Source organism: Lolium rigidum, chromosome 2, assembly GCF_022539505.1.
Source record: "Lolium rigidum isolate FL_2022 chromosome 2, APGP_CSIRO_Lrig_0.1, whole genome shotgun sequence".
Taxonomy (NCBI): Eukaryota; Viridiplantae; Streptophyta; class Magnoliopsida; order Poales; family Poaceae; genus Lolium; species Lolium rigidum.
Genome location: NC_061509.1, coordinates 285957581 through 286101759, shown reverse-complemented (window position 1 = coordinate 286101759; position 144179 = coordinate 285957581). Strand labels below are relative to the sequence as shown.

At 45.2% G+C, this 144179-nt stretch overlaps 8 protein-coding genes, 2 long non-coding RNA genes and 4 pseudogenes across 12 annotated transcripts in view; 2 read left to right on the top strand and 12 right to left on the bottom strand.

Annotated features, from left to right (window-relative positions):
- The first annotated feature begins 53423 nt into the window (after nucleotides 1–53423).
- LOC124693604 (heparanase-like protein 3) lies at nucleotides 53424–57343 on the top strand. The gene is made up of 9 exons (XM_047227084.1): nucleotides 53424–53997; nucleotides 54586–54622; nucleotides 54764–54947; nucleotides 55078–55226; nucleotides 55620–55847; nucleotides 55963–56152; nucleotides 56222–56347; nucleotides 56586–56685; nucleotides 56774–57343. Exons 1-9 carry the CDS (start codon nucleotides 53728–53730, stop codon nucleotides 57146–57148), a joined length of 1659 nt encoding a protein of 552 aa, XP_047083040.1. The 5' UTR covers nucleotides 53424–53727; the 3' UTR covers nucleotides 57149–57343.
- Nucleotides 57344–58484: 1141 nt separating this feature from the next.
- On the bottom strand, nucleotides 58485–59567 carry LOC124691100 (BTB/POZ and MATH domain-containing protein 1-like). Its single transcript, XM_047224379.1, has one exon. It carries the CDS (start codon nucleotides 59565–59567, stop codon nucleotides 58485–58487), a length of 1083 nt encoding a protein of 360 aa, XP_047080335.1.
- A 3920-nt stretch (nucleotides 59568–63487) lies between these two features.
- Nucleotides 63488–64555, bottom strand: LOC124691098 (annotated as a pseudogene).
- A 2461-nt stretch (nucleotides 64556–67016) lies between these two features.
- LOC124689018 lies at nucleotides 67017–70626 on the bottom strand. 2 transcript variants are annotated; one of them, XR_006998692.1, is made up of 4 exons: nucleotides 70467–70626; nucleotides 68858–68948; nucleotides 68075–68250; nucleotides 67017–67485 (listed from the first exon to the last, which is right to left on the bottom strand). It is a non-coding gene; the product is annotated as an uncharacterized LOC124689018 (long non-coding RNA). The 2 variants fall into 2 exon arrangements; XR_006998693.1 differs by having other exon boundaries at nucleotides 67017–67482.
- A 3905-nt stretch (nucleotides 70627–74531) lies between these two features.
- On the bottom strand, nucleotides 74532–75384 carry LOC124691097 (BTB/POZ and MATH domain-containing protein 1-like). Its single transcript, XM_047224378.1, has 2 exons — nucleotides 75370–75384; nucleotides 74532–75239 (listed from the first exon to the last, which is right to left on the bottom strand). Exons 1-2 carry the CDS (start codon nucleotides 75382–75384, stop codon nucleotides 74532–74534), a joined length of 723 nt encoding a protein of 240 aa, XP_047080334.1.
- A 399-nt stretch (nucleotides 75385–75783) lies between these two features.
- On the bottom strand, nucleotides 75784–76851 carry LOC124691096 (BTB/POZ and MATH domain-containing protein 1-like). The gene has a single exon (XM_047224377.1). It carries the CDS (start codon nucleotides 76849–76851, stop codon nucleotides 75784–75786), a length of 1068 nt encoding a protein of 355 aa, XP_047080333.1.
- A 4511-nt stretch (nucleotides 76852–81362) lies between these two features.
- Nucleotides 81363–82423, bottom strand: LOC124689017 (annotated as a pseudogene).
- A 6105-nt stretch (nucleotides 82424–88528) lies between these two features.
- Nucleotides 88529–90720, bottom strand: LOC124689016 (BTB/POZ and MATH domain-containing protein 1-like). The gene has a single exon (XM_047222620.1). It carries the CDS (start codon nucleotides 90718–90720, stop codon nucleotides 89656–89658), a length of 1065 nt encoding a protein of 354 aa, XP_047078576.1. The 3' UTR covers nucleotides 88529–89655.
- Nucleotides 90721–91480: 760 nt separating this feature from the next.
- LOC124691095 lies at nucleotides 91481–92820 on the bottom strand (annotated as a pseudogene).
- Nucleotides 92821–95383: 2563 nt separating this feature from the next.
- Nucleotides 95384–98623, bottom strand: LOC124689015 (calcineurin subunit B-like). 2 transcript variants are annotated; one of them, XM_047222618.1, is made up of 6 exons: nucleotides 98179–98616; nucleotides 97931–98055; nucleotides 96901–96997; nucleotides 96656–96765; nucleotides 96097–96171; nucleotides 95384–95721 (listed from the first exon to the last, which is right to left on the bottom strand). In XM_047222618.1, the coding sequence occupies exons 1-6, from the start codon at nucleotides 98246–98248 to the stop codon at nucleotides 95671–95673; spliced, it is 528 nt and encodes a 175-aa protein (XP_047078574.1). In that variant the 5' UTR covers nucleotides 98249–98616; the 3' UTR covers nucleotides 95384–95670. The 2 variants fall into 2 exon arrangements, with proteins under 2 accessions (XP_047078574.1, XP_047078575.1); XM_047222619.1 differs by lacking the exon at nucleotides 96097–96171 and having other exon boundaries at nucleotides 98179–98623.
- A 4688-nt stretch (nucleotides 98624–103311) lies between these two features.
- On the bottom strand, nucleotides 103312–104075 carry LOC124689014. Its single transcript, XR_006998691.1, has 3 exons — nucleotides 103968–104075; nucleotides 103639–103782; nucleotides 103312–103460 (listed from the first exon to the last, which is right to left on the bottom strand). It is a non-coding gene; the product is annotated as an uncharacterized LOC124689014 (long non-coding RNA).
- A 955-nt stretch (nucleotides 104076–105030) lies between these two features.
- Nucleotides 105031–126575, bottom strand: LOC124693602. Its single transcript, XM_047227083.1, has 15 exons — nucleotides 126056–126575; nucleotides 125700–125964; nucleotides 125289–125514; nucleotides 125020–125215; nucleotides 124439–124651; nucleotides 124294–124341; nucleotides 110107–110199; nucleotides 109815–109994; nucleotides 109425–109683; nucleotides 109096–109318; nucleotides 108875–109007; nucleotides 108312–108509; nucleotides 108089–108190; nucleotides 106049–106121; nucleotides 105031–105956 (listed from the first exon to the last, which is right to left on the bottom strand). The coding sequence occupies exons 1-15, from the start codon at nucleotides 126230–126232 to the stop codon at nucleotides 105814–105816; spliced, it is 2529 nt and encodes an 842-aa protein (XP_047083039.1). The 5' UTR covers nucleotides 126233–126575; the 3' UTR covers nucleotides 105031–105813.
- An 8989-nt stretch (nucleotides 126576–135564) lies between these two features.
- Nucleotides 135565–139178, bottom strand: LOC124691094 (annotated as a pseudogene).
- A 4835-nt stretch (nucleotides 139179–144013) lies between these two features.
- LOC124689013 (probable monogalactosyldiacylglycerol synthase 3, chloroplastic) overlaps nucleotides 144014–144179 on the top strand; it is a 4352-nt gene continuing 4186 nt past the window's right edge. The window contains exon 1 of the mRNA XM_047222617.1: nucleotides 144014–144179. This exon is cut by the window's right edge and continues 220 nt beyond it. Within this exon, the coding sequence (XP_047078573.1) occupies nucleotides 144025–144179 (155 nt within the window). The 5' untranslated portion in view covers nucleotides 144014–144024.

The following is a 144179-nucleotide window of genomic DNA, read 5'->3' as shown; positions in this document are numbered from 1 at the left end:
TGTGACGGAATAAAAATATAGTTTCAGTGGAGGAACCTGATAATGTTGTCGATGAAGAAGGGGATGCCTTGGGCATCCCCAAGCTTAGACGCTTGAGTCTTCTTAGAATATGCAGGGGTGAACCACCGGGGCATCCCCAAGCTTAGAGCTTTCACTCTCCTTGATCATATTGCATCATACTCCTCTCTTGATCCTTGAAAACTTCCTCCACACCAAACTCGAAACAACTCATTAGAGGGTTAGTGCACAATAAAAATTCACATGTTCAGAGGTGACACAATCATTCTTAACACTTCTGGACATTGCATAAAGCTACCGGACATTAATGGATCAAAGAAATTCATCCAACATAGCAAAAGAGGCAATGCGAAATAAAAGGCAGAATCTGTCAAAACAGAACAGTCCGTAAAGATGGATTTTATTAGCCAACCATACTTGCTCAAATGAAAATGCTCAAATTGAATGAAAGTTGCGTACATATCTGAGGATCATGCACGTAAATTGGCTTAATTTTCTGAGCTACCTACAGGGAGGTAGACCCAGATTCGTGACAGCAAAGAAATCTGGAACTGCGCAGTAATCCAAATCTAGTACTTACTTTACTATCAAAGACTTTACTTGGCCCAACAAAACTCAAAACTAAGATAAGGAGAGGTTGCTACAGTAGTAAACAACTTCCAAGACTCAAAATAAAAACAAAGTACTGTAGCAAAATAACACATGGGTTATCTCCCAAGAAGTTCTTTCTTTATAGCCATTAAGATGGGCTCAGCAGTTTTAATGATGCACTCGCAAGAAATAGTATTTGAAGCAAAAGAGAGCATCAAGAGGCAAATTCAAAACACATTTAAGTCTAAAATGCTTCCTATGCATAGGAATCTTGTAAATAAACAAGTTCATGAAGAGCAAAGTAACAAGCATAGGGAGATAAAACAAGTGTAGGTTCAAAAATTTCAGCACATAGAGAGGTGTTTTAGTAACATGAAAATTTCTACAACCATATTTTCCTCTCTCATAATAATTTTCAGTAGCATCATGAGCAAACTCAACAATGTAACTATCACATAAAGCATTCTTATCATGAGTCTCATGCATAAAATTATTACTCTCCACGTAAGCATAATCAATTTTATTAGTTGTAGTGGGAGCAAATTCAACAAAGTGGCTATCATCATATATAGGAGGCATATTGTAATCATAAAAGAAAATTTTCTCCTCAATGCTTGGGGGACTAAAAAGATCATGCTCATCGAGCCAGCCTTCCCCAAGCTTAGAATTTTCCATAGCATTAGCAACAATGGTGTTCAAAGCATCCATAGTAATAACATTCCCATTAGCATGCATATAAAGTTCCATGGGTTTTTTAATTCTCTCTTCAAACACATCATGTCCTAATTCAAGATAAAGTTCATAAAGATCTCTCATATTTTTGTTGTTTTCCATTATGCTTAACTAGTGAAATAAAAACATGCATGATATTAAGTAAAGTAAAACAAGTAACTAATTTTTTTTGTATTTTGATTTAGTGCAGCAAACAAAGTAGTAAATAAAATAAAGCAAGACAAAAACAAAGTAAAGAGATTGAGAAGTGGAGACTCCCCTTGCAGCGTGTCTTGATCTCCACGGCAACGGCGCCGTGAAAATATGCTTGATGGCGTGTATTTCACACGTTCGTTGGGAACCCCAAGAGGAATGTATGATGCGCACAGCAAGCAAGTTTTCCCTCGTAAAGAAACCAAGGTTTATCGAACCAGGAGGAGCCAAGAAGCACGTTGAAGGTTGATGGCGGCGGGATGTAGTGCGGCGCAACACTAGGGATTCCGGCGCCAACGTGGAACCCGCACAACACAACCAAAGTACTTTGCCCCAACGAAACAGTTGAGGTTGTCAATCTCACCGGCTTGCTGTAACAAAGGATTAACCGTATTGTGTGAAAGATGATTGTTTGCAGAGAAAACAAGAAAGAACAAGTATTGCAGCAGATTTGTATTTCAAGATTAAAGAATGGACCGGGGTCCACAGCTCACTAGAGGTGTCTCTCCCATAAGATAAAAGCATGTTGGGTGAACAAATTACAGTCGGGCAATTGACAAATAGAGAGGGCATAACAATGCACATACATGTCATGATAAGTATAGTGAGATTTAATTGGGCATTACGACAAAGTACATAGACCGCCATCCAACCGCATCTATGCCTAAAAAGTCCACCTTCGAGTTATCATCCGAACCCCTTCCAGTATTAAGTTGCAAAGCAACAGTACAATTGCATTAAGTATGGTGCGTAATGTAATCAACAACTACATCCTAGGACATAGCGCCAATGTTTTATCCCTAGTGGCAACAAAGACAAACACAACCTTAGAACTTTCGTCACTCGTCCCGGTGTCAATGCGGCATGAACCCACTATCGAGCATAAATACTCCCTCTTGGAGTTAAGAGCAAAAACTTGGCCGGAGCCTCTACTAATAACGGAGAGCATGCAAGATCATAAACAACACATATGTAATAACTTGATAATTAACATAACATGGTATTCTCTATCCATCGGATCCCGACAAACACAACATAGAGTATTACGGATAGATGATCTTGATCATGTTAGGCAGCTCACAAGATCCAACAATGAAGCACAATGAGGAGAAGACAACCATCTAGCTACCGCTATGGACCCATAGTCCAGGGGTGAACTACTCACTCATCACTCCGGAGGCGACCATGGCGGTGTAGAGTCCTCCGGGAGATGAATCCCCTCTCCGGCAGGGTGCCGGAGGAGATCTCCGTAATCCCCCGAGATGGGATTGGCGGCGGCGGCGTCTCCGGAAGGTTTTCCGTATCGTGGTTTTTCGCATCGTGGGTTTCGCGATGGAGGCTTTAAGTAGGCGGAAGGGCAGAGTCGGGGGCCGACGAGGGGCCCACACCACAGGGCGGCGCGGGCCCCCTTGGCCGCGCCGCCTTGTGGTTTGGCCACCTCGTGGCCCCACTTCGTATGCTCTTCGGTCTTCCGGAAGGTTCGTGGCGAAATAGGCCCCCGGGTCTTTGTTTCGTCCAATTCCGAGAATATTTCGTTACTAGGATTTCTGAAACCAAAAACAGCAGAAAACAAAGAATCGGCTCTTCGGCATCTTGTTAATAGGTTAGTTCCAGAAAATGCACGAATATGACATAAAGTGTGCATAAAACATGTAGGTATCATCAATAATATGGCATAGAACATAAGAAATTATCGATACGTCGGAGACGTATCAGATTCCAAGAACATGGAAGGAGTTCCCTCACCCCTGCCCACATAAACCTTGCAAGATGGCACTTGAAGAAGATGTGATCGCAGTCTTCCAACACGCCACACATTGCGCAGCTTCCGTCAGATGGCCCTCGCCTCTTAGCAACCTGCTTCTGCCGACGGTAGTTTCCCCCCGATCAATTGCCATAGGAAGACTCGATCTTGGGCGGGACCCTTGTGCGCCGGACTTCCTTGAAGTACGTGACCGCCGCCCCTTGCGACGGCCGCGCAGTACATAGAGTGTGTGGAGTAGACCCCCGAAGGATCCGAGTGCCCAAATCACTCCGGTCCTCCCCTCGGCGAAGGGTGCAGATCAAAGATTCTCGCAGAGGTTCTCCCATTCAACCATCTCGTCCGTACCGAAGGCTCTCCGGAACCCGATGCGCCATCCCCTCCGATCTCACCCCTGCTACCGTGGCAAAGTGGTTGTCACAGCAGGCGAAGAGTCGAGGGAATAGCCGGTGGAGGGGTCCCCGCCCCGTCCACCAATCCAGCCAGAAGTAGGTTCGTCTCCCATCATGAACCCGGTGCCGTGCCCCAAGCTTGAAATGCAATTTCACCTTTTGGATCGCATTCCACACTTGGGACCCTCTGGTTGGAACCGCTGGGGAAAACAAGTCATTATCGCCTAAGTATTTAGCCCTCAGGAGGTCTGCCCATAAGCCATCATGTCGCTGGTAAAGTTTCCAGATCCATTTGAGCATAAAGGCAATGTTCATGGATTTTGTATTGAGGATCCCCAGACCTCCATACGCCTTAGGCTTGCACACGGTAGCCCAATCCACCATGTGGTACTTGCGCTTGTTTCCCACCCCTTCCCAGAAGAATCGGGCTCTCGCAGTATTCATAGCCCCATGTGTCGCGTCGTATAGAAGGTATAATCCCATGGCGAACATCGGCAGACTCGAAAGACAAGAGTTCGTCAGTTCCAGCCTCCCAGCCGATGCTAGGAAGAGCCCCTGCCAAGGCTCTACCCTATGCCCCACCTTCTCTGTAAGGAAAAACCAGTCAAATGCACTTACGCAAGTACAGTACAGGTGTTGCCTCCCCACGAACAATTGTTACCTTATACCATTCCCGCTACGTACGTATTCTTCCTTCTCGGCGGATCAAGAGTCAAGACAGGTACATATCTCGATCGACCGGCCACGTTCTTCGAGTACTACCTGTAACCTGATACGTGTGCGAATGATACTTGGTCAGTGGTCACATACTTCTGCAGACGGCGGGCGCTCCGGCAACGGCCCGTAAGTAACACGGGATCATGATGGATTGATGCGGAACCACATGAGTTTATTTGAGTTTGGTTAGGTGCGGCGTCGATTTCGCCATGGCGCGCGTCTGGTTAGCGAACCAACCAAACCCTATCTATGTAGCTATCTTGCCCATCCATAATGACATCGCTTCACCTGATCGTTCGGTTATGTGTGGGGCTATGCCTATGCGCTTGTCTCTCTCTCCCACAAGTCCACAACCCAAGCAAAATAAAGCAGAGTCCTGCAGGAGACATCTCCTGAATGGCAAAACCTTGCATATACGGCAAACTATTTTTTTAATTATGGATCGGTCATGCTAAATTCAGTTTAAGTTGCATGATTACTAGCACTAGGTGTAACTATTGCTACTGCGACAGCTAGTCCAATGATACACATTTTGATGCACATAGCATAAACATCGCCAAAACAACACCTGAAGTTTAGGTTTTTTTAAAAGTGACGCCTCCAAGAAGAAAAACAGTGCATAAGCACTATCATCGCCCGATCGAAAATCTTAGGTTTTCACCTCGAAAATAAGATAGTTCCCGCTCTCAAAACAATGTCTTAAACAAAGCTATTGCCAGGTACAATCAGTTATAACTTAAGACCAGACTTTCAATTTTCACTCTAAATGATACTACCTCCATCCTAAGGCTTAAGATTTTTTTTTTTAAAGTCAAACGAAGTAAAGTTTGATCAAACTTTTAGAAGAATCTATGAACAAATATGATATTTTGTAGATACCATATAAAAATAGATTTCATTATCTATCTAATGATATTAATTTTGTACTTTTCATGTTAATAATTTTTAATAAAAACTTGGTCAAACTTAATATAGTTTGACTTTCTGAAAAAATATAGACCTTAAACTTTGGGATGGAGGTAGTAACATTTTAAACTTCATTTGTGCTAGCCTATATGTCTCCAATGATACACCTGCATGGGTGACAGAACGTATCTGTCTCCTCGGATCTCATCTCAGCAAAAATACCACGTGCCATTATTGCTGACACGCACTTGCTGATATTTCTACCCATGCTAGCTGGTAGTTCCAAAAACAAGGACAGATCGACCGATGTTGCACCATGTTACCTACAAATTCACAATAATAATGCGTTCCATTGCCCGAGCTCAAATGATCAGAACGTACGGTCCATGGAGTCAGACGAGGCCGGCCACCACTGAATATTGTCTGCAACGAGATCGCAGCAACTAACGTGGGCCGGCGGCGAACAACATTCCACTCTCCACGGTAAGAGCATCCGCGTGCGTTGCCGTTTTTAGGGACGTCTTTGTCCAACGATATTTTTCCAAACCGAGACTTTTAAAGACTTAAATTTGATTAAAATTCGCCTGAAATAACTGATTTCGTTTAAGTTCCAATAAATTTTAAAAGTTTGATTGAAATATGTCGAAAATTTTAAAAAATTAAACTAATCGCGGCTTGGGCTGGCGCACCAGAACCACTCCATGTCGACGAGATCCTCCTCCTCCGCCGCCTCCTTCTCCTTGATGGTTGCGCTGCCACTCACGCATGCACCATCCCGGGTCCTCCTCCCTCTGCTCCTCCGCCGTGCGTGCCGACAACGCTTGTCCCTTTGTTGGCCGTAAGGTAGCATGCTGGACTCGCTGGCCGACCACATGATGCCGATGCCCGACGGAGAGCGGCGCATTCGATGTGCACCGGTCATTCATCGAGTTAGCCAGAGCTTGACTCACGGCGGTCCTACATCTTCTTCATGGGCCTCCCTCACGGTGGCCCTTCATCTTCTTCACAGGCGGTGCTCTGGGCTAGGGTTTGAGTGGCGGCGAGTGGAGTGAGCCATCTCTATGTTGTTGATGCCCATTTATCGTCGGGAGGCAGGCGAAGAGGCCGGTGTGCTGCATATACTCCGGCACGTGGAAAGCCCGCACGCCGCCGTGTGAGAAAGAAGCAACAACGATGGGAAATGTCGCCTACCGCCTGATTGGGACCGACGTTTCCATAATGGGGCAAACCGGTCGTTTGTGGTCTTTATTAATGTTGAACGGCCGCCGATGATCTTTATTAATGTTGACCCGATGATTTAATCCAGCGTGTAAACTGGTGGGGCTCGTGTCCGGCGCGTTCGGATCGTACCTTGTGGGTCGGGGGATGGCCTGAGGCCATCGGATAGGTTATTGGGTCACATCGGATGCGAAATCCATTTAGAAATGGGGCTGTGCGTGAATTTTTGTCCGGCGTGCTTCAATTCACTTTTTTTTAGATGTGCTCCAATTCACTTTGAAGGACGCTTTAAAAGACGCTGGTAGGGTGCTCTAAGATTATAACGGATCCAGGCAAAGTACCATGAGTAATTACCACGTGCGTTTGTTCTGTCGGCTCTGTTTCAAAAAAAAATGCGACTAACCCAGGCACTAGCATCTGTTGGCATTTTTATAGAAGAAAAATCCTGAGCATCCGCCGAACCCAAGGTTCGAACCTGGGTGGGCAGCGTGCGCTCCCGCACGCCTGGCCACCAGACCGACGGTCTGTTCTCCTGTCGGCTCTGTTTCATTCTCACCTCCTTCCGTTTCACTCCGTAGGTCACTTTCCGATAAGAAAAGAAAATGGATAATTATCTGGTTATGCTCGCGTAGAGCAGCTACTCATTACCGATCCCCATCGTTAGCTAATCTTCACATTGTTCATTTCTACTCTATCCCTTCCTTTGATCGGGAAGTAAAAGCAGATAAACAACTTGAGGAATTGACGGCCTGACAAAATGTTACAGAAACGATTATACAACAGCGGTTTTGGTGACCCGGCGCCGCAAATTATGAGCTTTTATTATGAGAAAATCACGACGAATGCAGGTGCACCAACGTTGTCTGTTGGACGGAGCAGGTGTCCCGTTGCGATGGTGGCTCATCATCGGTCGACGGTAGTAGATAGACAAAGAATGTGTCGCGTACCCAACGGCTAACACCACCAGGCTTACGATGCAGGTTTGGTATTCGGCAATATTCAGGAATGAAGCAAACCTTTGCACAAAATCGAGATATGTCTCACCCTTTTATTTAAAAAATATTCCATATTGTCAGTCATCAAACCTTGTTACAAGAGAGATCAAGGGCCTGTTTGGTTGACCAGGAAAGCCTTTTCTCGCAGTGAGTGGGCCAAAAACGTCTATTTAAGCCCCGCTCGCATCGAAATCTTGCATTGCACCATATTTAAAGCATGCCAAATGTTAGCCCGAGAGAAACGGCTGAATCGGCCATTTTTCCGGGGACAGGCCCGGCCGAGAGCGCTGCGTCTCTACTGTTTCGCACGCGGTGGAAAGCGCGGGAGATTAGGCGAAACACATTACTCGTGAAGCCTACTCCCCTCACCGCCCAACCGGCACACTCACCTCCTCGGAAACTCCATGGCCGCCGGTCCTCCTCCTCCCCCTCCGCCCGGCGGCCTCCCCTCGAAGCGGAAGATGTCCGCGCAAGAGGTGTGGATGACGCGTCAACTGGACCTTCTCGCAGCCCGCAGAGTCAGCAACCTCGTGGCCGCTCTGAAGCGGCCGCCCCCTCTCTGTTCAAGGCCTCCCGCGTCGAGGGCGGCCACCATGGCAGCCGTTTCGGAGACCATGGACTTAACCGGCGGATCGTCATCGACGCCCGCTCCGCAGAGCATTGCGGCTGGCAAGGCTCCTGCCTACGCATGGCCTAGTCTCGCCGATTTGGCAGGGTTTTTTCGACCCCTCCGGCGGCCACCTCGATCCCAGGCCGTCCTCTTCTTCCCGGGATCCGGCGCATCGGTCCCACTCTTTGAGCGTTCCTCCGCCATCGACGACACCCGATTTCTCCATGGTACGTGCAAAATCTCGCAAATTAAGGTTGCGGTTAGGGTTTGGTCGATTTTGGTACCGTCCGATGAATGTGCTATGTCTAGCGAACAGCTGGCCGGCGGTAGGGCTAAAATGCATGCGGTAGTAGGGTTTCTTCGCTAGGTGATGCATGCGCAATTTAAATTTCCCAATTAGGAATTTGATTTTGTGCCGCAGTGAAACGATTGCACATCTCAAATTGGGAAATTGGGACAAAACTTGCATTTTTCTGATGTGCTTCTTCATTCGTCTTATGCTATCGCAATAACATGCTGACGAACAACATGGATGTGTCTTTGTGTAGATCATGGTCCTGGGCATGGACAACATGCTGATGAACATACATGTAGATCATGGCACTTAAAGGAGATGTCTTATCTGCCTAGGTCGTGAAGCTGGAGTGCGACACGGTGGACAGAGGATGGTTCCCTCCACCAGGCTATTAGGACAACATCGTCGTCAACCGGTGGACGAGCGCTCCGAAGCTGGTGGTGCTAGGGAGGGTGGAGGCTGTGCTCATGCCACCTCCCACTGTCGGCCGCCAGCCCTGATGCCACGGAGGTTCTACGTCCATGAAAGGATCGTATGCCGCACCTAGAGGGGGGGGGGTGAATAGGTGCTAATCAATTTTGAGTTCTTTTTCAATTTAGGCTTGACACAAAGGTAAATTCTCTAGATATGCAACTAAGTGAATTTCCCTATATGACAAGGTTATCAACTAAGCAAGATATAGCTACGCAATATATAGGAGATAGAATAGGATAGAGGTAATCGAGAGTGGAGCACGCGATGACACGGAGATGATTCCCGTAGTTCCCTTCCTTTGCAAGAAGGTACGTCTACGTTTGGAGGAGTGTGGTTGCTACGCAAGCCAAACCAACAGCCACGAAGGCTTCACTCAGATCTCCTGTGAGCAACGCCATGAAGGCCTAGCCCACTTCCACTAAGGGATTTCCTCGAGGCGGAAATCGGGCCTTTACAAGGTTCTTGGGGCACACATCCACAACCTAATTGGAGGCTCCCAAATCTGTAATAATATAACAATCAACAACAACACATCAACACAAATCAACTAGGGAACCAAATAGGAACACTAGCATGAGATCCCTCAAACAAATGAGGGGGAAATGAAAAATGCTTCGGTGAGGATGTAGATCGGTGTCTTCTCCTTCGAATCTCCAAAGATCAAGAGCTTTGGTTGGGGAAGGAAGGAGATCTTGCAAATCTTGTGTTCTTGAGGTGGCTCTAATGGTGGTGAAGCTTGGCAGATTTTTCTTGCAATGATTGAGCAAAGGAGGAAGGAAGAAGAAGAGGGGTATAAATACCCCTCCCCAAAATCCAGCCGTTGGGGCTTCCGGGGGGCCGGATATTCCGGCCTAAGTAAGGGCCGGATAATCCACCCCCCCCCCCGGATAATCCGGCCTCAGGTACAAAACCGGGAGAAAGTCCGGCCAAATATCCGGCCTCTAACCAGACTTGCTTTTCTTCAGATCCTTAGCCATTTTCGAGGGGGCCGGATATTTCCGAAATGTCCGGCCCGGATAATCCGGCCTTGGGACAAAACCGGGACAATATCCGGGCAAATGTCCGGCCCCTATCCAGAAGCATACTGAGCTCAAATCCTCAAGTCCTTAGCCGAAAAACTTGGGGCCGGATATTTTGGAAATATCCGGCCCGGATTATCCGGCCTGATGATCTTTTTGCTGTATCTTTTTGACAGAACTGACCACATCCAACACACATAAAAATATATCTATATAATCCTTGTACCACTTAAACAAACATTAGTGTATCACATACATTGACATCAAACACACAAAACATAATATGAGAGATGTTCTTTCAATCTCCCCCTTTTTGGTGTTTGATGACAATATACGGATTTGCAAGAGAATCACAATAGAGACAAGCATGATGGCAAAACATAGAGGCACTCCCCCTACATTTGTGCATATAAGTAATTTGCATTTGAATACAAATACACAACACATAGGAGCGAGGTGCCTCAACACAAGAGGTATCCAACATGAGCTCAAACAAGAGACATAGACATATATGAAGTTGAGATAGGATGCTTGAAATCATACCCATGTGTAGATATATAATACGGAGATATAGCATCACACATAATATAATAGCCTTGATCTCAACATATAGAATTCCGAAAACCATAACAATGTCTCACACCACTTAGCACATAGTTTAAAACGGAACACAAGCAAACCAAATAGTTCAAATAAGAGGGAACACAAGCAATATAGGAATGATAAACGCGTATGCTTGTGCCCAAACCATGAAAATCCCCGAGAGAGTTCCTAATAGAACACTTCTCCCCCTTTGGCATCGAGACGCCAAAAAGGGGATAAGCGCGATGCTACTCGCCCCATGGAGATCACTCGGAGCCATCGTCATTGTCGGACTGGTACTCCTCTTCTTCTTCTTCTTCATCAGTGTCAGGGGCATCCGGAGAGCGGCGAGTGATGTTGGACCTTTGAATGCAACCATCAAGATCACTCCACGGAACCTGTGCAGAATGCCACCCACTGTAACCTGGGTAAATGGAGGCTGAGGCGGGGGTCCTTGCTCACCACTGAGCTTGTGCGAATAACCGCCCGAGTATGCTTAATCTCGGAACGCTCTCGGCTGGCCGCATAGTTCTCCTTATGGATCTCAATGTTCATGCAAAGGATGTGACGCTGAAACCAACTAAGCCTCGCTCACTTGTTTCTTCATAGCCGGGAGATCAGGATGGCGAGCAGGAGCAAAACCACTAGAACGAGCATCACCCATGAAGGAGTCAGGTGCAGGTGCAGCAGAAGAGACTGGCTTAAGCTTGTAAGCCTTCTTGACAGAATGCTTCATCAATGGGTACCCGCTCAAGTCTTCACCATCCCCGGCCACAGAGTTGTTGATGAGGAGCTGGATATATGGTGCATAAGGTATGGTGGTCCGGGAGACCATGGCATCATGAATCTCATTGAAGATGAAGTCCATGACATCAATAGTGTAGTTACGTTCCTCATTAGCATCACGGGCACACCTAAAGCTGAGGTGCATAAGATCCACAAGAGTTCCCCGGAGAGCATCATTGTTACCACCACTTGGAGAGATGGTGGCCCGAAAGAACCTGAGTAACTGACCATAGATGGGAAGCAGCCCCTTGGAAGAACCAACTTTTCCAGCTGAGGTGTAGAGATCAAACAGCACATTCTTATCTGCCCTCTGTGGTCCATGAAGACGACGACCTCCTCCTGCAGGAACTCCAAGAATAGCAGCAAATCGGCGCAAGGTGGCCCTACAGTGAGTGGAACCAGTCATCCATTCCATAGTGCGGTCCTCATCTTTCTGGATGGCCAAAGTGGCAAAGAATTGCTTCACCAACTCTGGACTATAGTCACATTGAATCTTCATGATATCCTTCAAGCCCATCCTCGCCAGCCTACCCAGATTGCATCTTCAAAATGATTGTTGACTGCCAGAAGGTCCGCATCGATAGCTTGCATGGGTCTCAGATTCTTCATGGGCTCATAAATGTCCTTGTAGATGAACTCCTGCTCCATGCACCAGTATTTCCCGCCCTCTGTCTCTTCATCCCTTGGGAGGTCTTCATACCAGTTCTTCATGCGGATAGCGGAATAGGAGACAGGGTCCATGGTCTTGTAGTTTTCCCTTGAAGCCTTGTTCTTCTGCCTAGATGCTGAGGACTTGCGAGGAGCGTTGGGCGTGAACTCATCACTTGACCGATCACCCCTTGGGCGTCTCCGAGCACCCCGAGCAACACGACCTGTGAATAGAAAATACGGATAGCAAAGAGAAGATAATGCTCATAAGTCATGTATGATACAGTAATGTACTCTAGAAACATACTATAAGTCGGTACAAATCTAGACACGATAGATTGAAACAGAACTGCAGTGGCGATGAAGCTCCAGGCCGGATAATTCGGTGTCCCCTGGGGGCGGATAATCCGGGCTTTGCGAGAGCCGGATAATCCGGCCCTGCGAATCTTGCAGTTCTTCCAATCAAAAACTTGTCTATGACCAGATCGGCCTCATAGCATGCAAGAGGAGTGCACTACACATGATTTGAAACAACTAGACACCATCTTCACCAAGAAAATAGCACATACAAATCACAACACCTAGGGTTAGGGATTGTGAGTCATACCCACATCCATTGCAAAAGCCGCTTGGAGGAGAAGGTAGCTAGGGAGGAGAGGCACCCGATCCACCCAAAAACTCCGAGAGGGAGCGGACGGGGCGTCTCCGGCGAGGAGGAGGAGCTCCGGTGGCTTGAGGAGGGAGAAGGGGGCGCGTGGGGGACCGATTGAAGTGGCAACCGTTCTCCCCGCGGCCTCCCTTAGTCCTCCCGCAGATCGCCCAGGCCGGATAATCCGGCCCAAAGTGGGGGCGGATAATCCGGCCGGGCCGGATATTCCGGGGTGCCAGGGGGCCGGATTATCCGGTTTTCTGGAAAATTCCAGAACACGGAAATCCCGCCTATCTTTAGTTGGTTATTTGCGAACCCATATGTGGTGCAATAAAATATCACGTCACATATAAGATGCATATTTACCAATAAGATGGGGCAACCTAGATCATCCGACCGAGAAACCTCAAACTCCAAGTTTTTACCAAACATGACAAATGAGCAAGATGGAAGTGGCTTATAGGAGAGTGTATGCTTAGGTTTAGAGGGTACAAACTGTTAATGGTACATGATCACTCAAGTTTGCAAGATATGAGCAAATAAGGCCAAACTAGAGTGATTTCCCATAAGAACATGGAGTTGTCAAATAAAAGGCAATAAGATCCAAATAACTCCAACTCTTCACAAAGAAGAGTGTGGTGGCCTAGGCCACTGATGGCGTGTATTTCACACGTTCGTTGGGAACCCCAAGAGGAAGGTATGATGCGCACAGCAGCAAGTTTTCCCTCAGAAAGAAACCAAGGTTTATCGAACCAGGAGGAGCCAAGAAGCACGTTGAAGGTTGATGGCGGCGGGATGTAGTGCGGCGCAACACCGGAGATTCCGGCGCCAACGTGGAACCTGCACAACACAACCAAAGTACTTTGCCCCAACGAAACAGTGAGGTTGTCAATCTCACCGGCTTCCTATAACAAAGGATTAACCGTATTGTGTGGAAGATGATTGTTTGCAGAGAAAACAGTAAAGAACAAGTATTGCAGCAGATTTGTATTTCGGTATTAAAGAATGGACCGGGGTCCACAGTTCACTAGAGGTGTCTCTCCCATAAGATAAAAGCATGTTGGGTGAACAAATTACAGTCGGGCAATTGACAAATAGAGAGAGCATAACAATGCACATACATGTCATGATAAGTATAGTGAGATTTAATTGGGCATTACGACAAAGTACATAGACCGCCATCCAACCGCATCTATGCCTAAAAAGTCCACCTTCGGGTTATCATCCGAACTCCTTCCGGTATTAAGTTGCAAAGCAACGGACAATTGCATTAAGTATGGTGCGTAATGTAATCAACAACTACATCCTCGGACATAGCGCCAATGTTTTATCCCTAGTGGCAACAAGCACAACACAACCTTAGAACTTTCCGTCACTCGTCCTGGTGTCAATGCAGGCATGAACCCACTATCGAGCATAAATACTCCCTCTTGGAGTTAAGAGCAAAAACTTGGCAGAGCCTCTACTAATAACGGAGAGCATGCAAGATCATAAACAACACATATGTAATAACTTGATAATTAACATAACATGGTATTCTCTATCCATCGGATCCCGACAAACACAACATAGAGTATTACGGATAGATGATCTTGATCATGTTAGGCAGCTCACAAGATCCAACAATGAAGCACAATGAGGAGAAGACAACCATCTAGCTACCGCTATGGACCCATAGTCCGAGGGTGAACTACTCACTCATCACTCCGGAGGCGACCATGGCGGTGTAGAGTCCTCCGGGAGATGAATCCCCTCTCCGGCGAGGTGCCGGAGGAGATCTCCAGAATCCCCCGAGATGGGATTGGCGGCGGCGGCGTCTGCGGAAGGTTTTCCGTATCGTGGTTTTTCGCATCGGGGGTTTCGCGACGGAGGCTTTAAGTAGGCGGAAGGGCGAGTCGGAGGCCGACGAGGGGCCCACACCACAGGGCGGCGCGGGCCCCGCTTGGCCGCGCCGCCTTGTGGTTTGGCCACCTCGTGGCCCCACTTCGTATGCTCTTCGGTCTTCTGGAGGGTTCGTGGCGAAATAGGCCCCGGGTCTTTGATTTCGTCCAATTCCGAGAATATTTCGTTACTAGGATTTCTGAAATCAAAAACAGCAGAAAACGACAACCGGCACTTCGGCATCTTGTTAATAGGTTAGTTCCGGAAAATGCACGAATATGACATAAAGTGTGCATAAAACATGTAGGTATCATCAATAATATGGCATAGAACATAAGAAATTATCGATACGTCGGAGACGTATCAAGCATCCCCAAGCTTAGTTACTGCTCGTCCCGAGCGAGTAAAACGATAACAAAGATAATTTCCGAAGTGACATGCCATCATAACCTTGATCATACTATTTGTAAACATATGTAGTGGATGCAGCGATCAAAACAATGGTAATGACATGAGTAAACAAGTGAACCATAAAGCAAAGACTTTTCATGAATAGTACTTCAAGACAAGTATTAATAAGTCTTGCATAAGAGTTAACTCATAAAGCAATAAATCAAAGTAAAGGTATTGAAGCAACACAAAGGAAGATTAAGTTTCAGCGGTTGCTTTCAACTTGTAACATGTATATCTCATGGATAATTGTCAACATAGAGTAATATAACAAGTACAATATGCAAGTATGTAGGAATCAATGCACAGTTCACACAAGTGTTTGCTTCTTGAGGTGGAGAGAGATAGGTGAACTCGACTCAACATAAAAGTAAAGAGAATGGTCCTTCAAAGAGGAAAGCATCGATTGCTATATTTGTGCTAGAGCTTTTATTTTGAAAACATGAAACAATTTTGTCAACGGTAGTAATAAAGCATATGAGTTATGTAAAGTTATATCTTACAAGTTGCAAGTCTCATGCATAGTATACTAATAGTGCCCGCACCTTGTCCTAATTAGCTTGGACTACCGGATCTTTGCAATGCACATGTTTTAACCAAGTGTCACAATGGGGTACCTCCATGCCGCCTGTACAAAGGTCTAAGGAGAAAGCTCGCATTTTGGATTTCTCGCTTTTGATTATTCTCAACTTAGACATCCATACCGGGACAACATGGACAACAGATAATGGACTCCTCTTAAATGCATAAGCATGTGGCAACAATTATTATTCTCATATGAGATTGAGGATATATGTCCAAAACTGAAACTTCCACCATGATTCATGGCTTTAGTTAGCGGCCCAATGTTCTTCTCTAACAATATGCATGCTCCAACCATAAAGGTGGTAGATCTCTCTTACTTCGGACAAGACGGACATGCATAGCAACTCACATGATATTCAACAAAGAATAGTTGATGGCGTCCCCGAAAACATGGTTATCGCACAACAAGCAACTTAATAAGAGATAAAGTGCATAAGTACATATTCAATACCACAATAGTTTTTAAGCTATTTGTCCCATGAGCTATATATTGCAAAGGTGAATGATGGAATTTTAAAGGTAGCACTCAAGCAATTTACTTTGGAATGGCGGATAAATACCATGTAGTAGGTAGGTATGGTGGACACAAATGGCATAGTGGTTGGCTCAAGTATTTTGGATGCATGAGAAGTATTCCCTCTCGATACAAGGTTTAGGCTAGCAAGGTTATTTGAAACAAACACAAGGATGAACGGTGCAGCAAAACTCACATAAAAGACATATTGTAAACATTATAAGACTCCACACCGTCTTCCTTGTTGTTCAAAACTCAATACTAGATATTATCTAGACTCTAGAGAAACCAAATATGCAAACCAAATTAGCAAGCTCTAAGTGTTTCTTCATTAATGGGTGCAAAGTATATGATGCAAGAGCTTAAACATGAGCACAACAATTGCCAAGTATCAAATTATCCAAGACATTTTAGAATTACTACATGTAGCATTTTCCAATTCCAACCATATAACAATTTAACGAAGATGAAACTTCGCCATGAATACTATGAGTAAAGCCTAAGGACATACTTGTCCATATGCTACAACGGAGCGTGTCTCTCTCCCATAAAGTGAATGCTAGGATCCATTTTATTCAAACAAAACAAAAACAAAAACAAACCGACGCTCCAAGCAAAGTGCATAAGATGTGACGGAATAAAAATATAGTTTCAGGGGAGGAACCTGATAATGTTGTCGATGAAGAAGGGGATGCCTTGGGCATCCCCAAGCTTAGACGCTTGAGTCTTCTTAGAATATGCAGGGGTGAACCACCGGGGCATCCCCAAGCTTAGAGCTTTCACTCTCCTTGATCATATTGCATCATACTCCTCTCTTGATCCTTGAAAACTTCCTCCACACCAAACTCGAAACAACTCATTAGAGGGTTAGTGCACAATAAAAATTCACATGTTCAGAGGTGACACAATCATTCTTAACACTTCTGGACATTGCATAAAGCTACTGGACATTAATGGATCAAAGAAATTCATCCAACATAGCAAAAGAGGCAATGCGAAATAAAAGGCAGAATCTGTCAAAACAGAACAGTCCGTAAAGATGGATTTTATTAGGCAACCAGACTTGCTCAAATGAAAATGCTCAAATTGAATGAAAGTTGCGTACATATCTGAGGATCATGCACGTAAATTGGCTTAATTTTCTGAGCTACCTACAGGGAGGTAGACCCAGATTCGTGACAGCAAAGAAATCTGAAACTGCGCAGTAATCCAAATCTAGTACTTACTTTACTATCAAAGACTTTACTTGGCACAACAAAACTCAAAACTAAGATAAGGAGAGGTTGCTACAGTAGTAAACAACTTCCAAGACTCAAATATAAAACAAAAATACTGTAGTAAAAACATGGGTTGTCTCCCATAAGCGCTTTTCTTTAACGCCTTTCAGCTAGGCGCGTAAAGTGTATCAAGTGTTATCAAAGGGTGGTGCATTGATATCATAAGCTCCCCATTTGCAGTGGTACTAGGGGCTTTGTCAATTTTAGGCCTATAATAATATTTCTTTGGTTTAGGCACTTTAGAGGCATACATAAACTTTTGCTCCTTTCCCACATAAGCTTTCTCTCTAAACTCGTAAAGATGAAAAGGTTGAACCCAAAGTTCCCATAGCTTTTTCAAGTTCGCCAATCCTATTAATTTGATTATCATGGTCAACACAAGTTCCTAGGACACTAATTCTTTCATCAATTCCTCCTAAGGATTTATCAAGTTTATCAGTTTTAACAAGTAACATCTCGAACTTAGTTTCAACACTCAAAAATTTTCTCTATGGTTTCCAATTTTTTCATAACATCCTCAAGGGAGGTTTCAATTTTAATTTCATTAACAGCGTGGTGTTCCAAATAAACTCTCAATAATGCAACTAGCCTCTAAAGTGGGAGCACCTAGGAAGTTACCCCCGCGAGACAATCAAGAACATATCTATTCCGACTAGAGATACCAACATAAAAATTCCCGAGTAGGATAGTGGTGGAGTGTTTCTTAGTGCACCTATTATGGGCATCACTAATTCTATACCAAGCATCTTTTAAACATTCTCCTCCTTGTTGCTTAAATGAACGAACTTCAACTTCAGGATTACTCATTTTAGCAGTAGTAAATAAAACAAACTAGATAAAGTAAATGCAAGTAAACTAATTTTTTTGTGTTTTTGATATAGCAAACAAGACAGTAAATAAAGTAAAGCTAGCAACTAATTTTTGTGTGTTTTGATATAAATGCAGCAAACAAAGTAGTAAATAAAATAAAGCAAGACAAAAACAAAGTAAAGAGATTGAGAAGTGGAGACTCCCCTTGCAGCGTGTCTTGATCTCCCCGGCAACGGCGCCAGAAAATATGCTTGATGGCGTGTATTTCACACGTTCGTTGGGAACCCCAAGAGGAAGGTATGATGCGCACAGCAGCAAGTTTTCCCTCGAGAAAGAAACCAAGGTTTATCGAACCAGGAGGAGCCAAGAAGCACGTTGAAGGTTGATGGCGGCGGGATGTAGTGCGGCGCAACACCAGGGATTCCGGCGCCAACGTGGAACCTGCACAACACAACCAAAGTACTTTGCCCCAACGAAACAAGTGAGGTTGTCAATCTCACCGGCTTGCTGTAACAAAGGATTAACCGTATTGTATGGAAGATGATTGTTTGCAGAGAAAACAAGTAAAGAACAAGTATTGCAAGCAGATTTGTATTTCGAGTATTAAAGAATGGACCGGGGTCCACAGTTCACTAGAGGTGTCTCTCCCATAAGATAAAAGCATGTTGGGTGAACAAATTACAGTCGGGCAATTGACAAATAGAGAGAGCATAACAATGCACATACATGTCATGATAAGTATAGTGAGATTTAATTGGGCATTACGACAAAGTACATAGACCGCCATCCAACCGCATCTATGCCTAAAAAGTCCACCTTCGAGGTCATCATCCGAACCCCTTCCAGTATTAAGTTGCAAAGCAACAGACAATTGCATTAAGTATGGTGCGTAATGTAATCAACAACTACATCCTCGGACATAGCGCCAATGTTTTATCCCTAGTGGCAACAAGACACAACACAACCTTAGAACTTTCTCATCACTCGTCCCGGTGTCAATGCAGGCATGAACCCACTATCGAGCATAAATACTCCCTCTTGGAGTTAAGAGCAAAAACTTGGCCGAGCCTCTACTAATAACGGAGAGCATGCAAGATCATAAACAACACATATGTAATAACTTGATAATTAACATAACATGGTATTCTCTATCCATCGGATCCCGACAAACACAACATAGAGTATTACGGATAGATGATCTTGATCATGTTAGGCAGCTCACAAGATCCAACAATGAAGCACAATGAGGAGAAGACAACCATCTAGCTACCGCTATGGACCCATAGTCCAGGGGTGAACTACTCACTCATCACTCCGGAGGCGACCATGGCGGTGTAGAGTCCTCCGGGAGATGAATCCCCTCTCCGGCAGGGTGCCGGAGGAGATCTCCGGAATCCCCCGAGATGGGATTGGCGGCGGTGGCGTCTCCGGAAGGTTTTCCGTATCGTGGTTTTTCGCATCGGGGGTTTCGCGACGGAGGCTTTAAGTAGGCGGAAGGGCGAGTCGGGGGCCGACGAGGGGCCCACACCACAGGGCGGCGCGGGCCCCCTTGGCCGCGCCGCCTTGTGGTTTGGCCACCTCGTGGCCCCACTTCGTATGCTCTTCGGTCTTCCGGAAGGTTCGTGGCGAAATAGGCCCCCGGGTCTTTGATTTCGTCCAATTCCGAGAATATTTCGTTACTAGGATTTCTGAAACCAAAAACAGCGAGAAAACAGAATCGGCACTTCGGCATCTTGTTAATAGGTTAGTTCCAGAAAATGCACGAATATGACATAAAGTGTGCATAAAACATGTAGGTATCATCAATAATATGGCATAGAACATAAGAAATTATCGATACGTCGGAGACGTATCAGCCACCATATATGAGTGTTGTGGCATGGCACCGCGAAGATGTATCTTGGGTCCTAGCCACTACTCATCATTGAAGCTCACATATCAACATATGATATAAAGAGAATGATTTCTTAATGTTGGCATTATGGGGGGAGGGATAGCTCAATAATTTAAACCGCACTCCCCCTATTTCCATGCCCACATCTAAACCAAATAATTTTTTTTAGACAAAGGTGTGCTTGCAAGATGGTCAAGCTATACTCCTTGAATCAATGATATTTAGCTCATTCCTCAAATAAGAGAACCTTGCTTCATCAAGAGGCTTCGTGAATATATCGGCAAGTTGATCTTTGGTAGGAACATAGATAAGCTCAATATCACCACGGGCAACATGATCCCTAATGAAATGATTCCGGATCTCAATATGCTTCGTTCTTGAATGTTGCACCGGATTATAGGCAATCTTGATGGCACTTTCATTGTCACATAATAGAGGCACTTTGTCACAAATGACACCGTATTCCTTTAAAGTTTGCCTCATCCATAACAATTGAGTGCATCCACTTGCGGCGGCAACATATTCGGCTTCGGCGGTGGAGAGAGATATGCAATTTTGTTTCTTAGAAGACCAACACACCAAGGACCTACCAAGGAATTGGCAAGCCCCGGAAGTTGATTTCCTATCATCCTTGTCACCCGCCCAATCCGCATCGGTATATCCATTGAGAATAAAACTTGAGCCTTTGGGGTACCAAATACCATATCTTGGGGTATCAACCAAATATCGAAAGATTCTTTTGAGAGCCATCATGTGGCTCTCCTTAGGAGAAGCTTGATACCTTGCACACACACCAACACTCAACACTATGTCCGGTCTAGATGCACAAAGGTAAAGCAAGGATCCAATCATGGAGCGATATACCTTTTGATCCACCTCTTTACCATTGGGATCTAGTGCAAGATGACATTTGGTGACCATAGGAGTGGCCACACCCTTCATCTCGGCCATCTTGAACCTCTTGAGCATGTCTTGGAGATATTTTGCTTGATTGATGAAGGTTCCTTCCCTCAATTGCTTGATCTCAAAACCAAGGAAGAACTTCATCTCTCCCATCATAGACATCTCAAACCTATCGGTCATAAGCTTTGAAAATTCATCATTGAAAGCTTTGTTAGTAGAGCCAAAGATAATATCATCAACATATAATTGGCAAACGAAAAGCTCCCCATTGACCCTCTTAGTAAAAAGAGTGGGATCGATTAGCCCAACATCAAACCCACGGTCTACCAACAATTCTTTAAGGTGCTCGTACCAAGCTCTAGGAGCTTGTTTGAGACCATAAAGTGCTTTATCAAGCTTGTAGACATGGTTAGGAAAGTTGAGATCCTCAAACCCCGGGGGTTGCTTAACATAAACCTCTTCATGCAAAGGACCATTAAGAAATGCACTTTTCACATCCATGTGTTGTAACTTAAAGTTATGATGCGATGCATAAGCAAGAATGATACGGATGGACTCAAGGCGAGCCACGGGAGCATAGGTTTCTCTAAAGTCAATTCCCTCAACTTGAGAGAACCCTTGAGCCACCAATCTTGCCTTGTTCCTCACAACATTTCCAAACTCATCTTGCTTGTTCTTGAAAATCCATTTAGTGCCTATAACATTGCGGCACCCCTTTGGCTTCTCTACTAAGGTCCATACTTTGTTGCGCTTGAAGTTGTTGAGTTCTTCGTGCATAGCTTCCAACCAATCCGAATCTTCTAGGGCTTCAAATACTTTCTTGGGTTCCACTAAGGAGATATAAGCATGATGATTGCTAAAGTTAGCCAATTGCCTTCTTGTGGTAACACTTGCCCTCAAATCACCAAGGACCTTATCATGAGTGTGTTCACGAATTTCAAGGTTCCTTTCTCTTCTTGCTAAACGATGGGCCTCGATCTCCTCCTTGGTTCTTCTTGGCCTTGGAGGTGTCACTTGATCAACTTGATCATTTGGGTCCCCGTCTTGACCTTCAACTTGAGCTTCCTCAATTTCTTGGGGTTGCTCATCCTCATGTGCTTGATCTTGAACAATATTCGGAGAAGGGCAAGAGTTGATTGGATCCTCATTGGAGCCATCATGAATGCTTAGTTGATCTTGTCCTTGATCTTGCACACAAGAGGGAGGGTCTTGTTCTTGTTCTTGGGTTGGTGCACCATTTGCTTCACTAGGTAGGGTTTGTTGATGTTGAGAAGATGAGGGCTCCACCGTGGTAGAGCATAGTTCTTCCCGAGACGCCACACCGTGTCCCTCAATGGGGCGGAAAAATCCCACACCCATTCTTACTATGGCATCTTGAGGTATTTCATCACCTGCACAAACATCAACTTGCCCCACTTGGGAGCCATCATTTTCTTCGAACTTCACACTACAAGATTCAATGATAATCTTGGAAGATATATCAAAGATTCTATAAGTGTGAGATTCGGCACCGTAACCAACAAATATACCCTCCAAAGCTTTAGGAGCAAATTTAGATAAACGAACTCCTTTGATTTTGTAGAAACACTTACACCCGAACACCTTGAAGTATGAGATATTAGGCTTGTTCCCGGTGAGTATTTCATATGGAGTCTTGTTCAAGCCCTTGCGGAGATAGAGCCGGTTAGAAGAGTGACAAGCGGTGGAGATGGCTTCGGCCCAAAAGTTATAGCGGGATTTATACTCCGCCATCATAGATCTTGCCATATCCATAAGAGTCCGGTTCTTCCTCTCCGCAACACCATTTTGTTGAGGGGTGTAAGCAGCGGAATATTGATGACGAATCCCCTCATCACTAAGAAAATCATTGAGTGTATAGTTCTTGAACTCGGAGCCGTTGTCACTTCTTATTGCCATAATGAGGAGGTTATGTTGGCGTTGCACCTCGGTGGCAAAGTCAATGAATATTTGTTGAGTCTCATCTTTCGTCTTGAGAAAGTAGACCCAAGTGTATCTTGAGTAGTCATCAACAATCACCAAGCAATGTTTCTTCGCACCAAGACTTGCATGAGTGACGGGACTGATGTCTACGGGTGCTTCTATTCTTGTAGACAGTGTTGGGCCTCCAAGAGCAGAGGTTTGTAGAACAGCAGCAAGTTTCCCTTAAGTGGATCACCCAAGGTTTATCGAACTCAGGGAGGAAGAGGACAAAGATATCCCTCTCAAGCAACCCCGCAACCACAAAGCGAGAAGTCTCTTGTGTCCCCAACACACCTAATAGGTGCACTAGTTCGGCGAAGAGATAGTGAAATACAAGTGGTATGAATGAATATGAGCAGTAGTAACGGCGCCGTGAAAAGTGCTTGTCGGCGTGCAGATGATGGTAGTAATATTGCAGAAAGTAAAGATGCGATAAAAGCAAGTAAACAAGCAGCGATAGCAGATATTTAGGAACAAGGCCTAGGGATCATACTTTCACTAGTGGACACTCTCAACATTGATCACATAACAGAATAAATAGATAGATGCTAGACTCTACACCCTCTTGTTGGATGATGAACACCACTAACCGTGTAGGATTACACGAACCCTCAATGCCGGAGTTAACAAGCTCCACAATATTCAATGTTCATATTTAAATAACCTTAGAGTGCATAACAGATCAACATAACCAAACCAAGTACTAACATAGCATGCACACTCGTCACCTTCACACTACGAGAGGAGGAATAGATCACATCAATACTATCATAGCAATAGTTAACTTCATAATCTACAAGAGATCACAATCATAGCCTACGCCAAGTACTACACGATGCACACACTGTCACCATTACACCGTGCAGGAGGAATAAACTACTTTAATAACATCACTAGAGTAGCACACGGATAAATTGTGATACAAAACACATTGCAATCATAAAGAGATATAAATAAGCACTTCACTATGCCATTCATAACGGTGAATAAGTATTCTCGTGAAATATAGCCTAAGAGACCCACACGGTGCACACACACTGTCACCTTTACACACGTGGGACAAGGAGTCTCCGGAGATCACATAAGTAAAACCCACTTGACTAGCATAATGACATCTAGATTACAAGCATCATCATATGAATCTCAATCATGTAAGGCAGCTCATGAGATTATTGTATTGAAGCACATAGGAGAGAGATTAACCACATAGCTACCGGTACAGCCCCGAGCCTCGATGGAGAACTACTCCCTCCTCATGGGAGACAGCAGCGGTGATGAAGATGGCGGTGGTGTTGATGGAGAAGCCTTCCGGGGGCACTTCCCCGTCCCGGCAGTGTGCCGGAACAGAGACTCCTGTCCCCCAGATCTTGGCTTCGCGATGGCGGCGGCTCTGGAAGGTTTCTCGTACCGTGGCTTTTCCGTATCGTGTTTTAGGTCAGGGACCTTTATATAGGCGAAGAGGCGGAGTCGGAGGGTCGACGAGGTGGTGACACACTAGGGGGGCGCGGCCAAGGCCTGGGCCGCGCCACCCTGGCGTCTGGTGGCCCAGAGTGGCCCCCCTCCGGCCTCTCTCGAGTGTTCCGGAAGCTTCGCGTGATCCTAAGATGCCGGGCGTTGATTTCGTCCGATTCCGAGAATATTTCCTTACTAGGATTTCTGAAACCAAAAACAGCAGTAAAACAAGCAACTGGCCCTTCGGCATCTCGTCAATAGGTTAGTTCCGGAAAACGCATAAATATGACATATAATGTGTATAAAACATGTAGATATCATCAATAATGTGGCATGGAACATAAGAAATTATCGATACGTGGTGTCTACGGGTGCTTCTAATCTTGTAGATAGTGTTGGGCCTCCAAGAGCAGAGGTTTGTAGAACAGCAGCAAGTTTCCCTTAAGTGGATCACCCAAGGTTTATCGAACTCAGGGAGGAAGAGGTCAAAGATATCCCTCTCATGCAACCCTGCAACCACAAAGCAAGAAGTCTCTTGTGTCCCCAACACACCTAATAGGTGCACTAGTTCGGCGAAGAGATAGTGAAATACAAGTGGTATGAATGAATATGAGCAGTAGTAACTGGCGCCGTAAAAGTGCTTGTCTGGCGTGCGCTTGATGGTAGTAATATTGCAGGAAGTATAGATGCAGTAAAACAAGTAAACAAGCAGCGATAGCGATATTTAGGAACAAGGCCTAGGGATCATACTTTCACTAGTGGACACTCTCAACATTGATCACATAACGAGAATAAATAGATAGATGCTAGACTCTACACCCTCTTGTTGGATGATGAACACCACTAACGTGTAGGATTACACGAACCCTCAATGCCGGAGTTAACAAGCTCCACAATATTCAATGTTCATATTTAAATAACCTTAGAGTGCATGACAGATCAACATAACCAAACCAAGTACTAACATAGCATGCACACTGTCACCTTCACACTACGAGAGGAGGAATAGATCACATCAATACTATCATAGCAATAGTTAACTTCATATAATGTGTATAAAACATGTAGATATCATCAATAATGTGGCATGGAACATAAGAAATTATCGATACGTCGGAGACGTATCAGCATCCCCAAGCTTAGTTCCTGCTCTTCCCGAGCAGGTAAACGATAACAAAGATAATTTCTCGGAGTGACATGCCATCATAACCTTGATCATACTATTGTAAACACATGTAATGAATGTAGCGATCAAAACAATGGTAATGACATGAGTAAACAACTGAATCATAAAGCAAAGACTTTTCTTGAATAGTACTTTCAAGACAAGCATCAATAAGTCTTGCATAAGAGTTAACTCATAAAGCAATAAATTCATAGTAAAGGTATTGAAGCAACACAAAGGAAGATTAAGTTTCAGCGGTTGCTTTCAACTTATAACATGTATATCTCATGGATATTGTCAATGTAAAGTAATATAACAAGTGCAATATGCAAGTATGTAGGAATCAATGCACAGTTCACACAAGTGTTTGCTTCTTGAGGTGGAGAAAGATAGGTGAACCGACTCAACATAAAAGCAAAAGAAAGGCCCTTCGCAGAGGGAAGCATTGATTGCTATATTTGTGCTAGAGCTTTGGTTTTGAAAACAAGAAACAATTTTGTCAACGGTAGTAATAAAGCATATGTGTTATGTAAATTATATCTTACAAGTTGCAAGCCTCATGCATAGTATACTAATAGTGCCCGCACCTTGTCCTAATTAGCTTGGATTACCGGGATTATCATCGCAATACACATGTTTTAACCAAGTGTCACAAAGGGGTACCTCTATGCCGCCTCGTACAAAGGTCTAAGGAGAAAGCTCGCATTTGGATTTCTCGCTTTTGATTATTCTCAACTTAGACATCCATACCGGGACAACATAGACAACATATAATGGACTCCTCTTTAATGCATAAGCATGTAGCAACAATTAATGTTCTCATATGAGATTGAGGATGTATGTCCAAAACTGAAACTTCCACCATGATTCATGGCTTTAGTTAGCGGCCCAATGTTCTTCTCTAACATTATGCATGCTCTAACCATTAAATGACTGGTAAATCTCCCTTACTTCAGACAAGACGGACATGCATAGCAACTCACATGATATTCAACAAAGAGTAGTTTATGGTGTCCCCAGGAACATGGTTATCGCACAGCAAACAACTTAATAAGAGATAAAGTGCATAAGTACATATTCAATACCACAATAGTTTTTAATCTATTTGTCCCATGAGCTATATATTGCAAAGGTAAAGAATGGAAATTTTAAAGGTAGCACTCAAGCAATTTACTTTGGAATGGCGGAGAAATACCATGTAGTAGGTAGGTATGGTGGACACAAATGGCATAGTGGTTGGCTCAAGGATTTTGGATGCATGAGAAGTATTCCCTCTCGATACAAGGCTTAGGCTAGCAAGGTTATTTGAAACAAACACAAGGATGAACCGGTGCAGCAAAACTCACATAAAAGACATATTGTAAACATTATAAGACTCTACACCGTCCTCCTTGTTGTTCAAACTCTTTACTAGAAATTATCTAGACCTTAGAGAGACCAATTATGCAAACCAAATTTTAGCAAGCTCTATGTATTTCTTCATTAATAGGTGCAAGGTATATGATGCAAGAGCTTAAACATGAGCACAACAATTTCCAAGTATCAAATTATCCAAGACATTTTATCAATTACTACATGTAGCATTTTCCGTTTCCAACCATATAACAATGAACGAAGCAGTTTCAACCTTCGCCATGAACATTAAAAGCTAAGAACACATGTGTTCATATGCAACAGCGGAGCGTGTCTCTCTCCCACACAAGCATGTATTTATTCAAACACAAACAAAAATAAAAGCACACAGACGCTCCAAGTAAAGTACATAAGATGTGACCGAATACAAATATAGTTTCAAGGGAGGAACCTGATAAGTTGTCGATGAAGAAGGGGATGCCTTGGGCATCCCCAAGCTTAGATGCTTGAGTCTTCTTGAAATATGCAGGGATGAACCACCGGGGCATCCCCAAGCTTAGAGCTTTCACTCTCCTTGATCGTAGTATATCATCCTCCTCTCTTGACCCTTGAAAACTTCCTCCACACCAAACTCGAAACAAACTCATTAGAGGGTTAGTGCATAATAAAAATTCACATGTTCAGAGGTGACACAATCATTCTTAATACTTCTGGACATTGCCCAAAGCTACTGGAAGTCAATGGAACAAAGGAATCCATCCCACATAACAAAAGAGGCAATGCGAAATAAAAGGCAGAATCTGTCAAAACAGAACAGTCCGTAAAGATGAATTTTATTAAGGCACCAGACTTGCTCAAATGAAAATGCTCAAATTGAATGAAAGTTGTGTACATATCTGAGGATCACTCACATAAATTGGCATAATTTTCTGAGTTACCTACAGAGAATTAGGCCCAGATTCATGACAGCAAGAAATCTGTTTCTACGCAGTAATCCAAATCTAGTATGAACCTTACTATCAAAGACTTTACTTGGCACAACAATGCAACAAAATTAAGATAAGGAGAGGTTGCTACAGTAGTAACAACTTCCAAGACACAAATATAAAACAAAGTTGCTGTAGTAAAATAAACACATGGGTTATCTCCCAAGAAGTGCTTTCTTTATAGCCATTAAGATGGGCTCAGCAATTTTAATGATGCACTCGCAAGAAATAAGAGTTGAAGCAAAAGAGAGCATCAAGAAGCAAATTCAAAACAAATTTAAGCCTAACATGCTTCCTATGCATAGGAGTTTTGTAAATAAACAAATTCATGAAGCATGATGCATGATGCAACAAGCATAAAAAGATAAAATAAGTGTAACTTCAAAAATTTCAGCATATAGAGAGGTGTTTTAGTAACATGAAAACTTCTACAACCATATTTTCCTCTCTCATAATAACTTTCAGTGGCATCATGAGCAAACTTAACAATATAAGTATCACATAAAGCATTCTTATCATGAGTCTCATGCATAAAATTATTACTCTCCACATAGGCATAATCAATTTTATTAGTTGTAGTGGGAGCAAATTCAACAAAGTAGCTATCATTATTATTCTCATCATCAAATATAGGAGGCATATTGTAATCATAATCAAATTTATCCTCCATAACAGAGCGGTACTAAAAGACCAATATCATTATAATCATCATAAATAGGAGGCAAAGTATCATCAAAGTAAATTTTCTCCTCAATGCTTGGGGGACTAAAAATATCATGCTCATCAAAGCCAGCTTCCCCAAGCTTAGAATTTTCCATATCATTAGCAACAATGGTGTTCAAAGCGTTCATACTAATATGTTCCATAGGTTTTTTAATTTTCGCATCAAACCATCCATGTCTTAAATCAGGAAATAGAATAAGAAGCTCATTGTTGTCCATTATGCCTAACTAGTGTAAACAAGAAACAAAAAGATGCAATTGCAGGATCTAAAGGAAATAGCTTCGAGCACATACACAATGGCGCCAGAAAAGTACTTTACCTGGGACCGGAGTATGAGTGCCTTTTACCTTTCCTCCCCGGCAACGGCGCCAGAAAAGTGCTTGATGTCTACGGGTGCTTCTAATCTTGTAGACAGTGTTGGGCCTCCAAGAGCAGAGGTTTGTAGAACAGCAGACAAGTTTCCCTTAAGTGGATCACCCAAGGTTTATCGAACTCGTGGAGGAAGAGGTCAAAGATATCCCTCTCATGCAACCCCGCAACCACAAAGCAAGAAGTCTCTTGTGTCCCCAACACACCTAATAGGTGCACTAGTTCGGCGAAGAGATAGTGAAATACAAGTGGTATGAATGAATATGAGCAGTAGTAACGGCGCCGTAAAAGTGCTTGCTGGTGTGCAGTTGATGGTAGTACTATTGCAGGAAGTATAGATGCAAGAAAACAAGAAACAAGCAGACGATAGCGATATTTAGGAACAAGGCCTAGGGATCATACTTTCACTAGTGGACACTCTCAACATTGATCACATAACAGAATAAATAGATAGATGCTAGACTCTACACCCTCTTGTTGGATGATGAACACCACTAACTCGTGTAGGATTACACGAACCCTCAATGCCGGAGTTAACAAGCTCCACAATATTCAATGTTCATATTTAAATAACCTTAGAGTGCATGACAGATCAACATAACCAAACCAAGTACTAACATAGCATGCACACTCGTCACCTTCACACTACGAGAGGAGGAATAGATCACATCAATACTATCATAGCAATAGTTAACTTCATAATCTACAAGAGATCACAATCATAGCCTACGCCAAGTACTACACGATGCACACACTGTCACCATTACACCGTGCAGGAGGAATAAACTACTTTAATAATATCACTAGAGTAGCACACAGATAAATTGTGATACAAAACACATTGCAATCATAAAGAGATATAAATAAGCACTTCACTATGCCATTCATAACAGTGAATAAGTATTCTCGTGAAATATAGCCTAAGAGACCCACACGGTGCACACACCTGTCACCTTTACACACGTGGGACAAGGAGTCTCCGGAGATCACATAAGTAAAATCCACTTGACTAGCATAATGACATCTAGATTACAAGCATCATCATATGAATCTCAATCATGTAAGGCAGCTCATGAGATTATTGTATTGAAGTACATAGGAGAGAGATGAACCACATAGCTACCGGTACAGCCCCGAGCCTCGATGGAGAACTACTCCCTCCTCATGGGAGACAGCAGCGTTGATGAAGATGGCGGTGGTGTCGATGGAGAAGCCTTCCGGGGCACTTCCCCGTCCCGGCGGCGTGCCGAACGGAGACTCCTGTCCCCCGGATCTTGGCTTCGCGATGGCGGCGGCTCCGGAAGGTTTCTCGTACCGTGGCTTTTCCGTATCGTGTTTTAGGTCGGGGACCTTTATATAGGCGAAGAGGCGGCGTCGGAAGGTCAACGAGGCGACGACACAACAGGGGGCGCGGGCCCCCTTGGCCGCGCCGGCCTACCGTTTGGTGGGCCTGTGGCCCCCTCCGGCGGCTCTCGGGTGTTCCGGAAGCTTCATGCAATCCTAAGATGCTCGGGCGTTGATTTCGTCCGATTCCGAGAATATTTCCTTACTAGGATTTCGAAACCAAAAATAGCGAGAAAACAACAACTGGCCCTTCGGCATCTCGTCAATAGGTTAGTTCCGGAAAACGCATAAATATGACATATAATGTGTATAAAACATGTAGATATCATCAATAATGTGGCATGGAACATAAGAAATTATCGATACGTTGGAGACGTATCAATACGTCGGAGACGTATCAGGGACCAAAGAGATCCACATGAAGGAGCTCCAAGATCCTCTTGGAAGAGATGATAGTCTTGCTTGGATGCGGAGAGTCATGCATTTTGCCTTCAACACAAGCCCTACAAACACGATCTTTGGCAAAAGACACATTTTCCATTAGTCCCACAATATGGTTCCCCTTGTGAAGACTTTGCAAAGTTCTCATGTTGACATGGGCCAAGCGGCGATGCCACAACCAACCCACATCCGCCTTTCCGAATAGGCACATCGCACTTGACGTGGTTTTCCCCGAAAAGTCCACCACATACAAGTTGTGTTCGCGATACCCAACGAAAGCGACTTTTAGAGTCTTGCTCCACAAGATGATGAGGATTTGTTTCCCGATCTTTCACGATGCACCTTGATGATCCATAGGACCGATAGATCTTGAACTCCCCTGACAGATTCAAGGATACTCAAGCACATATGAATACTCCTGACAGACTCAAGAACTCTCACATCTTTATTGGATAACTAGACGAACGTCCGAGATGCCGTCATAGGGCCAACCCCGCAGGGATGGTGATACTGGAGGAACCCAAGGTTCTACATAACTTGAATCAAAACTAGACTACTCTAAACCCTAGCCGTACCATCTCCTTATATGAGAGGGAGAGGTGGCCGGCCGGCCCCCTTATTGGGCCTAACCTAGTTCGACTTGGACAGGCCCAAGTCAAACGGACTCTATTAAGACCCTAGATGGCCCACAGCATGACCTGGCTACATTATTATCTCCTAATAACAAGATTATAATAAACTACTGGTACAACCTTAGACACAAATATCATATCAATGGTTGTCCTAGAGTACCAGGCCCGGATATCCATATCATGAGGATTTGTTTCCCGATCTTTCACGATGCACCTTGATGATCCATAGGACCGATAGATCTTGAACTCCCCTGACAGATTCAAGGATACTCAAGCACATATGAATACTCCTGACAGACTCAAGAACTCTCACATCTTTATTGGATAACTAGACGAACGTCCGAGACGCCGTCATAGGGCCAACCCCGCAGGGATGGTGATACTGGAGGAACCCAAGGTTCTACATAACTTGAATCAAAACTAGACTACTCTAAACCCTAGCCGTACCATCTCCTTATATGAGAGGGAGAGGTGGCCGGCCGGCCCCCTTATTGGGCCTAACCTAGTTCGACTTGGACAGGCCCAAGTCAAACGGACTCTATTAAGACCCTAGATGGCCCACAGCATGACCTGGCTACATTATTATCTCCTAATAACAAGATTATAATAAACTACTGGTACAACCTTAGACACAAATATCATATCAATGGCTGTCCTAGAGTACCAGGCCCGGATATCCATATCATCTCTCCCCTTCTTCAAGAAGCGTTGTCCCCAACGCGTGAGGGTCTGCTAGAAAAAGGGTAGCGTCAGATAAGAACATCGCCGAACTTTCTCCTCAAGCCTCGCCAGTCTTCCACACCACATCCTCCCTCTCGACTAGCTTGTCTTGACCTTGGCGCCCCTTTGGTCTTCGACGCCATCAACCTGATTGGGACACAGGCATCCTCCAAACACAAACGAAAGTGCAATATGCATACCACCCAAGACATACAGAACAAATTCCTGCACGCCCTGGATCCAAATAAGCTGAACACACCCGAGTATGCAATTTTCTGAAAACCAGTGTCTCCTTTTTTTTCACTTTTTTCTGCTCCGTGCACCAAAAACTGCACCACGGGATCGGACAGAAAATGCAGTCACGTAGATGCAAAAAAAAATAGAATTGAAGTAAGCCACGTGATATCCCATAAACTGCCTTGACCGATGCAAACAGAAGTCCAATCTAATTCGTACACTGCCTTTTTTGTTTTGGAATCTGCACAGCTTCCTTAGACCATGAGCTGTACGTCACAAATCCCAATTAGCCAAAAGAAACCATGCAGCACTTCGCCTGGGAAAGTCCTCGCGCGATGGAAAAAAATAATGTGCATCTGCTGGACTCTTGCGCGCCTTTTCTCCTGAACCGAGCTGTCACAAGAACCAGTACATGGAGCGGCAGTGCTGGCCTACGCCAAGCGGCAGTGCCGGTTACGGCGGCAGTGCCGGCCATGCAGGGCCGACAGTGTCGGCCTCCCGACGGAAGCTGTTTTCTTCCTCACGATTTTTCCTGCTGCGGCCGAGAATTCCTGCAAACTCCTGTCGTGGCAGATCTTCGGTAGCGCTTCTCCTTCCTCTCCCTTGCCGCCACCACCTCCGCATGAACGAAGGCCTCTTGAACTTGAATCTGTCGCCCACTTCCTCCTCCTTGATCTTCACCAACAGCATGGCGGCGACGTACCCAATGGTAGCCACATCAATCGAGCAGAAACAACTGAGCAACAAACCAATCTGCACCGTGATCAACCTAGCAATCTGATACCACATGATGAGGATTTGTTTCCCGATCTTTCACGATACACCTTGATGATCCATATGACCGATAGATCTTGAACTCCCCTGACAGATTCAAGGATACTCAAGCACATATGAATACTCCTGACAGACTCAAGAACTCTCACATCTTTATTGGATAACTAGACGAACGTCCGAGACGCCGTCATAGGGCCAACCCCGCGGGGATGGTGATACTGGAGGAACCCAAGGTTCTACATAACTTGAATCAAAACTAGACTACTCTAAACCCTAGCCGTACCATCTCCTTATATGAGAGGGAGAGGTGGCCGGCCGGCCCCCTTATTGGGCCTAACCTAGTTCGACTTGGACAGGCCCAAGTCAAACGGACTCTATTAAGACCCTAGATGGCCCACAGCATGACCTGGCTACATTATTATCTCCTAATAACAAGATTATAATAAACTACTGGTACAACCTTAGACACAAATATCATATCAATGGCTGTCCTAGAGTACCAGGCCCGGATATCCATATCACAAGAGGACCACAATATCATTATCAATAAAGACGGCGAAACCCATCTTGCCAAGGGCGGAAACGGAAAGTAAATTGTAACCAAGGGTTTTGACAAGCATGACATCCACAAGAGTAATGTTGTGTGCAACCACAACCTTGCCAAAACCCAATACCTCGGATGTAGAATTATTGCCAAAGGAGACGGTGATATTGTTTATGTTAGGCCTCAACTCCTTGACGAGGTTCTTGCCGCCGGTCATATGACTTGTACATCCACTATCAAGTACCCATTTTGAACCTCCGGCAGCATAGTCCTACATGAGATCAATTCTTGGATTTAGGTACCCATTTTGCAATGGGTCCTCTTTTGTTAGCAACAAGGGTCTTTGGGACCCAAATAGACCAAGCAACATAACCATCATATGGGCCAACATATTTAGCATAAACATCACCATAATAATTTTTAAATAAAACATAGTGAGGGTTAGCAATTCCCGCATCATCATCATTTATGGTTTTGCCCTTGGAGGCTTCACCATTAGTGATGGCTTTCTTCTTCTCTTGTGCGGGCTTGGCCTTTTGCTTGTTTGCCTTCTTTGCCTTGGCATTGAAACCAAGGCCCTCCTTCCCATTGTTTGATCTTTGCTTACTCAAGAGATCATCCAAGGAAAGTTTACTTTGGGGAGAGGAGGCCTTAGCAAGTTCATCCTTCAACCTAGCATTTTCCTCAATAATATTTGCATGATCACATGAAAGAGTAGAGGTGCTAGGTATGTCATATGAAGCGAGCCTAATTTGAAGTTGCTCATAAGACTTGGAGAGGAGAGAGTATTCACTCTTCAAGGCTTTGTGTGCCTTGTCTAGATCATCTAGATCTCTCACAAGTTTCTCATGATCAACACCAAATTTGGCCTTTTCCTTTGAAAGCACTTTAGACTTAGCTCTAGCAAGATCTCTACCTTTAGTGAGCTTGTTAATTTTATCTTGAGGATCTCCAAGATTTTCTAACCTCTCTTCAAGAGAAGCTATGGTTTCTTGACTTTCCTCAAGAGCATTTCTAAGAGCATGTAGTTCAAGAGCGTCTTCTCTCTCTATTTGGCATTTTTTCTCAAGAGTACCATTTAGTTGAGCCATACGAACCATGAGATTTGAAACATGCTTTTTAGTATTACCTTGTAGGTTAAGAATGAAATCATCAAACTCAAGCATTTCTTGTTTCACTTTTAGACTAGCAAGATCAACCCCTAGATCATTTGAGATGTTAGGCGTAGAGGGGTTAGGAGATGATACCTCGGAGGATTTAGCCATGAGGCAACTTTCTTCCTCCACATGAATGACCTCATTGGGGGATTCACTTGGTGATGAAGAGTTAGTGGAGAGGGAGGCAAGAGCGACCAATCCATTAGAGGTTGCATCTTCTTCATCATCAACATCATCATCTCCGGAGGTATATTCTTCTTGAGTTGATAGCACAATAGATGTGTCCAAGGAGGACCTTGCCATGAAACAATGTGCATTCTTGATATGAGGACTTTCATTGGGGGATTTAAAGAGAGATGAAGAGGGAATGTTGGTGGTGACAATGGCGGCCACTTCCTTTGAGCTTTCTTCATCTTCATCATCACTAGAGCTTTCAACTTCATCGGAAGAATATTCTTCCCTAGTCACTAGCACAATTTTTGAGGGCCTCTTGCCCTTCTTGGTCTTGTTGTTGTAGAATTTCTTCTTGGGGGCTTTTGAATATTGGCCCTTTGAGTCTTTGCTCTTGTCCTTGGGAATGAGCCTTCCTCCATGAGTCTCCCTATTCTCATAGGGGCACTCGGCAATGAAATGGCGCTTGTCATCACAATTGTAGCAAGATCTTGTCCTTGGGCCCGAACTTGTGAACCCCCTTGAGTTGTTTCTCTTGATGTTGTCTTCCTTGGCCTTGGATGGGTCAACCCAAAAGGAGTTAGCATGGAATGCCATGTGGTCATGGTAGTGGTGTTCCAAGTCTTCCGGATAGGACATACTCCAAGATGTCCTATAAGATTCTTGAGGAATCACTTCTTCAACGGAGTTGACCGCCAAGGCAAGGTTGGACCCTTTTGTCATCCCAATAGCTCGATTGCGAGAATCATGAGAGTTTTGCTCAAGCACCTTGAGAGCTTGCATCTCGTGCACGACTTGTTGAGAAGTGAGAGAGGGATAGCATTCTCTACCGACAAGAGTCTTGACGTCAATGGGTACAAACGGCATCATGCATTCAATGTACTTCTCCTTGATCCAAGAGTCATTGATGTGGGAGGCACCAACAAGCCGGAAGGAATCGGCAACGGTGAGAAGTCTTCCATACATGACTTCATGATCTTCATCCGGTAGCCTCATGAATCCTTCGGCTTGATTCCGAAGAGCATTATACTTGTTCCTTCTCGTGCTCTCACTTCCAATGCAACTAGCGGCCAAACCATCCCAAGCTTCCTTGGTGGTGGTGTAGTTCCGAACACGAGACAAATCCTTTGTCCCCACACTAGTTTGAATCATGTGCAAGGCGGTGTTGTTGAGTTGACTATCAACCGCTTCTCTTCTAGTCAACTTGTTGGGGTTGTAGGGCTTGAAGCCTTCCACGATGATTCTCCAAAGTTCATTAGAGGCACTGCAAACATGAGAGCAAAACTCAAATTGCCAAGTATCGAAATTATCAACGGAAAACTTAGGTGGGTCGCCCCGAATGTTCATATGGGGATGGGGAACCGGTATATCGGGAGATAGAAAAGGTGGAGCTACTCGATTGTAGCTCTCACCTCCACTAGTTCCCCTAGGAGATGCAATGGGAGATTTGATAGTGTTTAAGTTATCACCTTCCACGGGTTTGGTAGAGGAGGGTAATGCCGAAGCATCTCCCTCTTCTAACGCACCCGTGTCCTTTATCTCTACGATGGGAGTCTTGGGAGGGACCGAAGTCAAAAGCTCGGAAATCATCTTTTTCATGCTTTCCATTTGGGCTTCCATGGAGGACTTCAACGAATTGAAGTCTTCCATGGAGACCGTCTTAGCGGCCCGTTCCGAAGGCACCTCGTCCGGCATACTCTTAGGCGGTTAAGCCCGAAATAAGAGCCGAGGCTCTGATACCAATTGAAAGGATCGTATGCCGCACCTAGAGGGGGGGGGTGAATAGGTGCTAACCAATTTTTAGTTCTTTTTCAATTTAGGCTTGACACAAAGGTAAATTCTCTAGATATGCAACTAAGTGAATTTCCCTATATGACAAGGTTATCAACTAAGCAAGATATAGCTACGCAATATATAGGAGATAGAATAGGATAGAGGTAACCGAGAGTGGAGCACGCGATGACACGGAGATGATTCCCGTAGTTCCCTTCCTTTGCAAGAAGGTACGTCTACGTTTGGAGGAGTGTGGTTGCTACGCAAGCCAAACCAACAGTCACGAAGGCTTCACTCAGATCTCCTGTGAGCAACGCCACAAAGGCCTAGCCCACTTCCACTAAGGGATTTCCTCGAGGCGGAAACCGGGCCTTTACAAGGTTCTTGGGGAACACATCCACAACCTAATTGGAGGCTCCCAAATCTGTAATAATATAACAATCAACAACAACACATCAACACAAATCAACTAGGGAACCAAATAGGAACACTAGCATGAGATCCCTCAAACAAATGAGGGGGAAATGAAAAACGCTTCGGTGAGGATGTAGATCGGTGTCTTCTCCTTCGAATCTCCAAAGATCAAGAGCTTTGGTTGGGGGAGGAAGGAGATCTTGCAAATCTTGTATTCTTGAGGTGGCTCTAATGGTGGTGAAGCTTGGCAGATTTTTCTTGCAATGATTGAGCAAAGGAGGAAGGAAGAAGAAGAGGGGTATAAATACCCCTCCCCAAAATCCAGCCGTTGGGGCTTCCGGGGGGGGCGGATATTCCGGCCTAAGTAAGGGCCGGATAATCCCCCCCCCCCGGATAATCCGGCCTCGAGTACAAAACCGGGAGAAAGTCCGGCCAAATATCCGGCCTCTAACCAGACTTGCTTTTCTTCAGATCCTTAGCCATTTTCGAGGGGGCCGGATATTTCCGAAATGTCCGGCCCGGATAATCCGGCCTTGGGACAAAACCGGGACAATATCCGAGCAAATGTCCGGCCCCTATCCAGAAGCATACTGAGCCGCAAATCCTCAAGTCCTTAGCCGAAAAACTTGGGGCCGGATATTTTGGAAATATCCGGCCCGGATTATCCGGCCTGATGATCTTTTTGCTGTATCTTTTTGACAGAACTGACCACATCCAACACACATAAACATGTATCTATATAATCCCTGTACCACTTAAACAAACATTAGTGTATCACATACATTGACATCAAACACACAAAACATAATATGAGAGATGTTCTTTCAGTCCAGCTCAATACGGACGACCTGACATGGTTCCAGGACGCGATCCGCGAGTGGGTCAAGATCCCGCTGCCTCGTAGTGTGCCCTTGTCTGCGTGCCGTTTTTGTGAGGAGTGGGTGCAGGTCACCTACCATGGTGGGTAGGTCGTCTTCGGCCGGAACTGGGCGCATGTGGTCTACAAGTACGACCTCGCTTGTCGTGGAGTTCAAGTTGCATGTCTTCACCTTGAAGATGATCATCTACAAGGCGGACTGCTCCACCGCTAGGCTCTACACCTGCCCCGATCACGGCTAGGTGGCGGTGGCTACCCTTTTATATATCTATGTTCATTCTGTATGTCTGTAGGTGTAGTGGCTTCAGTACTTATGGGTACAAGACTAAGACTAGTGTTTGATCAAGGGGTTATATAGATTATGTTTTCGTGGAACTTCCTTGCTTTTGATCAAGGGTTTCCACGGGATTACAGCTCCCTCGAACTTTTTGCTTTTGCTCACGGCGTCTTTCCAAGCCCTGACTACGGTGATTATAGGTTGTGCCGTTAGATAATAATGTGTGTTATCTTCACTGCTGCTAATGGCTAGGTAGGGGTATGATGGCGTGTATTTCACACGTTCGTTGGGCAACCCCAAGAGGAAGGTATGATGCGCACAGCAGCAAGTTTTCCCTCAGAAAGAAACCAAGGTTTATCGAACCAGGAGGAGCCAAGAAGCACGTTGAAGGTTGATGGCGGCGGGATGTAGTGCGGCGCAACACCGGGGATTCCGGCGCCAACGTGGAACCTGCACAACACAACCAAAGTACTTTGCCCCAACGAAACGAGTGAGGTTGTCAATCTCACCGGCTTGCTGTAACAAAGGATTAACCGTATTGTGTGGAAGATGATTGTTTGCGAGAGAAAACGAGTAAAGAACAAGTATTGCGACAGATTTGTATTTCGGTATTAAAGAATGGACCGGGGTCCATAGTTCACTAGAGGTGTCTCTCCCATAAGATAAAAGCATGTTGGGTGAACAAATTACGGTCGGGCAATTGACAAATAGAGAGAGCATAACAATGCACATACATGTCATGATAAGTATAGTGAGATTTAATTGGGCATTACGACAAAGTACATAGACCGCCATCCAACTGCATCTATGCCTAAAAAGTCCACCTTCGGAGTTATCGTCCGAACCCCCTCCGGTATTAAGTTGCAAAGCAACAGACAATTGCATTAAGTATGGTGCGTAATGTAATCAATAACTACATCCTCGGACATAGCATCAATGTTTTATCCCTAGTGGCAACAGCACAACACAACCTTAGAACTTTCTGTCATCTGTCCCAGGTGTCAATGCGAGGCATGAACCCACTATCGAGCATAAATACTCCCTCTTGGAGTTACTAGCATCAACTTGGCCGAGCCTCTACTAATAACGGAGAGCATGCAAGATCATAAACAACACATATGCAATAACTTGATAATTAACATAACATGGTATTCTCTATCCATCGGATCCCGACAAACACAACATAGAGTATTACGAGATAGATGATCTTGATCATGTTAGGCAGCTCACAAGATCCAACAATGAAGCACAATGAGGAGAAGACAACCATCTAGCTACTGCTATGGACCCATAGTCCGGGGGTGAACTACTCACTCATCACTCCGGAGGCGACCATGGCGGTGTAGAGTCCTCCGGGAGATGAATCCCCTCTCCGGCAGGGTGCCGGAGGAGATCTCCGAGAATCCCCCGAGATGGGATTGGCGGCGGCGGCGTCTGCGGAAGGTTTTCCGTATCGTGGTTTTTCGCCTCGGGGTTTCGCGACGGAGGCTTTAAGTAGGCGGAAGGGCGGAGTCGGGGGCCGACGAGGGGCCCACACCACGGGCGGCGCGGGCCCCCTTGGCCGCGCCGCCTTGTGGTTTGGCCACCTCGTGGCCCCACTTCGTATGCTCTTCGGTCTTCGGAAGGTTCGTGGCGAAATAGGCCCCCGGGTCTTTGTTTCGTCCAATTCCGAGAATATTTCGTTACTAGGATTTCGAAACCAAAAACAGCGAGAAAACAACAACCGGCACTTCGGCATCTTGTTAATAGGTTAGTTCCGAGAAAATGCACGAATATGACATAAAGTGTGCATAAAACATATAGGTATCATCAATAATATGGCATAGAACATAAGAAATTATCGATACGTCGGAGACGTATCAAGCATCCCCAAGCTTAGTTACGCTCGTCCCGAGCGGGTAAAACGATAACAAAGATAATTTCTGAAGTGACATGCCATCATAACCTTGATCATACTATTTGTAAACATATGTAGTGGATGCAGCGATCAAAACAATGGTAATGACATGAGTAAACAAGTGAATCATAAAGCAAAGACTTTTCATGAATAGTACTTCAAGACAAGTATCAATAAGTCTTGCATAAGAGTTAACTCATAAAGCAATAAATCAAAGTAAAGGTATTGAAGCAACACAAAGGAAGATTAAGTTTCAGCGGTTGCTTTCAACTTGTAACATGTATATCTCATGGATAATTGTCAAGATAGAGTAATATAACAAGTACAATATGCAAGTATGTAGGAATCAATGCACAGTTCACACAAGTGTTTGCTTCTTGAGGTGGAGAGAGATAGGTGAACTGACTCAACATAAAAGTAAAGAGAATGGTCCTTCAAAGAGGAAAGCATCGATTGCTATATTTGTGCTAGAGCTTTTATTTTGAAAACATGAAACAATTTTGTCAACGGTAGTAATAAAGTATATGAGTTATGTAAATTATATCTTACAAGTTGCAAGTCTCATGCATAGTATACTAATAGTGCCCGCACCTTGTCCTAATTAGCTTGGACTACCGGATCTTTGCAATGCACATGTTTTAACCAAGTGTCACAATGGGGTACCTCCATGCCGCCCTGTACAAAGGTCTAAGGAGAAAGCTCGCATTTTGGATTTCTCGCTTTTGATTATTCTCAACTTAGACATCCATACCGGGACAACATGGATAACGAGATAATGGACTCCTCTTAAATGCATAAGCATGTGGCAACAATTATTATTCTCATATGAGATTGAGGATATGTGTCCAAAACTGAAACTTCCACCATGATTCATGGCTTTAGTTAGCGGCCCAATGTTCTTCTCTAACAATATGCATGCTCCAACCATAAAGGTGGTAGATCTCTCTTACTTCGGACAAGACGGACATGCATAGCAACTCACATGATATTCAACAAAGAATAGTTGATGGCGTCCCCTGAAACATGGTTATCGCACAACAAGCAACTTAATAAGAGATAAAGTGCATAAGTACATATTCAATACCACAATAGTTTTTAAGCTATTTGTCCCATGAGCTATATATTGCAAAGGTGAATGATGGAATTTTAAAGGTAGCACTCAAGCAATTTACTTTGGAATGGCGGATAAATACCATGTAGTAGGTAGGTATGGTGGACACAAATGGCATAGTGGTTGGCTCAAGTATTTTGGATGCATGAGAAGTATTCCCTCTCGATACAAGGTTTAGTCTAGCAAGGTTATTTGAAACAAACACAAGGATGAACGGTGCAGCAAAACTCACATAAAAGACATATTGTAAACATTATAAGATTCTACACCGTCTTCCTTGTTGTTCAAAACTCAATACTAGATATTATCTAGACTCTAGAGAAACCAAATATGCAAACCAAATTAGCAAGCTCTAAGTGTTTCTTCATTAATGGGTGCAAAGTATATGATGCAAGAGCTTAAACATGAGCACAACAATTGCCAAGTATCAAATTATCCAAGACATTTTAGAATTACTACATGTAGTATTTTCCAATTCCAACCATATAACAATTTAACGAAGATGAAACTTCGCCATGAATACTATGAGTAAAGCCTAAGGACATACTTGTCCATATGCTACAGCGGAGCGTGCCTCTCTCCCATAAAGTGAATGCTAGGATCCATTTTATTCAAACAAAACAAAAAAACAAAAACAAACCGACGCTCCAAGCAAAGTGCATAAGATGTGACGGAATAAAAATATAGTTTCGGGGGAGGAACCCGATAATGTTGTCGATGAAGAAGGGGATGCCTTGGGCATCCCCAAGCTTAGACAGCTTGAGTCTTCTTAGAATATGCAGGGGTGAACCACCGGGCATCCCCAAGCTTAGAGCTTTCACTCTCCTTGATCATATTGCATCATACTCCTCTCTTGATCCTTGAAAACTTCCTCCACACCAAACTCGAAACAACTCATTAGAGGGTTAGTGCACAATAAAAATTCACATGTTCAGAGGTGACACAATCATTCTTAACACTTCTGGACATTGCATAAAGCTACTGGACATTAATGGATCAAAGAAATTCATCCAACATAGCAAAAGAGGCAATGCGAAATAAAAGACAGAATCTGTCAAAACAGAACAGATCCGTAAAGATGGATTTTATTAGGCCACCAGACTTGCTCAAATGAAAATGCTCAAATTGAATGAAAGTTGCGTACATATCTGAGGATCATGCACGTAAATTGGCTTAATTTTCTGAGCTACCTACAGGGAGGTAGACCCAGATTCGTGACAGCAAAGAAATCTGGAACTGCGCAGTAATCCAAATCTAGTACTTACTTTACTATCAAAGACTTTACTTGGCACAACAAAACTCAAAACTAAGATAAGGAGAGGTTGCTACAGTATTAAACAACTTCCAAGACTCAAATATAAAACAAAAATACTGTAGTAAAAACATGGGTTGTCTCCCATAAGCGCTTTTCTTTAACGCCTTTCAGCTAGGCGCAAAAAGTGTATATCAAGTAACATCAAGAGATGAAGCATCAACATCATAATTTGTTCTAATAATAGAATCATAAGGTAACTTCATTCTCTTTCTAGGGAAGTGTTCCATACCTTTCTTGAGAGGAAATTGATATTTAATATTACCTTCCTTCATATCAATAGTAGCACCAACGGTTCGAAGAAAAGGTCTTCCCAATATAATGGGGCAAGATGCATTGCATTCAATATCCAAGACAACAAAATCAATGGGGACAAGGTTATTGTTAACCATAATATGAACATTATCAACTTTCCCCAAAGGTTTCTTTTTAGCATTATCAGCGAGATTAACATCCAGATAACAGTTTTTCAATGGTGGCAAGTCAAGCATATCATAGACTTTTTTAGGCATAATAGAAATACTCGCACCAAGATCACATAAAGCATTACAATCAAAATCTTTGACTCTCATTTTAATGATGGGCTCCCAACCATCCTCTAGCTTTCTAGGAATAGAAGTTTCAAGTTTTAGTTTCTCTTCTCTAGCTTTTATGAGAGCATTTGTAATATGTTTTGTGAAAGCCAAGTTTATAGCGCTAGCATTGGGACTCTTAGCAAGTTTTTGCAAGAACTTTATAACTTCAGAGATGTGGCAATCATCAAAATCTAAATCATTACAATCTAAAGCAATGGGATTATCATCCCCAAGGTTGGAAAAAATTTCAGCAGTTTTATCACAGGCAGTTTCAGCAGTTTTAGCAATTTCGGGTAATTTTGCGCACTTTGCACTAGGAGTAGAAGCATTGCCAACACCAATTATTTTACCATTGATAGTAGGAGGTGCAGCAACATGTGAATCATTAGCATTGCTAGTGATGGTAATGGTCCAAACTTTAGCTACATTTTTCTCTTTAGCTAGTTTCTCATTTTCTTCTCTATCCCACCTAGCACGCAGTTCAGCCATTAATCTTATATTCTCATTAATTCTAACTTGGATGGCATTTGCTGTAGTAACAATTTTATTTTCAATATCCCTATTAGGCATAACTTTCGATTTCAAAAGATCAACATCGGAGGCAAGACTATCAACCTTAGAAGCAAGAATATCAATTTTATTGAGCTTTTCCTCAACAGATTTGTTAAAGGCAGTTTGTGTACTAATAAATTCTTTAAGCATAGCTTCAAGTCCAGGGGGTGTATTCCTATTATTGTTGTAAGAATTCCCATAAGAATTAGCATAACCGTTACCATTATTATAAGGATATGGCCTATAGTTATTACTAGAATTGTTCCGATAAGCATTGTTGTTGAAATTACTATTTTTAATGAAGTTTACATCAACATGTTCTTCTTGAGCAACCAATGAAGCTAATGGAACATTATTAGGATCAACATTAGTCCTATCATTCACAAGCATAGACATAATAGCATCAATCTTATCACTCAAGGAAGAGGTTTCTTCAACGAATTTACCTTCTTACCTTGTGGAGCTCTTTCCGTGTGCCATTCAGAGTAATTAATCATCATATTATCAAGAAGCTTTGTTGCTTCACCAAGAGTGATGGACATAAAGGTACCTCCAGCAGCTGAATCCAATAAATTCCGCGAAGAAAAATTCAGTCCTGCATAGAAGGTTTGGATGATCATCCAAGTAGTCGACTCCATGGGTTGGGCAATTTTTAACCGAGAGATTTCATTCTTTCCCAAGCTTGAGCAACATGTTCATTATCCAATTATTTAAAATTCATTATGCTACTCCTCAAAGATATAATTTTAGCAGGGGGATAATATCTACCAATAAAAGCATCCTTGCATTTAGTCCATGAATCAATACTATTCTTAGGCAGAGATAGCAACCAATCTTTAGCTCTTCCTCTTAATGAGAAAGGAAACAATTTTAATTTTATAATATCACCATCTACATCTTTATACTTTTGCATTTCACATAGTTCAACAAAATTATTGAGATGGGCAGCATCATCATCAGAACTAACACCAGAAAATTGCTCTCGCATAACAAGATTCGAGTAAAGCGAGGTTTAATTTCAAAGAATTCTGCTGTAGTAGCAGGTGGAGCAATAGGTGTGCATAAGAAATCATTATTATTTGTGCTAGTGAAGTCACACAACTTAGTATTTTCAGGGTTGGCCATTTTAGCAGTAGTAAATAAAACAAACTAGATAAAGTAAATGCAAGTAAACTAATTTTTTTGTGTTTTTGATATAGCAAACAAGACAATAAATAAAGTAAAGCTAGCAACTATTTTTTTTGTGTTTTGATATAATGCAGCAAACAAAGTAGTAAATAAAATAAAGCAAGACAAAAACAAAGTAAAGAGATTGAGAAGTGGAGACTCCCCTTGCAGCGTGTCTTGATCTCCCCGGCAACGGCGCCAGAAAATATGCTTGATGGCGTGTATTTCACACGTTCGTTGGGCAACCCCAAGAGGAAGGTATGATGCGCACAGCAGCAAGTTTTTCCTCAGAAAGAAACCAAGATTTATCGAACCAGGAGGAGCCAAGAAGCACGTTGAAGGTTGATGGCGGCGGGATGTAGTGCGGCGCAACACCAGGGATTCCGGCGCCAACGTGGAACCTGCACAACACAACCAAAGTACTTTGCCCCAACGAAACAGTGAGGTTGTCAATCTCACCGGCTTGCTGTAACAAAGGATTAACCGTATTGTGTGGAAGATGATTGTTTGCGAGAGAAAACGAGTAAAGAACAAGTATTGCAGCAGATTTGTATTTCAGTATTAAAGAATGGACCGGGGTCCACAGTTCACTAGAGGTGTCTCTCCCATAAGATAAAAGCATGTTGGGTGAACAAATTACAGTCGGGCAATTGACAAATAGAGAGAGCATAACAATGCACATACATGTCATGATAAGTATAGTGAGATTTAATTGGGCATTACGACAAAGTACATAGACCGCCATCCAACCGCATCTATGCCTAAAAAGTCCACCTTCGGAGTTATCGTCCGAACCCCTCCGGTATTAAGTTGCAAAGCAACGAGACAATTGCATTAAGTATGGTGTGTAATGTAATCAATAACTACATCCTCGGACATAGCATCAATGTTTTATCCCTAGTGGCAACGGCACAACACAACCTTAGAACTTTCTGTCATCTGTCCCAGGTGTCAATGCAGGCATGAACCCACTATCGAGCATAAATACTCCCTCTTGGAGTTACTAGCATCAACTTGGCCAGAGCCTCTACTAATAACGGAGAGCATGCAAGATCATAAACAACACATATGCAATAACTTGATAATTAACATAACATGGTATTCTCTATCCATCGGATCCCGACAAACACAACATAGAGTATTACAGATAGATGATTTTGATCATGTTAGGCAGCTCACAAGATCCAACAATGAAGCACAATGAGGAGAAGACAACCATCTAGCTACTGCTATGGACCCATAGTCCAGGGGTGATCTACTCACTCATCACTCCGGAGGCGACCATGTCGGTGTAGAGTCCTCCGGGAGATGAATCCCCTCTCCGGCGGGGTGCCGGAGGAGATCTCCGAGAATCCCCCGAGATGGGATTGGCGGCGGCGGCGTCTCCGGAAGGTTTTCCGTATCGTGGTTTTTCGCCTCGGGGGTTTCGCGACGGAGGCTTTAAGTAGGCGGAAGGGCGAGTCGGGGGCTGACGAGGGCCCACACCACGGGCGGCGCGGGCCCCCTTGGCCGCGCCGCCTTGTGGTTTGGCCACCTCGTGGCCCCACTTCGTATGCTCTTCGGTCTTCCGGAAGGTTCGTGGCGAAATAGGCCCCGGGTCTTCGTTTCGTCCAATTCCGAGAATATTTCGTTACTAGGATTTCTGAAACCAAAAACAGCAGAAAACAGTGGCACTTCGGCATCTTGTTAATAGGTTAGTTCCAGAAAATGCACGAATATGACATAAAGTGTGCATAAAACATGTAGGTATCATCAATAATATGGCATAGAACATAAGAAATTATCGATACGTCGGAGACGTATCAGGGTAAGAGCATCCTTTTGAAGAGGGAGGTTACAGCATCCCTTCTTAGCACATAACCAAAATGTGTGTTATCTTCATTGCTGCTAATGGCTAGGTAGGGGTAAGAGCATCCTTTTGAAGAGGGAGGTTACATCATCCCTTCTTAGCACATAACCAAACAACCACCTCTTCTCCCGTCAGCCAACATAGTGCTCATTGTTGCCAACCAATCACTGGGCCGAAACTACACGCTGAAAAATTGTTGGCATCCAAACGTAGTGCATAAACATGCTCAGCCTTTGTTACACCTCATACGGCATCCACCGGACCAAAAGTAGATACGGAAATTTTTTGATGCGAGCAACCAATGAGGTCCCAATTGATTCCGGGCATCTCCAGCGGCTTAGCCTGAACCGACAAGAGACTTATAAAAAGTGGTAAACTGAGCCTTGGCATGCTTGGATAAACTCGGTCGGCATACATATATAGGATTAAAGACTCCTGTTATAAAAGCGACAAGCAAATAACGAAGAACGAAACAAGAACACACGCAGGGGATACAAGATTTTAACGTGGAAAACCCTCTCCAACAAAGAGAGGTAAAAACCACGGGCGCCAGCCAGCAAAACTTCACTATATCGGGAGTGTTTACAGACGCCGTGGGTTATCTTATAATCTGATAAACCCTAGCGGCGGCTTACAAGATGTATATATAGGCGGTGCCAACGATCCGTACCGTACCGAGGGGGGCTGCCGCCCCCGCACCCCCTTCACAGGCGACGGACGGGCCTCGCTTCAGACTCCGCTACGCTTCGGCCCAAACCTACCGGCGACGGGCCTCGCTCCGCTCGTCAGAGTTAGCCTCCCTTTAATATATGAATTTGGATCACAATACAACAACTCCTGATTTGTAATTCACTAGTTGAATTCGGCAACTTGGCTATACCATTTATGTAGGTGGAAATTCTATCGGTATTTGTTAGATCATATACTCTAGAGATCTCCACCAAGATATTTAAGGACACTTAAATATATAAAGATGTGCATACATATGTATAACTAATAATTATAGTTCCATAGATTAATCTACATGCGATTTTGGCATTCTTATATTATTTAATTCATACTCAACGGGTGGTTCGTTTTGAAGTTCTTCTAAGGGGCAAATGCCTCGAAAACAATTAAGATATTTTTTTCATAAAAATGTTCACATTATCATGACACCAATGTCTATTTCAATGATTGACATTATAACTACATAACATAGGATAAATAAGTAATATATTGGCACCATTATTATTGTGCTTAATTACGATAACTACGTATAGTTTAACACACCAATTAAGTATGCTCTTTAACAATTATAAATTATAAATAAGTCTAAGAGTTTAGTATAAAATACTACTTTCTTTAAAAAAGGAATCAATTTCATCAACAAATTGGAATAGCCCAGCCCCATCTCCAGGATTTGGGGGCCCCGGTGCGAATTATAAAATGGGGCCATTTTTCAAACTTAATAACTAATAAAACAAAATCATATATTTAGTAAGTAAATAATATAAGTTCAGTATACGCTATTCGGTACAAAGTTCAAAATATAAGTATCAAGTATTCATTCTAAAATAATAAATATAGCATTAAAGTACTAAACAAACTTCAGGTTCTACCGAAAAGCATCATCCGTATGTCTTTTCTTCTTCTTTCCACCACCGGATTGACACTTTATTCTTCTCATGATTTCTTCTATTCAGTGTTCACCAAATAAATAAATTACCAAGGTGACTAGTTAAGGACACAAGTAGCGATCAGGGCCCCAAAATTTTGAGTTACATGCTAGGCTTAAAGGTTACAACAATGATCATACTTTTAGGCTCCTGTCCTTATGCGTGAATCTCAGGCAGCCACTTGAACGCCGACAAGGAGCGGATCACCGGCTCAGGAGGGGGATTGGGGAGGAGGAAGCCGGGCAGGGCGCAGGCACGCCACGACAGCGCGACACGGAACTATGGAAGACGAGCCGACGAGCGTACTACGGAACGATCTCGTCTCGATCGCGAACAAGAACTGCTCCGTCTAGGTTTCGTTGATGGGTTGTAGCCTTATGGTCCTGGGCCACACGACAAAAGAGCTAGAGAGTAGAGGATAGTAGTACCGGGCTACAGAAATTCGGGGGCCTTCAAAATTTGGGGGGCCCGATCGATCGATCTCTTCGATCGTGGCCATCGAGGGGGCTGGAATAGCCCTAGCTAGGCAGATAGGTGACAAAACCTCAAATGACCGGCCAAAAAACTTACTCGCTAGAACGGAAAGGTTCTACAAATGCAATCAATCATCGTGTTCTAGGAATAATCGAAAGGATTGAAAAACTAAAAAGAAAGGTGGTGACCGTTACTTATATGTAACTGAAAGCATTAATTTGAAACAATGAGCATCAGCGTGTAGTTTATATGTGTGTTATCTCATTCATATTTTTTCAATTATCTAAGAAACTTGTCACATATAGGCTAATTTTCCACCTATCTTTCTGTTGCAACAACTCATTTCATTTTCACTTGGTATTTTGTTTGTACGGCCGAATTCAAATAATCACAAGAAACAAACACACAAACACAACTACATATTCGTACAGGTTGGCACATGTACATGCATGAGTTGTATATCGATGCATGACTTTGTATCAATGTAAAGTTGTAAATACCCGCGAATGTGGTAAAGAGATGGGTCACGCATGTGTCGAACAATATTAAGCCGGCTAATGGTTGAATCAATGAATGATATCAATCAGATTATTTCATGATGTATACATAATACCTATAGGAATAGCAATAACAAGCTTAAAAATAAAGCACATAATAGTCAACACTTACAAAAATACAAAATACAGTAGCACATAAGCAAGTGGGCAACATGATTCATGTAGATCAATTATGGGGCAGACCCAGTGCTTTCTCGTGGCTTGGAAAAAAATTAAAGTGCTGCCAAGTTGATCAATACTTACCCGAACAGTCCGTGGCACATCTGGGATGCTAGGAATAAGGTTCGATAAGGTGAGCCACTAATGCATCCAAAATCTGTTGCAGTGAAAGCTTTGGCATATATCCAATTGATCGTGACACATCTATACAATCATACCTCTAACAACAGGCGTGAGACTATATCTTTAGTTTTCGATGGTCTCCGCCGCCGGAGGGTATGGTGATGGTAAATGTTGACGCTGCGATCTTTGTTTCTTATCGTCGGATGGGGACATGCGTCGTGATTTGTGACCACAACGGCATCCGTGTAGCTGCATGCAGTGAACGGAATGATGAGGTCGTGACGCCAGAAATTGCTGAGGCGATGGCAATGCGCCGGGCAATCAGCCTAGCCAATGATGAAGGCTATGACAAGATTATCATCAACTCTGATTGTCTCTCGGTGGTGAAGAGAGTGAGAGCGGAGTCTGGAGATCGTTCTATCTGTGGTCCTGTGATTCATGACATCAGGAATATCTCAAAGACATTTACTTCTTGCTCTTTCCATCATGTGAATCGAGCCTTAAATGTTGTTCCTCATTGTTTAGCTAAACTTAGTGAATCTATTATTTGCTCATTGTGGTGTAGGGTTGTCCCGGATTGTATCCGTGAGACACTTTGTAATGGCATTATGTTTATGTGATCAATAAAGCCCACGTTTCTTTCAAAAATAGGCTCTCAACTGAACATTTTCTTTTCTTCTAGATACTCAAGCTGATGCATCATCTGAGTCTGGGAGCACCACCTCGGGTCGACAGCTGATGGCTCCTCATTTGGTTCGATTCAGTACTTTAGTTGGATTCTAGAGGTGTGGCAATCCGGGCATTGGTAGGCCGTAGAAATGGTATGGCACCATGACTCCGTTGGAGATCATGGGTGTCCACTTAGCGTTGAGCAACATACTGTGATGCATCTCCCAAGCCCACATGTTATATAAATAAAACTCTATTTGCTTTCTTCCCGCTTTATAGATAAACCTAGTGACACAGACGGAATAAAAAAAAACCTTTTACTCTAAATCTTTATTGAGCGACTAATGGATAACCGTGCAATATGTGACAAATGATGTTGATGCCTGATCCGCTACTAATCGGTCAGGTTGCAAGCGGCGCGGGACGTCCCGCTCCGCCGCTACGCCGCCCCGCAAAGAAGGCCTGCGCGGCGCCGCTGCGCTGACCGTGTGTTCCGAGCGGGCCGAAGCAGTTACGCCCGCGTTGTCCACTAGGCATCCCGCAGAACTGCATAGTCCCGCAAAAGGCAAATCAACGAGAGCGATCGTGCGTTTCTGAAAAAGGAAGCCCGTCTCTTACGGTCATACGTTTGTAGTATATATCCATAGCGGTGGTGCAGTATACAAGTCGTGTACCTAGCTCGTGATTAGTTTCAGAAATTCTATGGGTATGTGCGTTTAGTATATATCTAAGAGCATCTCCTATCGCGTTTCCCAAACCGTCCCCCAAATGGATTTGGGGCGCGCCGGACAAAAAAACGTTCCTAACCGCCTCCCCCAAACCCGTTTTTTGTCCAGCGCGGCTCGATATGGTGTCCGGCGCTCTGAGCCCGTCCCCGCTCCACATGGGACGCTTCGGGCACGGCGGACACAACGAAAAGCGAGGCGAGGCGTGGTGGGACCGATGCGTGAGCGGCACATTCAAGTTTGGACCTAACCGTCGCCTACCTCGCGGCGGAAGTTATTCGCGCGCAGTGACACACGACCGAAGCGTCGCAACTTTGCCTTAATGGCGACGGAGGGGCAGGCGAGACGTCTCGTCAGTGCGTGCGGCCTCCACGCGTAGCCGGCGTTCTCACGCCACCGCGCGTTCCCGCGCTTTCTTCCCGCCGTTTCTCGCCGCTTCCCGCGCTTTCTTCCCGATGCCGGCGTCTATAATGATGAGCGCTGGCGCCAGCGTGAGGAGCGGGAGGCTCAGTACCGTGAACGGCGGGAGGCGATCGAGCGCCGGCGGCAGGAGGTGATGGAGCGTCAGCAGCAGCTGGCGGCGGAGGAGCGTCAGCAGCGGGAGGCGACGCTGGCGGCAATGGAGGCGGCCTGGGGGGCCGCGGGAGGATGCGTTGGCGGCGGAGGCCAACACGTTGGCGGCGCGACTGGAGGCCCGAATGAAGGATGAGGAGGAGGAGGAGGACGAGGCGGAGGAGGAGTAGGCGGAGCAGGAGGACGACGACGACTTCAAGTGGTCCGACGACGACGAGACGCACCCGGACGAGACGGTCGATCAGCAAAGGTGAAGGCGAGGCGACGGGGCACGCTGGAGCTCGACGCCTCCAGGTCGCTGCAGATCGAGCGGCCCGGCGGCGAATCTCGCGACCTCGACGCCTCCACGTCGCGGTAGTATTGCGACTCGCGCTGTGCGAAGGCACGCGGCGGCTTTAGCCCGTGGTGGAGGAAGCGGTACGATCCGCGTATGCGGGCGGTGTCAGAGGTCCGGCGCAGGTGCTTGAGCTCAACGCGTCGATTTCTCAAATTTGGTGGACGATAGATCGAGGCGGACATGTTAGTCTGTTTGAGTCACCCGCTAGAGATGCCCTAGACCCTAGTTACTCGACAACTCTCCATCCATGCATGCTTTGTTGCAATCAACCTTGTTTTGTTCAAAATTCCAGCAGTTGCTAAAATTGCATGGTACTTAGTTATTTTGTTCCCTAAATGTCTCTCAAGTATTGTTTGCATGTACTGTGCTTCCAATCTGTTTAGCTAGCTGCTCTAAGCAGAGCTTCCGATCGATCAGTCGCTAGCTAGCTAGCTGCTCTGTGCCGCGCCAAGTATGCTCCGCGCGTGATGCGGGATGACGCGGGATAGTGCGGTGTGCAGCTGTGTCCCGCGCCAGCTCCAGCGGAATGATTTATTCATTAGTTTTATCCACAGACAGGAAATTTCACTCGCAGCTCACTATTGCGGGTTGGATATATTTTCAAATTGCAAACTTTAAACACTAGTTCCCAGCACAGAAGGAAATGACATTGTGTTTCATAAAAGAAGAGCACGACTGGGTTCACCTCACTCTCTGGTTGGTGGATGGAGCGGATCATTTTTGCTGATCCAAACATGATGGTTCCTTTCTGGATAGCATGGGGAAGATCACGGCAGTGTTTTTACCGGATAAATTACAATTAAGCCGCAGAGGTGCATGCATGCGGCTAGCTGTACAGCACGGTTGATTGGATTCCTAGAACCTTTCTGCTCTGGTAGCTTTGTCCTGTGTTCTGTCCAGTCCATCCTCACGGCCGCCGGCCAGAGACGACGAGCTTTCCAGCTCCTCCAAAACTCCAAAGGCAGCTTCGTCAAAAGAGGTCCATGGACCATGATAAGCCACTTGCTTGAATGAAGACACCAAAAAGAAGAAAACAAACTTCCTTAATTGATTACCTGTGAATTTTCTCCAGAGCGGTAGCCACTGCTGAATTAGTACCTGCTGCTTATCATCAGTACTACTAGTCCTGGGAGTAGTACTTTATCAGCACCAACATTTTTTTTCCACAAGACCAAGTGCTAAGCACCAAGTAAGCTTGCCGCGTCTACATACATACGACACCTGAACGGTGCAAGAAAACAAAGTGTTACCGTACAAGAGGTATTGCCATTGTTGCAGGAAACTCCTTATCTCATATTTTTTGCCATTGTTGCATACTACTCCCCAAAATACCTGAATATTTGGGTATAATAATGCTGTGCTCTGCCTCCGCAATGGCCAATGCTGTAGTGTACTTTCTCTCTGTTGCCAACCTGCTCTGCCCTCTCCCTGCCTGAGCTGAGCTCCGTCCTTCCCCATATAAAGATTCCAAGCTTCTTCTCCCCACCAAACAAGCAAGCCCATTAATATCTTCCGTCTTCCCCCCAAGAAACCACCACGCCAGGCCAGAGCAGCCGCTCTCGTGAGCTTTCCCTCCCCACCGAGCTTCCTCTCGATGCCTTCCATGGCGTAGTCGGCGGCAAACAAGCCTTGCATCCACTCCTCCCAAAGGGACATTGTGTTTTTCTTTCCTCTGGTTTAGCGGCTCTTAGTTCGTCGGCATGGCGGCGGGGTTGCCTATGCAGGTGGTCGGGCTCTGCTTCTGGCTCGTCTTATCCCTCGTCGGCTGCTCCGCCGAAGTGAGCACGGCCGCTGTTGCCGCCGCCCCCGCCCCCGCCCCTGGGGGAAGCTGCGAGGCGGTGCTGGTGGACGCAAGGGCCGCCGTGGCGGAGACGGACGAGGCGTTCGTGTGCGCGACATTGGACTGGTGGCCGCCGGAGAAGTGCGACTACGGCACCTGCGCCTGGGGCCTCGCAGGCCTCCTCAACCTGGTACTTGCCTGCCTGACGTCACCCCCTCTTCCATCTCCTTCAGTTTCAGTAATTGTTGTTGGAATTAAGGAGCATATTCTTTTTACAGTAGTAATTTGTTTGTGTTTATGAGGAAGTTGCCACATTTGAATGTATTTTTTCGAAAAATGGATTTTAAACTCGGCTGTAGAATATGTAGAACACGGCAGGATTTCCGAGGATGTTTGGCTGATTATTTTTCTGCGTGTCGGCAACGGCATGGATCTTTTGGGAGGTGCGTAGGAATAGATAGGAACTCTGTCGGGCAATTTCCTGTTTTGGCCCACCAATCATGTGCATATGCAAAAGCCTAGTGCCTACTGGCCGTTAATAAACTACTAACCTGATGGCCCTTAAAAAATGGTTAAACTTCACTCAAAAGATTGACAAAGTTTCTATAACAGTACTAGTAATTCAGTTACTTCTGGCACACCCCACTATTTGTCAGTTTCCGCGGGAAACAAATTATTTTATGTGAAATCTATTTCAAAGTTTGCGTCAAATTCCTGCATCTCTCAAACATACATATGATGATTTTGACATGTGCCATGAATGCTTTCCTCCCTGCAGGATCTCTCCAGCAAAATCCTGCTGAATGCCGTGAAAGGTAAGCCACGGCCGACGCTTTCGCTTTCATGAATACTGGTACTCGTATCAATCATCAAAAACAAAATGGAAGATCATGGTATCTCTTTTGAGTGAGCTCCACGCTGCCAACCAGTTCCTGTGATCTTTTTTTCCTTTCCAGCGTTCTCCCCTATCAAGCTCCGGCTCGGCGGCTCCTTGCAGGACTTCTTGGTCTACGGCACCGGCAGCACCGGGGAGCCATGCCTTCCGTTTACCAAGAACACGTCGGCGATGTTCGGGTTTACGCGGGGTTGCCTGCCGATGCACAGATGGGATGAGCTCAATGCGTTCTTCCACAAATCTGGGTACTTTTTGGCTACGCTTGAAAACCTCAAATCAGAACCAAAAATTAAATTAAATGAATAACGAAATAAATAAATCAAGGTAAAGAAAGATTTGGACTTTATTGGCTCACTCTGTTTTTGATGATTGCAGTGCACAGATTATCTTTGGTCTGAACGCTCTGAATGGCCGGGTTCCAATGCCTGATGGCTCTTTGGGAGGGCCATGGGATTACACCAATGCAGATTCTTTCATTCGCTACACCGTCGAGAAAGGATATCATATGTATGGCTGGGAGCTTGGTATGTCCATCAACATAATCTTCATACAAACATATAGTCACAAAAAGTAGCTTTATACTTTTCTTTTGGATATTGTTCTGAAGTTACTTTACGGTAGAAAAGAAATCCTGGTAAGTGACTGAAACAAATCCTGATAAGTTTGAACAGAAGAAAACCCAGAAAAGAATGTCGGTATCGATTAGGTAATGTTGAGCTATCATCACTTGTACAAAAGCAAGGGAATGATCATAAATGATGCTTACCTTGGCTTTCCTGCATGCGTCAATGTACAAAAGGGTTACTTTTCGGAAACATCCAGCACTTCACTTTCCAAAGTTTTGCTTAATAATCAATCTTTCTAAGCAGTACCTTTTGGACATTGTGTTTTCGGAACTTAATGTGCTTTCATTGTAGGAAACGAACTCGGTGGCACTGGAGTTGGAGCTCGAATTGACGCCGACCAATATTCTGCGGATGTGATCACTCTGAACCAAATTGTTGGCAAAGCCTACCAAGGATCAAAACCACTGGTAATCGCTCCAGGAAGCTTCTTTGATGCAGCTTGGTTCACCGAGTTTGTCGGCAAAACAAAGCCAAACCAAGTGGATGTCATCACTCATCATATCTACAATTTAGGCCCTGGTATGCTCGCCATAACTGACCATCGATTTGACACATGAATTGGAAAAAAAATTATTCGAAACGTGAATTGGAAACTTGGAATCTGCATGAATGAATACAATTATGGATGTATCAGGTGTGGACACGCATCTGATTGACAAGATTCTCGACCCATCTTACCTTGATGGCGAGGCAAGCACGTTTAGTAGTCTCCAGGGAATACTAAAGTCTGCAGGGACGTCCGCTGTCGCGTGGGTTGGCGAAGCTGGAGGGGCTTACAACAGTGGCCACCACCTTGTGACTGATGCTTTCGTGTTCAGTTTCTGGTAAGCCACGATCAGAAATTGAAGTTACAGTCTGAATTCTGAAGTAGTATTGACATGGTGATGTTTCAGGTTCCTGGATCAGCTCGGCATGTCAGCAAAGTATGACACAAAGAGTTATTGCAGGCAAACCTTGGTTGGAGGGAACTACGGCCTGCTCAACACAACAACATTTGAACCAAATCCTGATTATTACAGGTAAACTGACATGCCCAATTTCCTGAAAGTGCGTGCAGCAAGAGAAATTACTGCTCTTTTATCCCAAGGCGGCGTATGCCCAGACATGCAGAATTTTCCAATTGTTAGAATCTAGCAGCACATACTTGGTGTCCAAGCTAGGAATTGGATCCATCCACTGAATGCAACCTTGTAGAGTGAAACATGGTGCCAAACTTGCCATCTTCGTGCAACTTATTCCTGCCTTTTTTTTCTGCAGTGCTTTGCTATGGCATCGTCTCATGGGAACCAAGGTTCTCTCCACGACATTCAATGGCACAAATAAGATCCGTGCTTATACACATTGTGCCAGAGATTCGGTAACTAGCCCGGGCAATTCATGGTCCCCTTTCATTCTGGCACCGCCTAAATGATCCAAGCTTAACTTATCCCTTTAAATCTTTCTAGGAAGGGATCACCCTACTTCTGATCAACCTCAGTGGCAACAGCACAAACCATATCTATGTGACGAGCGAGGGCGCACATGAGGACATGCATCCATACAGCTCAAAGGAGCACAGAAGTTTCAGACGCATTCCAAAGCTCAGCGAAGCAGCTAAGCTGACAAGAGAGGAATACCACCTCACCCCCAAAGATGGGAACCTGCAGAGCCAACATATGCTGCTCAACGGCAACGTGTTGGCTACCGATGCCAATGGAGGCATCCCCAAGCTAGAGCCTGTGCAGGTGGAGGGAACGCAGCCCATAACCGTGGGTCCTTACTCCATTGTGTTTGCTCACATCCCCAGCTTCTATGCTGCTGCCTGTAGGAAGATTGTTTGATTGGTTTTGGTGAGAGATGATTCTGCTATCATAGGTTAGAGCAAGTGTTGGTGAGAAGCAAAGCATGCTCACCTGCAAATGAAGTAAGCTGTAAGGCTGAAATGTTTGTGATTCATTGTTGTTTCATGAAACGAAATGTTAAGAAACTTTGTGTGCACACAAAAGGAAATGAAAAGGAAAAAATGATTTCTATTTTTTTTATTCCACTGTCATTTTGGATAGAGAAAAGGCACAAGAAAGACAGGTTGACAGGATTTATCTTAAATTTAGAACAGACAAACTTCCAGGAAATTGGTAGATACGAAATAATAAAACTGTACATCAGTAGCTATAATCTCTCATGCTTTCTGTCATATGAACTGAGAGCAAATCAGGCAAATCCATGCTATAGATAAAAAATAATTGGCTTACTGCTGGCCACTGAATATCGACTTACAGTTCCACAGGTAGCCTGTACCATATGCCATTAAAAGAAAATGCTGGATGTTCAAAGTTTCTACTGAGCTAGCATCCCATGGCCGCCATGAAAATTCCTGGTATGGCGATTGCCCTTTATCAACGTGGCAGCTCTACTGGAAACAGAAGTGAAATATGAACAGGTATTCATATATCCTTTTGATGCAGACTGATTTTCATGATTTGACAGTGAGTTTTCATGATGCCCCTGTTCCCAAATCACCACATCCTCATGTATGTGTATTGATTATTATTTCCATCTAGTGTCAACCTTGAGTTTTGACGCACAAGGGCAAGTCAAAAGGGAGAAATTACAAGACTGATGTTGATGCGATGATCAAGCTATCTGATACAAACTACTTGTTGATCAACAGGCAGAATATAGGAGAGACTATTTGACATCTCCTTGGAAAATAGAAAGCACGACATGTTTTACATTACTATGTATGCAAGAAAGGTAAGTATAAGCAGATAACTAACAGTTACATGCCCAGTGGAAGTTCAGTCAGAAAATCTACCAGAAAAATGGCTATCCATGATAAATTCGCTAGGATGCCCTTGCTGAAACAATGTAATACTGCTACTTTGTATCTCTTTACAAAGTGAGCACAGAATAAATCATGTAATACAAGAACCAAGTGATAAGAACAGACGTCAATGAGATTAAGAAACCATGGAGTGTCCATTGGTAAAAGAAGAGCAATATATCATGACAAAGATCTGCAAGCCATGGGCTAGCATTGCCCAAACCTGAGCATCCTATGCCCTCCGATTCCAATGTACTTTCTGGTGAATTGACACATTTGCAGAGATGCAATGAACTGACAAAAACATAGCCAAAATGTGGCTAAATAAATAGTCTAACAACATTCAGTATCCGTCACTCAACTAATGCGCAGGACATGGTGATCACCTCGACCATAAGAGAAGGGCAACTCTTGCTCAGATGCTGGAAGCCGTCAGTGGCCACGACCGCCCTCAGATTCGCTGGAGCGGCGAGAAAACTGAAGCACGCCTTCTTCAAGCCCACACAATGGTGCTGCTCGGCTAGCGCCAAGATGATCGCCGCCGAGCCCACATTTATGTACTGGCACAGCTTCTCCTCGCAGATCAGCTTCAGCCGCTCCATCCCATACCTGTCTGCTGCGACAAGCAGATGCTGGTACGTGAAGTCTTCATCTTCCTTCCGCGGCTTCGGCAATGAGCCCGTGTACACAAAATGGAGCAACGCCTTGAACACCTCTGCATTCATGTCTTCTATGCGCACCACGACGCCAGCGGCATTTCCCTCCACCATCTGTCCGAAGAGCTCGGCGCTGAAGACCGAGGAGTGGGCGGCGAGCACGCACCGGTGCGCCACAATCGTCTCGCCGCCAACCTCGAACACCACGTCGGCGCCCTTCTCGGTCTTGAGGAGCTCGCCGAAGTGCCAGCGCAGGTCGCAAGGAGGCACGGAGACGAATGCCGGGGCGTCGTCCGACGCCCCCCGGTAGTTGTGGACGACGACGATGTCGCACCGGATGGTGAACGAGTCGTCCATCAGATGCCTGGACCTCTCCAGGCGCTCCCTCTTGATGAACATCGCGTGCAACGAGGCGGTCCGGGAAGGGAACCTTTCCACCGGCGCCGACGCCAGCGCCGCCACGTTCTCCGGTTCCTCGGCCTCGCCGGCGATGCAGAAATCGTACTGCGCCTTCACCGCATCGAAAACATCTTCGTCGAGGTTCAGCGACAGGGATACGTAGTCCGCCACCGCCGCGCGAGCACCGTTGGGGTAGTAGTCGATGCTCCAGCGGTGGCCGCAGATGGTGAAGGCGCTGGACCTCACGAACTCGCCGGTGGGAATGCCCTTGGTCCGGGAGTACCCGTGGATCGTGAGGAGGTGGTACCCGCTCGCCGTGTCGGCCACGATGGCGGACGAGGACATCGACAGCGTGTCGTTCACGATGGCGGACGAGGACATCGACGGCTTGCCCCATGCGCCGGCGGGCGACATTGCCAGCAACTGCTCCGCTGAATTTGGGCTTTAGGGTTTAGCGCAACCGGCGAAAGGGAAGTAACAGAGGAAGGAAATGAAGCAGATGGCTCCGGCGGTGGGAATATTCGCCCCCGCCAATCAAATTTTCTTTTTTTAATGGCATAGATTACGGAATTTCAGATCTGATTTCATGTTAAGGAAACAAATTAAGGTTATGTTCAAAAAAAGGAAACAGTTAAGGTTGGGAAAAATCAGCGCTGCAAAAACAAAAAAATTACACCAAACGCCTCAATCGAGGCCGTGAAAGACTCACAAGATGTCAAACCTGATTCTTGATGTTAAAACCACGCCCTTGGTTTGATTGCTGGGGGCATGGTAGTAGCAAAATAGTCAAAATAATCATGTACGTTGAGGGTAGGAAGAAGCCATGGCCCCAAATATGAAAGTTTACCTTTTTTTTTTTGCCGAGAAAAACTAATAGAAGTCACATAACTTGTCAGGAAAAGTTAAGAAGTTATAGTATGTACCTGACCACAAAGGACATTTTTTGTTTTGCAAATTTCACAAGTGCGTGTTCAGGTGTTCTAATCATCTGATGTATGATTTTTTTGTCTTCATTTTCTTAAACTTCTGCATAGAATCTTCCTCAAGTCTCTTTTCATATGAACCCAATATAGGATTACGATTCTTTCGTATATTGGCCTCCTGTTGTGAATGACCACTACACGGTAAGCCCGCATTTGTGACCCCATTACAAGTCGAAGTTTACAATGCTTCATTAATTCTAGAAAATTGTAATAAGATTAGGTTGTGAAAAAAGACTACACTGACACTTATTGCAGAAAACTAGGGTTTAGGCACATGGACAAATACACAAGAAACAGTGAGTGCTGAAATCTACTTGCTCCGTCCGTTTATTTGTCAATCTGCAATTCCAACTCAATCTTCAGGTCAGAGTGGTCGATGATCTGAAAGCACATCACAAAATAACAGTTCGTAAATGAGTCCAATGAATAATAGATGGCAGTACATAACAAGTCCAGCAGTACATGAAACAGCAATATATAGTTCTGGAATGCTAAATACGGTACTGCTTATTTCCTTTGAGAAAACTCAAAAAGATTTGTGCCTCTTCGTATTGGATAGTGAAGAAGAACAAAGGTTAATCAAAAAGGGTACAGTACAAAATTCAACACAAAAGATAGAAAAAGATCAGCGTACCTCCCAATCATCTGGGAGCACAACGTGCAAACCAAGCCACCCGCGAGCTCAGTCCCGTGCTTCGGTTTTGATCAACAGAAGCAGCGAAGAAACACTCGGCTAGGCCATATTAAGGTGCAGTCGTTCCAGTGCTTCCAAAGCATCCATGCAGTCAGGAGCACAATGCCAGCCAGACCCTTCCGCGCCGCCTTTACCTTCAGCTGCTTGGCCTTGAACCATCAATTCAGGAACGTGTCGCCATCCTCCGGAGGGTTGCAAGTACGGAGTAGCATTGATCCAGAGCGCTCATGCCAGACCTGACGCGCAAAGGGGAAGTCCACTATCAAGTGCACGGTCTCAAACCCTGATCACACCGGCACATGATCAAGGCCATGGAGAGCCATCCTCTAGGAGGTCCAGCAACGATCAACACTAGTCAGCCAGTAAACATAATTTTTAAATGAGGTGTGGAGAACACATTGGTTAACAGCATAACCACATAAGCTAATTGGGTCAGTGTTGTATCTTTGATAAGAACGTTAAGCATAAGATCAGTTTTGTACTGTCACAGGATCTTCTAATGACAATGCGGGATCCCTTGCATACCCTTCTTCTTCCAATACCTCAGTTAATGCTTGCCGAAAGGCTTCAACTGAAATCGTACTTTGAGATTCTACTTCTGCTCATAACTTGAAGAAAATGCATAATGCAGAAAGGGGTGCAAATGACAGTAAAAACTTTTTATAACAAATTTTCAGGGATAACAAAGGCGTAATGATATACACACAACATATCATCTGGATACTGAACTCTTAACTACTCACGAATGAGTTCGTAATAGTTCTATACTTTGAACTAATAGTGAAAAGGATCTGTTAAATTGTGTAATACATGTGAACAGCATATGCATTTGCACTGCAAAGAATGCTGCTTCGAACATTTTTAGGTTTGAAGAAACCTACAATTAAGTGTCAGTCCCCCCATCAGAAAAGAAGTTACAGTCACTTGATGTGTTTTTGATCTAAGGATGCCATTTATTTGAAGAGGAAACAATGAAACTGTCATAATTGTTTTTATTGTTTAACAAGTTACATGCAAGTTGATGTACTACGCAGTGAAATACATGATTTTCATGAAATTAGAACCCCACTTTGTTTGTCTGACATGGATGACCCTGTTAGGTTTCAATACGGTCCTTGAAGATTACTTTCCCCTGCCATCAATGTCTACACCTTAAATATCAATGCTCAATAAAAAACCAAAACCAAGTCGATACAATCAAATAAGTTATCATGACAACCAAGGAGTCCATATAACAACCTATAATAGTATTGAAGAGAAACAAGAAGGAAATAGTGACATTCAAACATAAGCATTACCTTCAATCTTTTGCTGAAGGCTGGAACCTGCGCTGAGAAGCGAAACATAGCTTTGACATTCAAACTTTCAGGTAATTAAAGGAAAAAGTGTTGTATTCTTCTTGCACTGCATGTCACCAACCACAAACGCATGCTCTTTTTTTCCAAGGAACACAATATTTATGCTGCTTTGATAATATAATAGGAAAAAATAAATTGCACAGCAGTAGCTAGAAGCGCATACATTTTCTGACATAAGAAACTGAGAAAATCAGGCTAACCCATTGCTATTAACAAAAGTTAGTTGGCTTATTGCTGGCTACTGAAGGCTGACTTACAATTCCTCAGATAGCCTTGAACACAGGCAGAACATGGAAAGGAAATGTTGGATGCTTTAAATTTTCCAAACTGAGATAACATCTTATCATCCTCATGCAAATTCCTACAATTACTCTTAACAAAACGTGGCAACTCGACCGGTAAAAAATAGAAAATTGTTTACCTTAACAGGTACCTGACACTTGTTCGTGACAGCAACTATCTCAGAAGCAAACTAATTTTCATGATTTTGCAAGAAATTTTCATGACGCCCCTTTGTTCCCAAATTATCACATCCTCAAAAGTATGGTGTATTGATTGTTATACCATGTCCTGTATAATCCCTTGGTAATAAATCTGTTTTTTCTTCATTTCCAACTAGTGTCAACCCTGAGATTTGATTCATGAGGATACAGTGAAAGGGAGAAATTTACATGACTAGTGTAGATGGAATGATCAAGCTATCTGATAACAAAGTACTTTGCTTAACAGGCAAAGTAGATAAAAGACTGTTGTGACATCTCCTTGAGAAAGGCAAATCATATGCATGGAAAATAGTATTAACCAGATAATTAACACTAACATGCCCAGTGGAGTTTCAATCAGCACACTACCTGAAAAATAGCCATGTTATAAATTGGCAAGGATGTCTTTGCTCACATCTCCATAGAAAGACAGGGTAAATGGGATCGTGTACCACAAGAAGTATGTGATAATAACAGGAGTTAACAATGTTCCGAAACCATTGCTAAAACAGGAGCAATATAGCACGACAAAGACCTGGAAACAATGAGCTATCATTACCCAGCAACCGAGCACTCCATTGCACTTCCTGGTTAATAAGCACCGTTGCAAAAATTCAAAAAAAATGGATGCAATGAACTGACAAACAGGGTCAAAATGTGGCAAATTTTTGCATCTCGGTCATTAATTAGGATAGATGCAGACATATAATAGTAAGACGGCTACCTGATTACGTAAGTCTAAATGATTCACAATTGCTGTAACACTGGCCCACCCATCTCTCAGCTAAGACGCCAAGGACATCGCGACAATCTCAATCATAAGGGAAGGGCAGCTCTTACTCAGATGCTTGAATCCGTCAGTGGTGACAACAGCCTTCAAATTCGGCGGAGAGCCTAAAAAATCAAAGCACGCCTTCTTCAGCCCCTCACAATGGTGCTGGTCGGCTAGGGCCAAGATGGTCGCCACCGTGCCCACATCGATGTACTCGCACAGCTTCCCCTCACAGATCAGCTTCAGACGCTCCATGTTGTACCTGTCCGCTGCGACGAGCAGGTGCTGGTAGGTCACGTCTTCGTCTTCCATCTGCATCTCCGGCAATGAGCCCGTGTACGCGAAGTGGAGCAACGCCTTGAACACCTCTGCATCCATGTCTTATATGCACACGACACCAGAGGCATTGCCCTCCTTCATCGGCCCGAAAAGCTCAGCTCTAAAGACCGAGGAGCGTGCGGCAAGCACGCAGCGGTGGGCAGCGACGGTCTCGCCGCCGATCTCGAACACCATGTCAGCGCCCTTCTCGGTCTCGAGGAGCTCTCCCAGATGCCGGCGCAAGTCGCACGGGGGCACGGAGACAAAGGCCGCTGCGTGCTCCTGTGCGCGGCAACCGTGGACGACGAGGATGTCGCACCGGATGGTGAACGAATCGTTCCTCAGATGATTGGAGCTCTCCAGGGACTCCCTTTTGACGAAGCTCATGTAGAACGAGCAGCTCCGGGAGGGGAAGTTGTACACCGGTTCCAATGCCAGCGACGTCACTTGCTTCGCATCCTCCTCCTCGCCGGCGAAGCAGATGTTCCACTTCGCCTTCACCGCCGTCGGGGCATCTTCGTCCAGGGTTAAGCCGAGGGATACGTATTTCGCGTGCTCGGAGCTTATTCCGTTGGGGTAGTAGTCGATGCGCCAGCGATGGCCGCCGATGGTGAAGGGGAGGGACTTGGCACACTCTCCGGTGGGGATGGTCTTGGTGCCGGAGTACCCGTGGATAGTGACAAGGTGGTGCCCGCTCGCCATGTCGGCCACGATGGTGGACCTCGAGGTCTTCCGGCCGTCGCCGGCGCCGGCGGACGACATTGCCGGTCTACTCCGTGGAATTCTGAGCTCGGAGGCTTTGGCTAGGGTTTAGCGCTGCCGGCGTAAGGGGAGAATTGGAGGCGCTGGACCTCACGAACTCGCCGGTGGGAATGCCCTTGGTCCGGGAGTACCCGTGGATCGTGAGGAGGTGGTACCCGCTCGTCGTGTCGGCCACGATGGCGGACGAGGACATCGACAGCGTGTCGTTCACGATGGCGGACGAGGACATCGACGGCTTGCCCCATGCGCCGGCGGGCGACATTGCCAGCAACTGCTCCGCTGAATTTGGGCTTTAGGGTTTAGCGCAACCGGCCGGACGAAAGGGGAAGAAGTAATAACAGAGGAAGGAAATGATGAAGATGGCTCCCGGCGGTGGGAATATTCGCCAATCAAATTTTCTTTTTTTAATAGCATAGATTACGGAATTTTAGATCTGATTTGATGTTAAGGAAACAAATTAAGGTTATGTTCAAAAAAGGAAACAATTAAGGTTGGGAGAAATCAGCGCTGCAAAAACAAAAAATTACACCAAACGCCTCAATCGAGGCCGTGAAATACTCACAAGATGTCAAGCCTGCTAGTATTTGCTTCTTGATGCTAAAACCACGCCCTTGGTTTGATTGTTGGGGGCATGGTAGTAGCAAAATATTGTCAAAATAATCATGTACGTTGAGGGTAGGAAGAAGCCATGGCCCCAAATATGAAAGTTGACCATTTTTTTGCCGAGAAAAACTAATAGAAGTATCATAACTTGTCAGGAAAAATTAAGAAATTATAGTAAGTACCTGACCACAAAGGACTTTTTTTTTGTTTTGCAAATTTCACAAGTGCGTGTTCAGGTGTTCCGATGTATGATTTTTTTTCTTCATTTTCTTAAACTTCTGCATACGATCTTCCTCAAGTCTCTTTTCATATGAACCCAATATAGGATGGAAAATGATTGAATCCCCCCGGGGGATCGAGCGTGTTGCAACCTCCGCCTCCAGGTCGCGCCACGTGCCTGCACGGGCCCACCACCGACCCACCTCCTTCCTATCTCTTTGTTCTTCGTTCACATTTCCTGGCAGCGCCGCCCCAATTCCCCATCCCACCAGCCTCTCCCTCCCGCGTTCCGTGCCGCCGGCCGTTTTCTCGCCGCCGGTTGGTGCGCCGTCGAGGCCTCCATCTCCGCCGCCATCCCCTACTTTTTTTCCACGTGCATCCGGCTACCATCGCGCCATCCCCTACTTAATCTCGCCCACTGGCGGGGCCCCTTCTCCCGTATGCGCCGCTGCCGGTGGAGGTCTCCGGCGTCCCCGCGTGCCGCTGCTCCGGTGCTCCCCATCATCTAGTCCCCCACAACTTCAGAACGATGCCATCACGCGCAAATGGTGGTGCTGCCCGCGCGGATGGTGGTGATGGAGTGGGAAGCGGCAGTAGGCTGGTGATGCTACGAGCTCGGGTTGTGCCTTTGCGCCGCCGCCCTCTAGTCCTGGTTGACTGCCTTTGCGCCGTTGCGTGTGAGTCTGCCTCCCTGGATGTCCGAACCATAGTGCTACTATTAGCCAACTTGTGTGCTACCAACGCTAGCCGGGGAAGCTACAGATGGCATTGCACGTTGCTACCGTATGGGATCCTGATTTGGGGACTTTGCTCCGTCACCTACATAGATATATACTTTCTGCTATTTTTGCTGCCTCGAAGTGCTGTGAAGCCGCGATGCTACAATAGTGTACTTTTGTGCTACAATTGTTATACTGTTTTGCTACTTTTAGTATAAAATTATGCTATGATGTCTCCGATGAGTTTGGGTTTGCTACAATAGCACAACTTTTTTGCTACGAGGTCTCCGGCGAAGTCTTCGGCAAGGTCTCCGGTGAGATCTAGGTTGATGTCTCCGACGAGATTTTTTTTGCTACAATATCATAATTTTTTTGCTACGCGGGGTCTCCGGCTAGATTCCGGTGAACTCAGCCTTATTTCATGGACGAACCGTTTTTTGCTACATGAGGTTGCTGCCGGGGTATTTATTTTGCTGCCGGGGGTGTTCTTTTGCTACATACAAATCTGACCGTACAAGATGTCGATCCGACGACTGGGGACCCGGGGGCTGGGGAATCAGATCCCCCGGGGGACGCCCAGCACTTTCCATATAGGATTATGATTCTTTTGTATATTGGCCTCCCGGGGGTGTTCTTTCACAGGAATGGCGATGGAAAACCATGAAATAGTTAGAGCAGCTCGCGGTCAATTGTTATGTTGATTATTCTAGGAAGCCAAACAATGTTCAGGCACTATGTTACATTTTAGAGCAGCTAGCGATGAATTGCAGCAATATACAAACAAGCTAGCTCAAGACAAGAATAACCAATGACAATTAGGGTTTTTCTTTAAAAAACAAAAGTACTAGTTCAGCTAATTAACCAATTAAAGTTTATTCTACAATAGTCTTCAAAATTTAGCCATGAACTTTGCACTATTTTGAACATCCAGGCCACAATTCAGATAGAAAATAGTAAAAGTACATACCAGCACAGCCATAGAGACATTCAAACACACAAATCCAACTTGGGCTCACAATCCAAATAGAAACTCGACTGTATTTTGACTATCTACTACCACATGTGTCACAGGAGCATACATGTCGACTCGCACAACACACACACATGGCCGTGGCATGGAAGCCATGACACAAAACTACAAGGAGGAGCTTATAGGACTAGGAGCACGTACCATACGGTTGTACAAAAAGCACAACACTGACGGTGCCGTGGTTGTCGTGCACTGAGGCCACCACCATCACAAGGCAGTAGGACCACATGAGGCAGCGGGTTTGCGCTTCCCACCGATGCCAATGTTGACACCAATGACAATCATATGGCTATTCGCAATGCACTTTGCTTCCTGGGAGGTGTCGCAACTCTCCTCTGTTACCTCCACCGAAGGATCTCCTTGTTGGAAACATAAGAAAAACATGAAGTGTTAGGACGTGATTCACCATTCTAGTTGTATCCAACACAAGACCGTGAGTGAAGGATGTGTTCACGAGAAAGCGAGATCTACTATGCATGGCTTGGACTATCTACTAACAATACATGCCATTCATATTGTCTACCTAAATTAAGTGCATTTTGCAGACAAGTTTTGACACCTTTGAATTACAGGAATAAGACAATAGTAAAGGAGACTATAAATAGCACCAGATTCAGACTACAAATAGCACTAGACCGAGACTACAAATAGCACCAGGTTGATACTAAAATAACAACAGATTGAGACTACAAATCCACATAAAAACACATAGAAAACACTAAAGGATTTTTTCAATGATAGTTAAAAGTTTCAGGTACTCAAAACAGGTCTAGCTTTGGTATTTTACTAGAGCCAATATCTAAAATATTTTTTCCTTCTAGACCAAACATGATCCCTTAGTATGACATGACCGCAATAAGCCTTAAACCAAAAGCATTAGGGGACTACTCTTGACTACTTGCAAGTGTTGTAAATCATAATTCCACGCATAAAAGATATGCAGCTCACATTAAAAGGCAGGTTTCCCATCAGTAACAATGATATTGTCCGTGGTTTGTACGCCACGCCGTCCATGGATCAACTACACCAAAATTATTGAGTGGTTTTGCACCATTGCTCTCTGCCGTCTTCTAGGTTTGTGATGACCATTGATATCCATGGTGACAACCTTGGCAAATTAATATCTGCAAGGTATCAGCAATAGCATCAGAATGCATAATCTTAATGAGCCTTCCTAAAAGTGAGAGCAATACGTGAGACAAACGATTAACACCTGAATGATGTACAAGAAGTTACTAGTAAACATGAACAATATTTGTAAATGAGCACTTGAAACAAAAACTGTACTTCTCACTTGCATCTGTCAAGTTTATTATTCTAGTTCTAGACACTATGCAACAACATATCTCCAGAAGGGCAAAACAAAATGTGAGTTGTCTGCTACAAACCAAAGGAGAAAATCAACCTAGAAGGCTGAAACAGAGAAGATATGGAGAGAAGAAGTGCATTTGAACTTAAAAGAGATTCGAGTAGGGAAAAATAGATCTTTAGCACAACCTCCATAAAATCAGCAATACCATTTTGAAGATGTTAAGCAAAAAAGCAACTTGAGGAGTTACAATACATCTACAAGCAATATTCCAAAACAAATTATGAATGTTTAAAAATAACAAAGATATATTTAAATACCTATCTAACGGATTTGGGATGGCACGTAAAAGGACCCAACAAGTAAAATATTATCGCATAGTTTAGGTCCTACAGAAGCTACTGCAAGAAGATCGCTCAGACCTAGGCAAAGGGTCCCAGGCCGGGTCTTCCAGCTCCCAAGTGATGCATTCAGACAGCTACATGTCCCAGCTATCATGTAGCCTCCGATATCCTTGCACAAGAAAGAAACATGATGGTCAGCTCTACAGGCAGCAATCATGCATCTACTACAGCCTAGCAAGTCTGTTTTCTCAAAATGTGTAAAGTAACCGTCACGGTTTTCTACTATCATTAAATATGAATGTTAACAAGTCGATATTGTCCTACATGGACTTATCATTCAGCAAATCTGCTCACAAGCAATAGCAGCTTACATGTTTTGACCAAGCGTACATAATGAGAACGCATAAGAATATGTATATGTGATCTTGCTTTGTCACAAAAACGAAAATGCATCTAAACTCAAAAGTCCAAACGCGGGCAAGAAAATGATACAAACCTGTAATATTCTAATTGGGTCTGGGAGGACACATTCAGGCGCACAATGACTAGAAGAACAGAATTGTGATACACATGAATTAGAAATATACAGTAGTGTATAAATCAAGCTACCAATTGAGGAATAAGATTATCTAGAACATTAATTAGTGGTCCTGAATTAATGAAGTTGAGAAACTCCGAAATATTTTTCTAGTTCACTACTTGATAATGTATCATCAATTAAGCATACACCGGTGTAAGCAACAATCCTAGTCATTCACCAAAAGAGATCACCATTAAAGTTGAAGCTTATGGATCGATCCCGAAGCCCGACACTCAACAGCTCAACCTCCAGGGTACACACAAGCTGAATTATATACTGTTAGGTCCAAATTATCTACTCCGTACAAACTTATTTGCACAAACTATTTTGATGCATGGGGAGCAGCAGAAAGAGCACACATTGATCACAAAAGGCATCAGGAAGCATACCTTACTAGGAGCTCACATGTGTCCTGGAGCCAAAAACAAAAATTGCAGCTATGATGTCGTTTTCATATGAATGATAAGCATAACATTCATGAACTGCACTCAGTCTACAGTCTGCAATTTTCTCGAGTCCAGAACAATGATACATCTCTTTAAGTGCAAAATTTTGTGTGACGATATGAACACACCATAACCAATATACTGCTCCTCTCTATTGACGCTTCGGTTATATGAGAGTCAGCGCAAATCCTAGTATGCTTGGTGTGCATGGTGTATGTTCTAAATTACAATACAAGAGTATCCTGCCTCCATCTGAAGTTGTATTACACTATCCAAGGTTCGGGAAAGCGGAAAAAAGAGTCGCCTATGCGCGCTAAAGCGCAATGCGGAGGCCTTCCGCATCGATTGCATAAGCGCTTAAGCAGAAAAAAGAGGGGAAAAGCGCCGCTTATGCACGCTGAAGCGCTAACCGGAATGCCACCACACCGATTACGCATAACGCTTTCTTGAACCTTGATACTATCATCACATTCTGGACCGCTCCCTTTTGTCAATTTTTATAGTCCTAGTACCAAGTATTCCTTTGACATTACAGTATGCATAGTGTCGCTAGACAAGTCCGAAACTAGGAAAAATGAAACCCCACCAGCCGGTATAACCGTACCAGGACCATCAGCAATAGAGAAACGGACTTGAGGTAATGCGATACCGCATTGCTCACCTGCATGCTGCTTCAGTGGCTGGGCTCTGTCAGCACCAGTCCGTCATCTTCGATGTCGCTGAGCAGCAGCAGCAGCAGGTCTTCCTTTCTGTCGAGGTGACGGCAGCGCACCTGGAGGAACCAGGACAGCCGGATCTTGCCGGCCGGGAGCAGCAGGAGGCGGGCCACGCCGCACAGCCAGTCAGCGAGGGAGATGATGGTCCTGGAGAAGCTATGCGGCGCTGGCTGGAAGGACCTGCGGTAGCATTCCACAGGCCAGTCGTCGTGCCGTGGCGCCGCCGGAAACGCCCAGTAACGCGCGCGGCGGTGCAGAAAAAGGAGGTCCCTTCACCTCCCCTCCTCCTTTGCCGCGCGCCGGTAGGCACTGGCGGGTCAAGGCAGGGAGGAGGGTTCCAGGTCGCGCGTGGTGGTAGGAGAAGAACGCCCCATCGTCCCCACCGGCGCGAGGCGGGGACCGCAGAAGCGCGGCCTCGTTGACGTTGGAGGCGAGCAACAGGTCGGCCTCCTTGTCGCCGGACCGGAACGACGACGATGGGGGCCAGCCGTGCCTCGTAAGAGGTCTGGTTCGTCGCCAACGGCGGTAGGCATGGGCGGCGCTAGGGTTTGCTTGTTTTAGCGCGAGCGATTGGAGGCGTGGGTAGGGGAATCGGCGGGCGGAGCTGTGGTGGCCGACGAGCAGCAATGGCTGGAAAGAATGGCCGGGCGGGGCTGCGACGGGATGTGGGTAGGCGAACAAAATTGAACGCCGGCAAAATGTAACTCGCGAACTCTAGTAGGTGAGCACTGATTATCTCCGTAAAATCCTCCTCCCACCTTTCTACAAGCTGCAAAATCGATGCATTGGCTGTAGCCGTCGGGTTTAATTTAGGGGGAGGAAAACGAGATTGGGAGACTTAACTACCTCTGAATTATCTTATACTAGTGCTAGTACTGATGGAATATCTAAAAACCACATCCGGGCCTATCACAAAAATATAAGGAATTGTGCATGCTTAGAAACTTGTGGTTTGTCACTTGCGTATATAAAGTTCAATTACATTGCTCCTAAGAGCAAGTTTAATAGTATAGTCACATTTCTTGCTTATATAACCACGTGTCATATCATTTAGTAATTAACATAGAGCCAACATGTATAATAGTGAGTTATAATCATGTATTACTTTATCAATGGATGGTCCACATTTCACTCTCACAAAGTCGTTTCAGAAGCACGTCGTTAGAAGTCAGCTCTTGCATGAGAGCCCACTCCTCTTCTCTTTCCTCCAACTAAGCATGAATATATTATTTTAACCCTTATAGCCAGCTGATTAGGATTTATTATACTTGCTCTAAACGAGCAAAATAAAATGACTCCAAAGTCAATGTATCTCTTAATTCAAATTCATTTGATCATCCGGATTATCATTGGAATAAAATGACTCGAAAGTCAATGTATCTCTTAATTCAAATTCATTTGATCATCCGGATTATCATTGGTCCCCAAGATTGGTCAGTCTTGCCATTGCGGAGCGCATTGCCGACGGCTCCGGGTGAGACATTGTCAAGAGTGAACGGAGGAAGGTTTGCGTGTGGGGCAAAAAGGATGGCCGTCAAAGAACATCGTGTTTGTGACCACCGTGCTATAACTGGCTACGCCCTTGTAGAGTTCAGCCGCCATCGCAGAAACCTACTCCTACTGGCCCTACAATCCGACAAATATCGTTGCTCGATGTTGCCCGATGACGGTCGACCTACTCTTGTATGCATCCTGGTTTTGCCGCTTAGATAATTATTTAACCATCCACTTGAACTATTTGATCATCCACTGAATTATTTGATCATCCACGTGTTTCTATCTAATGACATGTTAGACCACGCGCCTCGTCGCCACCATCTTCCACTCTTCATGCCTCGGCTACGTTCACACACACGGCCTCTATCTACGGCCCATAGCTTGTTGTCGGTGCCGATGTGGCCAAAGTCGTCCACTAGCTCCGACAACGTCGCCCTCGATCTCCCGTTGACCTCAATGTCACCTTCGAGCTCTGGATCTCCGACATGCACCCAAAACACGATGTTCCAGTGCTCCATGACTCCCATGCCTGGCCACCTTGGCCTCTCCTAGCTCGAACTTTCTATCATCCACACTATCCCATCACCCCTGACTCCTCCGCCACCGTTGGGACTTCGTGGTTCGGTTAGATCTAGGTGAAAGATCTACAATTTTATGTTCGGTAATCAAGGGTATAAATCTATACCCTATACCCCAGAACCTAGATCAAGACTTAGACCTTAGGATCGATATAAACCATTGACTGTCAACATAGACCCCAAACTTTAGACCGGCCTAGATTCTAGGCCCTAAACCCTAGTCATTTTATTCTCAAAAAAGGATCCTAACCACATGAATTAAAGATGGGATATTAAATATGATCAAGACAAAAGAAAATTGACATAAAATATAGTACTTGATTTTTCTTTTGAGGGAAAGAGAAAGTGCTCGGTTAACCAATATTGCCATCCAATAGCTAATTATATAGAATATTTATATGTTGTATTTTACTATATTTATAGTATATTTTCGTTTCAAAAATATGTGCCATAGTAAAGTAGTGTATCGGGGTGCCTTGAGCTCTAGCTCTGCCACTGCTCGGCGGGAAACCCACCCATACATATGCAAGCTCGCATGGAAATTCTAACACGTACGATAGGTACATGGCATCATGACGCCTTCATGCTGACTCGTGTCGGACCGTGTGTCGTCCTCAAGCCCCGCGTTTTGGGCCAATCCAATCTAGTGTACCTCTAGACGGACATACATCGCCATCACACATCTTGTGTTCAGAGTAAGGCTCGGGGTCGGTGGTAATGTCGTCATGCCAGCGTGTTTGTGCGAGGGGCGCGCCCATTGATTTCGAGGAGGCGAGGGTGGGTTGGTTGGTTGGTCTCCGACTTTCTGTCATGTTTTGGTAGCTCTATGCCAAAACACCCCCAGATCCTCAAAAGTTGATCTAATTTGATCCATGTGGTTCCACCGCCATAAGGAGGTGTGCCCTAGAGTCGTGTGTCGCCAAAGAGCTCAATGGTGTGCTCATCGCTCCACCGGAGCATTTGATTTAAATGCAACCGTACTTAATCCTAACAAAGCTTTTGATTCTAATGGAAGGAGCTTCCCAAAGTTTTATCTATGGAAATATGTAAAAAAAAACAAATTAAGTACTCTAACAATTGTTGTGACATGGAAGTGGGGGAAAACATTCGATTTTTGTTCGATCTCGGAAGATTTTGTCCTGTTATATATATTTTGTAAATAAATATAAATAGCAGAATGGTGAAGTAAAATGAAGTCTTGTTAATTTCTGTGCAAAACTAAACTCTCGGCTGGCTGTTTTCTCGCTGTGATGCACGCAGCAAAATCTTTAATTTGGGAACGCTCCCACAGCCGGCACGCGCATTTAATTAGGGGCTGGGTGATTAATTAATTGTGTGTGGAAAAGAGGAAGCGGCAGATGTTTGATGAATTGGAGGTGTGGAGCATGCGCGCAGCTTGTTGTGCAACTTGATGGCTAGCTAATAATGGGTGTTGTGAAATTAAATGGGTCTCCGGTGTGGTCGGCCATGCATGCGCGCGAGAGGCAGGAAATTAAAGAGAAAAGCTGAATCCAGTACGCCAGTCCCACACGTCTCGCTCGCTCGCTAAAAAAAGAAAAGGGAGAAAATAAACTGTTTAACTCCCACCTCCTGGATGAGGGATCGAAAAAAGAAAATACTCCGTAGAAAAGAGAAGGATCCATCGCGCGCGGAAGGAAGCGTGACGAAAAAAAGAAGAATCAATTACGGGGTGAAGAAATTAATTACGGCCGGCCGGGGTGAGAGAATGGATGGATGCGCGTGCACGTGCAAGGAGCGGCACTGCAGCAGTGGCCGGGACAGCGATCCACGCATCCGCAGGCGGGAGCGTCCACGTCAGGCGCGCGACATTAATTGGACTGGTTACGTGTTGGAGTAGCACACTAGTACTGTATGACGCACCCGCCTTCACCCGTTCGTCGTGTGCGTGCACGCGCGGCATTAATTCGACGTGCTTCATCTTCCTTTGAACACCTCCGCGTTCATGTCTTCTATGCGCACCACGACGCCAGCGGCATTTCCCTCTATCATCGGTCCGAATAGCTCGGCGCTGAAGACCGAGGAGCGGGCGGCGAGCACGCACCGGTGCGCCGCAACCGTCTCGCCGCCGACCTCGAACACCACGTCGGCGCCCTTCTCGGTCTTGAGGAGCTCGCCCAAGTGCCAGCGCAGGTCGCAAGGAGGCACGGAGACGAAGGCCACGGCGTCATCCGACGCCCCCCGGTAGCTGTGGACGACGACGATGTCGCACCGGATGGTGAACGAGTCGTCCATCAGATGCCTGGACCCCTCCAGGCGCTCCCTCTTGACGAACATCGCGTGCAACGAGGCGGTCCGGGAAGGGAACCTTTCCACCGGCGCCGACGCCAGCTCCGCCACGTTCTCCGGCTCCTCCGCCTCGCCGGCGATGCAGAAATCGTACTGCGCCTTCACCGCATCCAAAACATCTTCGTCGAGGTTCAGCGACAGGGATACGTAGTCCGCCACCGCCGCGCGAGCGCCGTTGGGGTAGTAGTCGATGCTCCAGCGGTGGCCGCAGATGGTGAAGGCGCTGGACCTCACGAACTCGCCCGTGGGAATGCCCTTGGTCCGGGAGTACCCGTGGATCGTGAGGAGGTGGTACCCGCTCGCCGTGTCAGCCACGATGGCGGACAAAGTACTTTGCTTAACAGGCAAAGTAGATAAGAGACTGTTGTGACATCTCCTTGAGAAAGGCAAATCATATGCATGGAAAATAGTATTAACCAGATAATTAACACTAACATGCCCAGTGGAGTTTCAATCAGCACACTACCTGAAAAATAGCCATGTTATAAATTGGCAAGGATGTCTTTGCTCACATCTCCATAGAAAGACAGGGTAAATGGGATCGTGTACCACAAGAAGCATGTGATAATAACAGGAGTTAACAATGTTCCGAAACCATTGCTAAAACAGGAGCAATATAGCACGACAAAGACCTGGAAACAATGAGCTATCATTACCCAGCAACCGAGCACTCCATTGCACTTCCTGGTTAATAAGCACCGTTGCAAAAATTCAAAAAAATGGATGCAATGAACTGACAAACAGGGTCAAAATGTGGCAAATTTTTGCATCTCGGTCATTAATTAGGATAGATGCAGACATATAATAGTAAGACGGCTACCTGATTACATAAGTCTAAATGATTCACAATTGCTGTAACACTGGCCCACCCATCTCTCAGCTAAGACGCCAAGGACATCGCGACAATCTCAATCATAAGGGAAGGGCAGCTCTTACTCAGATGCTTGAATCCGTCAGTGGTGACAACAGCCTTCAAATTCGGCGGAGAGCCTATAAAATCAAAGCACGCCTTCTTCAGCCCCTCACAATGGTGCTGGTCGGCTAGGGCCAAGATGGTCGCCACCGTGCCCACATCGATGTACTCGCACAGCTTCCCCTCGCAGATCAGCTTCAGACGCTCCATGTTGTACCTGTCCGCTGCAACAAGCAGATGCTGGTAGGTCACGTCTTCGTCTTCCTTCTGCATCTCCGGCAACGAGCCCGTGTACGCAAAGTGGAGCAACGCCTTGAACACCTCCACCTCCATGTCTTCCACGCGCACGACGATACCAGAGGCGGCGTTGCCCTCCTTCATCGGTCCGAAGAGCTCGGCGCTGAAGACCGAGGAGCGTGCAGCAAGCACGCAGCGGTGGGCGGCGACGGTCTCGCTGCCAACCTCGAACACCACATCAGCGCCCTTCTCAGTCGTGAGGAGCTCCTCCAGATGGAGGCGCAGGTCGCACGGGGGCACCGAGACAAAGGCCGCTGCGTGCTCCTGTGCACGGCAACCTTGGACGACGACGATGTCGCACCGGATGGTGAACGAATCGTTCCTCAGATGATTGGAGCTCTCCAGGGACTCCCTTTTGACGAAGGTCGTGTACGGCGAGTAGCTCCGGGAGGCGAAGTTGTACACCGATGTCGATGCCAGCGACGCCACTTGCTTCGCATCCTCCTCCTCGCCGGCAAAGCAGATGCTCGACTTCGCCTTCACCGCCGTCGCGACATCTTCGTCCAGGATTAAGCCGAGGGATATGTATTGCGCGACCTCGGATGTTTTGCCGTTGGGGTAGTAGTCGATACGCCAGCGATGGCCGCCGATGGTGAAGGGGAGGGACTCGGCGCACTCGCCGGTGGGGATGCCCTTGGTGCCGGAGTACCCGTGGATAGTGAGAAGGTGGTGCCCGCTCGCCATCTCGGCCACGATGGCGGACCTCGAAGGCTTCGTGCCGTCGCCGGCAGACGACATTGCCGATCTACTCCGTTGAATCGTGAGCTCGGAGGCTTTGGCTAGGGTTTAGCGCCGCCAGCGAAAGGGGAGAATTGGAGGAAGGAGATGAAGCGGATGGCTTCCTTCAGAAGATTCGACCCAACCATTCAAAAAAAAAAAGAGGAAATCGAAGGCCCCAGCAGCCAGCAGGTCCCACACGTAGTATGCACTGCCTGATTTCTTTTTGGAAACACAGTACAGAGTATATAGACGGCACATACACTCACCTCTTACGCCTATAGGCATCTCTCAGATACCGCGTCTAAGAAATTTCATTCGAGGGGTCTTGAAATTAACGAAATCACCATATGCGCCTCGCTGTCGACGAGAACGCTGCCTCTCACTGAAAAATATTCCGCCTTTAATGAGACATCAAAGTCTCAAATCTGGGGTTTGAACTCTGGTGGGATGGAGGTGCCAGTGCCCTCCTAACCACCCAACCACATGCACTGCCTGAGTTGAATTTTCCTTTTTAGATGAATAATATCCGACGGTATTTTTAGAAAAATAGAAAATAACATTTTATATCTAATTTCATACTCACTCCGTTCCATTCTATAGTGCCTATAATTTTTTGGCACGGAAATTAGCGCAAGAGTATTCTTTACATAAGACCCCCTGGCTTAACGATTTGAGATCAGAGTAAAATAAGGGAAATCGATAACTTACTAAATTAACATAATAAATCCCACAAATTTCTCTGGTTGACTCTCCATGTATGTGCAGCCAGGTTCTACTATTAAGAAAATAAAAGCAATACTTTCTAAATCTAAGAAATCGTTGGGGTCATGCATTAGAAATTTCAATTAATTGTTTCCCTTTTGTATGGATTTTTTTCCATGTATGTCGTGTGGGAGCTGACCGGTAGAGGGGGTAATTGAAAAAAAGCCAAGCTACAACCATATATTCTGAAACAAATGCCAAAAATCTATAGGCATTATAACGCAGGGAGTACTAAGGAAATAACTAAGACCATCTCCAGCATTGGCCGCCCGCTCCGTGAAAACCACCAATATAGCGGGTCGCTCTTGGTTTTTCGCCCTCCAGCACTGGCTGCAAACAAACGCGCGTTGTAAAAAATTTAGAGCGCGCTTAGTTTTGTCCAACCCAAAGCATCATATTTGATGCGTTATAGCACACTGCATACCTACGCACGCGAAGAGCCAATCGCCGCCCTGAAAAATCAACCGCGTCCTCGCCCTCCCCATTTCAGCCCTCCCTCTCCGGCACTGCGGCGCCAATTCATCCTCTATGGCGCTCTCACGTCGTAGATCCAGCATCGCTGCGCCTCCACCCGGCTTTCCCTCCGCCCCCGCCTGAATTGAGCTAGTTGTCGCGCCACGCGTCGGTTCCGCCAGCCGATTCGAGCTAGCTGCCGAGCTGCACGCCGGTTGCGCCCCTCGATGTCCTCCTCAAGACAAGACGCAACATGGCACACCGAAATAGGTGCAAGGTATGTTTCACCTCGGACGCGCCCTTTTAGAATTTTTAATTAATAGAATAGGTATTCAATTCTTTTTACATGTTTTGTAGACGAGATTGTTTTTGCTGTATGATTCATCTGACGAAAACCTTGATATAGAGGAAGAAGAGAACATATCAATGCTATTGGCTTGGCGAGCTAATAAAAAGCCGTAGCACGGTGATTCAATTTATGGTAGACAAAAGTTGTGGAGCGAACAAATCGATTTATTGTTGTCTTGTAACTAGACAATTTATTGTTGATTTATTTCCATTTACTTGATCTTGTTGATTCTATATTCTTGTGTGTATCTTGTTTACGCTGGCCAGCACGCTTTAATTTGCAGCGCCCGGTAAAGAACTTTTTTTTTGCAATTTTGTGCACGCTGCAATTTGTGGCCTCCCGGTGAAGGACGCCTCCTGCAACCACGATTTACAACATCGGATTTTAGCACGACGATTGAAGTTGCTCTAAGGTTGGGAGCAACCAACACTGATAAAAAGAAGAGAAATTAGAAAACATTGTGGAAAACTCCAGACTACTTGTGGGTTTTGGCTCGTGCGGAAAACTCCAAACCGAACGAGATATTTGCAAAATATTGTCAAAATAATGACGCACGTTGAGGGTAGGCAGAAGCACCTGAATTTAAAATTTGGCCGACAAAAATGACCATTTTTTAGCTGACAAAAACTAACAGAACTTGTATAACTTGTCAGCAGGGAAAGCTTAAAACGTGGCGTTGTCAGGCATGCGTATTTTGTACATTTTTCAAAACTTGTACACCACATACAAATATCCGTCAAGTTATATCTAGTTCATATGCACACCGAATTAGATTACGATTTTTCCCGTCTATTAGCCTCCTGTTGTGAACGGCCAATTCATGTAAAGCCCACATTTATGATACCATTGCAGGTTGAAGTTTAGAATGTTTAATTATGTCTGCAAATTGTAAATTGTAACAGAGGTTCACTGCCTTCCCTCATAACAGAAAGAAAAAGACTACTCCCGGACTACACAAGAGCAACGGTGAGTGCCCACTCTCTTCTGTTCACAGCTTCACGCTCTATTGGCTATGGAAAATTGTATTCGGCAGACGAAGCCAAACAGAACTTGCATCCCCATCTGCTGAAATCTGCATGCGCCTTCATCTGTTGATCAGCACTTCCACCTCGGTGGTCCATGAAAGAAGAACAGAACTTCCACCTCGGTGGTCCATGAAAGAACAGAGGACAATGCATAACAAGTCCAGCAGTACACAACAGAGGGCAATATACAGTTCAGGAATGATAAATATAGTTTTCAAAAATCTTTACCTGGTCTTTGAAGGTTACTTTCCCCTTGCCATCAGTATCACTGTTTCATGAAGCATAAAACTAAATCAATGCCAGTAAATAGTATTGAAGGTAAACAAGAAGAAAATAGTGAAATTCAAACATAAGAACTGCACTCCATATTTTGCTGAAAGCTAGCCCTTGTGCTAAAAGTAGAGAGAAAATGGATTAGTTATGACATCCAAACTTTGAGGCAGATCTGGTAATAAAAGAATGAAGTGTTGTGTTTTTCTTGACACTGTATCACCAACACCAAACATATGCTCCTTTCTTCAGAACGCAGCACTTGCACTGCTTTCAGTATAAGAAAGGAAAAGATAAATTGTACAGCAGTAGCCAGATGCTCATATTCTGCCAGATGAAACTGAGGGCAAATCAGGTTAATCCATTACTTTTTTTTTGGCTTACTGCTGTCCACTGAAGCACAGGTAGCCTTGATCACATGCAGAACATGAAAAGAAAATGTTGGATGCTTTTAATTTTCTTAACTGAGATAACATCCAGTGACTCACATGCGATTTCCTTATAATATGATTGCCCTTAACGAATGTGGCAACTCTACAGGTAAAGCAAAATGTTTCCCTTAACCAATGTGGCAACTATACTGGTAAACAGAAGGAAAATATGCTTAACTTAACAGGTAACATTTATTAGCGACAACGACAATCCTAGAAGCAAAATTATTTTCATGACTTGACAGATAATTTTCATGAACCCCTTGTTCCCAAATCACACCACGTCCCAAAGTTATGGTATTGATTGTTATACCATATCCTGCAATATTTTGGTAACAATATCTCTTATTTTTTTTTTCATTTTCAAGTTCCAACTAGTATCAAACCTGAGTTTTGACGCGCAAGGAGAAAGCAAAGCGAGAAATTTACCGAGCCAATGTAGAAGCAATGATCAAGTTATCTGATAGCAAAGTACTTGCTGATTGACATGCAGAGTAGATGAGAGACTATTTTGACATCTCCTTGGGGAAAAGAAAGCACAAGTTTTCTGCATTACTCAGCCAAAGCATTCTATATATATGCATGGGAAACAATATAAAGAGATATCTAAGAGTTGCCAGCGCAGGTTCAATCATCACAGCTACATGCAAATAAGTCATCCATGATAAATTGGCAAGGGTGTCATTGCTGAAACTATGTGATACTACTTTGCTGAAAAAGAAATTTACAGGACCAGTGTCAATGCTATACTCAAGCTATCTGATAAACATAAGAGACTGTTTTGACATCTCCTTGCGAAAGCATTACTTTAAATGATGGAAAATAATACGAGCAGATAATTAACAGTAAGGTGCCCAGTTGAAGTTCAATCAGCACATTTACCTGAATAATAGGCATCCATCAAAAAATGGCAAGGGTGACATTGCTGAAACGATGCAATGATAATATAAGTCGACAAGGTTAAGAAACCATGGAGTACCCATTGCTAAAACAGGAGCAATATATCATGACAAACACCTACAAACCATGAGTTACCATTGCCCAGAACCTGAGCAATATATGCCGTCTGATTTTAATGCACTTCCTCGTTAACTGCCACAGTTGCAGTGATGCGATTAACTGACAAAACAGGGGCAAGATGAGGCCATTTAGGATGCAGCCATCTACTACTAAGTACTAAAACAGGATTACATTAGTCTAGAAATCATGATTCACCATTGCTAAGCCTATAACACTCAGCTAATGCAGCAAGGACATGGCCATGAGCTCGACCATGAGAGAAGGGCAGCTCCGGCTCAGATGCTGGAAGCCATCGGTGGCCATGACCGCCTTCAGAGTTGCCGGAGCGGCTAGAAAATTCAAGCAAGCCTTCTTCAGCCCCACACAACGGTGCTGCTCGGCTAGTGCCAAGATGGTCGCCGTCGAGCCCACGTCGATGTACTCGCACAGCTTCTCCTCGCAGATAAGCTTCAGCCGCCCCATGTCATACCTGTCGGCAGCTACGAGCAGGTGCTGGTACATTACATCTTGGTCTTCCTTCCAAGGCTTAGGCAATGAGCCCGTGTACGCAAAGTGGAGCAGCGCCTTGAACACGTCTGCATCCATGTCTTGTATGGGCACGACACTGGTAGCATTGCCCTCTTTCATCGGTCCGAAGAGCTCGGCGCTGAAGACCGAGGAGCGGGCGGCGAGCACGCACCTGTGCGCGGCGACAGTCTCGCCACCGATCTCGAACACCACGTCGGTGCCCTTCTTGGTCCGAAAGAAGTCGCCCAGTTGCCGGCCCAGGTCACACGGGGGCACGGAGACGAAGGCCGCCGCTCTGTCCTCCGTGCGGTAGTCAAGGACAACGACGATGTCGCAGCGGAGGGTGAAGGAATCGTCCCTGAGATTCTTGGACCTCTCCAGGTCCCCCCTTTTGACGAAGGTCCCTGTAGATCCAGCCTGTCCAGGAGGCGAACTTGTCCAGCGATTTCGATGCCAGGGACGTCACTTGCTCCGCCTCCTCTTCCTCGCCGGCGAGGCAGATGTCCCACTGCCCCTTCACCGCGTCCGCGACATCTTCCTCGAGTACCAGGGAGACGCATATGTAATCGGCGAACTCGGAGGTTTTTCCGTTGGGGTAGTAGTCGATGCGCCAGCGATGGCCGCCGATAATAAAAGGGCGGGACCTGACGCCCTCTCCGGTGGGAATGCCCTTAGTGCGGGAGTAGCCCTGAATCGTGAGATAGTGGTGCCCACTCGCCCGCCGTGTTAGCCACGATGGCGGATCTCGAAGGGTTGGCGCCGGCGCCCGACATCGCCGGCCTGCTCCGCGGGATTGGGAGCTCGCAGCTGTGGCACAAGGGTCGAGAGTTTTGCCAGCAGCGGAAGGGGAGAGGAACGGAGGAAGGAGATGAAGCAGATGGCTTTGGCCTTTGGCTAGGGTTTTGCGCAGCCGGCGAAAGGGGAAAATTGGAGGAAGGAGATGAAGCGGGTTGCTTCCTTTAGAAGATCCCACACCTCAGTCAGCAGGTTCATTAAAAAAAGAAATTGCTAAGTTTCATCTAGTTGAGACGTAGGGTATGTTTTAGTCACATGTTTCACCGTTAGATTTCGTTTCTACTTAGAAAAATTATATTTAATATTGTTTACACTTTATTTAGGACGCGACTGAAGATGCTCTAAGGAAACAACTAAGAGTATCTCCAACATTCGCTGCCAGGTGTGTAAAAATCACTAATATAGCGTGTTGCTCGCGGTTTTTTGCGTGCGCCCTAAATTTTTAGGGGGCGCTTGATTCTGCCCAACCCAAAGCGTCATATTTGGTGCATCCAGTATAGCAAGCTGCATAGCTCCGAAACGCGCATGAAGAGCCAACCGCTGCTCTGAAAAATCACTCGTGCCCTCGCCCTCCCCATTTCAGCCCTCCCTCTTCGACGCCGCCACGGCGCCGGAGCCTGATTCATCCTCTGGGGCGCTCTCCCGTCTTAGATCTAGCGTCGCCGCGCCTCCACCCGACTTGCTTGCCGCGCCTCCACTCGGCTTGCCCGCCGCCCCCGCCTCATTTGAGCCAGCTGTCGCACCGCGCGACGGTTCGGTCGGCCAATTCGAGCTAGCTGCCACGCCGCACGTCGGTCGATTCGAGCTAGCTGGCGCGCTGCACATCGATTCCACCACTTGATGTCCTCCTCAAACCAAGGCGCAACATGGCGCACCAAAGGTGATCGCCGAAATGGGAGCAAGGTATTTTTAGTTCATAGACTAGGTATTCAATTCTTTTTACATGTTTTGTAGACAAGATTGATGTATGATTCATCCGACGAAAAACTTGATATTGACGAAGAAGAGAACATATCGATGCTATTGGCTTGGCGAGCCAATAAAAAGCCGAATCACGGTGGTTTGGTTTATGGTAGACAAAAGTTGTGGAGGGAACGGATCAATTTATTGTTGGCTTGTAACTAGATAATTTTTTGTTAATTTATTTCCATTTATTTGATCTTGTTGATTCTATATTCTTGTGTGTATCTTGTTTGCGCCAGATCGCGCTGTAATTTGCAGCGACCGGTGAAGAACAATTTTTTGGCTATTTTGCGCATGCTGCACTTTGTGGCCTCCGGTGAAGGACACGTCTACGCTGCGCACAAAATCTGGTTGCAGCGTGCTACAACCAAGATTTACAACATCGAATTTTACCGCGCCAGCTGGAGTTGCTCTAAGGTTGGGAGCAACCAACACTGACAGAAAAATAGAAGACATTAGAAAACATTGGGGAAAACTCCAGACTACTTGTGGGTTTTGGCTCGGTGCGGAAAACTCCAAACCAAACGAGATATTTGCAAAATATTGTCAAAATAATCATGCATGTTGAGGGTAGGCAGAAGCACCTGAATGATAAATATAGTTTAAAAAATTCTACGATAAGTATAGTTATGAATGATAAATATAGTTTAAAAAATATAGTTTAAAAAATTCTTTGAGAACACGCAAAGATCTGCGTCTCGTTGTTTGGAATGGAAGAGAATAGAGGTTAACACAACAAGGTGTAGTACAAACTCAACACAAAACAGAAAAAATATCAGCATATCTCCCAATCATTCGGAAGTAAAACAATCAAACCAAGCGCACCCGCACGAGCCCAGTCTCGTGCTTCATTTTTGGCCAATGACAGCAACGAAAAATGTAGACGTTCCGGTGACTCCAGAGCATCCACAGTCAGGAGCACCGTGCTAGCGAAGAATCGAAGGACCCTTCCACGACGGCTTTGAACCACCAATCCAAGACCTCTGGTGGGTTGCAAGTATAGCACAGATCCAGATTAAGACTTCATGCCAGACCTAGCAAGTGATGCATGGTCACAAAAGCCTGATCACGGCCATGGAGAGCTAACCTCTCGGCAGTCCAGCAACGATCGACACTAGCCGCCAATAAACATACTTTATAAACGAGGAGTGGGAGACACATTGGTTAACCATATAACCACAAAAGCGAATTGGGTTTTGTTTTTACTCAAGAAACTGCCGGTGCTGTGTCTACGATAAGAACTTTAAGCAACTTTCAAAAAAAAAAGATAAGAACTTTAAGCAAGCATTATCTGTGTACCGTCATAGCATCTTCTGAAGATAGCATGGAATCCCCCGTGCATATGGAGCTCTTCCAATACTTATGTTAATACCGTAAGGCATCAACAAAAGTCGTACTTTGAGATTCTACTTCTACCCATAACTTGGGGGGAAAAGGCATAATGCAGAAAGGGGTGAAAAATGACAGTAAAAACTCTTTATAAAAATGCCCAAAGATGGCTAAGGCCTAAGGATAAACACACGGCATATCATCTGGACACTAAACTCTTAACTACCCTTGAGTGAGTTCTCAATAGTTTTATATTTTGAACTAATAGTTAAAAGATGTGTCAAAATGTGCATCATATTTGTACAATATATGCATTTGCGGTGCAAAGAATGCTACGTTGTAGCTATGAAGAAACCTACAATCTAGTGCAAAAGTGCCCTTCAGACAAAGAAACCTACAATCTTTGTCTGAAGGGGAAATGCTCACTTGATGTATTTATGAGTTAAGGATACCAAATATTTGAAGAGGAAATGAGGAAACTGCCAGACTTGTTTTGTTGCTTTAGTAAGTTACTTGCAAGTAGATATACTACATAATGAAATAAAGGATTCACGCGAAATTAGAGGCTCTCTTTGTTGCTCTGACATGGCAGGCCCTGTTAGGTCCCGTAAACCTCAACCGGGTTCTTGAAGGTTACTTCCCCTTGCCATCATACACCTTAACTATAACTGCTCACTAAAACAAACAACAAAATCAATACTAGCAAATGAGATATCATGAGGACCAAGGAGTCCATAACGAACCACTATTATTTAAGATAAACAAGAAGGAAATAGTGGAATTCCTGATGGCTCGCACTTGCCATGAAGGAAATAGTGGAAGTAGCGAGACATGAAACATAGCTTTGACATTCAACTTTCAAGCAATTCTGGTAATTAAAGGACAAAGTATCTTTTCTTGACACTGCCTACCACCAACACCAGACACATGGAAAGAAAATGTTGGATGTTTTAATATTCTTAACTAAGATAACATACAATAATTCCCATAAACATTCCTTGTAATATGATTGCCCTTAACTAACGTGGCAACTCTACTGGTAAACAGAAGCTAAATGTTTAACTTAGCAGGTACATAACACTTTGGCCACAACCACAATCCTAGAAGCAAACTTATTTTCATGATTTGACATGTACTCCCTCTGTTCACAAATATAAGACGTTTTAGACATTTCAAAGTTGAACTAGATACACACCACAATGAGTGAATCTACACACTAAAAGTAGACTAGATACATACCAAAATAGATGAATCTACAAAATCTAAAACATTTTATATTAGTGAACGGAGGGAGTAGAATTTTCATGACGCCCCCTTCCCCCCCCCCCCCCAAATCACCACATTCTCAAAGGTATGGTTATATTGATCTTTATACCATATCCTGTAGAACGTTTTGGTAACAATATCTCTTATTTTTCTTCATTTCCATCTAGTTTCAAACCTGAGTTTGACATGCAAGGAGAAAGCAAAAGCAAGAAATTTACAGGGTCAGTATAGATGCTATGGTCAAACTATCTGATCACAAAATACTTGTTGATTAACATGCAGAGTAGATGAGAGACTATTTTGGCATCTCCTTGGAAAAGAGTAAGAACAAGTGTCTTGCATTACTCATCCAAAGCATTCTATATATGCAAATAATATAAACGGATAATTAGCAGTTGCCAGCGGAGGAACAATCATCACAGCTACCTGCAAATTAGTGATTCATGATAAAACCGGCAAGGGTGTCATCGCTGAAAGATGTCATACTACTTTGTTGTGAGGGTCCCCGGAATTTAAATCAAGTTCACATATGCAACAAGATGTGGTTGGCGACTGATATTGCCAATGCATCACACTTTGCGCTTTATAAACATGAATTAGATTCCAGAACGCTCAATACATGTGTAACACCTTCCAGGATCATGACAGAATAGGCAGCACACACATATCCAACTATGTTATCACAAAAGTACCCCCATAAACTTCAGATTCTTAGACATACGGTGGTTATTACATCACTTGGTTAATTTACATACTAGCCATCAGGCCAAATAAAGAAGTTCAAGGTAGCAAAAGCAAAGGAACTACAAGATGGCTGAACAACAAGATCGGGTTGGAGCAACACCTACCGTACAACCAACCAAGATCGGGTTGCTCTTGATCAAACTCACCCAACTCAGGGTCAAAGTCACCTGCAACAGAGTAGCACCTGAGTACAAAGGTACTCGCAAGTCTTATCCTCCAACAAATAAATTGGTGCTACAAGTTACAGTCAATTTTAATTGTTTAGTTAGCATAAATTAAAGTGATTCACTTAAGAAGATGTGAACAGACTATCAGACATAATCACCAATCATCCATCCACATAAACACTACTATAGTTCACAACTCTAAGTTTAACAATTCATAATTCATATTTCTCATTCCAATGAGTTCAAACAATTTGTGTAAATATCACACAATGCCTCAACCACGGCTTGCTGAGTCACTGCCAGAGCGAGGAGCTACCTCCTCCCGTCGCCTATACCTCCAGACAAAACACGTTGGTCGGTATTGGGTGAGATTTACACACGGCTTTCCGAGAATAGTCCACAAGGATATAAATGCCAAGGGAGCACACCAAACACCAGCTCTACTTGGCATACTCACATGTGACTATCTCGCGTCTCTCCCACTCACTTATTAGTTACAGTTTTCATTAAGTCGATTTTTTTATAAAAAAGAACACAACCAACAGACCCTGATACACATGCTAAGAGGTTATCAAGTACCAATAGCATAAGCTATCAAATAAAGCATAACGGATATAAGTGTAGAGAGATGTCAACTTTCATTGTTGACGAATAAAAATATGGGTAAAGGGGTGCTTGCCTTCCTGACAGTTGACTTGACTATGTTCCTGTCCGACTCCAGTATACTCCTTAAACCAATCACCATTAAACCGGAAATAGCAAGAAGATCCAAATATCACCATTAAAAGGTTTTCATGATGCAATCAAAAGATATAATGCATGCCCTTAGTATGCACAACTAACAAGCTAGCTGTTGCCACTTGAGCCACCCCAAGAAGATAATTTATTTCATCAATCAGAAGCACTGTATGCCATGGATAAGTACAACACGTGCAAGTTATTTTATATGGAGTCCTAATATACCAAGTAAGGGTGACATGTAGAAAATCATGACAAGCTTGAGTTGCAAAATAAGAGGACCAAAACTGGAGCTCATATAGATCATCAGCTGTTTATATAGGAAATGTATAACACAATAACTTGCTGTAGGTGTAGGTTATCAGTTCAGGAATAAGTTCATGCACAGCTACAATTACAGTAGCATACGAGGAAAGATTTGAAACAAATGCAGACTACCGTATGTTCTTAATTAGCTCTCTAGCCTCACTATGGACATAGATACCAGAGAGCATATAAGCTGAATAATAAAATACAATTTCTAAGAGCCACATATCCCTCACTCTCTCATTCGAAGCACTAACTCTGCTTGTGCAGATTGGGTGCATGCACATTGAGACAGCATGCCAAACATAAGAGTTGGAAGAAGGGCTCACCAAACTTCACCAGGTTGGACCAAGGTGAGCACGTAGAGGCTATGATAGCAAAATCGTCTAGGAACGCCACGGCTGGGTCAACACTGCAGCAGGCAGAGTCGGTGGCGGAGCAGCCGACTCGGCCGGCGCTTTCGTCTTGAGTGCAGCTGCTAGCGGAAGGAGCTTGAGCAGAACCTCGGCGATGACGACGTCCGGCCGGCTGGCGCGGCCGGCGGCGGAAGCAGCCACCCTGCTCGATTTAGTGGAGGAGGAACTGATTTTGACAGTGGGGAAAAGAGAGGCAGAGGTCTCTGTTGCTGCTCGATGCAGTAAAGGAGGCATCCGGGAGATAAGGAAAAAAAAAAAGGAGCTGGACACCTGTCCATTGGTTGACCCCACTTTCCAGCGGTGAAACGAAAACTTCCCGTGAAAAATAGAAGGGAAACAACATTTACTAGCAATACAGGTAGACATCAAACTTGCACTGTTTAGAGGATAACCGTAAGGCAAGAAGAAAAAAAAAACTAACTCTCCGCATTTTACCCAGCCTTATAGAAGCTGTAGAGATCTGAAATCAAAATAATTTTGTTTGATAAGGTATTGAAATAAAACAGTGCCTACATCCAGAGATAGGCAATCTGTAGCTTAAAGAAAGTGGAGAAGTTATGGTTGATTTTCCGACTCACTGGAACAAGGTTTGATATATTCAATAATTAGAAACTGTAGCATCTAGGATCTGCAGAGGTGCAACTTAAGATAGTGCTAATGATGCATGATATAATGCAAAGAAAAAGTATAGGATTTTCCACCTTAAGTTTCTGGGATGTCACATTTGTAAAAAAGGAAATGACAGGACCAGCGTCGATGCTATGATCAAGCTATCTGATAACGAAGTACTGTTGCTTAACATGCAGAGTACATAAGAGACTATTTTAACATCTCGTTGCAAAAGAGAAAGTACAAGTGCTTTGCATCACTATATATATGATGGAAAATAATATAGCTAGATAACTAACAGTAAGGGTGGCTGAAGTTCAATCAGAACATCTACCTGGAAAATAGCCATCCATGAAAAATTGGCAAGTGCCGCATAAGTGGATAAGGTTCAGAAACCATGTAGTACTCATTGCTAATATAGGAGCAATCACATGACAAAGGTATACATACAAATCATCGGCTACCATTGCCCAAAACCTGAGCACTGTATGCCCTCTCAACTGATTAATTGGCACATTTGCAGATGCAATGAACTGACAAAACAGGGGCAAAATGAGGCTAATTAGGATAGATGCAGCCATATACTACTAAGACAGCTACCTGATTACATTAGTCTAGAAACCATGATTCACCATTGCTATAAGCCTAGAACACTCACCATCGATCACTCAGCTAATGCCGCAAGGACATGGCCATGAGCTCGACCATCAGAGAAGGGCAGCTCCTGCTCAGATGCTGGAAACCGTCAGTGGCCATTACCGCCCTCAGAGTTGTCGGAGCAGCAAGAAAATTGAAGCACGCCTTCTTCAGCCCCTCACAATGGTGCTGGTCGGCTAGTGCCAAGATGGTCGCTGCCGACCCGACATCGATGTACTCGGACAGCTTCTCCTCGCAGATCAGCTTCATCCGCTCCATACCATACCTGTCTGCTGCGACGAGCATGTGCTGGTAGGTGACGTCTTCATCTTCCTTCAGTGTCTGTGTCTGCGGCAATGAGCCTGTGTAGACGAAATGGAGCAACGCCTTGAATACCTCTGCATCCATGTCTTCTATGTGCACGACGACACCTGCAGCATTGCCTTCCTTCATCGGTCCAAAGAGCTCGGCACTGAAGACCGAGGAGCGAGCTGCGAGCACACACCGGTGCGCGGCAACGGTCTCACCGCCCACCTCGAACACCACATCGGCACCCTTCTCAGTCTCGAGGAGCTCGCCCAGATGCCGGCGCAGGTCGCACGGGGGCACGGAGACGAAAGCCACCGCGCGGCAACCGTGGACGACTATGATGTCGCAGCGGATGGTGAACGAATCGTTCCTGAGATGCTTGGACCTCTCCAGGTCCTCCCTTTTGGCGAAGGTCCTGTACCACCAGCCGGTCCGGGAGGCGAAGTTGTCCACCGATGCCGACGCCATCGACGCCAATTGATTCGCCTCCTCCAGCTCGCCGGCGAGGCAGATGTCCCACCGCGCCTTCACCTCCTCCGCCACATCTTCGTCGAGGATTAATTCGAGGGATATGTATCCCGCGACTTCCGAGCTTAGGCCGTTGGGGTAGTAGTAGATGCACCACCGATGGCCGCCGATGGTGAAAGGGAGGGAACTCACGCACTCTCCGGTGGGAACGCCCTTGGTGCCGGAGTACCCGTGGATCGTCAGATGGTGGTACCCGCTCGCCGTGTCGGCGACGATGGCGGACGAGGAACCTGACGGCTCGCCGCCGGAGCCGGCGGACGACATTCCAAACCTGAACCGCGGAATTGGGAGCTCGGAGGCGCTGCCTGCTGCTGCTTTGACTAGGGTTTGGTGCGCCCGGCGAAAGGGGAAGAAGGGACGGAGGAAGGAGATGAAGTCCAAAGGGGAAAGGGTCGGAGGATGGCTTCCTTTGGAAGATTCGCCCAAAATCCTCATGCTGAATCCACTTCAGTTTTTAACGAAAAAAATCATACACCTTAAATTTTTTTTTAACAAATACACCTTAAGTATCACTGCTCAATAAAACAAACAACTGAATCAATACCAACAAATCAGTTATCATGAAAACCAACGTCGGCCACACTGTTGGTCATGACCGAAACCGAACCCAAATTATTGGGTACCCCATTTTTTATTTTTATTTTTTTCTGACTGAATTTGAAATAGACTGAAATACACAAACCGAATTTTCGGTCATGACCGAATTTGCTATGTAGTACTATATCAGTAACTCTTCTAGAGAATCAGTAAAGCCAAATGCTCTAGCAAACAGCATAATCCAAAGAACCAGTTTATTGGCACGTGCAGCAGATCAGTTCGTACAAAGGAACAACAAGCAGAACAGCCAAAAAGATAAAGCGGCTTGGATGACAATAGAGCCGCGGGGTTTCGAGGGAACATTTTTTTTTAATTAACTCGAATTTAGTAGAAATTTATACTAAATTTAAGTCAATTAAAAAAACCGAATGGAGTAGAAACCATGATTCACCATTGCTATAACACTCACTCAGCATCGACCGCTCAGCTAATGCGGACATGACATGGCCATGAGCTCGACCACGATAGAAGGGCAGCTCCAGATCAGATGCTGGAAGCCCTTGGTGGCCATGATCGCCCTCAGAATCGCCGGCGGCGAGAGAAAACTGAAGCACGCCTTCTTCAGCCCCTCACAATGGTGCTGCTCCGCTAGCGCCAAGATAGTCGCTGCCGACCCAACGTCGATGTACTCACACAGCTTCTCCTCGCAGATCAGTTTCAGGCGCTCCATGCCATACCTATCCGCCGCGACGAGCAGGTGCTGGCAGGTGACGCCTTCGTCCTCCTTTCCCATCTCCGGCAACGAGCCGGTGTACGCGAAACGGAGCAGCATCTTGAACACGTCCACCTCCATGTCTTCCACGCGAACGGAGGCGGCGTTGCCCTCCTTCATCGGCCCGAAGAGCTCGGCGCTGAATACCAAGGAACGGGCCGCGAGCACGCACCGGTGCGCAGCCACGGTCTCGCCGCCGACCTCGAACACCACGTCGGCGCCCTTTCCTGTCTCCAAGAGCTCGCCCAGGTGCCAGCCCAGGTCGCATGGGGGCACGGAGACGAAGTCCACCGCGTGGCAACCTCGGACGACGACGATGTCGCAGCGGATGGTGAACGAATCGTTCTTGAGATGCCCGGAGCTCTCGAGTTCCTCCTTCGTCGCCAAGTTATTTAAAAACCATTCGTCCTCGGAAGTGAACTCGTCAACCGGCCTCGATGCTAGCGACGACACCTGCTCCGCCTCCTCGCCGGCCGGCAGATGTCCCACTGCGCTTTTACCGCCGCCGCAACATCTTCGTCAAGAAAAAGGGAGACGCTTACGTAACCCGAGAACTCGGAGTTTCCGCCATTGGGGTAGTAGCAGATGCACCAGCGGTGGCCGCCGAGGCTGAAGGGTCGGGACATGACGTACTCTCCGGTGGGAAGGCCCTTCGTGCGGGAGTACCCGTGAATCCTGAGAAGGTGGTGCCCGCTCGACGTGTCAACCACGATGGTGGACCCAGCAACTCGCCGTTGGCGCTGGCGGACGACATTGCGGATCTTTCCAGCGGAATTTGAAGCTCGCAAGTCTCCTAGATTGGGGTTTTGCGCAGCGACGAAAGGGGAAAGAAACAGAGGGGACTCCAATCTACTTTGCCGGCGGGTCTGAAGACGGAGCGGCACGGACTCTCCTGAATCGAAAACGAAATTGCAATCTAAGAACGGAGATCAACAGAATACGGAACGAATATGACACTACTAATAATACCATAGGAAAACGGACAATCTAGTAGTAATCTACTAACCGAATAAGGAACCAATATGACAGGGTGCAGGGTGGGCGCTCCTATTCATCGCGGGAGCCCCTAAACGGCCCAGTTAGATGCTGCCTTTTTTTTCTGTTTTCTTTTTTTTTTACTTTTAAGATTTAAAATTTTAAAATATTAAATTTGGAAATGTGTAGATTCAAAAAATAATAAATTTTTTAAAAAAAATTATATTCTTGAAAAATATGCTAATTTAAAATTGTTCAAATTTAGAAAAATCAAAATTTGAAAAAAGTTCAATCTTGAAAAATGTTCATGATAGAAAAATGTTCATGATAGAAAAATGTTCAAATCCGAAAATGCTTAAATTTTAAAATTGTTCAAATTTGAAAAGTGTTTAAATTCAAAAATTGTACAAATTGAAAATTGTTCAAATTTGAAATTATTCGAAAATTCAAACATGTTAGAAGAATGTTCAAATTTTAAAAGTGTTCAAATCTGAAAATTGCGTAAATTGAAAAATGTTCAACTTTGTAAATATTCAAATTTGGAAATTGTTCAAAGAATTATTCAAATTCAAAATTATTTGAATTTGAAAAAAAAACAGAGAAGAAATGAAAAGGAAAACGAGAAAGAAAAAAAGGTAAATAGGCTAGCCCAACATCTCGCGCCTGGGTGTGCGGTTGTCCGTCCGTGCCGACCAGGTCGATTGACAGGACCTCCCCCACTAAACTGCACCCACCAGGGTGCGCGAGGGAAGCGTCGCCAGAAGGCGAGCCCGGGTGGGTCGACGCATTAGCTTGTTCACTTGCTGAAAATAAGTTGTATTATATTTTAAACATTTGTATACGCACCTAGCTGTTGCCCACTGGTTTCAACTCTTGTTGTTCTTACCCGACCTCAAACACCAGCATGCACGATTCGCAACATTTTTCGCAAATTTAAGCAAAATTTGAATTTGAGCAAAATCTAAACAAGTTTTGGATCTTGAGCCAAAATTTCGAATCTAAGAAAATTTTCGAATCTAATCAAAAGTTAAATTTGAACAACTTTCAAATCCGAGGAAAAATTAATTTTGAGAACAATTTAAATTCGAACAAATTTAAAATATGAGCAAAATTTAAATTCAAACAATTTTCGAATCTAGGCAAATTTTTAATTCGAATGATTTTTAAAAACCAGACGAAAACTGAACAGAAAGACCAAAAACCGCACAAAACCCGCCTATAACCTTCTTGGATATACCTAAAACAGGAAAAAAATCGAAACAATATAGCACCCGGTGTGTCTAACGTGCCGCGGCCCAAAAGTGTTCGCTTCCAAAGTGATGCAAAAAAAAATTTGACATGGAACACTCGTATTCCATTAAGACATGGCATATTCACCGGTCACCAGACAAATTATATTAAAAGGGAAGTTCGTAGTCCATATCACATGGTCTCCGTGAACTTCACCTACACCCAAAGCCACAAGCTCTTGAGCCGGCCTATTACATACTCTAGGGGTGTACACCACTTTAGCCTCTAGCAAATTCATATGGAGTTTAAATCTCATATCACTAAGCAAGATGCCAATTGTTGAGAAGAAATAATCTGAAGACGACATGGCATTCTTGAGGTTAAGACGCATCCTCAGAGGTTTAGCTACACAAATATCCAACGAGTTGTCCCTGCCAATGGTACCCCAGCCACCACTCCTAGTATCTTCGTGGAAAGATGCATCCACGTTCATTTTAATGAATTCAGCCGGTGGTGCCTCCCAACGTCTAATCTGTTTGGCAACATGAGTTTCTTTTTTCCCAAAAATCTGATCCAATGTTGCATGTGTCGTTGGATATTAAACTGGAAGGTGTTATTCTCACCATAATTGCCTCTATTTCGTTCTTGCCACCAATTCCAAAAAAAAAAGACACCGTCAGTAGCTGTTCATTCTCTGACAGCCTTAATACTTCCTCAAGCACCTCAATTGCTTACCGATATGGAAGTAGTTTCAGGCGTACATCCTCGAGGAGTAGACTTTGCCACCTCTTCTTTGCGTACTTGCAGTTGAGAAAAAGGTGTCCTCCATCCTAAAAAAAAAATATGTGGCACACTGCACATCTTGTATCAGGCTCTACTCCAAGCGATAAATAGGGATTGGCATTCGCCGCTCCAAGGAGGGAGCGATCATTTGAAGATGATCTCAGATGGGCCGGCTCATTTATTCGTTCGCTTACTCAAAATAAGTAATATGTTTTTCTTTAATTGTAGAACAACCAAGCCTTAGTCCATTTGGTTGCAAGTTGCAACTGTGGTCCACGAAGGGACATATCCAAGCTTAAATTCCCGTGTACAAGGCAGGTTGCAACCCTTTTATTCGAAGCTGGACACAATTCAAATCTGAATGAATTTTCAATCAAATTAAGAAAACAGTAAAACCTTAAAAAAATGTTCGAATTTGAAAATTGTTCAAATTGTCCAAAATTCGAAAAAATCAAATTGTCCAAAATTCAAAAATTGTTCAACTTTGATTTTTTTAAATTTTCAAATGAGAAAAATGTTCGCATTTTAAAATTATTCATATATTAAAAATGTTTGAATTTTCAATTTAAAATAAAAAGGCAGAAAAGAAAAACTGTAAGAACCCAAAAAAAAGAACCAGAGCAAAACTGGTGATGATCTTTGATAATGCGCAATGTGAGTAAATCACTGGAATTGCAACAAGGTTTCACTATACGGACACTGCATCAGCCCTCATAACAGACAGATATAAGACTACACTGACACTGCATTGTAACGAACTACTAAGATTCAGGCATGTCGACAAATAAACAAGAAAGCAACAGTGAGTGTCCACTCTCTTCTGCTTAGAGCTCTATTGGCTATGAACAATTTCTTTTCGGCAGACATAGCCAGACACAGCCTGTATCTCGTCTGCTGAAATCTGCTTGCGCCGCGCATTAGTCGATCGGTACCTCCACTTCCATCTTCAGACCAGGGTGGTCGATGATCTGACAGGACATGACAACGTAGTTTACAAATTGAGTTAAGAATGTAACAGAGCAGACGGCAATGCAGAACAGGTACAGTCGGACAGAAAAGAGGGCATTATACAGCCCAAGAATGCTAAATCCAGTGGATAGTAGGACATTTTTTTTTTTTTTGAAATGGGGCATCCCCAGTGCATCAAGTGATGCATACGGCCTCTTTTATTAGAACTTTAACCAGCGAATACAAGCAGTATCAGGTTCCTAATTTGTAAACATAATTTATAAATGACTAGCAGTAGATGAATTGGTCAATGGCACAACTCAGATTCCTAATTTGCTTTTCCACTCATTAATTGTATCTATCAAAAGAACAGTAAGCAAGGATTAGCTGTGTACCGTCATAAAATCTTCTAATGATAGCGTGCAATCCCTTTCATACCCAGCTTCTTCCAATACCTTCGTTAATACTTTCTGAAAGGAACCAATTAAAATCTTGTGAATACTTCTGTTCATAACAATAAAATAGGCATGGTGCAGAACTATGTCAAAATGACTGCAAAAACTTTTTACGAAAAATGGTAAGAGGTAACAACTACTAAATTTTAAGGCCTAAGGAAATACGAGAAGCACAACATCTGGATATTCAACTCCTGATTGTTCTAGAATGAGTTCCAAATAATTATGTATTTTGAACTACTAGTAAAAGGATGTGTTAAACGTGTATTATATTTGTACAAACATTTATAGTTCTGAAGAAACCTACAATTCAGTACCATGGCTCCACTTCGGAAAAGATGTTATGTTCACTTGATGTGTTTATAATGGAAGGATGCAAATTATTTTTAAGATTAAGAGGAAATAAGTAAACGCTTATTTTTGCTGTTGTTGTTTTAATAAGTGTACTTTCAAGTGAATGAACCACGCAATGAAATACAGGTATGTATGAAATGAGAACCTCTCTTTGTTGTTCAGACATGGATGACCCTGTCAGGTCCCGTAAAACCTCTACCAGGTCCTTGAAGGTTACCTTCCCCTTGCCATCAATATCATGCACCTTAAATATCACTGTTTCATAAAACATAAAACCAAATAAATAGCAGAAAATGATTCGTAATGAGGATCAAGGAGTCCATATAACCAGCATATACTGCTATTGGGGAAAAAAGGAAATATCTGAATTCAAAGATGATTTGTCATTACACTCAATCTTCTGCTGAAGGCTGGCCCTTGCGCTGAAGGTAGAGAGAAAGGAAACAAAATCCTTGAAGTTCAATCCATCAACCATACGTAGCAACCTCTGCACGAAACAAGAGAAAATGAAGATCAAAACCAGCCTCATGTCTATGATTTACATTTTTGTTTTTGCGAGAATATATTTGACACTGCTGAATGTCCACAATAAAGCTTCGAGAGTCAAACTTCCACGGTCTGGTGAAATTACTTTTCTGGAACGAGACATGCTGCGGATATTGGTCCTATAGTGAAAACTATGATGACATTCGTTTCTACTGAAGCCAAACAAAGCTGGAGCATTTACATAGCGATGTTGAGTCACAATATGCCAGTTTCACGTTCCACGTGTCCAAAGCACAGATGAAACCATGGCAAAAGTTACCCTAAAGCTCCAAGTGACTAGCACTGACCGCTGAGATGGAGCATGATCATCAATAAGAAGCTGATTTGCATTTCTGCAGTTGGCATATAACTAGGCTGAATGGCCTTGAGCAAGTTTGTTAAGGCTGCTGCTACGACTACTAAGCTGACTAGCAGTTAGAAGTATGTGACTTTTTATTTCTCCGTAAAGATTACATTCACAAATATTGGAGTGTCAGGCAGACTGGCACTCGAGTGGCGAATCTGACATGTCTGCCAGTTGGGTTGGGTCTTTGCGCTGAGTAAAATAGTGTTTAAATACTCAAATACAGACCCCAAGATGGAGTTGAGGACCCTAATTATCGGTCCCACTATTATCAGAGGAAAACACTAAGAGCCCTACTATGTAGACATGTACTAGTACAGTGCTATATCAGTAACTCTGCTAGATAATCAGAACAGCATAATCCAAGGACGGTACATGTGCACGTGCAGTGGATCAGTTCGTACAAAGGGACAACAAACAGAAGAGCCACATAAATAAATCTGGTTCGATGAAAACAGAGCTTGTACTAGAAGGAAGACGAAGAGGAAGAGTAGCGAGGCGCGGGGTTTCGAGTGGAGGGGGCGAACGGACCTGTGAGAGCGGGTTGGTGGAGAACTCGGGGATGGAGAGGAACTCGTCCTCGGATACGAAGCCCTTGGCGCTGCGGTCGAGCTGGCAGAAGCGCTCGTAGAGCGACACGATCTCCTGCTGCGAGACTTTGAATCCCGACGAGAGTGAGAAACCAAGAGCAGCAGATTAGAATAATTCCGATCAGAAAATCAGCGCCAAATTGAACAGGGAATCGGAGGTTTGATGAAGGGGGAGAGACGCGGCCTCACATAGGTAGCCGCAGTGCTCCTGCACCTCCTCGATGTCGTACTGCGTGAGCATCGACGACGCGTTCCCCATGGCCGCCGCGATCGATCGATCGGTCGGTCGTCGCCTCCAACTCCGGCCTTGTTTCCCAATCGAGTCGCGTGCGGAACCAAGGGGATTGCGGGAGTTATTTATCTGGGAATCGGAGGAGATGTCAGGGTCGAAGTGGCTTGGAGGAGATCGACCCTGCTTGGAGTGGGGGATTAGAGTTGGAATATATATCGGCCGCACAATGAATTTACCGAGAGCCGATCGGTGGCGTCGATGGTATGATCTCGTCAAGATCGCTCGACAACAGCAACGCCGCCCGCCCGCCCGAGGTGACCGCCCATTTAGGAGCCACGGTGCCAAGGTGAGGATGGGGACCTGACCGCCATGGATCGCGGCGGTTAATTTCGGCGTTGGCGTTGTGGATTGTGGTTGGAACCGGTTCCTCATCTCCATCGGATCGGGTTGTGGTTGGGTGGGCGGGACTCGGGAGCGGGAGGACGGCTCCCACTCGCGCGTCACGCACGCAACCAGCCAACGGACGTACTACCGCGACGTTTTCCTTCCTTCTGTGGTCGGTCCGGCACCCGACCGCGACTTCTTCTTTTCTGCTCCACTACACTACGACGACCCTGCGGCGGTCCGTGCCTGCGTTCGGCCAGTGGTGGTGGCGCCGCCGCTGGAGAACGGGCTACGGTGACTTTCGACCCTTACCAGGACGTATGTAGGCTCTCATAAGTCCACGGCATCACATACAGTGCTTCAACATACACCCGACTTGACCAAGTACACACATGCCTCGCTACTTGACCAAAGAAAAATATAGAGGTGAGGATCAGATGGTTTTTTTTTTCAATTTTCAGATGGGTTACGTGCTGCGTGCGTTTCCTGCTTCGTTTTGCCGAGGGCATTTCAAGTGGACCCATTGTTTGGGTGGACCTACAAATCGTGAAACAAAAAAGGTCATCTCATGTTTTGAATACGTACTTGTTATTTGGAACCGGGTCAAACTTTTGGCCCATTAAACACCACCGGTGCTAAGTTTGATGTTTTCATTTCTCAACTTGTTTTTAGATTTCCGTTTCAGTTTTTTTTTGCGAGCATGTTACCCTCAGCATTCATCGACACTTCTGCATCACCATGATGGATCTTTTGTTGAAATAATAGTTTCATTTTACAATAAATCAATTTAAAAAAAAACATTCAAATTTTGTGGTACTCCATTCATTAAGCTCGAAAGCATGGTTTTTTTTTTCTAGATTTTCGTGGTGGAACTCTATACTATTTGTGTTTGAGTACACGGCAATCGCTTACAAATAACAGTGAACTGCATAGCTCTGATACTTGCTATTAAGTGTCTTGTCCAAGTTAAATTTGCCAGTACGCTAAAATAAAAAGGATATTTGCAGGCCTTACAGAATGGGTACAACATTTTGTCCAAGGAAGGGAGAGGCGGGGCTCTTTGTTGTAAGCTAGATTAGTTCGTTTTCCCTTTTGTTTTGAGGTGCTTCTCTCTAGCACTTCTTCTGTTGTAATTTTGGACTTTTTGGACTCTTTTTGCCTTATATAAAATAAAAATATGCAGTAGGGAAACCCACTGTTAAACCTATAAAAAAAAGGATATTTGCCAATTCTGTGAACCAACGAAAGTATTTCTGAATATCATGTGCGCCGTCGCTTAGTTATCATGACAGCACCGGATTTGGCTCCTCTGGGAACTTCAGGAAAAAGTCTTTATTTGTGTTCACAACCTCCGGCACATCATTGAGCTCCTTTGACTGGTCAAGCCTTTACAGTGATACAACATAACCGGATAGTGCCAGAATGTCATATGCTTTTGGATTGGAGGGGATAGTTGGTAAATCATTAAGATTTAACTCATGTTTGAGGGAACTCCTAACTCACCTCAACGCCCGCCGATTGTACTCCCGGTAGTGCACGAGAAGCTGGTGACACTTTTAACTTATCACCTAATGATCGCACCTCAAAACCTGCCGATTGTACCCCCTGTGGTGCTGGAGATGGTCATGAAACTTTTAATTCATCACCTAATGACCGCAATGTTACGTTTGAAGGAAAAAATCATCTTTATGTAATCCATCACTTAATGGATCAAGGTCCATGCAACGTCTCCCTGTCTCAATGCATGCTTTTACTTGCTGGTAACATTTTTTGAAAATGTGCCGCTTCGATGTGTTCAACTCCAACCTACTTCTTCAACTTTCAAGTATCTATGAATTTGAAAAAAAAAAGATACTAAATTAGAGACCAGGGGCACATGTTCATTAAAAGTCGCAAAGCCAATTGAAATATGCAAACCATAGCTATTCAGATATCAATAAAAGATCTAAAACAAGAAAAACTGCATAGATTGCCATCAGCCAAAACTAGGAGAAACAAAACATGTTTTCGCCACGGATAGTAGATTTTATCTTCACTATAATATTCATATGTTTTTTCATCACCATTTTAATCTCTGAATTAAATTCAAGAGTTCCACATGTGCTGTTCAGAATGATAATATGCAAAACTGCAATGTAACATGAGAATTTCGAAAATGATGCATTTATACGTAAGCTCTTCGATAAAATTAGTCTTACACTTGGTATGTTTCAGTAGTTTTCTTTGTTTTGTTTGGTCCAGTTACTGTCTGCATAGTTCTGTACGTCTTTGGCGCTACCATGTATGCCCTGCATGACAAAATAGTGATATGAGGAACAAGGTATTCCAACCTTATTATTACCTCACACAACAATTGAGTTCTCGACATGGACTTCGCTTACATCGTCTTGTTATTTTTTTAAAGGACAGTTAGTGTCCTTTCTTCTCTGAAGAATCTTGAAAAAGATCATAGTCCAATATTTTTGGCACCATTTTCTCATCAAATAGTATATTGCCAGGTTTGAGACCTATATGAAAAAATACAATCATTGTGAAGATAATGTAAGCATTGACAAATTCCTTTAATTGTTTGATAGTGTGTGTGCCAGCTAAATCCACCAGATTCATCTGTGTTAGTGAAAATAGACTGTCATTAAACATGAAGGTTAATAATCCTAGATGGCTGACTAAATGATGTCAGTAAAACACATACAGTATGATGCATCTTAAGATTTCCCTTACATAGATACTCAAAGCATAGCAACCTCTCTCGCGCATTGTGTTAACTCTTTTTCTCCCTTCCCTTGGCACCTTTACTTGTTGTGCATTACCACAATAACCTAGAAACAATACTATGTTGATTTTTTCGAGAAAATGCAAAAGCCATTCATTGATAGAAAGAGTTCGATACAAGCCTAGATAGGCAACACCTGGTTACAACGCGACACTCTACACACTAGGTCGGGGGGGAGCAGCACCCCTAAACCCGAAGCACCACAATTTGCCTCCGACTTAATCGTGTCAAGAAAGGCACCCAGATCAGGACGCACGCCATCAAAGATGAAAGCGTTACACTGCTTCCATAACTACCACGATGTGAGCATGATCGCCGAGCAGGTGCCCATGCGGGTCGCCGTTGGGGAAGTACAGATGCTCGCATCCCACCTGTCCACGAAATTGACTCCGGCGACATACTATGTTGATTGATTAACACTCATCGGGGAATTAACTGCATCCTTAATAGTTGGTCATTACTTCCATTTCAAATTTCCAGCGTCTTCACACAACAGTACTCCCATTTGAAAGCTTTCCTGTTTAACTTCCCTTGTTAGGATCAACTCACATTAGAATTTCACTTTCTTAACAGTCACAACATTCAAGTTAAGTATGGCTAATATTTGGAAGATATTTCAATTAAGAAGCAGATATACCTTGTAAACCCCTCCTAATGATATTGAGAATGTGGAACCATACTGTGGGGACATACTATTGTACTCACTAAGGTATTGAGAATGTGGAACCATACTGAGGGGATAGTAACCTGTAAATTTTTCGATAATTATAACACCCAAAGAATACATTTGCCTTGATGGAGACTACGCCTTGGATTAAGTATTCTGGTGCGATATATCCACTGCAGCATAGTTCAAGTTTTAGGCATCGCAAGAAGTAATAGAAGGTGCTATAAAAGAAGGCATATCTTACATTCTTACTGCGTTTCCGAGACGATCTTGAGTGACCAGTCAGGATTGCTTGCCACCAAAGATCCTTGACCATATTTCTCACTAATTATAACACCCAGATTGTATATGGCTGCCTTGATGGAGACTACGCTTTCGAATATGTATTCTGGTGCCATATATCCTCTGCAGTACAGTTTGTAATTTTGAGGCATCGCAAGAAGTAATCGAGGATGCTATAAAAGAAGGCATAGCTTACTGTGTTATGACGCTTTTGAGTAATGATTCGGGATTGCTTGCCACCAAAGATCCTTGACTGTATTTTTATAATTATAACACCCAAACTGTATATATGCCTTGATCCTTGACTGCAATTTATAATTATAATACCCAAACTGTATATGTCCGACTGGATGCTTGATTGTATCCTTATAATTATAACATCCAAGCTGTATATGTCTGCCTTGATGGAGACTAAACCTTGGATTATGTATTCGGGTGCCATGTATCCCCTGTAGTACAGTTAAAAAGTTTGAGGCATTGCAAAAAGTAATAGGAGATGCTATTAAAGAAGGCATAGCTTACTGTGTTCCAAGACGATTTTGACTGATGATTCGGGATTGCTTGCCACCAAATATTCTTGATTGTATCTTTATAATTATAACACCCAGACTGTATATGTTTGCTTTGATCTTGAACTGTATGTCTATAATTATAACACCCAAACTGTATATATCTGCCTTGATCCTTGGTTGTATCTTTAGAATTATAATACCCAAACTATATATGTCTGGCTTGATCCTTGACTATATCTTTGTAATTACAACACCCAAGCTGTATATGTCTGCCTTGATGGAGACTACGCCTTGGATTATGTATTCTGGTGGCATATATCCACTGCATCACAGTTTGAAAGTGTGAGGTATTGCAAGAAGGAACAGAAGATGCTACAAAAGAAGCCATAGATTACCGTACTTTAAGACAATTTTGAGTGACGATTGTCTATTGCTTGTCCAGAAAGATCCTTGACAAACCAAAGTCCGCAATTTTCGGCACCATAGTAGCATCCATCAATATATTTTCAGGTTTCAGGTCCAGATGAATAATATAGCGCTCCTTCTGCATGTAATTTAAACCCTCACAAATTTCCTTGATTATTTCATATCCCATGTTCCACTGGAGGCCCGGAGACTCATCTGTTAAATTGATAGAGAAAGAAAAGAAAAGATCTAAACCCGTTTAATAATTATACCCGTGGTGCCATAACAGAACCACCTCCTGGGAGAGTGGTTTAAGCGTTGTTCTAATAAAGTCAACTTCAGAGAATACTATAGATAGGAGGAAATAAACAGTGTAGGTTTTCCGTAATCTTACCGAAAATAAACATTGGAGTTGCACCTGGATCATGCAGCTTATTCTCCCATGTATCATTTTCACTATCCATTTCCAGCAGCGCCTCTCAGTGGGCCTGGGATTCCATCTATGTATGTGTTCCCTTTGTTCCCAAGTATGAAAAATCTGCTAAGGAGAAAAAAAAATCTTAGAAACATGGAGGATGCAGCTGGGTTTGGGTTTAATCCTGCGCACATCGTAACACAATGAAAAAAATCATAGGCATAAAAGATAACACGGGATCTTGTCGAAGCACACCTGAAAACTAGCTATAGAAGCAACTCAATACCCTGGAAGAAAGTAGCACGAACCTGGTTTAGCTGAAGCCTGCAGACCCCTTTGGTCTTGTATTGAAGAGGATATTTTGGCTCCCAGATCCAGGAAGATGGATCGAGCTTAAATTAGTGGGGAGATGCGGTTGGTGTGGAGATGAGGGAGGAGCTTGGTAAACGCCTTGGGAGCAACAATCTTGTCCTTCCCGTAAACAAACATCGCATCCTGCTAGATCGCGCCTTGGGAGAACAATCTTCAGACGTGGCAACATTGACCAAGCAGCAGCACATGAGCGAAGAATTTTTTCTGTTTTGTTTGGAGGGATGAGCCAAATTTTAATCCGGCTGGAGGGACAAAGATGCATCAGACGACCTCTTTTCTAAATCAGAGAGATGTGGATGGGCATTTGATTCTGATGACCTCGTGTGAAGTGTTGAAACTCTCAGTTGAGCTGAGCCTCACACAAGCAACTGGAACGGGCGTAGCCGGCAATCAAGGCATTCCACACGCATCATCTCCGTGCGGCATTCCGTCAAACATGGTACGAGCAGCATCCGTATCACCGGCTTCATAACTCATTACCGGCACCATCCCAACCTAAGAAATTCAACGGAACCTCTTGGGACCCAATTATCTGGATGAAGAGAACCATGGCTTCAGAAAACTGACCATTGTGTGATCATCGTGTTCCAGACTCTATCGTTCTTCCTAGCAGCAAGCTGACCGGCGTAGGCGTGGGCTGACGCCTGACGCCATCCTCCAGCATGCGCACGAACTTGGAAATCTACACGGCTTCACTGGGACGCACAGCCTTGACGTACTGGCCGGGCAGAGTGCTCCAGGAATCTACGTCCCGTTTAGGCATTGCGTCGAACAGCCTGTGGACGACACCGACGCCCCACCGTGGCTGTACTGTGCGCAGGAGGCGTAGTGGTTGAGAAGCGAGTCACGGAGGAGGACGGTATTGGGGAGCAGGACGGCTGGTCGCGGCGAAGGAGTTGAGACGGAGTGCTCGGCGAGGGGCGCGGTAGAGGCGGAGTTGAATTAACAGTTTCACTGTAAGAGGTAAACTACTGCATTGCCCACGAAAACTGCTGCAAGTGTTTTTCTTCTCAGACTTCATGCCGAGACCAACTTTCCTTCAAATTATGGTAATCGCTGAATTCGGTGTGTGTGCTCCATGCTGCAGTATTTTTTGAACTGAAAACTGCAGGGGAGACATGAAAATGGGGGAAATGGAAACAACTTGTGGGCTATGTAAGGAAACCCATCCATTCAGAACATAAATGTAAAAAAAAAAATCCACAATATACTATACTATTACTCCTTGTAGCTTGATTCATTGAATCCGAAAAGTATATGAGAAGATCTCCTCATTATCAAAAAAAAAAGAAGAGAAGATCTCCTATGTAGCCTCCTCTGCGCGAGGCCCTGGAACGTTTGGAAAGCTCGCATCCTCCATAGAATGATCCTGGAAATGTGAATGTCCTTCTCTAACCGAACATTTCATATCACATATTTACATCAACACCTCAGCCAATTTCTTCCACACCGGCTCATCAACGGCTGAAGTTTCCAAGCCGACACTGATCCAAATTGCAATCACCAACAGTAAGGTTTGTCTTGATCAACTGCTTGCTAAGAAAAGACCATTCTCCCAGACCCTATTTGAGAATGTGTCTGCTTGATTGTCGGAACGAAGGTATTATCTCACCCCGGTGACTGACTCTCACCATCCTCACATATATGCCAGCACCAGCGCCACTCACTCGAAGTAGACTGTGCAGATTTTGCGCCGTGCTGGATAATCTCTCACATGATGGTGCAGGAGTCGGACTCTTGGTCTTGGACGGGGATGTAGTAGGATTGGCACCCGGGGCAGTGTTACTTTGTCCTAATCACCTCCACTGCAACTACCTCCACTGGGTATTTCATCTTGCGCAGTCTGGTCACAATTGCCACCGGGTCCACGTCCCCAACAACCGTCAGCGTGCTCTTGTCGCTGTCGTATGCCAACGACATGATCCCTGACATCATTACACAACATCGGTCAAGACAAATAACACATCAATGATAATACACGAGAAAATTGTTATAGTAGAGGGAAGGACGTATATACCTGTGATCTTTGAAGCAACCTCCATGATGACTGATCTGCTCTTATTGTAATTCATCGGCACATTAAGCACTATCTGGTTCACAACAAGAATGACAAACTCATAAACACGCGGGAAGAAGACTACATAAATTACAATACTTGATGATTAAATCTGCATACTATGTATAGAATCTTAATTCGCTGAGACACAATTGCCTTCTTTGCACATGTTCTGTGCCAAATTGGATTTAAGATGTGTAAATTCAGAAGAAAAAGGATACTGTGTATGTGCTATATTTGTTCTCCAAAACACATTGGCAATTAAGCTGCCTGGTTTTTTTTAGGGTTTTAGTTATTTTATTGTGACCATGCTACTTTTTACTACTCATGCAGTCACACATACTTGTAAGTTAGGGCATGTATCTTATGTGGACACTTATGAAGAAAAAATAAATATTATAGGATTAATAAATCATCTAAGCTTCTTTCCTTCTAGCACTAAGCGCTAATTATGGACCCGCCTTTTTTTTTGACATGGAACAGGTATTCCATTAATCATCTGTCTCAGAAAACGTGCTGGCCAACGGTACATTTACACAACTCGGCGGAGCTTCCGGCCACAATGACCTAGTCTCTTGCATGACTAAACCCAACGTGGCCAAATCATGTGCCAACTTATTACAAACACGAGGACAATAAGAGAAAATAACTGAAATGAACTGTAGATGAATAAAAGCTCGAATGTCCCGGTACAGCACTCCTTCCGGTGTCAAATCGAAAGCCGCTGATTGCAATGCTGCGATCAGGCCGCCCTAGCTATATGCTCCAGTCAACCAAACCCAGATCCTCTAACCGTGCCAGCACTGTCTTGAATGACAAAACCCCATGCACCCGATGTTGTCGCTTCAACAAACGCTCCATCGGTATTGATTGTTAGAGTATCGCCCAAAGGTACATTCCACTCTATCCGCTTCACTCTGAATCGACTACATGTTGCTTCCTCATTTGCACTTACAAATTTCCCTTCTGGATCCATTTTATTCCTGGCTAACCACCAGCGGGGCTTTAGCTCAGATGGGATAAAACATCTTAGCGCTTGCTGCTTCGTTTTGTGCCGAGCAAGGCCAGACTTTCAATGATAAAACTGCCGATCGGCTAGAAAATAATTCCTAGCACCCATCCACAAGCGCTCGCGTCGGTCATGCCCTTAGGCAAATAATGCTACATTTACGGCAAATTCCTACGGGAGAGAACTTACGGGGTCTAACGTATTCGTTCCATGTGAAAGCCAGCATGGGCGTAGAAGTAGGAGAAAGAGTCTAGGAGAAAATGTGGACCAAGATTTGCGGAAAGAAAAAAACGAGAATCTAACGACTGCTCTCGTTTCCTGCATATATCTTGCCGCGCTGCTTTCGGCGAGGAAAAGCTCAAGACGCCGGATATCGCCCCCTCGAAAAACCCAACATGAAGCCTCGGAAGAGATTGGCATCTCGATCCATCACAAGATACCTGGTCCCTCCGCGCCGCCGGGAGACCTGGCCGCTCACGGTGCATCGGTTCCAGAATTTTTTTTCCATATTTTTTTTCTTCAAGATTTGTTTCTCATGTTCCAGAAATTTAGTTCCATAATTTATTTTTTTCTTGGTTTTTTTCTGATTCTTGTGATGTTCTTTTTCGTTCCCCACTGTATGGGCGACAGGTTGCTCTTGATGCTGGTTGTCGACGTCATGTTGGCACAAATCTTTGGGGGTCCGCTTCTTCTTCTACGCCGGAGCATCCCGTGCATGCTCCTTCCATAGCAGTTACAACGCCTTCTCTTCAGCTTAGGTGGGAGGTCGACTGGTCTTCCGAGTGGTGATTGGGCTTGCCCTTTCTGTTCAGGTGCTCTTGTGGGGCTTGGGTCCCGGTTGTATCGGTTTTAGCCCAGTTTTCCGTTAATTAACCGAGAAATTTCTTTTTAATCAACGGAAAGGCAAAGCTTTTGCCTCGTTTCAAAAAAAAAACTCTTAAGTTGGCAGAACATTAAGGTTTTACTGCATGTTTGAAAGAACTTTAACTTACCTTACGGCCTACTGGTTGTACAGCTGGTGGAGCATGTGGCACTGGTGACTCTTTTAATTCCTCATCTGATGGTTGTGATGTTGATTCGGAAGGAAAAATCATCTGCACGTAAGCCATCAACTTAGACAGATCACTTGTTTGCAGCAACAAATATGAATGTTGATACAGTTCTCAGTTCAAACTAAATTAGGTCGGGACCAATGTACATAGATGAATTACTTACGTAACTTCCGACCGACCGCTCCCTTTCCATTCTATCAAGACAATTGATGATATACTGTGTAACGGGTCTGTTCCGGGGGTCATGGTCCATGCAGCGCATCCCTATGTCAACGCATACTTTTACTTGCTGGTAACATGTTTCAAACGTGTGCTCCTTTGACGCCTCCAATTCCAACCTACTTCTCCAACTTTCAACTATCTATGAATTTGAAAAGCAGGGATTGGTTTAGAGACCAAGGTGCAAATGTACTATCACAAATCACATAATAAATAACGCAAGCCACACCTAATCAAAGATCAATAAAAGATGCTAAACAAGAGAAACTGCATACAGTTTATACTGGCCAATACTGGAGAAACAAAAGGAAACATCTGCCATGAACAATAGATATCTTCATTATAGTATTTATCTCTTCTTTTCATCACCATTTTGAACTCTTCATTTAATTCAAGTGTTCCATATATGGTGTGGCGTCGTAATACGCAAAAATGTAGGAGTAACATATATGACCATTTCAACAATGATGCCTTTGTACGTAAGTGCTTTAATAAAACTAGTCTTACACTCGCTATGTTCGAGTAGTCCATGTTGTTTGGTCCAGTTACTATCTGCATAATTATAAGCCCCAAACTGTAAATGTCAGACTTAAGTGTGATTTCTGAACCAGTCAAGTATTCCGGTGTCGCCATGCATGCCCTACATGAATAAATAATTTTCAGGCATAAACGTATTCCAATCATATTATTATCTCACGAAACAATGGAGTTCTCAAGACTTGGCTTACAGCGATCCATCAATGTTTTTAAAGATAGTTTGTCTTATCTCATTAGTAAAGACTCTTGAAAAACCATAATCCAATATTTTTGGCACCATTGTCTCAGAAAACAGTATATTGTCTGGTTTCAGATCTAGATGAGGAATATAATCATCATGCAGATACTGCAAGCCTTGACAAATTCCTTTAATTGTTTGGTACCGTGCGTGCCAATGAAACCCACGAGATTCATCTGGATTAGTGAACATATAGACCATCAGGAAATATGTTATACTACTTAATTAAAGGCAAAGCAAAAGGAAACGGAATCAAGTGGATCATATCATCACTAGACTTACCAGTAAGATGCTTCTGGAGATTTCCTTTATGTAGATACTCGAAGCAGAGCAATCTCTTTCGCACCATAACAATAATGCTTGTGTCCCCTTCCCTTGTCACCTTCTCTTGTACATTAGAACAATAACCTAGAAACCGTACGATGTTACGGTGCTTAATACTCATCAAGGAATTGACCGCATGAAGAAATAGTGAATCTTCAACTGCACTGGCAATTGCGAGCCTCTTAACAACAACAGTACTCCCTGATGAAAGCTTGCCCTGTTTAAGTTCCCTTGTTAGAATAAACTTGCATGTTTGTATTTCAGTTTTTCTTTGCATTCATAATATTCAAGTAAAGTATGGTTGAGATTTGAAAAAATTGTAAGTTTTCAATTAGAAAGTATGCATACCTTGTAAAGCACTCCTAACCGACTTCTGGCAATCTCGTGGTCTTTGGAGAAATTATTCGTGATGTCTTCTAAGAGTGATAACTCAAGACATGTTGGCTCAACACTTTCATCACGTAGCATGCTCTCCAGGACATGATGCTTATTAACTTCACATGTAACCCTATGAAAAGGTACTTTAATCTGGAATGGCATGCAACCATGAGAAAGCTTATGTAACTAAAAGAGTCCAATAATGTGATTATTGACATGCGTCATTTCTGAATTTCCACGCGCCTTTTTGTAATATACTTACCTCAGATTTGATATCCGCTGCTCTGATATTTTCATAAACATCAGCCAATTCCGCATTATGCACCTCACAGCCCTCCTCTTGCTCGCGACTTATCTACAATTAAGGGAGTGCTGGGTTCAGTTTTTGTTTCATTTTTTGACAATGGAAACTTTTATTAATCTATTTTAAGGGAGTACCAGCAATAGCATGTTTTTTCAATGACAATAAAAAGGAGAACTGAAACTAGATTGTCTATTTTTATGTCCTTGGATTACACTATTAGGATCCCTAGGCAACGTCATAGAAGACCTAGCGCCACCGGCTCCATCATTCCCGTTTGCTCATGTTCACCGCCACTGCCACTGGCCTCCACCATGGTGGCGGCGGGTCCTGCTACCGAAGGTGGTGGGGATGGCAATCAGATAACCAGCGTGAGGAAGCCGGGTGGTGCCCCTAACAAGCTCATCGTCGCACTTCGTTGCGTGGGTAGTGAGGACAGGTGCTCAGTGGCGGATGCGCTGGTGTTGTGTTGTGCATGCTGCACGGATCGAGGCTAGCAGCTTGGGGTGGCACAGCGCTCGGTTTGGTGGGGCACCAGATCTGGTCTGGCATGCTTGCATCCACGCACGTGGCAGCAACCTGTGCTGACTCGACGTCGATAGTAGGAGGTGTGGTGCAAAGCAGGAATGACCCAGATCCGGCCAGATCTGAATGAGGGGTGTTTGAGGGAGCAGGTGGAGAATGGCAGCAAAGAAACACTCGTAGTCGAGGTGGGACTTGGGAGTGGGGGCGGCCATGGCGGCATGAGGTGTTGTGGTGGTTTGATGGTCCTGTGGGCTGCCCGGTGGTGGTCGGTTGGCCAGACTGCGCAATAACTTTGAGTTTGGTGAGCTTGAGTGAAATCCTATCTCGACCATGGTCCATGCCTACAACGGACACCGCTCTTCTTCTTGGAGGCGTCGCTGTGGTGCCCCTTCAATTCTCCCGTCATTTTGGTATCGGGATCTCCAAGTGAAAACTCAAGCTTCATCTTTGTCCACAGCTAGCGTCGGTGGCGTTCCCTTTGCTTCCTCCTTGGAGGCGATAGGTCATGTCCTTCGTCTTGCCAGTGGCTTGTGATGCCTTGTAGCTCCGCCATTCGCAAGGAGGGTGCGCGTACTAGGGGTCGGTGTTGAAACCAGAGAGGCAACTCTAGAATTCGTGTGCATTGAAGTGTTGGCTTTCGTTACTTGGGCAGAAGAGCTGATGACACGGCTGGTATGGCCCGGGCCAGGGCGGAGTCTCCAGAAATCAATTTTGTTTGTAGGGTGTCTCTTTGGTCAGTAGGGTGAGTATGTGTTGCTTAGGTTTCATAAGTTGACGTAGAGGCTCCGAAAACGTCGTTATGTTTTTAGGGTGTCACCTCTAGTCGCTTGGGTGACAGAGCCGTTGGCTTGGCTAGCAGCAGCCTTGGGGTTGGTTTGTGTACATCAGCAAATGTACCAGTTCTTAGCTAGTTTTCCTTATTAACTGGTCAATTCTCTTCTTATGAAGGGGCACCACAGCGACGCCTCCAAGAAGAAGAGCGGTGTCCGTTGTAGGCATGGACCATGGTCGAGATAGGATTTCACTCAAGCTCACCAAACTCAAAGTTATTGCGCGATCCTGGCCAACCGACCACCACCGGGCAGCCCACAGGACCATCAAACCACCACAACACCTCATGCCGCCATGGCCGCCCCCACTCCCAAGTCCCACCTCGACTACGAGTGTTTCTTTGCTGCCATTCTCCACCTGCTCCCTCAAACACCCCTCATTCAGATCTGGTTGCTCGAAGAAAAATAAGGTGCCGATGCACACAAGGGTGCTAACATCGGAGTGGACCACCAGGGTTTCGTCCCACCAAACGATTGTCTAGGATTGCACTGTAACCATGTAACCAGACATGAGCGGTTACCCCAGATGATCGTTTCCATACCTCAGACTGCCTAAGAGAATGGGAAGTCCTTGCAAAGAGGGATTCCAGCAACCACGATAAGAGCTTGCATTTGCGCCTAGAGATAGACTTCCATATCTTGCCAGGACCAAAAGGTGTCTACTCCGGTCAGTTCAATTGTCATGTTGCTTCCTTCTCTTTGTTAGTGATGTATAGACCCCTACTGTATGAGGGGCTTCCCTGCATATTGTATCACTTGTATATGTACTGGTCTTTGGTCCACAGTGAATACTAGTTGCTAATTCATAACATGGTATCAGAGCTCCAGATTTAGCTCCCGCACGCTACAACTCCGTGCTCGATTCGTGCTGCTGCTACCCTGTCCTGCTGTCGGCCTAGCCAATCCATCCTGGCCAGCTGCTGCTCTGCACGGCCCCATCCTGGTTTGGTTGCAACTCCTTCTTTGTTGCTCGTGGGTGGATCTCCTTTTCTTTGAGCGTGGGCTTGATCTGCTGGCTGCCCCGATCTGGATTTCTATTGCATGGGTGTTGTGGTTCGGCTGGCTACCTGGTTTGATCTGTGAGAGTTGACCAGATCCAAAAAAAATGAAGGAAGTATCAGTATGTCATCCTCTTCTGCGGGTTATGTTAGCATTCCTCGGTGCCCGGTGATTTTTTATGGCACCAACTATGGAAAATTTGCTGCCTTTATGCGCATTCACATGCGTGGTCTTCGGCTGTGGGGTGTTCTTACCGGCGAGGTCTCTTGTCCGTCGCACCCCACTGCTCCTGTTCCTCCTACCCGCCGTCCGTGCCATAGGCCCTTGCTGAGGGTGCTACTCAGGATGATCGGGATGCAGCTAAGTCTGCTGCTGATAAGGCATATGAGGAGGCATATGAGGAGCAGGTACTTGCCTATTCAGAGGCTCTTGGCTCCTATCGTGATAGTATGGCTGCTTTTACTCAATGGTGTGATGAGGATGCTAGAGTTGCTGCTATTCTTTCGCAGAGTGTTCAGCCACAGTTTGCTTCTGAGTTTACGGGCCTCGCTACTATCGTTGAGATGTGATCTCACCTTCGTTAGCGTTATCAGCCTTCTGGGGATTCTCTATACTTATCTGTGTTGCGTCAGGAGCATGATCTTCAGCAGGGTGACTCTACTGTTGATGAGTTCTACACCCAGAATACGGTGATCTGGCGCCAGCTTGACTCCCTTCGCAGTGTTGTCTAGGGTACTTGCCCGTGTTACCGGACAGTACGTTTAGATATGGACTTTCAGAGGATCCATGAGTTCCTGTCTAGACTTCGTCCAGAATTTGAGCCCCGTCGTGCTCGGTTGTTTGCTCGAGGCCGTGTTCCTATCTCAGAGGTCTTGACTGAGCTCCGCGCTAAGGAGACTCGTCTACGTGGTGCTGGACTGCTTGGGACACCTTCTGTTCTTGTTGCTCGAGTTCCCACTGCACCTACACCGCCGCTTCTACCCACACCAGCGCCTGCTGCTCCTGGAGGAGCTCGCCCTTCTCGCGATGGGGGTCGCCCTCATCCTCCTCGGTTATGCACTCACTGTCGGAGGTCTGGTCACCTTGAGTCTGACTGCTATCAGAAGCAGCGGGGTGTGCCTCCTCGTGCTCCATCTTCAGCGCCTATCACCACCGGCTTCACTGCGCAGGATATAGCGAGGCTTCAGCGTCTCCTTGCCTCCTTTGGCTCTGCTTCGACGGGTACTGCTGCCTCTGCGGCTGGTTCCTCTACACAGTCAGGTACATCTTTGTGGGTTCTGGATTCTAGAGCTTCTTTTCACATGTCTCCTGATTCTTCTTCTCTTTCTTCTCTTCGACCTCTTCCTCTTCTTGTCCGTGTTCTTACTGCCGATGGTACTTCTCTTCCTGTTGCTAGTCGTGGCACTCTTTCAACTCCCTCTTTTTTCGTTCCTGATGTTTCTCATGTTCCCCGTTTTACCATGAACTTGTTTTCCGCTGCTCAACTCACTGATTCTAGTTGTTGGGTCATTCTTGATGTTGATTCTTGTTCTGTTCAGGACACTCACACTCGGGCACTGGTTGGGGCTGGCCCTCGGTGCCGCGACTCCTAGGGACGTCGGAGCTTGACTGGCTTCATGTTCCTTCTTCTACCACTTCACTGACTGCACCACGTGTGCTTGCTGCTTCCACTACCGCCTCCTTTCAGCAGTGGCATCATCGTCTTGGTCATCTATGTGATTCTCGCTTGTCGTCTTTACTTCGTCGAGGTCTTCTGGGGCTTGTCTCAGGAGGTGTCTCGCTTTAGGGTTGTCAGGGCTGTAGGCTTGGTAAACAGAATCAGTTACCTTATCCTACTAGTGAGTCTGTATCTCAGCGTCCTTTCTATTTGGTTCATTCTAATGTATGGGGTCCGGCTCCCTTTGCTTCAAAGGGGGGCCAACGCTACTATGTTATTTTATCGATGACTTCTCTCGCCACACTTGGATCTATTTTATGACTTCTCGCAACGAGGTTCTCTCGATATATAAGCGTTTTGCTGTCATGGTTCATACTCAGTTTTCCACGCCTATTCGTGCGTTTCGGGCTGACTCCGCTGGTGAGTATATCTCCCACTTGTTGTGTGGTTTTCTTGCTGAGCAGGGCACTCTTGCCCAGTTCTCTTGCCCTGGTGCCCATGCCCAAAATGGCGTGGTTGAGCGCAAGCATCGCCACCTACTTGAGACGGCTCGTGCGATGATGATCGCCGCTTCTCTTCCTCCTCACTTCTGGGCTGAGGCTGTGTCTATTTCCTCCTATCTCATCAACCTTCAGCCCTCCACGGCCCTGCAGGGTGGTATTCCTCTTGAGCGTCTTACTGGCCGCACTCCTGATTATTCGACCCTTCGTCTCTTTGGTTGCGTTTTCTATGTTCTTCTTGCTCCACGCGAACGCACCAAGCTGACTGCTCAATCTGTTGAGTGTGTCTTCCTTGGCTACAGTCCTGAGCACAACGGATATAAGTGTTGGGATCCTATTGGTCGTTGGATGCGCATATCTCGGGATGTCACTTTTGAAGAGTCTCGTCCTTTCTACCCGCGTCCCTCCTCCTCTTCCTTTTCGGTGGATGATATCTCTTTTCTCATGTTTCCTGACTCACCTCCTCCCGTGCCTCAGGTTCCTGCTCCGCCGATTCTCTCTCCACCTTCTACTCCTTCACCCACCAGAACCCCCTCTCCTCCCTCACCGCCTTCCCCACCCTCCACACCTTCCTCTCTCATGTCACCTTCCTCGCCTATGGTGGTCACTCCCTACCCTTTTCACTACTCCCGTCGTCCCTGTGAGGATGATGATGCTCCTCCTGACATGCCCTCCACCTTTGGTGTGATGCCATCTCCATCCGAGCTGACTCATTGTCTTCGTGCTCGTCCTCGTCCTCCTCCTGATCGCTATTCTCCCACTCACTACGGTCTCTCTGCTGTCCTTGAGCCGACCTCTTATCGGGATGCTCTTGCTCATCCCGAATGGCAGCTTGCGATGGCTGAGGAGATTGCTGCTCTCGAGCGTACTGGCACCTGGGATGTTGTCACTCCTCCTTCCTCTGTTTGTCCCATCACCTGCAAGTGGGTCTACAAGATCAAGACTCACTCCGATGGTTCTCTTGAGCGCTACAAGGCTCGTCTTGTCGCTCGCGGCTTTCAGCAAGAGCATGGCCGTGACTATGACGAGACCTTTGCTCCAGTGGCTCACATGACCATTGTTCGTACTCTTCTTGCCGTTGCTTCTGTTCGTCACTGGTCTGCCTCTCCACTTGATGTGCAAAATGTTTTTCTTAATGGTGAGTTACGTGAGGAGGTATACATGCAGCCACCTCCTGGCTACTCTATTCCCGATGGCATGGTCTGTCGTCTCCGGCGCTCTCTCTATGGCCTTAAGCAAGCCCCTCGCGCCTGGTTTCAGCGTTTCGCCTCTGTGGTGACCTCTGCTAGTTTTGTTCCTAACGCACATGACCCTGCGCTCTTTGTCCACACATCTTCTCGTGGTCGGACTCTCCTTCTTCTTTATGTCGATGACATGATCATCACAGGTGACGGCCCTGAGTACATTACCTTTGTCAAGGCCCGTCTTCGTGTTCAGTTTCTCATGACTAATCTTGGTCCTCTTCGCTACTTTCTTGGGCTTGAGGTTTCCTCTACCTTCGATGGCTTCTATATCTCCCAAGAGAAGTATATTCAGGACCTTCTCACTCGTGCCGCTCTCGGTGATGAGCGCACTGTCGAGACTCCTATGGAGCACAATGTCCGTCTCCGTGCCACTAATGGTGATCCTCTTCCGGACCCGGCTCGTTATCGTCACTTGGTTGGGAGCCTTGTCTACCTTGCTGTCACCCGCCCTGACATCTCCTACCCGGTCCACATTCTGAGTCAGTTCATGTCTGCTCCCACTAGTGTCCACTATAGTCATCTCCTTTGAGTCCTTCGCTATCATCGTGGCACTATCTCCCGTCGTCTTTTCTTTCCTCGCTCCAGCTCCTTACAGCTCCAGACCTACTCAGATGCTACCTGGGCTAGTGATCCATAGGATCGCAAGTCTCTTTCTGCCTACTGTGTCTTTCTTGGTGGTTCTCTCATTGCTTGGAAGACCAAGAAGCAGGTTGCAGTCTCTTGTTCGAGTGTCGAGGCTGAGTTGCGAGCGATGGCTCTCTTGACGACAGAAGTGACTTGGTTACGCTGGTTACTTGAGGATTTTGGGGATTTGGTGTTTCTGCGCCCGACTCCTCTTTTATCGGACAGTACTGGTGCCATCATCATTGCGCGTGATCCGGTGAAGCACGAGCTCACCAAACACATTGGTGTTGATGCCTTCTACATGTGTAATGTTGTGCAAGATCAGGTTATGGCTCTTCATTATGTGCCTTCCGAGCTACAGCTTGCTGACTTCTTCACAAAGGCCCAGACTAGAGCATAACATGGGTTCTTTCTCTCCAAACTCAGTGTTATTGATCCACCATGAGTTTGAGGGGGGTGTTAGTGATGTATAGACCCCTTTACTGTATATTCCCACTGTATGAGGAGCTTCCCTGCATATTGTATCACCTGTACTGGCCTTTGGCCCACAGTGAATACTAGTTGCTAATTCACAACGCTCTTCATCTCTTGTAACTGTTAGAGTTGTATAGTCCCTTTTCTATTATTCCCCAGTGTATGAGGGGCTTACCTGCACATTGTCACACATGTACATGTACTGGCCTATGGCCCTCTGTGAATACTAGTTGCCATTCCTCAACATGGTATCAGAGCTCATGGTGCTCTTTGCACGTTGCAACTCCGTGCTCGATCCGCGTCCCTCTCCTCCTTCGCCCACCAGACCCCCCTCTCCTCCCTCACCGCCTTCCCTACCCTCCACACCATCCTCTCCCATGTCACCTTCCTCGCCTACGGTGGTCCCTCCTTACCCTTTTCACTACTCCCGTCGTCCCCGTGAGGATGATGCTACTTCTCATGACATGCCCTCTACCTCTGATGCAATGCCCTCTCCGTCCGAGAACTCATCATCTCCGTGCTCATCCTCCTCCTGATCGCTATTCTCCCACTCACTACGGTCTTTCTGCTACCCTTGAGCCGACCTCTTATCGGGATGCCCTTGCTCATCCCGAATGGCAGCTAGCGATGACTGAGGAGATTGCTGCTCTTGAGCGTACTGGCACTTGGGAGGTTGTCACTCCTCCTTCCTCTGTTCGTCCCATCACCTGCAAGTGGGTCTACAAGATCAAGACTCGCTCCGATGGTTCTCTTGAGCGCTACAAGGCTCGACTTGTCGCTCGTGGCTTTCAGCAGGAGCATGGCCGTGACTATGAGAGACCTTTGCTCCAGTGGCTCACATGACCACTGTTCGTACTCTTCTTGTCGTTGCTTCTATTCGTCACTGGTCTGTCTCTCAGCTTGATGTGCAGAATGCTTTTCTTAACGGTGAGTTAAATGAGGAGGTATACATGCAGCCACCTCCTGGCTACTCTGTTCCCGATGGCATGGTCTGTCGTCTCCGACGCTCTCTCTATGGCCTTAAGCAAGCCCCTCGCGCCTGGTTTCAGCGTTTTGCCTCTGTGGTCACCGCTGCTGGTTTCGTCCCTAGCGCACATGACCCTGCGCTCTTTGTTCACACATCCTCTCGTGGTCGGACTCTGCTGCTTCTTTATGTTGATGACATGATCATCACAGGCGACGACCCTGAGTACATTGCCTTTTGCAAGGCCCGTCTTCGAGATCAGTTTCTCATGACTGATCTTGGTCCTCTTCGCTACTTTCTTGGGCAAGAGGTTTCCTCTACCTCCGATGGCTTCTACATCTCCCAGGAGAAGTATATTCAGGACCTTCTCACTCGTGCCGCTCTTGGTGATGAGCGCACTGTCGAGACTCCTATGGAGCTCAATGTTCGCCTCCGTTCCACTGATGGTGTTCCTCTTCCGGACCCGACTCGCTATCGTCACTTGGTTGGGAGTCTTGTCTACCTTCGTCGTCACACGTCCCGACATCTCCTACCCGAGTCCACATTCCGAGTCGGTTCATGGCTGCTCCCACTAGTGTCCACTATAGTCATCTTCTTCGTGTCCTTCGCTATCTTCGTGGCACTATCTCCCGTCGGCTTTTCTTTCCTCGCTCCAGCTCCTTACAGCTCCAGACCTACTCAGATGCTACCTGGGCTAGTGATCCAGAGGATCACAAGTCTCTTTCTGCCTACTGTGTCTTTCTTGGTGGCTCTCTCATTGCTTGGAAAACCAAGAAGCAGGTTGCAGTCTCTCGTTCGAGTGTTGAGGCTGAGTTGCGAGTGATGGCTCTTTTGACGGCTGAGGTGACTTGGTTACGCTGGTTACTTGCGGACTTTGGTGTTTCTGCTGACGCTCGCTTTCTATGTGCGTCATGCTGTGCAGCATCAGGTTATGGCTCTTCATTATGTGCCTTCAAAGCTTCAGCTTGCTGACTTCTTCACGAAGGCCCAGACTAGAGCACAGCATGGTTTCTTTCTCTCCAAACTCAATGTTGTTGATCCACCATGAGTTTGAGGGGGGGTGTTAGAGTTGTATAGTCCCTTTTCTGTTATTCCCCAGTGTATGAGGGGCTTACCTGCACATTGTCACACATGTACATGTACTGGCTTATGGCCCTCTGTGAATACTAGTTGCCATTCCTCAACAGTAACAACCTTGGCATGCCTCTCTCGGGCTCTGGATTGAGACACAGTGATCTGCAACCTCTGCTGGACAAGCTCATTAAAAGTGTGTGGATGGAAGATGCCGATGTCCTCGGGAGGCAGACTTATGTTGGTCAGAACTGTGCTTGCTGCCATGCCGATATTTCAGCTGATTACCCTCATTGCGCCTAAATGCTTTCTGCGTAAGCTGGAGATGATCATTTGGGGGTTTCTTTGGGAACCAAAGGATGAAGCCACATGCAGCAAATGCCTTGTTAATTGGGTGACTGTTTGCTCACTTGGGCGGTTCGGTGGCACTGGCGGCGCCAGGGGTATGCCCCTGTATGCCCAGGCATACCAATACATTTTGGCCCAAATTTTTTTTATTAGGCCCAAGTGCCAAGCCCATACCTCAAACGCTCAGGACGACCTCCCAGCGAACGAACCAGCGTATCGTGCCCAGACTCCCAGTCTCCGTATCGTATCGTTCCGCCGAAAGAACGAGGAAGGACAGAGCCAACCCTAGCGACGCGGCTGGGCAGGGCGATTGGCGGCTGGCCGGCTGGGCAGGGCGACCGGCGGCGACCGGCGGCGACCCGCGACGGCGCGACCGCCTCACCGGCGACCTCCTCACCGGCGACCTTGCCTCGCAGGTACGTACGAATCCTCTCATCTCTTGCCTCTGGCTCTTCCCCATTTCGATTTAGGATTTAGATGTTCATAGTTGTCTACTAAATTCGAAATTACTTGCACCAAATTGGTATTTTAGATATTTAGAAGAGCCGTAGATTACTAAACTAGCAATAAATTAGTAGATTGAAAATCAGAGTAGGCCATTTGTTCATATCTCAATTTTTCCATTGTTTTGGTTGTTATGTAGATGAAGAAAAAGAATGGTGCTGGGCTTGCTGGAAGCAGCATATATGCAATGTGGAATAAAGCTTCGAAAGCAAAGAAGATAGATGAAACATCCACACCAAATCAGATTGTTGTTGAATCAAGTGCTTCTCATGATGAGGTTGAGAACAATCTTCAGTTGGCGCTAGTGCAAACAGCAGATGAAGAACGTGAACCGGACAGTAGCGTCGGAAACACAGCCCCAATTGTGGAAGATGATTTGTCAACTGATGAAGATGATGAAGCAACACATGCAGATTTGCAGGCCCTCAAACATGACCCTGGCAAGCGGATTCCCATATCAAGATATGCTGTCAATGACGAAGATAGAGTAAGAAGGAGATACATTGAGATGGGGCCATGCCAACCAAAGAATCACAAGTTTTTTGTCACAGTAAAGAGTGGAAAAGATCGCCGCTTTTGCCATGGTTGGTTTGCAGAATTTCCATGGATTGAGTATAGTGTGGAAAAGGAAGCCGCCTTCTGCTTTGTTTGCTATTTGTTCAAGGATAAAACAAAATGTCCCGGTGGAGATTCTTTTGTGAAGGATGGTTTTAGGAACTGGAACATGAAAAGTAGATTGGTGAGACATGAAGGTGGTGTTGGTAGTGCTCATGCTGAAGCTCAGGAGAAATTTGATATGTTCTGTACACCAAGAGCATCAATCCGAGCATCTCTTTGTTCAAGCAACTCACAATACAAGGCTTTGTATTTGTAGCGTTTGACATGGACACTCAAGTGTTTGAGGTTTCTATTGCATCAAGGCTTGGCATTTAGAGGACACGATAAAAGTGAAGATTCACTAAATAAAGGAAATTTCCTTGAGCTCTTAAATTGGCTTGCAGGAAATTTTGAAGAGGTTAACAAGGTAGTTCTCAACAATGCTCCACAGAATTGCAGGATGATTCACCATGACATACAACATGAGCTGATCAAATGTTGTGCACGGGAGACTACTAAACTACTCATTGAAGAACTTGATGGTGGTCGATTTGCAATACTTGCGAGATGAATCTAGTGATGTGTATCGGAATGAGCAGTTGGCTGTTTGCTTGCGCTATGTTGATAAGAAAGGAAGGGCAGTTGTAAGATTACTTGGTCTTGCTCATGTTGAGGACACTACCTCTTTGACACTTAAAGCTGCAATTCAAGAAATGCTTATGGAGTACAACTTGACATTTGCCATGGCCCGTGGGAAAGGATATGACGGAGCTAGCAACATGAAAGGTAATGCTAATGGTCTGAAAAAACTAATTATGGATGAGTCTCCTTCAGCCTATTATGTGCACTGCTTTTCCCATCAACTACAGTTAACTCTTGTAGCTGTTGCTAAGGAGAGTGGAGATTGTACTTGGTTCTTTCAGCAGCTTGCACACTTGTTAACTGCTCTTGGCATGTCTTGCAAAAAGATGAGGATGCTTCGGATTGCTCAAGCCGAGGAACCGATTGATGCATTGGATTCGGAAGAAGTACAAACAGGGACCGGGCAAAATCAGGAAATGGGTTTGGGAAGGCCATGTGATACACGTTGGGGCTCTCACTTCGAGGACAGTGAACCGTGTCCTCTCTCTATATGCTGCAATAAAGAGAGTCCTAAAGAAGATTGGAAAAGAGTACCATGGTGCGGAGGCTCAAGCTGCTCTATCAGTGGAGACATCAATTTTGTCATTTGAGTTTGTTTTCATGGCACACTTGTTGCAAGAAATATTTGGATACACAGATGACTTGAGCAGAGCTTTGCAAACAAAAGACCAAGATATTGTTCATGCTATTCAACTACTTGACAATACGAAGTATCACTTGGCGGGCTTGAGGTCTGATCCCGGATGGGATGATTTCCTCATTAAGGTAACATCTTTCTGTACAAAGCACAACATCAAAGTTGTTGATATGAAGGCTCGTTACTATCCTGTTGGTCGACCTAGAAGAGGTGATCTCTTTAATGGTGCAGATAATTACCATCGCTTCCATGTTGATATGTTTGTGAGTGTGATTGATAGGCAAATTTCAGAACTAAATGGCAGATTTGATGAGGTAAACACAGAACTACTTATTTGCATGGCAGCATTCTCTCCCGTTCGCTCATTTGCCGCTTATGATCAAAATAAGTTGGTCAAGCTTGCTTCACAGTTTTATGCTACTGATTTCACAATTGATGAATTGGCAAGAATTCCATGGCAACTAGACATGTATATTACTCATGTGCGCAGAGATGAAAGGTTTAAAAACTTGAAGAATATAGTTGAGCTTTCAGTTATGCTTGTGGAGACAAATATGCATGCACAGTACTTTATTGTTTACAAGCTTCTCAAGTTGGTACTGATTTTGCCAGTAGCTACTGCCAGTGTTGAAAGGGTATTCTCCTCCATGAATTATGTGAAGAATAAGCTAAGAAACAAGATGGGTGATGATTACTTAAACAATTGCATGGTTACATTTGTTGAGAGAGAATTATTCAATCAAGTGAACGATGAGGATGTCATCAATCTCTTCCAAAAGGGTGCCCGCAAAGTTATATTGTAAGAGGTACTTGCTCTTTCCATTGAAATTTGTTGTTGGACTTCGATTTGTATGGATTTAAGCACTTTAGTATTATGTATTGTACTGAAATAATTGTTATAGTTCTACTGAAATTACTGTCCAACTGAAAATATAGCCTATATAGGCTTTTGTTTGTGCTTTTCTAAGATTTGTGAAAATTATAGGCGTTTGCTTCTGTTTTTGTTTGCTTTGAGAAATTTTTTTTGGCTGGTGGGAATACCCACCAGCAATTTCCTGGAGCCGCCGTTGTTCGGTGGGCTGGGCATTACCAATCTCATGGCGCCTAAATGGTTTCTGCGTAAGCTGGAGATGATCATTTGGGGGTTTCTTTGGGCACCAAAGGATGAAGCCACATGCAGCAAATGCCTTGTTAATTGGGTGACTGTTTGCTCACTTGGGCAGTTCGGTGGGCTGGGCATTACCAATCTCATGAAGTCATGAACCATAGTGTGGCTTTGCGTGTGGATGGATGATACCAAACCTTGGTTTGGTCTGCCTGTCCCTGTCGATAATATGGTGGGGCAAGTCTTTGACACCTCGGTGGTGTTCCATATCGGGGATGGGGATCTTTCCGGTTTCTGGCAAGATCCGTGGCTTCTCGATCGCCCAATTAAAGAAGCGTTGCCGGAGCTATTCAAGCATTGCACGAATCGGAATCTATAGAATAAAGAGGCCCTCAATGAGCAACGATGGATGATACACTTAAAAAGCAACTTATCGGCATTGGCAATCTCTCAGTTTACTGAGCTATGGGAAAAGGGTACGTCAGTTCACCTTACTGCTGGGCAAAAGGACACAATCTCAATGCACTGGACTTCTAATGGCCAATTCTCGGTTCAGTCCGCTTACCAGCTGCAGTTCGATGGGAGAATCACATGTATCTTCCCATATATTGTTTGGGAATGCGACGTCCCTCTGAAATGCCAGCTCATTGCCTGGCTTGCTGCGCTCAATAGATGTTTAACTGCTGGTAACCTTCTGAAGTGTGCCATTCCGTGTAATCCAGTCTGCCCTTTGTGCAACGCTGAACCTGAAACTGCCCTGCATTTGTTCGCCAGTTGTGCCTTTTTGATACTAGTCTGGGATCTGGTCCTTCAGAAGATGAACATATCTCTCCGGTGCCGCTTGCTGATGCTACTGATCTTCTCCAATGCTGGTCTGCTGGGACGGCGGCCTCCAAAAGAAAAGCCTAGGGGAACCTTGAATGCAATGGTGACCCTTGTTTGGTGGACACTTTGGAAAGAGAGAAACACACGTGTATTCACCAATCAACACTCCAACCCAGCGGCTAATTTCTTCATAGTTGTCGACACTGCAGCTGATTGGCATTTCGCTGGGAGATCTCTTCTTGAGCAGTTGGCACACTGGCCCAGAGAGACTGAAGAGTTTGTTGCTAGTGTTTTTTTGGCCGTCTAAATTAGATGACTGGCTGTTGTAATATGGGATTCTTCCTACCCATGCTAAACGATATAGTATCTGTACTTGGCTCTGTTTTTCTTCTTCAATATAATTGAAAGCAGCGCTGGCTGCTTTCGTAAAAAAAAAGGTGTCTACTAACCTATGAGTTGAGTGCAGTATGCAGTGTTTGTCTAAGGCAAAGTTACTTATGAGTTGAATGGAGTGATTTCTTCAAGTTGTAAACACAGGTTTTTGTGGTGCTTAGTCAAATATACCGTGGTAATCTATTTACATGCCTAAGGCAAAGACTCACCTTGGACCTCGTATCTCCTTGCTGCACAGTATCCGAAGCTTCTCCTACCTATTGAACAACCACAAGTTGGTATCAACAAAATTGAAAAATAGATATATACAAAGTTCTAAAAATTGGCTCACTCAGAGCATGTAAGTGAGCATACCTGCAATACTGGCGGAGTACTGCTCTCGCTACTTTTGATAGATATGTCCATAATGTTCACTTCATCAAGCCTATCGATCATATGCCTTGTAACTGGTCTATTCTCTGGGTTAAATTCAACGCATTGTATCCCTAACTCAGCGCATACTCGTATTTGTTCCAAGATTGTGTCTCCCTGTGACTTCTGCAGCCTTTTTCTCCAAGTTTCAAGTATCTGTGAAATTGTGCCCATTAGTTAGGAGTTATGGAAAACATCCACATCCTTAAGGAAATATATAATCTCCACATATCATGTTAAAGTGTAGTAGTACAACAATCTAGACATATATAACATCACGTACACTGCATTTCCCATGTTATATTAAAACATCTAGAACTAGAAGGTGAATGTTTCTTACAAATAGTGAATTATATGCCTACTGTTATTTCCATGCCTTTTAATCCATGTTATTTAATATATTTCGTTTTAATAGTAAGTACTACGTTTTTCCTCATCCACCACAATTTTACCGCTGCGAACATACTCTCAACAGATTGTTGTTTGATTGTCCCATATCCAAAAGCTTGATTACATCATCTTACATTTTCTTTGAAGTACTGGAAAGATGCGGTAATCTGGCGACTGTTGTCCTCGCTTAATTGTTGGAAATGTGGAAGAGAACTCAGGGGATAGTTTCTATAACCGGTGAGTATCTCAATAATAATAACACCCAAACTGTATATATCTGCCTTGATGGAAACTACACCTTGGATTAAGTATTCTGGTGCCATATATCCACTGCAACATGGTTAGAAAATTCGAGGCATTGCAAGAAGGAACAGAATATGCAGTAATAGAAAGCATAGCTTACTGTGTTCCTGGACGATTTACAGTTATGATCCGGGTTTGCTTGTCACCAAAGATCTTTGACAAACCGAAATCCGCAATTTTTGGCACCATAGTAGCATCCATCAGTATATTTTCTGGTTTCAGATCCAGATGAACAATATGGCATTCCTCATGAAGGTAATGCAAACCAGCGCAAATTCCTCTTACTATTTCATATCTCATTTCCCATTCGAGGCCAGAAGATTCATCTGTTAAATTAATAAAGAAAAGAAAGAGAAAAAATTCTGAATCAATCCAGTTATAATACTTGTAGTACCTTGGCCACACCAACTCATGTGAGGGTGGTTTAAGCTGTGTTTTTATACAGTAACACATTTCAGGGAAGAGTAAAGGATTAATGGAAATGAACAAGGTAGAGTTTTTTTTATCATACCAGAAATATACTTGTCAAGGCTTTTATTACATACATGCTCAAAGCAGAGCAATCTTTCTCGTGTTTCAGCTAAAATATAATTCCCGCCTCCTTGTAGGTCTATCGCTTCCCAACTAGATTTGGCACAGTAACCTACAAACAGCACTACGTTTCTGTGCTTGATCCCCATGAGATAACTGACTTCCTTCCGGAATTTCTCATCCTCCAGCCTATGTAAGTCAAACAGCTTCTTCACAGCAATAGTTTTCCCGCTCGGAAGAACTCCCTGTGATGCAAGATAAACGTCTTTCGATATAATTAACGTATTAACATAAATTTTATAAATAGACTGGAAGGAATTGGCCATGCATACAAACCTTGTAAACCACCCCATAGCCACCTCTGCCAAGTTCTCGCTCAGAGGAAAAATTACATGTGATTTCTGTCAAAAATTCAAATGGCAGAAACATTGGAGTTGCGCTTGGATCCTGTAGTTTCTTCTCCCATGTGTCATTTTCTTCCAGCAGCGCCCCTACCTGCGTGTGGGACTCCATCTATATGTTTGTCTCCTCTTTTTCCAAGTCTTAAAATCAGTTTTTGCTCCACGACCACGATGATCCGTAGAAAGGAGAAAAGGACTTAGAAAATCAGAGGATGAAGCTATGCCAGGTTTAATACTGTGTGCAGCCCGCAGCACAACGCGATGGCAAAACGATAACACGCACAAAGGAAACATGGATCAGCGGCGTATAGCAGGGCAAGATCTCGTCGAAGCACACCTGAAAGCTAGCTAGAGAAGCAGTAGCACGGAAGAACGCAATACGAACCTGGTTTAGCTGAAGCCTGAAGGCCCCCCCAGTGGTCTTGTACTGACGAGGATACTTTGGCTCCCAGATTCAGAATGGTGGATCCAGCTTAATTAGTGGGGAGATGTGGTTAGGTGTGGAGATGAGGAGGCTCCTTGGTAAGTCTCTGGTGGCAATAATAAGCTGGGCCTACACCATGTGCTATATAGCATAATGAAACCCCCGCAATATTTAGGAATTTTCCGGGCCTTAGAGCAACTCTAGAAGACTAGAATACACCGGCCTCTATATGCCAGTTTGGATTGATATGCGGGTTTTGCCCATTTTTGGAGCTACACCATACACTGCATCGGTGGTCTGGCCTGAAAAACGGATTCAGGCCACAGCCCAAAAACCCATCCGCACCCATCCGTACATATATATGGCGCGCCAAGAGGCCAATGCAGGCTAAACCCCATCCGCACCTCCGCCTCCCCACCGATGAGAAATTCACATCCTCGTCGGTGAGCAATCGACGCACGCGCGTAAATCCAGCGCCGCCGCAGCGCCATGGTCTCTGGACACGACTCGTACGGTCGGTGGCGGATAGATTGGCCGCGGCGGAAGCGGGAGCTCGAGCGAGCGCATCGGGGATGGGCGCGCTGGCGAGAAGTCAGAGGCGGAGAAGATGCGCTCGGATGCGGTATGCCTCCGGGGGCCATACTGGTACACCAGGTACGACGTCGCCCCGCCGCCCGCGTTCTCCAAGCGGGAGTCGGCTGCCTATTGCCACCACGTCTCCTCCCCTTCCGCCGCCTCGTCGTCCTCGAGCTCCCGCGTACCACGTCCGAGCGCGTTCTCCAAGATGGAGCATGACGGCGCGCCCGTGTTCGCACCTGCCGACTACCTCAATGACGAAGAGCTCGAGCGGATCCTCCCGAAGCTCAGCGAGGAGGCTGGCTTCGCGCACGGCAACTTCATCGACGAGCGCCATCTCGACACCGACGTCGGGCTCGTCGAGCAGACGAGGCGCCACGAAGCGGACAAGGCGGAGGAGTGGCGCCTGGTCACGCGGGAGTAGGGCAAGATGTACATCGACCTTGGCAATGACAGCGTATCTGGTCTACAAACGTCGCTATCAGTCCCAAATCGCAAATTCACATGCATACGCATGTTTGAGGTTTGGGCTTTACGATGTCTGCGAGATGCTTTTAAGCTGGAGCCATCCGTTCCTGAAAAAAAAAAAACTGATGCCCTTTCTATTTTACCAATCGACCTTCTCCTTCATGCGAGCCACACATAAGAAAATCCCGAACTCCCGATTCATCTTTGTCCCCTACACAACTCGCCATGGTATAATTCGAGGATCTCAGCCGGCCTACCTCATCCAGGATGGTCGCTTCGAGGATCTTGGCCGCCTCCGCCGTGGGCATCTCGACATCTCGTTCGGCGGCTCCATGTAACACCCGACGTACAACCTGGGCTACTGACATGGGCTCGGCCCAACCGAACAAGCCTTGGAGAAGGGAGGATAAAGAGGTACAGGAGGTCAACACGAGAGAGGATGAGAAGAGAACTGATGAATTGAAACTGCTCTCCTGTCTGTCTTCCTCCTCGTCCCTTCTTCTTCTTCAGGTTCAGGTGTTCTGCACATCCAAGGTCCGGTGGCTACCACAAGCCACCACTGTATCCAGTTTGTATCGACCTCACGCCCCGATCTTCAACGGCGGCCACGGGGTGTGACAGTTTGGTATCAGAGCAAGGTTCCTTCCACAGATTCCCCTTCCACAAAAATTCCACAAAAAAAAAAAAAAAATCCCGCAGATTTTGCCCCATTTGATCTGTTCTTGTGCGATGGATGTGGCAATGACAACGACGGAGGCGAACTTGAGTGCCATCAACGAAAGCTAAGCTTGGTGCAGCTCAGCGTGACACTGAGTCCTATGGCGGCCAGGCAGAACCAGATGCAAGTCAACTTGAAGAAGATGACGGCGGCAGTTACGCCTATCGCCACAACCACGCCACTGCTCGTGCCGGGTAGAGTGCTGGAGTAGCGGACAAGCAAGCCCACTGTAGGATTTGGCTCTCAGCTAGCTCTCTCCCTCAGGCCAACTCACGGACAGAAGTAGAGGTAGAAGAGAGAGATGGCAACACAGGAATTTTTCAGGCGCTCTGACGCCGCTGCACTAACAGCAATTTCTTGATAATGCGAGCTCTAAACTCGGTACAGAACAATGGAGTACAGGGGTGTGGTTTTATGGCCGCCCGGGCTCGCACACACGATGCCACGGCCGCGCTCACGACGCGCACGAACGCGCCTACCCGCCATGGACCTAGACCTAGTGCACACACACCGGTCACCACCATGCCAGACATGGCTTATTGCTAACACCCACGTCATCCTCGCTCTTCTCGGGCATTCAGATCATTGTGTTGGTGCTCCGCACGCGGATGCCATCTTCGCTTCCGCATGCCCACCAGGTGTTCGACAAAAAGTCCTAGCCACTACACCGACAGGGACCATGCCGTACCTGTGTTCCCAGACAGTGACACTACACCTCTCCAAGCTAGGACCTTGTTTGGTACTGGGAACTGCACGCTGCAAGGTGTAGGATTGGCTGGCATGAACACGCCTGCAGGCTGTTCGACGCATGTCCGGACATGGCTGCAAGATGTTCCAGGTGCACGTACTCGCAACATCAACGTCAGTGTTACTCGTCCTTGTCAAGTGGAGGAGCATTCCGCAGTTCGGCGTCCACTATTTTTATCGGCCTGTCAAGCTGTTGGCGATTGGTCTGAGTTCATGGACAATGTTGAATCACACTTTGGTGTTGCAGATCTTCCACCATTGGCGCCAATGATGGGTACTGTTCATCCAAGTTTTAATGTTCATGCAAGTGAGGACATCTCTCCAAACGTGATGGACAAAGCTGCTGAGCCCATGGAACTGACTCTTGCTCAGCGCCTCACATTGCAGAGTGCACAGATACATGTGGAGGCGGACAAATTCAGAGCAAGTTGCGCTAGTGATGAAGTGGTTCTAACCAATGTTGGAGGTGTATCTATGTTCCTTGAGCCTTGGGTGGAACCTGCAGAGACGGTAGTCTCGAAAACAACCTTGATAGAGCTTGCTGATGAGACGTCCATTGGCGTTGGAGGCTCGTCACTTTTTCTGGAGTTGGATTTCGATTCAGCCAACAAGGTGTTTGAGGATGACGTGCTCACTACTGTTGGAGGTGTATCCCTATTCCTGGGGCTGGATATGGATGTAAATTATGATGCTCAGGTGCTCACTCAGGTTAGCGGCTTGTTGCTGTTCCGAGAGTATGATAGAGATACCCATCAGATGTTTCGGGGAAAGTTTGTCACGGACAAAGTTGTCGATCGTGGAGTAAGTGGAGTTGTATGGGTATTACTTGCAGTACCAGCGACAAGGTGCAAGAAGCTGCAACAGCAACTCTCACAGGAGATGCAGCAACATGGCATCAATAGTGATACACATGTCTTACCATGGGATCCAGGAAAACAAAAGGCTAACATCAAGGGCTTATTATTTGGTTGGGAACACCATGCTGAAACATGTGTCAATAGGTGCAAATTCTGTGTTATTAGCAGATCAAGGAAGGATTCCAAATCAATGAAATTAGCTACTGATCATTTGTTGAGTAAGATGCCAGCTTGGGGACGAGGTGGTTTCAGCCCTGGAGGCTTCAGTTCTGGTCAAGGTTTTCTTGTCCTTATTTCAATGACTGAAGCATGGATATTCTACTCACAACTGCGGACAAATGAACCTCTTGAGAAATTCTCAGTGATAATTAATGGTGCTCTAATTTCCGTGACGTCTGGAATGGAGGTTAGTCCATATTATCTGCCTATTATTCTTGCAAGGTTTGGCACAAGTTCATTGGAGCGGTTGCCGTTGTTCAAGTGCGTTTTGAAGGTTGCCCAAATTGCAGTTTGTATCTTGCTTAACCTCACTCTGGGAGAGGTAGTGTGCATGCTACAAAAGAGCTTCCAATTGGTAGTGAGACCTGTTGACATGTTCCAGAACTTGTATCTTGGCAACACTATACAAGTCTATGAGGGATCTATATGCGTGGTAATTGTGGAGTTCCCAGTAGACAAGCTACAATGTTTTTGTGGGAATTTTCAATGTCCCGTTCAGCTTCATGGCCATTCTATTCTGGGCTGTCCATGCTTAAATTCTGTTCGGTTGGAGCGCACAAGTCCACGAGTTATGAAAGTTCTTGCTTATTTATGCTCAGTGGAGGTGCACGTGACATGTCGATCAGCTCATACACTCCTAGTTGACTCCAGTTTGGTTGGCGATAGTTCTGCTGCTACTAAATTGAAGGAGCTCTCAGCAGGATTCATTTTTTCAGGCGGGAATGGTTCACATGAATCAACAAAAATTGGCTTGGGGTGCTATTTCTACATGCAGTTCAGCTCGTTTGAGTTCAATCTTGCTCAGATATGCGACATGCCAACGTTTGATGGATTGCCATGGGATCCTGGAGGCGTTCATGGAAGCAGACTGCATGCCATTGCTTGGGGACAAGCAATGTTTAGCCGGGGCGGTAGTGTAACACCCGACGTACAACCTGGGCTGCACCGGAGGGGTGGGCTACTGACATGGGCTCGGCCCAACCGAACAAGCCTTGGAGAAGGGAAAGTATCATCATGATACATATATTTGGAGAGCAAACTCAAACGTGCCGAAGTCAGCCTTTTGGTCTGCAATTCTCAAGGTAAAACCTCTTATGATTTCAGCTTCAATATACCAAATTGTTGATGGTACTAGTTTGGTATGGAGTTCTCCTTGGTTTACGGGGTGGGAAACCATTTATGACCATCTCACAATACAACAACAACCCTTTACATATCCATCTCAGGTTAAAGACCTCTGGATTCAAGGTCAAAAGCGTTGGAATGCTAACTTAATCGCGTCCTTATTTAGCCCCGAAACCGCTAATGCAATACTCCAAACTCCTATAGTTGATGCAGATGGTCAAGATACTCTGGTTTGGAAGCTAACCCCTGCAGGTAACTGTACATCCAAAAGTGCTTACAAGCATTGTTTCAGCAACCTCCAACTTCCACCGAGGCAGCGCCCAAAAACTGTTCCACCGCAGATCATCTCCTTTCTTAACCAGGTTTGGCAAGACAAAGAAATGGCGCCGAGAGTTCAAACATTCGCTTGGAGGCTTCTCAGAAAGACACTTCCGACAGGTAAGAGGGCAAGCACATACTCCAAACACATTAAAGAAGGCTGCTCTAGATGTGATAATAAAGAAGATGAAATGCATATGATATTCTTATACCCTTCCTCTAAAGCAGCATGGTTATGTTTCCCCTGGTACATTAAAACGGAATACCTTGCTGCTCATCATAGCTCTATTCATGATATGATTTACGCTTTGCTCACATCTGGACATCCACAAATAAAACCTACTACTCTCTATACCTTCTTATGGTGTCTATGGAAGGCTCGAAACGACACTCTTTTTTGCAGGAAAGTAAGCAGGCCATCGTAGGTTTTTGCAGCAGCTAGTGCTATTACCAGTGCTACTAAGTTAGAGTTCCTAAGCTCCACTCAACAACACAACAACTTGCAAGTAAACAACATTCATACACCAGCACCAGCACCACCGCTTGATGTCGTCCTTGGATCGACCATGGCTGAACCATCAATCATCACAGGCACCAAAATATTCACAGATGCATCATGGGTACAAGTTGAGGAGCAGCGAAATTCTCCTAGGCCGGCTGGGCTAGGAATATACATTCAGGTGGAAGGTAATCAGTGTGCCAAGCTCTTCATCGCGGCTATCTCGCCGCCAGTATCTTCGGTGCTACAGGCCGAAGCCTTTGGTCTTCTTCTTGCAGCGAAGCTTGCAGACCTTCTTCGACTCAACCAAGTTACTTTCTTCACCGACAATGCTACACTTGCCAAAGCTGCAGCTCATCTCAATATACAGGATGCACCTGGTCATTGGGAAATCAGGCCACAGCTAGCTAATGTATTCAATAGTAGCTCTTTTCACTCTGATAGAATATATCATATCTCTAGAAGTTTGAACTTCAAAGCAGACCACTATGCTAGGCTAGCTCTCAGGATTTAGAATACAGCTTTTCAGGTTTAGATGCTTGGCTAGCTCTCAAGCAAATGTTGATGGTTCATTTAGAGATATCTGGTCGGACCAAAGTGTTGCCATGTGCAAGCTCCTCTCTGCAAAAGTGTTGTTGAAGAAATGATATGTTCAAAAAAAAAATGAGGCTCTTGTGGTGGTGCTAGCCAGGAGCAATAGATAACAAAGTGGTTATTTTTCTTTTCTCTAGAAATACTGGTATTCTTGGTTTTGCTATCTTTTTTGTCTCAGCGGGGCAATATATTTTGTGTGTGTAGGAAGTAGGGCAATGCCCGCTTTAAGCATATTTTTTGATAAAGAACGCTTTATTACTTAAAAAGTTCTAAGCATTACACTCAGCTTCTGCATAATAAGATGCACACAGCTGTTCATATATTCAAATGTGTACGAGCAAGACATATATGGTAAATTCGTTAATTGCAAACCTTTGCAACTTCAATCTTCACCAAGTGTCGTGTGAGTATTTGCTCTTTACGCTCGTACCCAGATTCTTTTCACGTGGTTATGTATCAACTATGGAACCTGTGGATCATACGGAGGAAGGTAGAGTAGCCATAATACTGTAGGAATATTATGGCGTTAGGTAGGTCTGCACTGCACGACGTGTTTTCTTTTCGAAAAAAGGCGCTTTATTAGTCAAAAGTTTTGATGTATTACACTCGACATCTGCATAGGTAGGATGTAAACAGCCGTTTAAGAAGTTTACAACTTAGATTCTTAATGAAATGTAACGAGAAAGATGTCTATCATGGAGTAGGAGCTGCAATCCGCAGACTATGCAGACACCCATGTTGGGTAATAAACTCATTCGCTGAATTCTCCAATCGTGTAGACATCTCCGTAAATAGGTTGTGGTTTTCCACGCGCTGAAGTGACGACCATGAACGGAGCGTAGCTGTAGACCGGTAAATTACCTGCATAAGAGAAGAGTTTTTGTCGTTAAAAATCTTGTCATTTCTACATAGCCATAGCGACCAAATAACGGCGATCGCTCCCACTCTGATAAGATTTTTAAACCTGGCCTCTACCCTATTTAGCCAATTGCCAAAAATATTTGCAATGCTTCGAGGTAGATGTAAGGTAGATCCTATCTGAATGATTAATCATATAGCTTTAGCGAACCGGCAATAGAAAAAAAGATGTTTTATCGTCTCATCCTCGTGACAGAAAACACATTTATTACAGCCATGCCAATTGCGTTTTGCAAGTTTATCTTTGGTGAGGATAACACCACAACGTAGGTACCAAGCAAATACCTTTATTTTCAGTGGTATCATCAGCCTCAAAATGCATTTATTATTATAAACCGGTTGTATAGGTTCTGTTAACGCTACGTACATGGATTTAACCAAGAATATGCCATTCTTTGTGAGTTTCTTTGAATCAGTTGGATTGAAGCTAATTTCTGTAGCAATTCGTTCCAAGAGGTTAAACGGGGACCTACTACATCATGTCTGAACATCATAGATGGGGGAGGTTTCCATCACTCCCTGAAGGGTAACATCTTTATGATATACTATCTTGTACAAGACTGGATATTGTTCCCGGAGTGTGGTTGCACCCAACCACCTATCCTCCCAGATCTGTATCTCCGACCCATCCCTAATGGAAAAGGAACCGTATGGAAAGAAATGCTTCTTAGTTACCATGATGCCAGTCCAAAAAAATGCGAATCTCCGGGTTTCCAAGAAACCTGAGACATTGCTTTTAAGGCTACATACTTCCTCCTCAACAAGTTTTGCCATACACCATCCTCTGTTAAAAACCTAACCAACCATTTACCTAGTAAGGCCTTATTTTTCAACTCTAGATCGCATGTCTTCTCTCCTAAATCGCATACGTACGGGACGGCCCACGTGATTGAGTTGCTTTATTTCCATGCTACTGCAGGGACGCGGATGGGACGCCTGTATATAGGTTTTCCCAGGAAAGAAACCCACGGAAAGATGTAGAGATATACCATAAGCCTGATATCTAGGATTCAATTGTAAACGACGTTCCATAAAATAAACCAAGTGTATCAAAAGTAATTTATTAACAAATATGACATAATGTTTGTGATCACCTTCTGAGGCAAAAGGAGAGGGACCCGTACAAGTGTACAAAATTAAAAGGACAACTAGAATAAGTGGTGCTGAAACGGTATGAAAGTTGACTCTATTTCCCTAGCTCTTACAACCCTTACAACGAAAGCCAACATCTGGAAGAACATGACCCAAAACACGTTGTCCAACGTTGCTGGACTGCAATTCTTGAGACAGATTGCCTGCGGGTGTTTCTAGTGATCACTTGCAGCATGGCCGACAGATAACCGACTCACCGTATTGGTGCATCTACGGGGAAATTCAGTAGCTGCTTCGTCTACATCGAGATATCCATATCCATATCAACATCAGAAAAGTAGACCAAACTTCTAATAAATTAGCGCATTGGTTAACGCAATTCAGGGAATTCGAGAGTTGCTTCATCGCATATACAAGGTAAGCTTGAGTAAAGTGATGTATTGGCTCAGCAACCTTGTCAACCTTGAGATCGCGAATGACTGTACAAACGCGGGTACCTATTAGTACCTCTTTTTCGATGAATAAAACTTGTACATTTATTTTCGAAAGTAAAAATATGTACTAAGTTTGACCAAACGTAAGAATGAAGTATATAAACATCTCAATTTAAACAAAAAAATTATAAAATATATTTTATGGTGAATATTCATATTTGGTTTATAAAATTGGTCAAACTTAGAGAACGATGACTTTTTTACTAAATGTATAAGCCTTATTCATTGAAATGGAGAGTTTAATTAATAAAGTCCATGATTCCCCTTCAAAAAAATCTTAGCAATTTAACAAGTATGACAAAATTTGTGTGCATCAATCTGTGAAGACCCAGGGGTTCTCTCCTTTTCGAATAAAAACATAAGTCTATAACACCCTCGTTACATACTTTATTTGTCTATTGAGTGGTGCTAAGAGATTGTGGCAATGAGACACTCATCTTCTGGAACTCTTCGCACCCCTCGGCGCCGATCTCTATGAAGGCCGCCACGAGGCTTGGTATCATGTTGGCTAGAGCAAGCTTTAACCCGACCGAGCAAGGTCGCTCTCTACCTACGACGGTGGCATCAGCATCTTCCAAGACGCTCGCATCAACACATCCTTGATGGTATGCCTCGCATGTCCTGAGCACAAACCTCCCCCGGCTGCGGAAGTGGTCCTTGACGAACGCCTCGAATTTTTGGGGCGGGCGGCGCAGTATGTGGAGCATGCTCCGGAGGGTGAGAAGATAAGCGTTCTCTCCGTAGGGCAACGCATTGCGGCGGCCCTTTGGTGTACCTACCAAGGTCTCGTAGCCAGCTTCATTGTAGTATGGTTGGTCGTTGAGGACGAGGCCCTGGATGGACACAAGGACTTGGAGGAGGCTCGACTCGGCCGGTAACCACACCTCAGTCCCTCGCCGCCCCATGTGTTGAGCAGGCTGAGGCACACATGGCCGGATTCGTAGAGGTTGGGATTGAGGCATAGACCGAAGGAGTGGTAGTACACCTGCGGTGGCACGGCTGGGTAGGACGGTGGCAGTTGGAGGTCGAAGAAGAAGAGCCCGTCCTCGTATGGCGTCCCGCTCGCTCCAACCATCACCGCACGCAGAAGATCCATGCGATCCTCGAACCCTCGCACGTAGATGGTCTCTGCAAACAAAGAAGTTTTCAGTTCGCAGTTGGCATGAGTGAATGGTGTAACAATGAAAATTATTTCCTACTGGTACCTGGCATGTTATTCTCTAGAATTTTCCATTCCTTTTGTACTGTCTTAGGCCAACTCTTTCCACGGCTTACCTGTATTTGGTGAAATAAACATAGCGTTGGTTATGCAGTGCATATTAAAAAAGAATAACTGAAGTGCATATTAATTTTGAGTTCATAGATCAACTCATCAACCCAATGAACTGTTTTCCGATAAGAAGCAACAAATACCTCATCTGCGGTGTCAATATAATGGTGATCAGGAGGGATCTGCAGCACATCAAAATGTGAGAAACGGAAAGATTGGTCATCAGTGGTAGCATCTGTAGCATTCTTTTCCCCTCCGGATGCGTTGGTGGGTGCTCGGATGTTCTCCTTGGTGGGTGCAGGTAACCCCGAGTTTGGGAACCATGACAGAGGCCACATCGTCAGGAACCCCTTACCCTGGGACAGCACTTCGCAGGCCAATCGGATCAGAGACCAGACGAAAGAACTGAACCGGCCTTTAAACGTCGCTGATTGTAACAGGCCGTCTTCGTTGGATTCACCGCTGCTGCTTTCAGCATCGCCATCCTCTGCTGGATTCATTGGATCATTGTCCTAGAATAATATAGCCGCATCAATTGGTGAATGCTCTTCTCCAGTAATAATTAGCTATAACAAATATATAGACACTGGAAATTGTCTGGTATCGAGCGTTCGTCCTTGGTACAAGTGCGTAGAAGTAGTAGAATGTTGGATAAGTAGATACCGTGCTAGCTGAGTCGGTGTCGCTGTCCTCATCTGTTTTATCTTTTAGTTCCATGTAGTCCTCCTCGTAGGCGACGACGATCTCATGGGGCGACACCTGCAGCATGCTCAATCAAGTCAACAATAGCTAATAAGCTCAGTACATACATAGTGTAAAAACTAAAAAGGAAATCCATAGCAGAAGATATTTCAGGGGAATAAAAGAACATATTTAGAGTTTCAGTATAGTTTGAAAAGGCTACAAGTATATATATGATCATGTGACCTATATATATCTGCAAAAAAAAGAAAAAATTAACACTTATGCATGAACGGGATATGTGTATCTGTGACAGAAAAGGTGCATGCATTATATATAGATCCACATAATTTGTGTATTTTCTGTAGCCTAAAAATTACCACATTTGTTCATGGGATTTTACAAGGCACTCATCGTCTAGTATATGTAACTGGCAAAGAATTCAATGATATTTTCACACTTACGGCGCGCTAGCTTTTCAAAAAATCTGTAAGCTTCAAGGAGCCTAGGATAATTTTATGATATCCACGACTGTAAAGCACATACACGTACCGTTGAGATGCTACCGTCACCCCATTTGACTTGCACGTGGCCATCAGGAAGGTCAATAACACATCCCACCCAGGAAAGATTGGTGGGGGCAACGTTCTTCTCCGTCTTGCTCTGTGACTCTATTGATGTTTCACCGTCAGATGATCCTGACGGAAGGAGGCGAACAACAGTATCTCCTAGGTCAGTGGTGTCACCAGGGTGCAATTCTAAATCGTAGGCGCTCACGATATCATTGCACTCGACCTCCCTAGCCTCGTTAAGGCATGCTGCCGCCTTGAACCATGACACATTTACCGTTTGGTTCTTGCAACAGACGGTCCTGACAACACCAACGCGCCTAGCCGGTTTGGTGCTACCATCTGAAGCAGTGTCATCGTTTATAGTACTACTAGGGGTTGCACCGTCAAGAGATGCATTGTCAACAACATGGTAACCAGGGAGGAATTCTTGGTCGTTGATGTTGTTAAAAGGGACCACGGACTCCGATGGCACGCCATGTTGCTGTGTGCCGTCCTGCCACAGCACGTCAACATAGGTGCGGGTCTTGGCGACGGTCATGGGCAGCTCCACCTTATCCAAGCATGCGCCATGTTGTTGCTCCTCCGCCTCCTCCAGTTGAGGATCATGAGCAGAAGATGAATCACCATGCGTCGAAGCTGGCTCGGTGAAGAAGCAGCGGTCAGCTGGCCCCCAGCCGAAATTGTTGTGAGCCACGCAGTAGAAGGTCAAGTCGCGAGGGTTCTGGTAGGCCGGAGGAGCGGATTCCTCGACGAGCCGCTTGTCGGTGCCGCAGTGTGCTGACGCGATCCAGTGGACGAGGACGCTGGACATCTCCACCTTCACGACGGTGCCTACATCGCGGTCGGCGTGCCAGTGTCCACGAAGCCACCGGGCGTCTTTGAAAACACTACCTGCACTTCCGGCCCGCTGCCCCGGGAAGAAACGACTGTTCTTCTGAGGGAGGTATTTCTCATAGTGGTATCCCGAAACTGTTTGTAGCATCTCGTTGCCCTCCGCGTCGGCGACCGTGCAGATGGCGCCATCGTCGAACGACACGTCGACGTCCACGGACACTTTGGAGACCTGGCCGAGCCACGGCCCGGAGACGACCAGGTCGCCGTGGCCGAGCGCCCTGACACGCCGCACGCGAGACGGCGACACGCCGCTGACGGTCTCAACCACTTCGCCGCGCTCGTCGAGCTTGACCAGGTCGAGCATGGTGGTGGCGCCGGTGATGGAGCCGATCTGGCCGCCGACGTTGGACGCCGAGGCAACCACCTGGGCAATGTTCAGGTAGCTCCTGTCAATCACGGTGAGGTCGCTGGCCTTCTTGGTCACGGTGGAATTGTCGAGGCGGAGAATCTTGAACGTGGGGACCGGGGGAGAGGTGCCGTCTTCCTCCACCGCGGCGCCCTTGGCCTCAACTACGCCGCAGTCGAGCAGCCCGGGCCCGAAACTCACGAGGTCGTGCTGATGGATGTCTGGACATGCCGTCGCGACGTCCATCTGAAGCTTTCCTCTGATTTTCGATCGACGTTCTCGTTAACTTTAGATCCCTGGTTGTAGAAGATCGATCCCTGGTTGTATTTTTGTTCATCTTATATATAGTAGACCGGGGTTCGGCTGGGTTATACACCTACGTAATACATAACGCACACGATGATGTTTGTTTGTCGTGATCCAGCACATCTCTACAAATTAAGATGAACAAAAATACAAGGAAAGCTTGAGGTGAGTTCATTCCCCCAAAAAAAAAAGGTTTAGGTGAGTTCAGTTTGGACTCTAAATAAAAAAAAATCACCAAGGACATATACCGCGCATGCAACCGGCAGCTTTCATATCGGGTGTGAGGCCGCAAATTTTCACCATAGATGTTCTAGCTAGCGATAGGATGTCCGAATTAGCAAGGACGTCCAACATTTTCCATGAAATTGAGCCCTCGAATGGCCACCTGAGCGCTTCTCCTACGTTTTAAGCTCTCAAATTATATTTTCTACTTTAATAGCAATTCACAACCTTTTTTTCTCTTCAAATAGCTCATATTCTCCGCTGGTAGGAAGCGCGGATTGCCGCGTGCTTACCCGTCATACGGCGAGCAAACAACAATATATGAACATTTTGAGAGAAAATAAAGCTAAGATTGTAAAATAATGACAAAGAAAATATCTACAACATAAATTGGATCAATGGATTAAACAAAAGAGTCAAAGGCCAGATTAGAGTTGGTGTTTCAACTCTTCTTTGGGCAATATGGCATGTTCGTGATGACATTATCTTTAACAAATCATATTGTGCTTCCTTCTTGCAGGTTATTCCTATTGCTACTCACTGAAACCGTATGTGCTTACGTCTTCAGCCGGAGGAGCGGTGACAAGACATGTATTTTGGGTGCAAACAAACGGTTGCATGGTACTACTAAGAAAACAACTATAGGCCCATGGGTAGCACCGGCGCGCCAAAAAATGTGCCCGCCGGTGCTATTTGTCGTCGGCGCACCAACTTTTAGGAGCATCGGTGAGAAGACAATACCGCCAGCGCACGTCCAGACTGGCGCGCCGGCGATAAAGCTAGAACCGGTTCAGGCCAGGCCCAAGAAATACCGCCAGCGCACGGCCCAGAAGTGCGCCAGTAGTATTCTCCTATCGTCGGTGCATGCTGAGCCACTGAGTTGGCAGTATTTCCTGGGCCGAGCCACCCTCATTTCGGCGCCCACACACACATTACCACCGGCACCCATCTATTCTGGTGCGCCGGCAGTAACCTGGAGTTGTATACACCGACACTACGATTTTTTCCCTCTCACAACTCTCCCACTTCACTCCTCCCCATTGAAACCCGACCATCCGCACTTTCCAACTCGTTTCCTCCCTCCTCTACCCTTATTTTAACCAATTTAACCAACAATGTTTGATACTCGATGCACATCTACCTCTACTAGGTGCACCGCACCCTCTATCTTGATTTAGATCTATCACACCTGGACCACTCCAATATCTAGATCTAAATCTAGAAAATAAGAGCCCAATATCACTTGGTCGATGTCAATACAACAAGACAGAGCTTTGGTAACACAGTCTTGTGTTACAACAGGTTCAAAATAATGTTACTAGGCCACATAGTAGCAGATTTTGAGACGTGTTCCATTAGGCCGTGTTACTAAGTGGTGTCCACAGTCACACATAGTAATTGTTACATAATGTTGAAAATTATGTTACAAGATACGTTGTAGTAACATGCGTTACTAAATGCTCGTCGGTAACACATTTTTGTAACTACAATATCATTATTATGATGTATTACACCACTTGTATATGATACCAAATTAACCAAACCCTAATAAGAAATTTGTTTGTAGAACCACCCTAAAAGTGCAACATATTCTAAAGAAATCATTACAACTCACTAAACCTAAATCATCGGGTTTATGTTACGCTTAGAGCATTTGTATCTCATACTTATGCATTATAACATCTTTGTTAGTTCTTCAAACATTGTTCAGAAAACGATGTTCTTTCAGAATTTGGAGTTATATCATATCGAAGCTTTTGAATGCATAATCTTGTAGTCAAGAAAGGCAAGTTCGTCACTTGCTCATGCCATTTGATTATTTTTATCAAATTACTTGCAAAGTAGTATTCGTATCATTCCTGCATTTAAAAGGAAATCATTACTTTTACAATAATGAATATGACTATGTGGTGGGCAATGGAACCGTGTTTTGAGTTATGCGGGTTCCATTGCAATTGCGTTATCTATTCACATATGGTTAACAACAATATCGTCTAGTGATTCTTGCGGCGTAAATCACGTGTTAACCTTAAGACATGGAATGGGATGGAGAAGTGAGCTATGATTGTTTCCTCTCTCATATCAACGGACGCGGTGTACCGTATGAAGGGTGGGGCCTCACAAATTTCCCACAGTAATGGGGGTCTACGTGGGATTGTAATGAACTGGGATGAACATGATAAGAGAACAAGTTCGTGCCACGGATTTACAAAAAAGGGTGAGTATGTGGGGTAGAGTTCCCTATCCCTAGCACCTAAATAGCTGGAGTTTAACTAGTACTACAACGTGCAGTAGTATGCTAGGCCACCTCGTGCCCATCTATATTAGGCAAGACCACGACTTGAAGCCGACTTTCTTTTTTGTGAAACACAATACAATCAAAGATGTTCACACATACGAGGAAACAATCTCTATACTAGGCAAGACCAAGACTTGAAGCCAACTTTTTTTTTGCGAAAAAACATTCATATACACGCACACACTCATCCCTATGAACGCACACACGCACACCCTGCTCCTATGAACTCCTCCGAGAGACTGCGTCGACGAAACTGATCCGATGGATCTTGGGATTGACCAATTCATATTGGTTCAACTCCAATTAGTCCACATCTCAAAAAAAAAACTCCAATTAGTCCAATCGTCGTCCAGCCTCTGGGCACGACCGCGCGCGACCAGGTCCGGCCCGCGCTCCCGGCCAGCCGTCCACCCGCGCAAGACAGAAAATAGGAGCCGCTCGATCCCAAATCCCCACAGGGCAATTTCCACTCAGCGCCGCGCGGGGCTCGGGGCGGAATAATCCGCCGGATTCCTGGGATCATTCCCGGAGATCCCACCGCAGAGACAGCGCAGGCCTTCCACTCATGGCTGTGGCCCCCACGTGCCACTTGGCATCTTTATTGTTTTCTCAAGATCCGGATGCTTTTGCACGACCGCCCTCGCCCATGCTCCTATTTCTGCTCGCATCCGCTACACGGATGCTTCCGTGATGCGAGATGCCAGTCTATATTTATCGCTAATCTACCCAGCTTTATCCGTTTCCTTTCCGGCGATAGCGACGTTTCGACCAGGAAATAACGTCGCGCGGGCGGGACGGACGCGCGCGCTAGTGTTGCGAGCATTGCATCGTCAAGATTTCCTTTCTCGTGCGTGCACACCACTGGATTGCACTGCAGGTTTCTGCACTACTACCAGCCATTAGCCATTGATCCGTCGCTGCCTCCGTACGTACGCGGGGATTCAAAGTTTTTTGAGTTTTAAGGCCCTCGAACCTGCCACCCGATTAGATAGAATTAAGTGTTTAATCATCCAAGTCTTTGGGGATGCAAAGAAAGTAACCAAAACAAAAACATGAGCACTAGCATCATGTATTTCTTTTCATAGAATAATAACGTGGTAACTTTTACATAAAAAGGTGGGATCAAAATCAAATATACAATATTACTATGAATATAGCAATGTCAAGAAGATATCAATTGCACCATGTCTCTATACCTCAGGGGGGATCTACACACCTCGGACAACCGGGGCCACGGCTCGAGCTACATATTTATTTTCATAATTCTTATCTCTGATTTGGATGTATCTATGTACAAAACGTGTCAAATACATCGAGAACAATTATGGAACGGATGAAGTATATTAGTAAAAATATGTTATTTGGTCTAAATATTGGCATAATTACAACACTTACTTCAATGTTGGCCTATGGTTTGGGACGTGATTGGTGGGATCAACTTGTCGAAAACGACGTGAGGCTGATTAAATCATGAGATTTGAGCTCTATGAACCAACGTACTTCAAAAGTTGCTGTTCTCTGATAATTTTGCATCTGTAATTTTGGTGAAACACTAATTCCAGTAGTCGTTGTTTTGTGATATTTGCTCTTGTTATTTCTCTAGTCAATTGTACAAAATTCAAATTATTTCCCTACGCTACGTCACAACACAGCATCTTTCTGAAGTAGTTCTTGTACTCTTGCTTCCTATGGTGGTCAATAGGCGTCCAGTTGTTCACCCACGCTTGCCCCCCCTTTTTTTTCTTTTTCTTTTTGTGTATTCTAAGGTGGCAAGGTTCGACGAAGACACCTTGGCTTGTACGAGGTTGATCAGACAAAGCTTACTGTCTACTAAGTCCAAAATATATACACGGGTATTTTTTTTCTACAAGCATATTCGACAGAAGTAATGCGAGCATATTCCACGCAAGTACTCCAATAGTGTAGGTTTCTCGTGCAGGTTTGACCTAATCATTGTCCCTCTCACTTTTTTCCTCCAAAACCCTCAAACTCTTGCACCCGTCACCACAAAGAGCCCCTCCAAATTCCCACAATCAGAATTCAGAAACAACCAAACACGCATAAAACACGCGACAACAACCACCACCACCGCCGTCCCCAACCTCCCTCCAAAATTCCAGCGCTGTCTTCCGGCCGCGCCAGCCAGCTCGGGCCTCTCTCCTCCGTCCCTCCATTCCCTCTCCGCCCCACGCCAATTTTAAGCGCGAGCCACCCCTGCCCACCCACTCGCCTCCCAATTCCGCCGCCGCCCCCCGCGCGCAGGCGATGGCGGCGTCCACGGCGTCGCCGCGGGCGCGCTCGATCCGGGAGACGGTGCTGGAGAGCGTGGCGGCGTACCACCACCAGCAGCGCATGCGCCGCCGCTTCCGCAAGAGCCTCTCCTACGCCGGCGAGCTCTCCGCCGCCGGCCGCGCCGTCTC

Excerpts from the sequence above, each read along its gene's own strand:
- LOC124693604 (XM_047227084.1), top strand. The coding sequence starts at position 53,728 with ATGGCGGCGGGGTTGCCTATGCAGGTGGTCGGGCTCTGCTTCTGGCTC. Across the intron at positions 54,623-54,763 it reads CCTGCTGAATGCCGTGAAAG|CGTTCTCCCCTATCAAGCTC; the intron begins GTAAGCCACGGC and ends TTTCCTTTCCAG. Across the intron at positions 55,227-55,619 it reads TATGTATGGCTGGGAGCTTG|GAAACGAACTCGGTGGCACT; the intron begins GTATGTCCATCA and ends CTTTCATTGTAG.
- LOC124691100 (XM_047224379.1), bottom strand. The coding sequence starts at position 59,567 with ATGTCCTCGTCCGCCATCGTGAACGACACGCTGTCGATGTCCTCGTCC.
- LOC124691096 (XM_047224377.1), bottom strand. The coding sequence starts at position 76,851 with ATGTCGTCTGCCGGCGACGGCACGAAGCCTTCGAGGTCCGCCATCGTG.
- LOC124689016 (XM_047222620.1), bottom strand. The coding sequence starts at position 90,720 with ATGTCGTCCGCCGGCTCCGGCGGCGAGCCGTCAGGTTCCTCGTCCGCC.
- LOC124689015 (XM_047222618.1), bottom strand. The coding sequence starts at position 98,248 with ATGGGGAACGCGTCGTCGATGCTCACGCAGTACGACATCGAGGAGGTG. Across the intron at positions 98,056-98,178 it reads GGAGCACTGCGGCTACCTAT|TCTCGCAGCAGGAGATCGTG; the intron begins GTGAGGCCGCGT and ends CGGGATTCAAAG. Across the intron at positions 96,766-96,900 it reads CCTTCAGCAGAAGATTGAGT|TGATATTTAAGGTGCATGAT; the intron begins GTAATGACAAAT and ends TTTATGAAACAG.
- LOC124693602 (XM_047227083.1), bottom strand. The coding sequence starts at position 126,232 with ATGGAGTCCCACACGCAGGTAGGGGCGCTGCTGGAAGAAAATGACACA. Across the intron at positions 125,216-125,288 it reads GTAAATCGTCCAGGAACACA|TGGATATATGGCACCAGAAT; the intron begins GTAAGCTATGCT and ends ACCATGTTGCAG. Across the intron at positions 110,200-124,293 it reads AAGGAGATACGAGGTCCAAG|ATAAGTCGCGAGCAAGAGGA; the intron begins GTGAGTCTTTGC and ends CCTTAATTGTAG.